The 144,179-nt window shown below is 36.4% G+C and overlaps 1 protein-coding gene across 3 annotated transcripts; it reads right to left on the reverse strand.

The window, feature by feature from the left end:
* Positions 1-17,929: 17,929 nt before the first annotated feature.
* On the reverse strand, positions 17,930-117,273 carry FAM83B (family with sequence similarity 83 member B). Of its 3 annotated transcripts, XM_077998712.1 has the most exons (6): positions 116,627-116,733; positions 110,316-110,521; positions 92,095-92,598; positions 36,433-36,597; positions 35,335-35,459; positions 17,930-23,311 (listed from the first exon to the last, which is right to left on the reverse strand). In XM_077998712.1, exons 3-6 carry the CDS (start codon positions 92,536-92,538, stop codon positions 21,010-21,012), a joined length of 3,036 nt encoding a protein of 1,011 aa, XP_077854838.1. In that variant the 5' UTR covers positions 92,539-92,598; positions 110,316-110,521; positions 116,627-116,733; the 3' UTR covers positions 17,930-21,009.
* Between the last annotated feature and the right edge of the window lie 26,906 nt (positions 117,274-144,179).

Raw genomic sequence — 144,179 nt, forward strand, 5'->3', positions numbered from 1 at the left:
AAGACATGTAACTTCTAAATAAAAAGGATATGTTAATTTGGCATAGTGAAATACATTTTTAACTATTAGGTTGGTGCAAAAGTCACTGCAGTTTTTGCTATTGAAAGTAATGGCAAAACTGCAATGACTTTTGCACCAACCTAATACATAACTACATAACTGATGACCTACCAAAAAAATGGCTAGTAGAACTAAACTTGCTCAGTGGAAGAACACAAGGTCTCTAGGTAAAGGCAGTGCTGGTGTTCAGACTCACCTGGAGTTTTGCATTTTCTAACCAGAAACATTCAGACAAATAATACACTTATCATCACAGGTAGTAAGAAATTTGTTTATTTTGTATTAATGCCAGTATGGGTATTTTATCTGACTATATGGAAAGAATTTATTTTTCTTATTATCAATAGCTGTGAATTCAGACACATAATTTTAAACAAAACATAATTTAATATGACTTCCTCTGTACACTGTGCAGGACTGGGTTTTTGTTCTTTTATATTTCAAGCTGAATTTTAACTGCCTCAGGAAGGAAGTTAGATATAAGTTTGCCTTGAATTTATAAAATAGTTTTCTTCCCAGGAACTCAAAATTACTTGCATTTATTCTTTGAAAATGTTTGTCAGGCTGCCAGTCTTACTGTGTTCTTTTATGCACTAAGATGTGCCTGGCAGAATGTCTGTTAACCTCTCCTGCCTTCTAATCAAGAGAACTGGGCAGACTCAGGTGGAACTATATGAGTTATAGGTCTGATTTACTTATTGACACAATAAAACTTAGACATCCATGTGTTTGTGAAACTTCATCAAAGTGGTCACCTCAGAAGGATAAACATTTAAAAGAGTTGTTATTGTCTCAAATGTTTAGTGCCCTTTTTGATAAGGGATGGCATTGCCTTCAGAGCCAGTGGATGGACCCCCTTAGCACCACACATCACTCTTTCATCTTTCATCCCATTCCTCCTTCCTCAAACACAGCTCCCACCTATTTTATTATTGTTTCTCTTTTTGTTGCCTTCTATCAAATTATCCCCATGAGGAAGATTTTGTCACCACTGTAAATATGCAAAGAATGATAAACCAGCTCCTGCCTTCACAGATCTGTTTAACAAAAATGATGTTCATAAACATAATGTTATGTTTTGTTATGTTATGTTATTTTTTTAAATTTGCTGAGGTTCCTTTTTTCATTTCTAATAAATATACAATTTCTTCCCCTATCATTGTTCACACTTTTGTAATCTTTTCCTTAAAGGGCAGGTTTTTACTGAAAGTTTTCTGTAAGCCAGAAACATTCTGAGTCCTTTGTTTGCATAATTTTAACATTCAACACAGCTCTGTGGAATGGGAACTATTATTCCCATGGAACAATTTTTAAAATGAGATATTGAGAGATCTCAAGCCTATAGTCATAACTTGTAAAATGTTCATAGGCAAGCTTGATGTTGCCCATTTTCAAGTGATCTCTGACCAAGGCAGGGAATATATGGGAAGGTGACACAGACATACCACTAGCAACACAGAGAGTGAGAAAAATATACTACAAAAATACTAACAAGCAAAAAGTTTGCAGTAGAGTAGACATGACTCCTCATCCTCCAGTTTTCTATTCATCAAAGAAGCAGTATTGTGCTGGGCATGATCGCATGCCAAGAAAGAAACCCACCGTTGGACTCAGCTGACTCAAATTTTGTGGTGCCTGAAGAATTTTAATTCAGGGGCCTGCCCTTTAAGGAAAAGATTACAAAAATGTGAGCAATGATAGGGGAAGAAATTGTATATTTATTAAAAATGAAAAAAGGAACCTGAGCAAATTAAAAAAAAAATAAATAGTATCCCAAGTTTCACAAAATAAATAAAAGAACACATTAGTATTACTAATTAATAACCTGTGTATCTAACATTTATTTCCTACAATTTTTGGTGTATACTCTCTGACTGTCTCTTCCCATGGCAACAATTTTGTGACATAATTTTCTAAAAAGAAAATAAAAAGGTAACAGTCAATCTTTCTTCTGACATGCTTGATAGAAAGTTGGGTGTACTTTTAAAAGTTATTGACACAAAAGTGTTTGTGTATGTCACATTTCTTTACTAATAGTGCCACATCTGCTCAGACAGTGCTCCTTGAGAGGGGACAAGTCATCACAGAACTGAAAAGACAGCAATTGGACCACCTTAACTGTGTCTTCCTTGAACCATACCAGCCCTCACCAGACCATTGGTGTGCAGAGCATGAGGTAACTATGAAGCTTTGTCATAGTAACTTCTGGATAGGAAGCAATGGGGAAGACTCTGAGTCACTTCCCTCTTCTTTAGGTCAAAGACGCGGTTCCAGATGAATGATGACATTTACTGGGCCCAGATCTAACTACTGAAGGCAAAAATGGCAGCCTATTGGCCTACCCTCAGCCCCAGGGCCACCACTGGTGAACAGAATGTGGGACCTAAGCTAGGCATCATGCCATGCTCCCAGCACTTCTCCACATACACTATGAAGAATTCTCCTACTCATTTTTTATTAGCTTCTTGATAAAGCCATCTCTAACTGCAATATTTTTCAGTAGTTAGGAGAAGTTAGGAGGTGGCAAGTAACACCCATGGACTATGCAACAATGGAAGGTTTTAGCCAGAGAAATATCTGGTTGAAAGAAAATGCAAAACTCCAGGTGAGTCTGAACACCAGCACTGCCTTTACCTAGAGACCTTGTGTTCTTCCACTGAGCAAGTTTAGTTCTACTAGCTATTTTTTTGGTAGGTCTATGGAACTTTGAGAGACAAGAAGACATTAAGGAGAAAAATTTTCTCCTTCCTAATGCTCTAAGAAAGAATGAGTTTTGGATCCTGATAGACAAGGTCTGACTCTATTACTATTTTTATAAAATTGGAGTAATACATGTGGTGTAACGTTGAGTAGAGATTAAATGAAATATTTTATGTGCAAATAACAGTGTAGTGCTTGGCTCATATATGTTTTATGATAAATCTTTATCATTTTTCCTGAACCAAATAGGACCAATATTTTCCACCAGTGGAATAAGTTTGACTGCTGTACACTTGGCAGGTGGGACATCTTGTTGAGCACTGGAAATTCAAATATGCACCATTGCACAGCCAACCTCAATCTCTGCTCTCTATGTTTGATATTGCACTTTTGAGCATAGTATGCCAGATCCCCAATGGATTGAATCTGTGCTGTAAATCTCTGCTCACTTGACTAATTCTGAATGTATTCATCACTAGGATACTTTGTGTTGGCCGCTTAGTGACTTAAACATCCTTTGATGTGAGTGACCTTTGCTGCCTTGTTCAATCAACTAAATTAGATTGCGTTCAGTGTTGTTGCTGACCTGTCTGAAGCCTAGAATTATCCAGGTCCTGTGGCACCAAGGGCCTGGCTACAAAGCTAAGTCATTTGATTTCACCTGGAGCATTAGTGCTTCTCTTTGCTGCTGTCTCATGCTGCCAGGTACTCAGCCAGGAGGAGAGTCTAACGCAGTCTCTTAAGCCATCCCTAAAGGTGGACGTGAAGCTGCTCTCAATAACAACATAGTTGAAAAATACAAATTGGCTTCTAGGATGACAAGTTTGAAAATCCACACTTACCTGAATAGAAATTGTAAGGGCCAAAATAATGCTCACAATTGTGCCTGCATTCTCTCTCTTACTCTTCAAAAGAACTCTGTAAGGGAGCTATATTGTTATCACCATTTCATAGATCAGCATTTAACAAACTATGGCTCGTGGATCTGGCCTGCTACCTGTTTTTGTGTGATCCATAAACTGAGAATGGTTTTCACATTTTTTAGTGGTTGAAACAAAATCAAAGGAAGAATAGTATTTTGTGACATGTGAAAATTACATGAAATTCAAATTGTAGCGTCCACAAAGTTTTTTTCGAACACAGCCACATCCGTTTGTTTACATATTATCTATAGCTGATTTGGGTCTAGAAGACAGAGTCCAGTAATTGTAACAGAGACCCTATGGCCCACAAAGCCTAAAATATTCACTATCTGACCTTTTATGGAAAGCTTTGCTGACTCCATTTACTAGACAACGAAGCTCAGAGAATTCTGTAGCTTACCTAAGGCTACCTTAAAAATCAGTGGGGAGACACATGAAAACCCATGTCTGATTGCTCCCAGAGATCATACTCTTAACAACTACACACTGTCGCTGTAGTGCTTGATTGTTATGAAATCAGTGAATTTCACACATGAAAAGTAAATCACATTGTAGTGACTCTTTGGTTGTATTTTCTATCTAGAACATTGCAGAAAGGTTTGGCAGAAGGTGACTGCTACCACTTCTGTAAAGTGGCGTGCTGCTGAATTTAGGAGAGTGTTTTGTTTTGCTGACATCTGCAGAGCACGGTGAAGTTCCGGTCCTAGTTCAAGTGCAACGGTTGCCAGCCACAAATTATAAACACTTCTGCTTCTAACCTAACTTCAGAAGCACAGCACATATGCTAGGGTTTTGGAATTGGATAAAAGGTATGGGGACCATGCCCAAGAAATAATTACAAATGATTATTCAAAATTATACATTCGGTTAATTGCCAGTGAAGAGAAAAAATAATCCCTTCCTGGTTTCAGAAGCCAGAAATAGTGGCAAGATTTGGTCTATTAAACCAATGAAAAAAAAATTATTATGTCAGAATTATTCTCTCACAGCAACATTTTAATATCCAATATTCATTTTAATATCCGCTTTTAAATGCATTTATAATATTTTAGTTTGCACCTTGACAAATTGTACATTGTAGATATTAGGGTTTAAAACAATCATACAGCCTGGTTTTTTAACTATAAAAATGGCATAGTGCTAATATTCAAGAGTACTATTTTGTATTCTGTTAGGGCACCTAAGCAGGACCATGAAGGATTGAGGGATATCTTTTAAAAAATATTTGCAGAGATGTGTAGACAGGGGCACAGTGGCTAACTAATAATTAGTTTGGGGATTATATGTTGACTTATGAATTAACAAATTTGTCATTTGTATCCCATGCCATCCATGTTGTCAATGGTTTTAGGATCTTTGGAGTGAAACACTTGATCTACATTTGTTTCATGGTCTGTTCTGGAACATGTTGTCCTCCAATGATTGTTATGTTGGATCTTAGGATGTCTATTTTTATGACTTTGCAGCAAAGATACACAGCACAGCTTGGAAGAGCACTGCTTTGGTTAAACTAGTATTTACCTTAAGTGGAAAAGGGAGATAGTTATTAGAAAATTATACAGAGTAAATGTCTTGCCTAAAAATTAAAATGGATATTTCTAAACTTTCTTTTTTACTTTTGGGTATCTTTGACTCATTTTTTGGACAAAGTTTGCTTCAAAACTAAGTCATTTTCAAACAGTAAGTAAAACATGAATTTTCATCAGGTTATGTTTTCTCCCTCCTCTGAGTCCTCTTAGTATTTTGTGTACATGGCTCTTACTGTACTTTTGATCTTTCATTACAGCTATTTATTTACCTCAGTCATTCTACATAGCCCTATATATTATTAAGTCATTGAAGGCAGGTACCAAATCTTTAAATGATATTTTTTATTCTGGTTCTATGATAAAAGGGAAAGCATTAATTAAAATTGAGTAAAACATTTAATTGTGGAAATGTGTATTATAAGGAAAGCTGTGTGCTTTTGTTTGACAGACACAGGGAAATTAGGTGCCACATAGTTTTCTGTGTTCAACTAAAGTAAACCTGACCACTTACAATGTTTGATTTGCTTTGATCATTTGCAATGATGAAAGAGAGATATATTTGTAGCAGAGAGGGCAATTTGTATTTTGAAGAAAAGGAAAATAAGGAGAAAGGAAACTTGAGGGAGAAGTAAGAGGGCTAGACATGAAAAGAACTTGCAGTTCCTAAGGCAAGAAAAGTATAAAGATATAATATTAGGAGCATTGGAGAACATGCCCAGTCTGAACAGTTTTCAGCATTATCCTTCTTTCAGATACAATCACAGTATCCAAACATTTTCCTCTTTTTTCACTGTCTCTAACATTTATTATTTAGTATATGCAGGACATTCTGCTAGGAACCATATCTATACCTTATAGGCTATGTGTCTCAAATTAATTTTAAAGAGGTAAATAGATAAATATGACTATTTTAATTTATGAGAATAAATCTGGTCTGAACAGACTTTGTGGTTAAGACATTAATGGGCATATAATGTGTTTTGAACCACAGTCAATTAATCCAATGAAAGATGAATCTGCTTTAAAATATGGTTTTTTCCTTATGTGGACTTTGAAAGCTAATTTTTTTAGTTCAGATTCTAATTCTGCCACTTACTAGCTCCTTGTCCTGTGAGACCATTAAAGGAGTTTCAGCTTCAGTTTTCTCATTGGGTGAATGGAGATGTTAGTAAAACTGAGTCAATACAATTTCTATGATGATCAATTAAGATAATGTAATTAAAACACTTAGCATGTTATAAGCATTCAGTACATACTAGTTAATACTGTTATACTGAGTCTTGATTTATTGTGCAGCTGTCCCTATTATGACTCTCCTGTCCTATGGGGCAGATATTTTTGAATGGATAATTAATGCTGGTAAAGTGTAAATTTGTTAATTGGTCTCAATAAGCTAACATTTGTCCACTTAGAATGCTTTATGAAAAGGGAGCTGTCTCAAGCCCAGGAGACCCTGATATTCTCTCATTCATAACAATGCACAGAATTTCCAATCCAGATTATCTTTCCATTTTTATTTTAAATTTTGATCCTGCTCTAAATAGTCAGATATATTCAAATATATCTTAAAATTCATTCATTATTTAAATTAATCTGAACAGAATACCTAAACCATTAGTGTGTTTTAAAAATATAATTCTAGTGCATTATCTTAGAATAGTGTCAACACAACTACCCAGTAGCTCTTTACTGTGATTATATAACATCAGTTCAAGAAGTAAAAGGTTGGACTGGTGCAATGGCTCAGGCCTGTAATCCCAGCACTTTGGGAGGCCAACATGGTAGGGTAGCTTAAGCCCAGGAGTTCAAGACCAGGTTGGGCAATATAGGTGGGATCTCCTCATCTCCGCAAAAACTTAAAATTTAAAAATTTGCTGGGCATGGTGGTGTGCGTCTCTATTCCAGCTACTCGGGAGGGAGGATTGCTTGAGCCCAGGAAGTTGAGGATACAATGAGCTGTGATTACACCACTGCACTCCAGCTTAGGTGACAAAGTGAGAACCTTGGATTCTGCTGTTATTTATGAAAATGAGGCTCTTACGTGGACCACCTTATTGTTTCCTACTCAAATGTTTAAAAATTATCTTTAATGGGTTTCTCAAAAATTTCAGAATTCACACTTGAAGTACAGGGTATTTGATAATGTGTTTCTTTCTGCAGAACAGCCAGATAAAACTGATTGCAACCACAGAGCCCTGGAGGAACAGCAAATATGCCGTCTTGTCACTAAATATGGTAAAAGCTTTAGAGAAAAGAAAAATATTCCATTCTCAAATGGCAAATTAAATGTTATTTTAATAAACTGCAATGATATAGAGCACACAATTCCCAATCTAATTTCACATTATTTATTTAAAATATGCATTAGCACAAAGACAAATAAGATTTGTTTCAATGAGAAACTAATACAGATATAATTCCTCTCCACTTCTGACACGTATATCATTTTACAGCTAAGCAAGCAACATCTTTAAATTTGGATAAGGCAAATAAATCAACTTTGTACAAGTTGAAGAGGGAACATTTTATGTGGGAAACTATTTCTAAGCTTGAAGATGGAGAAATTATGGTTTCTCTCTAATATAATCTTGTTTAACCAAATATAGGTCCTAGGAAGTGTGTGTGTGTGTGTGTGTGTGTGTGTGTGTGTGTAGAACTAGCAAACAGGAGAATATAATATCTTTCCCTATACAATTAAATAAACTAGGGCTCATCAAATAGGTGTATAATAATGTCATGAGAGACCGATTTTATAAGAGATGGTAAAGAAGGAAAATCATTCCTAAAAGAACAAGTTTTAATATTTTATCTTTGTGGAATTTATTAAACATCATGATGTCAATATTAAATTCTGGTAATGCAGCCTCTGAATTTAAGACTTAAGAGGTTTTTTTTAGCATTACTAGAAAATTAGCATTCAATGACTCAAATTATGATGCCCAGGCTAGCAGAGAGAGCATCATCCAGGGACTTAGAAATGCAAATTCTCAGGCTCCACCCAGACCTACTAACTCGGAAACTCTGGGGGTGGACATCAAGAAATCTGTGTTTTAATGAGCTCTTCAAGCAATTTAGATGCATGCTAAAGTTTAAGGACTCCTGGTCTCAATCAATTCCTCAAAAACAAGGGAAATTTGATGTATGTAACCAAGATGTTCAGGAGCAAACACATGAAATCATGCTTAGGTAACTTACTTAAGTTTGCCACTATTGCATTTTCCAGATGCTTTCGAGTCCTATTTATTTTACTCCTTTGACTAAATTAAAATGCAATTTATACAATGCCCTATTTGTTCCACTTTTGCTATAAATTCAAGTTCAATTTTATTTTGATCTTTAAAACTGGTCTTGACTGCATTCAAGGTAACTCCAGATCAATAATTTGAAGCTCAGTGCTATGACTCTTTTTGCCAATCTCACTTATCATAATGGCTAGTTCTACCTTGTCTAGTTATCAAACCAAGTTCCTATTTCTGAAGCATTTATGCTTCATTCTTATATTTCAGTTTCTTGTCACCGAAGATACAATGTCCACCCAAGCATGTGCCTCTGACTACTCTTTCCTACTCTGCAAGGGTGGAATAATTATTAAGCTAACTAGTCAGAGACTAAGTCATTGAATAGGCCATTCTTCACCAGCATGCAAGAATACTAGTGGTGTGTATGAGAGCAAACATGGTTGGGTAGAGGGACAGATGGTAGCAGAGAGGGATAGGAGTGTAGCAGGAAGCACCCAACAGCATGCCAGGTCTAAGTTTAATGCTACTTCTCAGCCAAGCCTTGAAGGTGGTGGGGCATCAGGTGCTTTCTTATCAGAGAATCCCAGAAGGAAGAAGAAACAGTGGATTGAAAGGTCCTTGTGGCCAGCCATCACTATCTATATCAATTGCTCTGAGATAAACCAGCAGTTTATATGCTCCATTTGCCAATATTTGGGGGACTCATCTTACCCTTTGTTTGTATTTCCAAATGTTGAGTTCTGTTTTGGGCCATCTCTTGTGGTACAAAACATCTATATTATACTTCCAGTATTTTAAGTTCTGCCTTCCTCTCATCATCCTGGAGAAACTTCACTTACTCCATGCCCCATTAAAAGTCATTCTGGTTCTAACTCTAACTCTTAGATCTTTCTTTACAGTTCTGCTGTAGTTACTCTGTCAAAGCCTGGTTCTATTGTGAAATAGAATAATCACTTTATTCAGCAAATGATATCAGGCTAGAAGAGATCTTTGAAAATGTTGCACTTTTGAGTTTGAGTTTTCATCATGATAGACCATCTGGATAAAGAGAATTTCAATAGATGACACACTTAGAATAAGAGAGCCATCAAAAACTTCTTTGGTGGTTACTTTTAGCCTAAGGCAGTTTTATGGCTGTTGGCATCTTGAGAATTTATTTATACATGTTCATAAATGCAGAAGCAGTATTTAAGATACATAGCCAGTATCTTGGATTTTTATCAGGAGTTTCCAAGTAAAGATTTTAGAAGTCCTTAACTATTTAAAAGACACAATAAATAATAAAATAAACAGATTTTTAGCAGAGAAGACCCATTTATTTTGCAGACATTAATAAAGGAAAAAAAGGACCGAAAAAACCTGCCATTTGCTCGTCTCTTCTCTTTCTCCTGTCTTTACTTCCTTTTTTGTTTCTCTGTCTCTCTGCACTATCTTACCTAGTGTATTAATCGCTTCAGTTATAGATTCCAATGCAGATTACTTCCCCATCTATCTCATTCTTCTCCATTGAGCTCCAGGTACATACCATTAATGCATACCTATAACCTGGGTACCCATTAATGGGTACCCAGGTGTCTCATGGTCAACTGAAACATAATCCAACTGCAAATGACTCACCATCACTGTGCCCTGTACCCTTCACACAAACACACATTGAACATGCTCTTCCTTCTACATGCCTTATCTAAGCTAAGAAGACCATGCAGTTTCCCAAGATAAAAATATTGGAATTATCTAAAATTCACCCCCTTTTAAATAAAAATAATACATTTGTTATTAATTTTTATTTCAATCCCATAGTATTTCTCAATTTTTCTCCTATTCTTCCCCCAATGCCACTGTATTAGTTTGTCACTCATTACAAATTTCTTGGATTACTGAAATAGCTGCTTAGTTGGTCTCCAAGCCTCCAGGTTTCCTTCCAGTCCATCTTTTGTATCACTTCTTGAGATTTATTTTTAACAAAAATAAAAATAAAAATAAAGGTCATTCTGTACCTAAGAGCCTCCAAAAATTCCTCGCTATTTCCAAGGTAAAGTCTACTTCAGCTAGGCACATAAGACCCCTTACAATTTTGCTCTAAAATCTGTTTTCTATCATTTACTGTTTCTCCTTTGCACCTCCATAAATGCTAAGTTCAAATCACACAAACTTAATTGTTTTAGAAAAATACCTTTTATGCTCTTTATTGGGGAGTCGGGGGGTGGTGGGATGGAGTCTTGCTTTGTTGTCCAGCTGGAGGGCAATGGTGCTATCTCAGCTCACTGCAACCTCCACCTCACCTCAGCCTCCTAAGTAGCTGGGGTTACAGGCGCCCACCACCACACCCAGCTAATTTTTGTATTTTCAGTAGAGACGGGGTTTCACCATCTTGGCCAGGGTGGTCTTGAACTCCTGACCTTGTGATCCACCCCTCCTTGGCCTCCCAAAGTGCTGGGATTACAGACATAAGCCACCACGCATGGCCCTTTTATGCTTTTGTTTCTTTTTACAGTATATATTTTTTTCTTTACATAGAGTATCTCTTTTTTTATCTTACTGTCATGCAGTATCTCCACTATGGCTTCTCAAATGGCATGTTAGTTGTGTGTTTGTGACTCCTTGCTCATTGAACTGTGCTCCTGGAAAAAGGGATGATGAGTATACCGTAGTTATCTAGCAAATAATGGACATTTAATTTCAGTGAATGATTAAACAAATCAATATAAGGCAACATGCTTAGTAAGTACACCTGTAAATAACAATTGTAGTGATGTTTGAATAAAGTTGATAAATGATTGAGTAGTAAATTGTACATATTTGAGGAAGGACTACAAATCTGGAAAGATACCAGTTTTCTTCTCATTTACTTGCAATGTAAAGGAAAAGTTATTTTCATGTTTAAAGTACACCATGTTTGCCATTTTACATCTCTGTCGAAAACTAACCCAAAAATTTTGTCAGAAATTTTCCTCATCTAATATCAAGTCAATCCTCAGTGTATAATATTAAGGACATGTCTTTTAAGTGAAGTTTAATGTTGACTATGAGCCAAACAAAGAAAAACATTTTTGGATCTTTGCTGATATTAAGAAATAACTTGTACTGGTATTATACAGTTACATTAGATAAGAATCCTTAAATTTTAGAGATACATTGGAAACACAGATATGACTTGTGAGATGTGCTTCAAAATAATGCAAAATGGTGATGTAATTAAGAATGTAAACAAAAAATGCTTATCCACAGTTTAATGGGTGTATTAGTCTGTTCTCACGCTGCTGACAAAGACATACCTGAGGCTGGGTAATTTATAAAGAAAAAGAGGTTTAATGGACTCACAGTTCCACGTCGCTGGGAGGCCTCACAGTCATGGTTGAAGGCAAAAAGCACGTCTTACATGGTGGCAGACAAGAGAGAAGTGAGAACCAAGTGAGAGGGCTTTCCCTCGTAAAACCATCAGATCTCATGAGACTTATTCTCTACCATGAGAACAGTTATGGGGAAAACCACCCCCAGGATTCAATTATCTCCCACCAGGTCCCTCACATAACATTGGGAATCATGAGAGCTACAATTCAAGATGATATTTAGGTGACAGCCAAACCATATCAATGGGTATATAGGACAGGTGATGGATAATGAACATTCATTCAAATATATGTTCACCTTTGTGTATGTTTGAAATTCTCTACAATAAAGTTTAAAAAAGAAATACATTTTCCATCATGACCAGTGCCTACACAAATATGAACAATTAAAATGACATCAAATGCTTGTTGCTATTTGTGACATACTCTAATATTTTCTTTTCTATTCTATTTTTAATTTAAATTAAGCCTACTAAGGATGAATGACTAAATTTATTTCAGTCTTTGCTAAAAAGTAATGGCAAACACTGTTCTATGTCATAAAATAATCCTTCATGAATTAATCTCCCTCTTATCCAATGCCCACTTTAAAAATCTTCCATAACTCATATTAAATATTAACCTTCTCATAAAGCTCCTAATCTTTTAAGCATCTCCCTAATGTTACTCTAATTTCATCACATGGTTCTCATCATAAAGTCTGCGGCAGAAGAGTTTTCTGGGGTTGGTCTAAACAGTTGAAGACTGAGACACATTATGGACAAAGTTATGCTTGATTTCATGTATTGTCCTTCCTTCAAAAATTTTTTTTCTGACTCTATATATTTAAAGATAAAACAATAAGCAATATTGTCAACAATATTGTCCCAGATGATTAAACTGTATCCTTTATTTAAACTTGACCCTAGCATAAAAAGAGTCTTCCTGAACGTTCACACTTACCTGTGTTCTGTTCTGTGTAAAATCATCTGCAATTCTCTTTGTTTTGCTGGACTTTCTAGTGCTACATTCGGATTGTTTTTTAGCTTTGCAATTACAGAGAAACTTCCAGTTTCCTATATTCTCTAGGCATCCCAAGTCACTCCTTAGATTTTATTTGTACAGTCCATTTTTTTCTGATTAAAAAAGTTAAATGCCATTCTGCTTTTATTAATAAATACACTTGCTTTTACCCATGTCATTTGTTTTCTATGGTACAAGCTAGGCCTCCTGGGATGTGCCATTAACAAATAATAAACATTTTTTATATTGGACCAGTTAGTGATACTGTTGCATCTTATGCAGTCCCACTGAACTGCCTTTATTTTTTGCCCCTCCAACTTAGTTGGACTCTCAAATCTATTTTAACTGATCAAATAAGTATACTTCCTCAAACCTGTTTTCAAGTTTCAAACTTATTTTAACTGATAAAATAAATGTTTTACCTCAGACTTATTCTCAAGCCTCAAATCAATTTTAACTGGTCAAATAAATATATTGAAAATGAAAAACTGAGTACCACTAAGTTATTGATATTAGCAAGCCATATAGGCATCTAAATATTGACAAATCAGTTTTTGAATTATTTAATAGATATTATCTACATTACTACATTTAAGAATAATAAAGCTTGATAAAAATGAATACATTTAACCTATACATTGTGTTATAATCTCTAACCCTTCAATAATTGTTCTTATGTATTTACATTATTTCTATAGATGTGTTTTAAGGTACTTGAGGCCTGTACCCCATAATTTTGAAGACAGTGTTTGATGTGTGCTAGCTAGTTTGACAGTATGCATATTGAATTAAAATACCAACTCATCGGCCGGGCACGGTGGCTCACACCTGTAATCCCAGCACTTTGGGAGGCTGAGGCGGGCGGATTACCTGAGGTCAGGAGTTCAAGACCAGTGGGCTAACATGGAGAAACCCCGTTTCTACTAAAAATACAAAAAAATAGCCGGGCATGGTGGCGCATGCCTGTAATCCCAGCTATTCAGGAGACTGAGGCAGAATTGCTTGAACCCGGGAGGTGGAGGTTGTAGTGAGCCGAGATAGTGCCATTGCACCCTAGCTTGGGCAACAAGAGTGAAACTCCGTCTCAAAAAAAAAAAAAAAAAAAAAACCCAACTCATCCTAGCTCTGTAATGTATTACCATGGTCTAGGGAGAAATAAGAACAAGATAACGTCTAGGTGTAAATGGAAAATAATTGGGTAAGCACTTGAAAAAAAATGACCTATAAGTAATTTTTGATTATATACATCAAGTAATATTATGGGGGAAAAAAAGCCTTGCATGAATTTGATGAGTCAATATGGAGTATAACATGGCAAAGTTTGTAACTAATCTAAAATCTATCATGTAGTACGTATAATAATCAATCCTGGTTGCCATCTTTAAACACAGATTTTGCCATTAACCAAACTCAGATGTGTTGCTATTGTGGTAGAAAGTTCATAGAATCTCATTCTAGTAATTGCCTGACATTAGATAAAGATAACTTAAAAATAACTTCCCAGGTTTATTAGGTATTAAAATATTTTACAGTCTCTGAAAATCATTGTCTGTAGGATTCCAACAATAAGAAATGGGTTCTGTCATTCTGACTGATGGAGTCATTGTTACTCTACGCATGTCACAGGGTGGCTGCATCAGAACACGTCCAATCTTGGGGGCACTAGGAGCAGCACCTGCTACTTGCATGCTCTACCTCTAAATCACTCTGTTCCAGCTAGTCTCTGACCTCTGATTATATGGGCCTTAAAGCTCATACATAAACATTTAATCTAGATGACATTTTTAATTATATTTTACTCTCAAATACTTAGTTTTAATTCCAGCATCTGGAAATCTACCCTTTTGCTAAACACTGAGTCCAGTGAAGAGAACTACTAAGAATTTAAATATTATTACTGTTTTTACCTAAGTAGAAAAACAATGCAAGAGGGATGATGATCTATGGTAATATTTGCCTTGTGCCCCTTTCAAAGGGGCACAACTTGTAAGATAGACGTCTTTAATATTTACATATTTTCATAAAGTAAAATACAATGTTTTATTTCATATGAAGGAAACCAAGTACAAATAAGTTTAGTGTCAAAAAGTGAGTTACCAGAAGGTAGAAGTAACATTAGGCCTTTCACCTGCTCTGTGCTCTTTTTTCCATTTCTATGTAATTTTATTTCAAAACAATGTCTTTTGCCTTAACTTATAATGCAAAATCTCTCTCAAATTCTTCATCTGAAAATAAAATGAGATCAGCACTTATTAAGTCCCTTCCCTATGTCAAGCACTGTGAAAGCACATGGTGTAGCCAGTATTGTTTAATTTTGTGTCACATGAAACACATTTTGTAAATGCTTTGCGAAGCAAAATATTTTTTCATACTTGAATTAGCAAAATACATAACAATTTCCTTCTGTCTTTAAAAAACAACATTATATTCTGCTTGAAGAAGAAAAACAAGAAATCAAACTTCAAGTATTTTAGACTTTCCACTTATAGAAATACATTTAGTTCTTAGCTTTATGGTAGATCCCAATTAACTAGAATACTTAATAACTATCTGACTTAGCCTTAGCAGTTAACTAACATTAAATTTTGGTAATGTGTAAAGCAACCAACACGCAAACCAAAAATACACAAACAATAAGAAAAAATAAGTTTCTTTCTGAAATGTAGGCTATGGAGTCTAACTGAATCTGCCAATCGAATTGAGACACATACAGATTATTAAAATGCTAAAAAGAAATTTAGAGGCAAAATACGCTAAAATTAAAATATACACTGAATGTTGTTTTCTAAAACAAATCCCTGATAAAAGGTTTTGTTGTTGGACTTTTTAAAAATTTACCTCTTTTTTCAGATGGAGTCTTGCTCTCTCACCTAGGCTGGAGTGCTGTGGCGCGATCTTGGATCACTGCAACCTGGGCCTTCCAGGTTCAAGCAATTCCTCAGCCTCCCGAGTAGATGGGACTACAAGCATGCACCACCATGCCCGACTCTAAATTTACCTAATGAAAGTAAAATAGTGATCATTCTGTCAAAGTCCAATTTTGTATATTGTGTCTGCAGTTGTTATAACCTTTCAACAATAGCACAAGGGCTGCTGTTGAAAGCAAGAGGTCGAGTGTTCTGAGGTCCTCAGTGAAGGTGCTCGCTGCTGTCACTACTGACACCAGGCTGTCCTCACTATACAGATTTTAGAGGAGCCATTCTTCAATTACAGTTCCCATACAACCTCCCTATGGTAGCTGAAAATCTAAAGGACTAACACAAAATCACCACTCCCTTCCCTCATGTACCAATTGCCTTTGAACTTGATTTGTTGAGCTCTACTCTTTTTTCCTTCAAGATGAATTCATCAGGGGTTTTCTTTCCTGCACAAAAATATATGCTAGGAAGACCAATACTTCTGGGTCTTTAAAGATGCCCAGATTCTAGGGTTAATGTGGCTGAAGTTTAAACTAGCACCTTGCTGCATTAACCTATCTACATCTTCTAATACAAATGCCTATTCAGGTAGTTATAAAATGCCTATTTTAATGTATGGATATTAATGGACTATTATATTTTCCTAACTGCAGCTAAGGAAATGACTGGATTCACACATCAAGTATTTATCAGGTATCTTTTATTGCACCCTTTTTTAGGCACTAGGAGTACATTAAGTAACAAGTTAGGACAAATACCCCTCAAGTAACACAGGCTTTTGCTGTAAGTTGGGGTATTCTTAAAACATGTATGAAAACTTGCTGGCAGCCTCTGATTATCCTGATTATCCAGACAACCTTTTTTTTTTTTTTAATTTTTATTTTTTCCACCAAAAGCCTACTATAACCTACATACTTGGAACAAAGTAGGTCCCCAGTATAACTGTTAAATAAATCAGCCAGATTGTTGAAACATTCATATTATAGGAGAAATGTCCAAACTTAACATACTAACCCTTTGTTAACTCAGAAATATTCCTCTGTATATCTCTTGCTTGTGTTTCTCACTGCTTGAAGCTCAGGTAATTCCCCTTACGTCAAGTGTTTCCCTGGACAGGATACACATATATCCCCTTCAGTGCCCTTCCATCTTTCCCAGGTCCAATTACTCAAGATGGTCTTTGACTCCTTAAACCAACTGAACCTATTGATAACTTCCCTTTCAGATGGCCACAAAAGTGAAGTCTTATCCATTTCCCTTACTATGCTAACTGAACTAGGCTTTTCTTAAACTTTGGCACTTATGATTAATTTATTCTACCATTTGTTCTACCATTCGTTATGATTAACTAGTTAAAAAGCACATTTGCCTTTAAAAGGACACAATTTTTAATTTGCAATACACACTATTTCAACTACTTCATAATCTGTGATAAAAAGGATATTTTTTTCTAATAAATTCTGAGTCTTAATTCACTAATTCTCAGACTGTAACAATGTCACTAATACAAATGCACATTTAGAATATTTTACGCAAACCAAATGCTATGAAGTTATACAGAAGTCAGCCATCATTTTTTTTTCTTTTTTAAAGATTCTCTATCTTTTAAAGTAAAAATTAGGCCAGGAACAGTGGCTCATGCCTGTAATGCCAGTACTTTGGGAGCTCAAGTGGGGGCGGATTACTTGAGGTGAGGAGGTGGAGAGCAGCCTGGCCAACATGGTGGAACTTCATCTCTACTAAAAGTACAAAAATTAGGTGGCAGGTGCCTTTAATTCCAGCTACTCAGGAGGCTAAGGTAGGAGAATTGCCTAAACCCAGGAGGCGGAGGTGGCAGTGAGCCGAGATGGTGCCACTGCACTCCAACCTAGGTGACAGGGCAAGACTTAATCTCGAAAAAAAAAAAAAGTAAAAATTATTTAAAGTAACCACTATATTACAGTAATAACAGAACTAAAGAGAACGTGGATATATAATATTTCGCTTAAAGGAAGAGAATTGCCACTGAATTTCAAATATGAATAAATTACTATATGAAATATAATTGCTAATCAAAATAATGTTTTAAAGATGATTTCAAAGTTCATGAAGAAATATTTAAAAATATGTCCACATCTAAATTCCTGATTAGAATAACTAGGTGAAAGACTGAGCTTGAATGCAGAAATGCAGAGTATGAAGATTAAAAAAACAACAGCTTACAATATATTGATGTTTGTACAAAATAATTTATTATTCATTTATTGATCTAAAAACAGAAGTTCATTTGGAAGAATATTTCTTTATAACATCGTGCATATATAAAATGTTGAGCTACTCAGGAACCTGAGGCTGGAGGATTGCTTGGGCCCAGGAGTTGGAGTCCAGGCTGGGCATACAAGCGAGAACCCATCTCTTAAAAAAGAAGTTAACAAGTTGACTCTTTGGTTTATCATTTTATCCTTTTTGTTTTAAATATTCTAGAACCCAGAATCTATCTGAATATCATGATAAAGTTATTTAAAAAAAAACAGCATTGTACATGTCACATATATAGTCAGTGTAAAACAATTCTAGTTTGCATCCCTTAGCCACAGGCACATTAAGAATCAACAGATATTCACAGAACACAGAAATATCTGTGGAACGATACTTGAATATGTGGATCTTGAGTAAAGCTGAATTCAGCCAGAATTAAACTTTTTGCATTGTTTATCTAGATGACACTAGACATCATCTTGATTAAACAAGATATTTGCTTCCACAAGTGTAGACTGATAACATATCCCCATATCTGAACACGCCCTATCAGAATTATGGCTAATCCCAAACTTGTAATAGAGGGATATCTGCGTATTTGGGATACAGGGTCACTTACAGTATTCTCTAGCCATCTGCCAAGAACTACTTTGAAATTATACCCATTTTCTTGTGTTTCTGATTAAAAACTAATGTACAGTATTACATATAGAGTAAAAACTGCATTACCAAACTTTAATATCAATGTACATCAAAGTGATATTATCTGTCCCCCAATATTAATATGGGGAGAAAAAGACAGAAAGTATATTGCCTAAAACTATTTCATCCACAAACTGTGGTGGTGTCTGTTTAAAACTTAAACAGTAGCTGTAAATTTTTTGAAGTATTATATTCTTGCTCAGTCTTGTCCCTGGAGAGTTTCCTGGCCACAGAGACTTTGGAAAGTTGCTATGTACATATTCTCAAATATAGATATTTTTGAAGAAAAAAGATGCAAGAAAAACAATTTTTAAAAAACGCAGAGAAAAGGAAATCTGCTGTGCAAAAGCGTAAGTTACCTGTCAGGGGATGATGAAATAAAGCATTCTGTACTCCTCAATTCCACTTAAGAGGAAGAGCTCAGGAACTATTTAAAAGGATGTTTCCATAAGCTATCTATATTTCCTGAAATTAAGGAAATTTCTGTACAAAAAGGCAATAGGCTTTTGGTTGTAATTAAACATGATTAAACTTCTACTCTTTATATAATTTCAATTTTAAAGTTACATTGCACTAAATTTCAGGGCTTTCCATTTCAGAACTGCCTAATGGCTCATTATCCTAATTCCCCATCCAATACTAACAAAGAATGGGTAATAACAAAGTCAGTCTAGTTTGGTTAACTGTGGGTTCAGGCCTTTGTTAGGTTTTCTTTTCCTGTCATATTTTCTCCTGCTATGTTTTCTTTTTCATGGTTTCTAAACACTATGGAAAATTATTTTAATGGCATAGAAATTTTATACCATTATTTTAATTATTTTAATGAGATACATATAAAAATTTGTCTGAATCTTCCATTTTTAAAACAACAGTATACTGCTCCACACAGCAACTTATAATGTATTAAGTAATATATTTAAAGTGATGTAAAAACACTTCACACTTCTCACAGGATGCATTGCTTCTTGAATCTGTTCTTTGTGAATGAAGCAAAGTCAAGTTAAAGTCTCTGGAACAGATATGGAGCTTATACTTCATTACTGTAAGAAAGACAAAGGGTATCTTATAATCTGAATATCATCCTCAAATCATGGACGAACTAGCCCAGTACAACTTTTCATTTTCCCAATGATATTCTTACAAAAACACTATGCAGTCATATAATATTTGGCACAACTTAAAGAAGAGCAAGACCTGTAATCCCAGCACTTTGGGAGGCTGAGGTGGGCAGATCATGAGGTCAGGAGTTCAAGACTAGCCTGGCCAACATAGTGAAATCCTGTCTCTACTGAAAATACAAAAATTAGCCAGGTGTGGTGGTGTGCACCTGTAATCCCACCTACTCAGGAGGCTGAGGCAGGAGAATTGTTTGAACTGGGGAGGCAGAGGTTGCAGTGAGCCAAGATCATGCCACTGCACTGTAGCCTGGGAGACAGAGCAAGACTCCATCTCAAAAGAGAAAAAAAAAGGAGCAAGAATTTTTGCAAGAAGGACCCCTTCGCATTGTCATGCCAATCTGACAAAAATTTAGGCAGAAATTTACATTTCTAAAAGCTTTTACACAAAAGAAAAAGGAGGGGGAATCCATTCAGATTTTCTAAATTCCTACTGGTTTGTTCTAAATGTGAAGTAAGGAATGACTATAAAAAATCAGCAGCCTATGGGTAAGAGGGGGACAGCTCCCTGGGTCCAGTGTAGAGAGAAGCACATCCCAGACCGTTTTCAAAGGCTTAGGAAAATAAATTCCTACGAATGTCATTATACTACATGAGGCTGATACTTTGCAAACACTTCAGGCAAAAAAAAAAAAAAAAAGTTTAAAAGGTACTGCTGTTGCCCAAACAGCTGTACAATGCAACAGAGAAAAATTAATATTAATAAAATATAACAAGTTATCCTGTAGAATTTAAAGTTAATCTTAGAAAAAGGCTTTGTCCCATTTGCTTATATTTTTGAAGATATGAAAATATTATAAAGACATAAAGGGTTACTGAGGGTAGTATGACCTTTTTAAAAGGAAATGGTTAAAATCCATACACCATACACCATACATCATCCACGAAAGTTTCTAAGTAAGACTTAAAATCTTCAGTCTAAAGAAAATGATTTAAATACACCTGTTATTTTTACCATTACCACTTACAAATCATGTGTTTACAGAGAAATTCTATCTACAGCAGACCCTAACTTTATCACACAGGAAAATAACTTTATACAAGGACACTGGTAAACATAGATATCATACCCATAATTCTGTCCTTAGGAAAATCTATTGGCATGTTACAAAGACTGTCCACAATTTTCTTTGGACAAATATTTATAGCCTCATTCATTTTGCATTTCAATAGCTATTTATTTTTGTGTATAAAGTTTCCAAACTTTTGCATAAATCCTCGAAACTTGTTCTCATTGGGTTGATACGAGCGATAAACACCAGTGTTGTAATTAAGCATTGGACTAGACCTGCCATAACTGTTGCTCACAGTCACAGATTTTATTTCTGGGCGATTTATACTGGTATTTGGCATGTTGCTTGTTGGCTGAATAGAGCTCTCAATCTTACAAAACGGCTCAAAACGACTGTAAACACGCCTATCAGTTGAATGAGATCGTAGAAGCTCATTGGACGTTGGCCTTGGAGAAGAAGTTGGTCTTCTTTCAGGAGTAACAACTGCATTAATCTCCCTTGAGTCTCGGTATTGGATCTGTTCAGTGTTAAATCTTGGGGCAGAGGCATCTCCTGCTCTTTCCAACAACTTGCTTTCAACTGGACCTGGAGAAGGTGTTCTTTTATTTTCATCTGATGGAGCATTTATCTCTTGAGATGGACTAACTGTTACATCTTCCTTACTCTTGTGGATGCTGCATTGAGAATTCGATGAGGAAGAATGTTTTCTTCTAGGAGATGAATCAACTTTTGTGTCTGATTTCTTTGGTTTTTGATTTTCTTCACCCTCAGAAACTAATGTGTCAGAGCTACTACACAATCTATAAAAGGCAGGTGCTTTATTTTTGGATAGATTTTCTTTCTTATCTGGGGTAAGGCTAAGTAATGACCTTAACTTCTGAGACCCCTTCTTCAAAAAACTTGGGGAACCCTTAACTTCCTTCTTTGAAGTGAGTTCTTTGTTGGATTCCTCTTTATTCACATCAAGTAAAGCAGCAATGGAAATTGACTTGGTAGTAGTGCTACTTGGAGGGTTTTCCTTGGTGACTTCCTCCTCATCCTCCTCCAAGTTATGAGTCACGTTGTGCATGCTTTTAGAACTTTTCAGCAAATCTTCTTTGGGCTTTTCTGGTTGTCTAACTCGATTCCTGGTAAGTGTACTATATACATAATGCTTACTATTTCCAGGATCTAAGTTGGCTCTTGAGTTGTCAAATAATGGGAAACTTCGCCTTTTAAGTAGATTCTCAGTCTGTTGATTCTTTAGATTTTCTGTCTGCTTATTTACACACAAGGTTGTATATATATAGTTATTTGATTCAGTATGGCCATTTGTAGTTTGGTTTAAGGCTACTGAGTGGTTTTCAGGAACCTGCAAGGTGTGCATTTTTGGTGCCTCTGACTGCAATGGGAGCTTGGGGACTGATTCTGGCAAGGGTTTGTCTGTCAAATGCTGTACATTTGTAGGGGTGTCTGGGACCTCTTTAGGTGTCTCACTTCCCTGAGAACCAATGATAGTTGAATTTGAGGAGCAAGTTGTACAACTGTTAACTTCCTTTTGCTCAGGTAAAGTGGGTTTAAATACTAAAGAGGAACGAAGCCGAGAATGAGTATAAAGGGCATTAGCCTTCAAATTCTCAGGATTATCATAGCCCTCAAATCGGTCACCTAAAGCTGATCCATTTGAGTCTGGTATAGCTTCTGAATGATCATTTAAGTAGGATTCAATTCTCCAGTTACGTAGGAATGACTTTGTGGTATGTTCAAGAGTTGGCATTCGTTGTTGCAAAAAGCGGATATGGTTATCTGTTCCATTAAAAGACCTCCGAACATTTGAATTCCTGTCTGCAAGATTTGTTGTTTTTCTCTGTGCAAGCCGATTGGCAAAACTCTGGGCGGGTGCATTGTGGTGGCTTGCATAGCCTTCCCGTGATGAGGACGCCACACTGAGACTATCAGATGGCTTTTTCCAATTACCAGGTGGATTATTGGTTCTATTCAGAGCTCTATTAAGCAGGAGGTATGGCACTGTTTCCGGCTGTTCCCCAGCATAACTATGTCTTTTCCAATTTTCATTTATCTGACTGGGTTGGAAGTGACGTATTGTGTTTGGACCATTAAAGTTTGGAACAAAATGAGGTTTGTATCCGTGACTTCTTATGTTATATTTGTCATGTTCATTTAAAGTATATATCCCTCTGTTTTTGAAGTAACTAGAATCTAGTTTATGAATCTTGTCTTGTCTACCAAAAAGGTTTCTTTGGCTGGAAACAGATGCTAATGAAGAAACCGAATGTTGGTAAGTGCCATTTTCCCAGAGGGCTTTGCCATGCTTCACCCTTGCTGATTCTTCCTGAGCAAATGAACTGGGGACACAGGATCTGGCATAGAGAGTTCTAAATTCTTCATCAAAGGACTCAACAAGTTGTCCTGTAATTATCTGAACCATGCTGAGGTGAGCTTTCTCAAATGACCACATATAGCTGGGGAAAAAAATGGAAAAATTTTAATCATTTAAGTTAAAAGATTGATAATAACATATAGTTCTACTAGAAAAAGTAAAACTTAATGACTGAAATATGTTTTTGTACTTTTCTTTGGCTACCATTATTTAGAATATTTACCATCATTACATGCACTACATGTCTTCCCATCCTCATATTCACATTTTAAATATCAATGCAACTCAAATTATGGCTTTGAATTCACTACTTCCCAGAAGTCCAAAGAAAAACTTGCTGTGCATTTTCAAAAGCAATCTGTACATTCAATGCAATTCCTATCAAAATACCATCATCATTTTTCACATAAGAAGAAACAATCCTAAAATTCATATGGAACCAAAAAACAGCCTGCATAGCCAAAGCAAAACCAAGCAAAAAGAAGAAATCTAGAGGCATTAAATTACCTGACTTCAAACTATACCACGAGGCTATGGTTACCAAAACAGCATGGTACTGGTGTAAGAATAGGCACATACACCAATGGAATAGAATAGAGAACCCAGAAATAAAGTCAAATACCTACAGCCAACTGATCTTCAACAAAGCAAACAAAAACATAAAGTATGGAAAGGACACCCTATTCAACAAATGGTACTGGAATAATTGGCAAGTCACATGTAGAAGAATGAAACTGGATCCTCATTTCTCACCTTAAGCAAAAATCGACTCAAGATGGATCAAAACCTTAAATCTAAGACCTGAAACCATAACAATTCTAGAAGATAACATCATAAAAACTCTTCTACACATTGGTTTATGCGAAGAGTTCATGACCAAGAACCCCAAAACAAATGCAACAAAAACAGAGAAAAATAGATGTAACCTCATTAAACAAAAAAGCTTCTACACAGCAAAATAATCATCAGAGTAAAGAGAAAATCCACAGAGTGGGAGAAACTATTTGTGAACTATGCATCCAACAAAGGACTAATATTCAGAATCCACAAGGAACTCAAATTAGCTAGAAAAAAACCAAATAATCCCACCAAAAGTGGGACAAAGACATGAACAGACAATTTTCAATAGAAAATACAAATGACCAACCAAAATACAAAAGAAAATGCTCAACATCACTAACTATCTGGGAAATGCAAATTAAACCCACAATGAGGTGCCACTTTACACCTGCAAGAATGGCCATAATTAAAAAATCAAAAACTAATAGACACTGGCATGCATGCGGTGAAAAGAGAACATTTTTACACTCCTGGTGGAAATGTAAACTAGTAAAACCACTATGGAAAACAGTACAAAGATTCCTTGAAGAACTAAAAGTAGAACTACCATTCAACCCAGAAATCCCACTATTGGGTATCTACCCAGAGAAAAAGAAGTTGTTTTATCAAAAACACTTGCACATGCATGTTTATAGCAGCACAATTTGCAGCAGCAAAAATATGGAACCAGCCCAAATGCTCATCAACCAACAAGTGAATAAAGAAAATGTGGTATATATATACCATGGAATACTACTCAACCATAAAAAGGAACAAAATAATGGCATTTGCAGCAACCTGGATGGAATTGGAGACCATTATTCTAAGTGAAGTAACTCAGGAATGGAAAACCAAATATTGTATGTTCTCACTTATCAGTGAGAGTTAAGATATGAAGATGCAAAGTCATAAGAATGATATAATGACTAGAAGGAGAGGGTAGGAGAGGGGTGAGGGGTAACAGATTATACATTGGGTACAGTGTACACTGCTTGGGTGACGGGTGCACCAAAATCTCAGAAATCACCACTAAAGAACTTATTCATGTAACCAAAAGCCAACTGTTCCCCAAACACTAATGAAATAAATAAATAAAATAGAACATTAAAAAAAAATAAAGAAAAACTTGCTGTGTATTTTGCAAGTATACAAAACTTTGTGGCATAAAAACTGATATTATATTTCATATATACCATCTTGGCAGAATGCAGTAAAGCCAGTGTTGGAGAAAAAGTCGAGAGGCCTGGCTTCTGCTGAATTGTAGACACATGAGCTTGGGCTTCACTTTCCTCGTATCCAACGTAAGGATACGGACAGCATAATAGCTACAATGCCTTATAGCTCTAACATGATATAATGTAAGATACAGCTGTGCTAATGCATTTATTTTAAGAGTCTATAAGTTTTCAGACTGCTATCTCTGTGTGGTTTACTTAATAAGTGTAATTTAGGATGCCAAGAGCTGTAAACAGGATTTGTGGCCAGCTGCCTCAATCATTAAAGAGCAGACTTCACTGTACTCGCTGTACACAGTATTAGTAAATGTAGGCCTCAGAAACCATGCCAGTCAAAATGGCAATCAAGATCTTTTAATATAAAATACAATTTTTAGGAAATTAATGTTTATATGACTTTATAGTACTTTATGGAAGCTCCAATTCCTTTCCTAGAGTTTAGAGGTAACAGCTATCTTTAAACTTCATATCAAATTTTAAACCTCATTTTTGAAAATCTAATGATTTAATACACAGTCTCTGAGCTGAAAAATAAATTATGCTATGCATCAAGTAATGTATATGACACAATGGGGATTAATACAAAAGAAAAAAGAGACACTCTCCACATTGAAGCATCTTATTTCTATAAAGGAGACAAAAAATGCAGAAAAAATAATTAAAAGAATGTGCAAACATTTAAAATATATAAAATATTACATATCACACACAGGAGCATGTAATTTAAGAAACTTCTTATTTGGATATGCTTAATTTTATCTAGCATGCCTACAGGAAGCATGATATAGGAGGAATATTGATTATGCCACTGGGCTGACTTAAAAGAAACGGTACAAAAGTAAGTAACTAAAGAAATTTTCAATCTGACCAAAGGTATGAATACAAAATATTAGAAACAGCAAGTAATGGAATGAACAGTCAACTATCAAGTATGAGGAAATCCATGAAGAAAGTGAAGTTTTGCAATATTTTGATAAATACTAGATTCCCAGTTCAGACACAAAAGATGTGGGAAGACAATTTGTGTGGAGGGAGTAATATGGAAAAGGGAAGAATGCAGTAAGGGTCATGTTCTAGCTGAACACAGAAAACATACTATATATAGCTGGAGCAAAGAAGCCTTATAAGAGACTGATGAACTAGTGGGGAAAATCTTGAAAACAAAACAGAAAGTTTGATTACATAGAATTTGTTTCCAAATTTGGATAAATTATAATAGAAAGAACTGTCTGAGGAACTATTTTTTTCCAGCAGCTATTTGTAGTACTATTGCAGTATAGACTTAAAAGAGCCCAACGAAAGTAGAAATTGGAATAATGAGTGAAAATGTTGAGCCAGTAGTAAGAAGAAAGAACCAAAAGATGTCATGTCAAAAGAATATCCATACGTTATTAAATAAAAACAACTTCCAAGTGTTGAGGTTAGGAAACTGAGAAGATACTGGTATTGATGAATGTGTGGCAATTGGAAAAGTTTCCCTGGTATAGTAAATCAGAAAATAATATTGTAAAAACATTTCAGGCAACAGGAAGAAAACCTACAGACATGCTTTGGGGCTTGGAAATGAATCTCTATGTTCCTCTGTTATCATAGGTGATTTCTATGCCATTAACTACCAAGTCTGTATTGTCAGTGCTGACCTCTTCCTCATCTCTGGAATCAGTGTTCAATCTCTACTCAAAATTTTAGTGGGCCTTGCAAACCTAACATGTATGACTCGTAAGTTGTCATCTAGCACTCCTCCTTCCCCGACCTATTTCTTCCCTAGTATTACTTATTTAAGTCAGTGACTCAACCATCTTTCAGGTGATCAAGACAGGAAACAAGCAGCCATCTTTGAATACCCTCTTTTTCAGAACCAAAAGGTCCTGTTGACTCTGCTTGCAAAACCTCTCATAAATCAATCCTATCCCACTATCACCCTAGTCTTAGCATTATCAGCTAATTTGACTCTTAGCGTCCTCATTTGCTCATTTTTCAATCAACAGAACAGCAGAAGTGATCTTTGCATAAAACAAATTGGGTCATGTCACACTTCCACACAGCACTTTCTATTTTATTTAAAAGAGAATTTAGACTCCTTACCTGGCCTAAGATAATTCCTCCCCTGCTTGCTTTCCAATTCTACTACGGATAGCTCTTCCCTTGATTAATGTGGTCCTACCATATTGGCCTTTCTGCTTATCCCCCAGATATCTACTCCAGGATCTTTTATCTATTGTTCCCTCTTCAATACATCTCTTCTCTCTGACAGTCCTGGGCTGACATGCTCTTAGAATACATCTATGATCACTCTATTCAAAGTATCCATCTGATTATGCTTTATCATATTCTCCTGATTTCATTTATGCAATACCCCATTACCACTATCTGACATTTCATTGCATGTTCTCCCTTTGTTAATCATCTATCTCCAATGCCCCACTAAAATAAAATTTAGCTCAACAATCTTGTATACCTTATTTAGGACTGCATTCCTAGGTGCTAAGAATGGTGCTTGGCATATTGTAAACACTTAAAAACATTAGTTGTAAATAAACAAATGACAATATAAATGAATTATTAGTTTCAAAATCAAATAAGACTAAAAGGCAAAGATGTTTATGTTGGTGGAAAACTTAAAAGGTTTACATTAAATCCGGATTATCATGCACGTTTATTTCTTTTTCTTCCCTACACACTACTAAAAAGATAGCAAAGGGAAAAGGGAAGTAGCAAGTGAAAGTATTTAATACAAGTTTAGAATAGAGAAATCTGATGGAGAAGTGGTGGCTGACTTAGAGGAAGTTTGCATGAGGTGAGCACCAATGAGAATAAGCCAGGTGGGCCCAGCAGAATCTATGAATTCAACATTGGATCAAAAGGTAATAAAAATGGTGGGTTAGAAAGGTCATGAAAATAGAGAAACAGGAAGATTGACTGAAAGTCCCATACAGAGTAGTTGGGCCTCCAGGTTCCCTACTCTTTCCTTTCCCATGAAGCACTCCTTGTTATGCCTTTCAGAAATCCTAAGGTTTACTTCAGCAGAAACCAATCCAGAGAAAGTCTGAACTCAGAAACTTTAAACAACTCACGACTGGGATAAAGGTGAGCTAAGAATGAGGCTTTTCAGACCCTCAGTTCTCTTCCCCATTCTGCTTCTAGAGTATCTTCAGTTAGGATCATATTCTGACTTCGTTCCAAATTCCATCTCCTTTGACAATCTCTTGGAGAAAGAGATTATTCTCTGGAAACATTGAAAAACCCCAGATAAGTGATGTTTATATTGATAGTTAGGGATCCTCCTGTAAAGTTGCCAGGACCCCAGTCTATCATTCAGCTGTAAACTCAAATGTTGATAAGCATTTCACCGCTCAGTTTCTAATCAGCTTTACAGTCCCTCGTTCTTAAATATAAACACATAGCAAAGATTAACAGATGAATAAAGCAAGTTTCAAAGACAGCTTATGAAGCTTAAGAGCTTAGATGCAATCAGAGATCAAAACAAACTGGAAAATGGCACCTAGAAGAAACAGACACAAACCACAAATAAAAATACTTCCCAAAACACAAACACAAGGTCAGTAAAGTGGCAGATTAGAAAGTTACAGGCTCTACTTACCCCAGAGAGACACTAAGTTAACAGCAATATGTGAAACAGAACACCTCTGTGAAACGCTAGAGACTAATTGCAAAGACAGAGCACCCAGAACATTGTATTCCAGCCAAACAGGTTGGAAAACCTGTGATGTTTGGCATGCTTATTCCTATTCCTCCCCGATATGGTATAGCATGAAGCAAACAGAGGGAAACTTTTCTCCCAGCCCCCAGATTGGGGGTCCTCCCTCAGGATGGAAACAGAAGAGTAGACTATGGATCATAATTCTGGCTTGTCTTCAGTGCAGCCCAAGAGACTGGCTTCTATTTTGCCTGAGTGCTGGTAGGATTGGAACCAGAGTTTAGAAATCATTGAAAATAGAGGTAAGCAGCATGTTAAACCTGCAGTTCCATGGGCAGACACCAAGGGAACAAGAGGTCAGAAAAGATCTGAAAGATCCTAGAATCTGCGTCTGGGCTGAAAAAGTTCTTCCCCCGAACAAAGACAGTTCATAAAGACTGGGAGAGGTGACTGATTATTTTTAAAATGCCTGAATACTAGTAAAACATTACAAGGCATATGAAGAAGCAGGGAAACTCAGCCTAATCATAAGAAATAAAATAACACTCCAGAAACTGACTCCAAAGGATCACAGATCTATGAGCTGCCTGATAAAATATTTAAAATAACTATTATAAAAATGCTCAATGAGCTAAAAACAAACAAAAACTAATAAAAACATCAACAACACACACACACAGACAAGTAAACAAAATCAGGAAAATGATATACCAATGGAATATCAACAAAGATAAACTATAAAATAGAACTAAAAGGAAACTCTGGAACTGAAAAATAAAATAACTGAATATTTCATTAGAAGGATTCAACAGCAGACTGGATCAGGCAGAAGAAATAATGAATAAACTTGAAGACAGGTCATGGATATAATTGAGTCAGAGGAGCAAAATGAAAAAAAAGGAATGAAGAAAAGCAAAGATATATTAAAAAATTTATAGAACTACCAAGCTTATCAATGTATGCATTATGAGAAGCTCAGAAAGAAGAGAGGCAAAGAAGCGGATAACTTATTTGAAGAAATAGTGGACAGAAACTTCCCAAGTCTGAGGAAAAAAAACAATTGACCTACAAATTTTAACGAACTCAAACTGGGATAAATTCAAAAAGAATTTATACCAAGACACATTATAATCAGACCTGTTTAAAGTCAAAGACAAAGAGAAAGTCTTGAAAGCATCAAAAGAAAGGTGATTTGTCACTTACAAGGGAGCTGCCATTAGACTATCAGCGACTTTCTCAGCAGAAAGTTTGCAGGCTACAATGAAGCAGGAAAATATAATCAAAGAGCTATAAGAAAAACACTGAAAACACCAAAAATCCAGCAAAACTGTCCTTCAAAAGGAAGGAGAAATTAAGACTGTCCCAGATAAAATCTGAGAGTTCACTATTAGATCTACTGTACACAAAATGCTAAAGTGAATCTTTTAAGTTGAAATAAAAGGATGGTAGAGAGCAACACAAAGCCTTATAAAAATATAATGTTCTCCAGTAAAAGTAAATATGTAAACAAACGAAGTGACTTCTACTGTTGCAGATGTGGTTCTTAGAATTTAAATGTGAAAAATATGAAAAGTAACTTTAAATCTGTGTTCATTGCTATACAATATATAAATATGTAATTTGTTGCAACAGTTATGTAAAGTGAGGAGTAGAGCTACAAAGGAGTGGAGTTTTCATATGTGATTGAAGTTATCAGTTTAAAATAAAATGCTATAACTTTAAAATGTTTTATGTAAGGCCATGCATGGTGGCTCATGCCTGTAATTCCAGCACTTCGGGAGGTTGAGGTGGGCGGATCACCTGAGATCAAGAGTTCAAGACCAGCTAGCTAACATGGTGAAACCCAGTTTCTACTAATAATACAAAAAATTAGCCAAGTGCGGTGGTGCACACGTGTAAACCCAGCTACTCAGAAGGCTGAGGCAAGAGAATAGCTTGAACCTGGGAGGCAGAGGTTCCAGTGAGCCGAGATCGCACCAGTGAACTCCAGCTTAGGCAACAAAAGTGAAACTCCATCTCCAAAAAAAAAAAAAAAAGTTTTATGTAATTCCAGTGATAACTGAAAAGAAAATAGTTTTAGAACATACGCAAAAGGAAATGAGATGATAATCAATGCGTATATGTGCAAAAACAACAACAACAAAACACAAAAAACTTCAGTAAAAGAGGGAAAGAACAAAGAAGCTAAAAGACATACGGAAAAAAAATGACAATAGTAAGTCCTTCTCCATTAGTAATTAGTTAAAAGGTAAATGAATTAAATTACCTCATTGAAAGACTTTAATTGACTGAATGGATTAAAAAGAACAGTATCCAAATATATGCAATCTTTAAGAGACTCACTTTTGATCTAAGGACACACATAAGCTAAAAGTAAGAGGATAAAAAAAGATATGCCATGCAATTGGTAACCAAAAGAGAGAGCAGGAGTTGCTATAAAAATATCAGGAAAAACAGGCTTTAAATTAAAATAAAAAAACTTACAAGAGATAAAGAAGAATATTATATGACGAAAAAGGGGTCAATTCACCAAGAAGATATAACAATTATAAGTATTTGTGCAGAAAACCTCAGAGCTCCTAAATATACAAAGCAAACTTTAACAGAATTGGAGGGGACAGACAGCAACACAGTATTAGTAGGAGACTTCAATTCTCCACTTTCAATAATGAATGCAATGAGACAGAAGATGAAAAGGAACACAGACAACTTGAACAAGAGTACAGACCAACAGCACCTGACAGACACATAGAGAACACCTGACAAAAGCAGAAAATATACGTTCTTCTCAAGTACACATGGTACATTCTCCAAGATAGACCACAGGTTGGGCAAAACAAACCTCAACAAATTAAAGATTTAAATCACACAAAGTATCTTATCCTGATTGCAACAGAAAACAACTAGAAATCAATGGTACAAGGAAAATTGGAAAATTCACAGATATGTGGAAAGTAAACAACACAACTTTGAATAGCCAATGAGTCAAAGAAGAAGTCACAAAGGAAATTAGAAAATATCTTAAGACAAATGAATATAAAAACACAAGATATCAAAATTTATGAGATATAGCAAAAGCACTCTTAAGAGGGAAGTTTATAGCTGTAAATACATATATTAAAAAAGTGAAAAGATCTCCTCTGACTTAACCATTACCTAGTCTATGCATGTGATAAAATATGAAAAATATGACCTATACCATATGTACACATATTTCTATCAATAAAACATTTTTTTAAAAGCTAAAAGATCTCACGCTACAACCTAACTTTATACCTCAAGAAACTCGAAAAAGAAAAACAAACGAATAGGGAAAAAAGGGAAATCCTGACAGGTTCAAGAAAGAAAAAATGGCTGCATGAAAAAAATGTGACTAATAAAAATTGTTGAAACTTCTCAGCAGCAACTTTGATTACGGGGCAATACCTTACCAATTCGGAGGAAAAATGGTTCAACTTAGAGTTCCATCCCAAGTTAAGCCATAAATGACCTAGAATTATAAATTTTTTAAACTTAAAAGTCCTTGAGCAATTTTGGGAGAAAAATGGAGACTTAGAAACAAAATGATGAAATATGGGATTTAAGAAATCATGGATCAAATCACTTAGAAATATGAAAAATATCAGGCCCCCAGGTGTGCTTCCAATTTAAGGACCTGCTAGTTCAGATGGGATGTCATAGATGGTTGGTTGTAACTGAGCATTTGGGAAAGTCATTCATGTGTTGCAAAATCTGTGTGGTCAACTGGAGAAAAAAGTAGCAATAGATAAATAGAAAACAAAGACAATGAATAAAAACAAAATGGCCATTATTAACTTGGTTTTGAAAAAAGAAACATATATCACTCTATGGCTCATCAGTGATCCATTTTGACAAAGTTTCAATAATGTAGACCTGGACTTCTCATTTAACCAAAAATTGTGATAACACTATAATGCAGACAAGAAGGAATAGTAGGTAGGAAGTACAATTCTCCAAAAATAAAAAGTCAAGATAATATATGAAATTGGTAAATCAAACAAGAATAGCATAATCATGTTATTTAAGGGATGAAATAAATATCGGAAGAACCAACTAAAAGAATTGAGCAACTGCATCGAGTTGGCTACAGATGGAAAACAAAAATCACTGTTTTGTACTGCATATATTTTAGTAATATTTGTTTTTTTTTTAAAAAGTGTACAAATATTTTGATGGATAAAAAAACTAACTACTCCCAGCTCCACTAAACACACACTGTCAGACATTAGTCATGAAGTTGACTTAAAAATTCCGAGTTCCTGGCTGGCAGCTTAAATAAGTCCATCGAGTGTAAATAGTAACAGTATGTTGGTTGCAGCACGGACCTCAACTGTGATGATTTTTATGTATGGTTAAAAATGGAACCTGAGAGGCGCCAACATCAGCCAACTTGTCTTTTGAAAGTAACTTTTTTATCGAGCTCTTGAGATTAAAAATGAAAAAGCCTATAAAATTATCTCTCAGTCTGATTTATAGACAATGGTTTATCAAACATTCATCAATGTTAGTATCATGTTATGGAAAAACTCCTCATGCTTTCCTGATAAAGTCATCACCATGTTAGTGAGCTGCCACACAATGTGTAATTGTGGAAAACACAGATTCTGGGCCTCTCCAGGAACGGGAGCAGTTTAGAATCCAATGATATCCCACGGCAAAGAATACTGAATTAAAGAAGAAGGCATTTTCAACTCGCCTATGAGGATTAGCAATACTAGAATATGAGGGACAAAGGCAGTTTTTAAACCAAAAGGAAATTCACTTGTAAACAAGCTAGTTCGTAACTAGTTCATAACTAGTCTACCACATCCTGTTCGAATACTGTTAGCAATAGGAAAGGTCCACGATAATGTCAAAAAAATAAAAAGGGCAATGATTGACCACTATGAATTATTTAAAGAAATGTATTTAAAATGAACTTGAGATAACACAGAGGGTGTTAGTTAAGAGTTGTGATGAATTTTTATAATCCATGGTCCTAGGAATCCCATAGTTACTATCATAAATAGTAACTTAAATTCTGCCTCTGGCTTCTGATATAGACAGAGAGATACAGATATATAATTTTTTTTGTCATTGCTGTTGTTTGATTTTCCCCTAAATTAATCAAAAGTAGCTCAGCTACACTCATTGCAACACTAGGAACTACTAATATCTAGTGGCAGCAAAACAAAGTTGAGGTAAATTTACTGTCAAAGACAATCTTAAAACTTAAATAATAACCATAGAAACTATTAATTGTGATGAGCTTAAATAACAATCATTCTACAACTCAAGTGAACTCTCAATTTTAATTAAAAGTTCAATTAAAACCTCTCTAAAACCAAGTGGGTCTGGACAAATATATTCACATATAATGAGTCTTTAAAAGGACTCACTAATTTCAAGCACTAGTTGTATTTTCTCTCTTAATATGTTTTCATTTGGAACTCCAAACAACATTTTTTTTAAAAAAGGTCCTGAGCTTAAAGAGAGGGTTAGCAGAAAGTAACAAATCAAGTCCTAAAATAATAGTTAACATTAGGGGTTTGGGATGCATGAACTCATTTAATCCTCACAACAATGTCATGAGGCCAGTTCTATGATTCCCCTCATTTTATAGCAGAGGAAACTAAAGTGCAACCATACAAAGTAACTCATCTCAATGTGATACTTCCTTCTCATGCGCTTTCTGCTGCTAAGACAGGAGACAAAGGTTTCGCCTTACACAGTCGTGTTCACATCCATAGCTCTTCTGGATTCTTCCCTCAGTCTTTAATAATGAATCTACCCTGCCTCAGTGACCTGGCAGTTCATGGGTATTTGCTGGTGCTTTTATCTGCCTGTTTGTGTAGCCTCACTCTGTATCTGATTCAGGACTGAAGCCAGGGGATTTATTTACAAAAGAATATTAGGGCAGGCTTACACTCTGGAGCCAGCCTCACCTAGACTGGGCTGCCAGTTCTGCTTTGACCAGATTCTTAAGAATACAAAATAAGAAAAATCCATTTACCAGATTATTTAAAGTGGTAACTAACTTATGCTTTCACAAACAATTGTAACTAAATTCATACTATGTAATGTTTCCATAAGGAGCAAACCCACTTGTAGTACCATAGAGGTGTAGGGAACCTTAGATATTGGTCAATGTCTTCATTTTCTGGATGAAGAATCTGAAGCTCAAGGAAGTTATATGATTTGCCTAAGATCTTAATGCTCCTTTGTGGCAGATTCATAACTCAAACCTAGGTCTCTAATCTCCCATGCAAGTGTTCTCTCTCTCTTTTTTTTTTTTTTACTTTTAATAAAGAGCTTAACTGATTATGTTAAAATTTGAAACTAATAAATCATCTAAATGATTGATAACACTGAAGTTAAACACAATGATCTTACCTGTAAGAACCGTACATCACTTTCTGGCAGTCAACTAACAAAAATTTCTGTTCCATTTTTCCATGGAATTTTGCCCCCGTTTTTGAAAGATAATCTTGGCCTTTTACTGTTCGCACTCGAATATTCTAGAATTATATATAAATAAAAAGCAGACATTATGGGTAGGAAAAGAATATTTTGAAAACTAAAACCCATGATATAATCTTAATATAAAAAAATTACTTCAGGTAATTTTTTAAAAACTCCCAAATATTAAATCCTTAAGGAAAATAATCATTTAAAATATACGTTTCAACACAGCTTAAATAGGAGACTTCACTTTACATTTACACAGAATGGCATCAAAAATCACTCAGGCTCTGAGTATAAAAAACCTTTTTGGGTTATAATGCCTTGATCATAAATTAACTAAAATAAAAATTAACCTTTCTTTTAAAAAGTTAAAAGTAATAGAAAATACTACGCAAAATGATTCTGATAAGCAATACATGCTGAACCATAGACGCTTGTGAGTCACTGGTTTCAAAGCCGTGCATGCAAAACTGATGTATTAAATATTAATCAGTAAAAGCACAATATAAAACCCTCATGAAGGCCGGGCACGGCACTCATGCCTGTAATCCCAGCACTTTGAGAGGCCGAGGTGGGTGGATCACGAGGGTCAGGAGTTCAAGACCAGCCTGGCCAAGATGGTGAAACCCCATCTCTACTAAAAATACAAAAAAAAATTAGCCGGGCATGGTGGTGGGCACCTGTAATTCCAGCTACTCGAGAGGCTGAGGCAGGAGAATTGCTTGACCCAGGAGGTGGAGGTAGCAGTGAGCTAAGATTGCACCACTGCACTCCAGTCTGGGAGGCAGAGCAAGACTCCTTCTCAAAAACAAATAAACAAACAAACACACACTCTCATGAAGATGTGCTTTCAGTCACATTCTAAAAAGTACAGGGACCTTTCTGTGATCAGTCATTCCTTAACCTTAAATATGTATACTTTTTTTTCTTTTTAACTTTTATATTCATCTACCTTAATATGCCTTACATTTGACTGAGTTGAAAATGACACACAAATTACTTGAGAAAAAAACACAGAATTCTTACCCTGAGACGCTGAACTGAACAACCTTGTTTCTCAGTCATATTTAGAAAATGATTAAAATTGGACTCATCAAGCAGAATGTAAACAGATACTCCTCGAGTTGATGCCTCAACTATTTCTTTGAAAATGTCCACATCTGTAAATATATCCATCACTAAAGCAATGACCTGTTAAAGAAAAGAATATGAAACAATGTTAGATCCTTGATAGAGAAAGATTAAGAAACTGCTTATTTTCAGTAAAGGTCAGATAAAATTTTAAAAAATTAAATGCATAAAGGTACAGATGTATAATATATATGTATATACAAATATTCATTTCATTTTCTAAAATGGAAGATGAAACCATATTAAAATAAGCAAATAACTATATGCAGATTTGTAACACTAAGTCATTTTCATATTAGCTTTAATTTAAAGGAAATCTGCATTTCAGTAAGATTTTGAAAAATGGGGGAATCCAAATCATGGATTTCAAGACTGCCCATAAGGTAGACAAACAGGACAAGGTGGAGACCAGTGTTACTATTTTTCTAAGAGACATTTCCAGGGGAAAGTAGGATTTTTTGAATAGTTGTTAAGAATAAAGGTCTTAGGGGAAGTGAGACAGAGAAAAAACTATTCTAGAAATAGAAATATACCTAGGAAAGGATGAAAGATGGAGAAAGAGTATAAGATGATTTGAAGACCAAAAAATTAAATATACAGTTGTTCCTCAGTTTACTGGGGGAATGGTTCTAGGACCTCTGCATATACCAAAATCTGCACATACTCAAGTAGACAATCAACCCTGAAGAACCCATGTATATGGAAAGCAGGACCTCCATATATGCAAGTTTCATGCCCCTTAAATACTGGGTTATTTTATCCATGTTTAGTTGAAAAAAATCTGCAATAAGTGGATTGAAGCAGTTCACACCCATGCTGTTTAAGGGCCAAATGAACTTGCCTAAAATTGTTTAACAGATAATATAAGCAAAAGAAAAAAAGTGAATTAAAAAGGTGATATAATTGAGAAGGAAAATGCCCTAAAGAACAGGTCCCTAAGATGTAGAGTCTGTGTTGATTGTTGGAATGAAAGTAAAATAATGCTAGAAGAAGGGGAAAAATCATTTAAGTGGTTGTCCACCTTCCATGTGCCAGGCATATTTATTGAGCACCTACTATGGGCCATGCAAGAAGAACAAAATCCTGCCCTTATGAACCTTACATTTTACTGGGGGAAGACATAAAAAGTAATAAAGATAATACATAAGTCAATTATGTAACAAGCTATAGGTTTTTTGGGGGAAAAAAAAATAGAGCAGAATAGGGGATCATGGGTTCCTGGAAATTCAGGAGGAGTTTGAGGGTTTCAGGGAAGGTCTCTTTGAGAGAGTGTCCTTTGAATAGAATTTAAAGGAAATGACATTTTCCACATTGATATCTTCAGGAAGACTGTTGTAGGCAGAGGAAACCAGCAACTCTGCTCTGGCAATCCAAAAAACAGAAAGGAGATAGCAGGAATGAAATGAGAATGGGAGAGTTATCACAATGTCTTAAAGGCATTAAAAGCCTTTTTTTTTTTTTTTTTTTTTTTTTCCCTGAATAAGACTGCAAGCTATTAAAGGACTTTGAGTTGAAGTAATAAAATGATCTGGTTATGTTTTGAAAGGATTGTTCTGGCCACTGTGTTAAGAACAGGCTTTAATAAAAGGTAGCAAGGATGGAAAACAGGGAGGCCAGTTAGAACTATTGGGGCAATGGAAGTGGGAGGTGATAGTGTGTAGGACCAGGACGGTAGAGTCAGGGATGAAAAGAGATGGTCAGATACTGGATATCTTTGAGTCTAAAGGTCTTGTGGATGGATTGATTATAAGGTATGAGAGAAAAGGGAGAAAAAGTGAGGAAGACCAAGGATCGAACCCTGGGACACTCCAAGTTAAGAAGTCTAATACCAGAAAAATTCCCAGCAAAGCAGATTGAGGAAACAAAGGGCAGGTGGAATCCTGAACACCAATAAAGACAGTGCATTTGTAAGAAGGAAGGTGAACTTGAGAGGTTCCAATCCTACAGCTAGGCCAAGAATAGTTTTAGTGGAGATGGAACAGCAAGAGCCTCAGTGGAAGGCATTTAAGAGAGAATTGGGGCAGACACTAGACATAGAAGATACAGAAAACCACTTTTGTCTAATTTGGCTATAGTAGGAAGCAAAGAAATTGAGCAGTAGGTGGAGGTAGAGCTGAATCAAAAGAAGTTGTACTTTTTATTTTTTAATTGACATAAAATTGCATATAATCATCATGTACAACATGATGTTAAGATAGAGATTCAATCTAGGTGTCTATCAACAGATGCACAAAGAAAATGTGGTGTGTGTGTGTGTGTGTGTGGGTATAAATGAATACTATTCGGCCATAAAAAGAATGCAATTATCCTATTTGTTACAATGAACGAAACTGGAGGGCATTATTTTAAGTGAAATAAGGCAGACACAGAAAGACAAATACTGCGTGATCTCACTCATATGTAGAATCTAAAAATATTCTAAGGTGAGAGAAATAACAGTATGTCTTTATGCTAATGAAATGCTACAGTAAAGAGTAAAATTAATAGTGCAAGAGAAGGTGGGAGGTGAGGTGGAGAAGGGGAGAATTTCTGGAACAATATCTTTTAGTAGACAATAAGGTATACAGTCTAGTGCAAAAGTAAATAAAATAAAATAAAGTGAAATGAAATAAAATAAAATAAAATAAAATAAAACTATAGCACAAAGAGTAAAGACCAGTAACTGATCATCTGTTATATGAAGACAGAGGGCCAAGTATAAAGGTGCAGATGCTCGTGGGGGAGACAGTGTGGCAGTGGTGCTGTAGATGTTCTCTTCTGAGTTCTTTGATTTTCTCAGTGTAGTGGGAAGCAAGGTCTTCAACTTTGAAGATTCTAGAAGACATTTTAAAGATCTGAGGAAAAGGTTACTATGTAGTCATCTAGGAGAGTACAAAATAAAATACACTAAGAAAATATAATATGGTTGCTGGTTAGCTTTAGGGCTCACCAGGTCATAAATTTAATATGGGACCAGTCAATGTGGTTGTAAGTTATTCTTCAACCCTGTTTGGTGGCAAGGCTATAGAAATGGAGTAGGCAGAGTTTGATTTAGCCATGGCTGTGGTTCTGCCATGAGTGTATAACAAATTAAAGGAGGGCAAGGATACTGAAGGTGTATATAATATGGAGTGGCTGAAATGATTGATCATGGGCTTTAAGTTTGATATAGAAAGGAGAAAAGATGTCATGAATGTGAGAGGCAGTGAAATGAGGGTAGGATGAATGAATTTTAGATCCTGCTGGCATTAAATAACATTAGATATTAAAGGATTATTGTTAAAGATTGAATATATATCTTATCTTTAAAATATACATGTTAATATAGTTATAGATGAAAGCATCATGCCTTATATTTACTTCCCGTTATAATGGATGAAAAACATGGCCATGAATGATAATTGTTGAAGCTAGTTGATTGTACACAAGGGCTCCATATACTATTCTTCCTACTTTCAAAACTATTACTAGTATACTCCATATACTATCCTTCCTACTTTCAAAACTTTTTATAACATAAAGTTTAAAATATTGAAAAGACAAGAATATATTTTACTAGCAGTTACTAGAGATGATAAGCCAAAAATAGAAGTAGAGGTGGTAGTCAGATAAATAGTGTTGAAAAGAGTGACACAGACCAGAAAACAAAAATTGTAAAGAAATGAGGGGGAATGGAATGACCTAAAAATAGGCGCATGGCAATATACAGCATAATGTAATGGATACACTGTGAATACGTTAGAAGATGAGCAAAGTTATGGATAATATATGAAATAATTTTTATTTACTCTAATTAGAGTGTTTAAACAAAATTCTGGACCATGCTCAAATTCTATCAGTGATGACATTCTTCAAACTACCTGTGAAACATACTCCAATCAGATTTTCTCTAGAAAGAACAATTTCAATCATTCCAGTAGCTTTTCACAATCTTTTTCTTGTTTGTAAATGGTATGAGGAACCAGATGAAGGGAGAAACTAGTGATAACAATCTCATCCATGTTTGAGAATATTTTTCATAATGTCAAATATACAAAAAGTCTTAAAATTGTACCCCAAATTATTAATTTAATGCATTAGCTATGCATTAAGGAGAGGTGTAATGATATATAGGCATTAAGATTTTTTTAAAGTCCATATTATACATTTATTTTACAAAATAACTTTCAAAAACATATGTCTGGTGCAGTCTGGTACTAATTTTTTTAACCAGAATTTTTTGAATACAGAAACGGTATTGTACAACATGGTATTCTTTAATTAGCATATCTAAAAATTTATTTTTAATTTGCCAGATAGTCTCATGTAACACATTACTTTAGACTTTGGAAGCAAACAAAAACACATTACTAGGATACATAAAGGGTTTTGTTTGCAAAAAGTAATTGAAGTCACTCAGCCAATGGATGTTTCTGTCACACTAAAGGCAGAACAAATGACAGTCTTTCTTGCATGACAAATAATACGCTGGATCAGGATCCAGGAGACTAGATTACCCATCTCTGACAAGCTTATCTGATGTCAACGAAGCCAGGTTGCTTTTCAGGGCTTCTGTTTCTTCATACTCTCACTTGATGTGTGGAAAAATTACATGAAATCTACAGTAACTTTTAGCTAAGCTGCAAAAGGCAAAATAAAACGTAACTTTTTAAAAAAAATGATGGGTTACATTCTTGGGAAAGAATAATAATTAGAAATGAGGTATGCCAAATCTGATCTGAAATTATTACATGCTTGGTTAGTTATCAAAATTACACTGTGTTGCACACATGGCCACATGGCTACATGTAATTGAAGAAAAGTTATATGCCTGATTAGTATTAGGCTTTTCAAAAGGTACATCAATCGATTATATTAATACAGAAACCGGTTCTATTAATTGGTATTCATTAAAATACCATGACATTATATAGTTCTTAAATTATTTACTTGCTTCTTCATTAATTCTTGCCATGAATTCACAATTCTTGCATTATAATTTGAAAAGGTAAATAAATAAATGCATTCATCAGAAACATGAGACTTAGAAAACTTTTAGAATGCTATCCCAGGACATTTTTAAGATCTGAGTAAAACTTCACATCTTTTCGTATTAAAGGTTTCTGAGAATCTGACCCAAGGACATTCATCTTCACTCATCTTTCTTACAGTACTAAATTTTCCCGAAGTGACACAGACCCCAGAGGATACCGACGGTATATATTACATATATAGTCAATGAATATTTTGATAAGTTCATATGCATTACAAAATTTAAGGCCATTCAGGAAAGTACATAATCAAGTGTTAAGTAATACACGGGAATGGTAATTCAGAGAAAGAAAAAACAACAATCTATATGTACATGGTTGTAAAGGTGGGTATAGAGTAGAATGAAATAAACAGGCCTTCATGGATAAGCAGTAAATAATAAGTAAAATTATTTTTAGCCATCCAAGGTGAAAGGCTAGTACTGCAAAGATACAGAGGCAAAGGTAAAAAAGATGAGGGTTCTAACAAATGTTTATTGAATTAACATAAAGTTAAATACAAAGATCATTATGCTCACAAATAAGGAATATAGTTAGACAGGATTTATACAGATTATGAAAGATTTTGAAAATCTGATTCATTATTACATCTGGTCTGCAGACCAATATAAGTGCTAGAAAAGAGAATATCTAGTCAAAACTGTGTTGGGAAAATGTATCTGATAGTAATATGCATACTGAAAATATCTACGTTCTACTGAGTCATACAATTGAATAAGATTGTGAAGCCTTCTGTATGATTTTTATTGTAATTTAATAAATGCACCAAATAACCAAAAAGTGTGGTAGAAACCAGTGATAAGAAAAGTGAAAATAAATGTCAGATTTCATAGAAAATATTCATCACAGTGTTGACATTGAAAACTTGCATTTCCTTACAAATATGCTTCACTATTTTCAATATTTTATGTTGAACCCTACATTGCTTTTCCCTTTGAAGTCTATTATAATACAGAGCTATTAGCAATATGCTTTGGTATGACCTAGATACTTAATGAAATATAGGTGTACCTTGGGTTAATGTTCTTTAGTCACACAACTGTCATTATCACCCTCACAATTGAATATTATTCAGACTTCTTTTGTAATTGCCTAAATAGAGACAGGAGGATTTTTTTTTCAACAGAAGAAAAACTCAGAGGGAGATCAAATTTAAAAAAAAAAAAAAACAGATTAATGGAGCTCTAGAATAACATTAAAACAAAATTCAACACAACTGAAAAACTTTTAAGAATTCAATAACAGAAATAAAGGGAAATGATCACTTAAGGGACATATATTTCCAAGTCTGTAAACCCTGTCAAAAGCAATCTGCTAAATGATTTCAGAAAAAAAAAAATGAGGCTGATATAAAGAAGTAGCTTTGGCCCAAATCCTTCTATAGCCTAAGTAAGAGTATCCATTTTGCATGAAATTTATATATAATATACTGTGTGCACTATAGCATTGCTTACTAACTCATGGCTTTATATTATGGATGTATTAATAATTTCTCAGATATTTAAGAATCTATCCTAACTGCTATATCTATATATCTACTGGTTTGGTCTGCCATAAATTAAGTGATTCTGGGAAAGTCACTGAAATGACTTTGAGTCTCACACACCTCTAAATATAACAAACAAATAAACCAGAGAATATCTTGCATGTACTAGGTTCCAAAATTTTATGTTTTCAATAATCATTCATTCACTCCATATTATGATGGATAAAATAATATAAATAGACATAGATTTCAAGCACTGCCATAAAAGAGTATTACAGAGTTTCATTTATATATATTAAAACATGAGAACTGAGTCACACTAGACATATTGCTAACATATTATTCAAAACTGATTTATATATTACTAGGGGGATACAAACAAGACTTGATAACTATAATCCTAATTATCTAGACTTTGTAAATAATGAGATCTCAGTAGTTTTTAGTAATTGGATTAAAAGGTACATTGTACATAGCTTGCTTGGTGAAAGCAGGGAACAAATCTAGAGTATTGTAATAAAAGTCAATTGGAAATGTAAAGGGCATGTTTGGGTTCCGTTATGGCAACAGTAATCTATAAAATGAAAGTGTATGGCAACTCAGAAGGGAATTTGTATACATTATTTTCCACATGATTTGCATCATATCATAGAACTGAAAATACTTAATACTACAAAAATAAATCACTTTTTTACCTTTGTCCAATTTAAGGAAATCTTTATATCAGCTCTGTACAAGTACGCAACTTTGATTTTTAAAGTAACTTTTGCTCTAATAGGGAAATCTACAAGGAATTAGGAGGAAAAAGAATGAGGAGTAGGCCTAAAAGAAACTGCAAAGACGAGTCATAGTTTTATTTTTACTGATTTCAACAATTCAATCATCTTTCACGTTCTAACTTCCTCGGTACTTCCTGAAAAGTTACTTTGTTTGAAACTTGGTCTGGTAAGTGTCCCAAGCATGGGCCCTCAAAGCCAAGATGTCGGAGGGTAATTAGTGGTGGAAAAATGAGCTCAAGACCCCTCAGCCTCTCCTATATTAGAATAATCTAGCTCTGTGATCACATAAACAATGCACCTTACAAAGCATAAAAGGAAGCTCTGCAGAGAGTTACACCATTTGAGGGGATGCTGGAAGACAGAGAGGAGGCAATGTCAATGGCAATATTTAGTTCAACCAGAAAACAATTAAAATGCCCCTAACTTTGTGCACAATCTAACTCTCAGTATGTCAGAAGGATGTTGATATGGTTTGACTGTCTCTCCATCCAAATCTCAGCTTGAATTGTAGTTCCCATAATCTCCATGTGTTGTGGGAGGGTCCTGGTGGGAGGTAATTGAATCATGGGGGTGGTTACCTCCAAGCTGTTCTTGTGATAGTGAATGAGTTCTTCCAAGATCTGAAGCTTTTATAAGAGGCTTATCCCCGCTTCACTCTGCACTTCTCCTAGCTGCTGCCACGTGAAGAGGACCTGTTTGCTTTCCCTTCTGCCATGACTGTAAGTTTCCTGAGGCATCTCCAGCTCTGAAGAACTGTGAGTCAATTAAACCTCTTTCCTTTATAAATTACCCAGTCTGGGGTATTTCTTCATAGCAGTGTGAGAATGGACTAACACAGATGTTCTTTAAAAAAAAAGATGTATGCTGTATTACTACAGAGTTAGAAATCCCAGTGTTTTCTGACTTGCTGCTATTGAAGAATCAGGGCCAGTTTTAGTCAAATTCTGACGATATTTGTAAAAATGTAAGGAGAAATATATTTGAAATTAATAATAGACTTGACTAAGAAACTATGAAGCATTCATAATTTCTCTCTCTCTCTTTTTTTTTTTTTTAGATGGAGTTTCGTTCTTGTCACCCAGGCTGGAGTGCAATGGCACGATCTCGGCTCACCACAACCTCCGCCTCCCGGGTTCAAGCGATTCTACTACCTCAGCCTCCCAAGGAGCTGGACTACAGGCATGCACCACCACACCCGGCTAATTTTTGTAATTTTTTTTAGTAGAGATGGGGTTTCACCATCTTGGCCAGTCTGGTCTCGAACTCCTGACCTCATGATCCACCTGCCTCAGCCTCCCAAAGTTCTGGGATTACAGGCGTGAGCCACCGTGCCCGGCCAGCATTCATAAGTTTTCAAAGTGTATGTTATAGTATTCTAACACTTCATTACCATAGAATCACTTCATTAGGAATGAGTATTAAAATATAATATTTATATATGACTTTTTTCCTTCATTCTCAATTTTATTATTAAAATTGTCAAACCTACAGAAAAGTTGAAGGAATAATACGAGTATCTATAACTCATCACCAATATTTTTAAATGTTAAAATTTTGCCATATTTAATTTTACAGGTATTTATTAAGTGACATGGGCTCAAAATTCAGAGTAAAAACAGATACATTTGATATGGCTATATTTATTATTATTATTATTATTATACTTTAAGTTCTAGGGTACATGTGCATAACGTGCAGGTTTGTTACATATGTATACTTGTGCCATGTTGCTGTGCTATACCCATCAACTCGTCAGCACCCATCAACTCGTCATTTACATCAGGTATAACTCCCAATGCAATCCCTCCCCCCTCCCCTCCCCCGTCCCCATGATATATTTTTTAATGACAGTTAGAGAGAGGGTTTCGGGTGGATTCATAAGGCAACTTGCTAAAACAGAAGCATTTTTTATGAGACTTTTTAAGCCATGCATTTAAAGTAATAAATATTTTTCTACTTAATTTCTTAATAGCTTACTATTAATTTTTCAATTTTGCACTATAACCAAATGTGTAATTGGTCATTTTCACTGGTGCTATTTAAAAGAAAACTTATTATGGAGAAAATGAGTATTATAATAACTGTTATTTTAGATTATTAATTTGAACCAAGAAAAGCTACTCAAAATTCTGACCAAGAAGGTAAAAATTCTGAACAAAAAGGCAAAAATTAGATCATATATTTTTAAATTTTTCTCTAGCTTTTTTTATTTTCACCAATCATGAATATAGGCATGCATTAAAATGAGGAATGATTAAATTATTAATTTAATTATGTAAATAAGACATTGGGAAGGGAATATTTAAAAGTGAAAATTTAAAAAAAAATTATTTTAGAGTTAAGTGAAAACTTTAGTTGTAAATAAAACCTCTGGGTTAGACTAAAACATATCTGATCTTTCTAAACATGTGTTTTGTAATTATTGAGTTAATTAGATCTTTCCATAATTAACCGTACAGCTTGAGAGTACTTACTCTGTTATACCTAGTTTCTAAGGTAGTTATAACTGATATATTTCAGGTATTCAATAAACTTTGGTTGGGATGCAGTGTCTGCATGGCACCTGTTCTCAAAGAGTACACAGTATTGAGAGACTCATTAATAGAACTATAAATCATTATGACATTTGCCATAAAATGTACATAACACAGTAGAATAAACTACTGTAAGGGAATAATTGTTGATGACTAAGAATTATGTGTCATCAGTACCTACAGCCTACAGTGAGTGAGGCATCCCTGTGGATCTTGTTTAATAAGGGAAACGAGACTGTCTTCTAAGAATTAAATGTCAACAAATGAAAGCATTCAAAGTCCCTTAGCAGACAGCAAGGTCTGCAAGATGTAATAATAGCCAGATGAAAGATAGCAACATAACATATAAAAGTCGACATTTCAGTAGAAAAATGTAGAACTTGGTTGGTAAGTCATGCAAATAGAGTCACAGAGACAAATACTGCCCACATTCATCTGTGTACTATACAGAAGAGAGGAGGGGTATCAAAAGGCATGAACTTGATCTTTCTATAATATTGGCTAGGTATATTTGGTTTAATAATGGCATCAGAGCCAGATGCATTTTAAACATCCTATTAGTTCCTCTTGTTCTGATTTTATAGCCTTCAAATATATTGGCACTTAGTATGTATATTGCCACAAAGAGAGACTGAGCCAGTTGGAAAATGCAAATCTGCTAGGATATTGAGCACTTACAATTGGCACTGTAAAATGAAATTATTTTGTCAGACATCCACATTCCAAGCTTAGTCAATATGACTTTGTGAATCAGGGTTTTAATTCTTAAGTGTAAGGTTCAGATTCTGGATTTTGGCAAAGTAACTACAGAAAAAAAAAAAAAAAATTCCCCCAAGACCTCTTGGTAGGTAGCTTTTTCTCAGTAATGTAATTATCCATGGTCCTGAGATAGCTATTATCTTATTTTCTACTTTAGTGATACAAACGGGTTTCTGTCATGAAAAAAGGAGTGAATGGCACTGCAGGCAGAAAGAGAAAGAGGGAGGAAGGAGTAAAAATTCCTCTGTGTAAGGAAAATTGTAAAATAGTGCATGAAGAGGAGTTTGGGGAATAGGAACAGAAGCTTTAGGAAGGTTGAGCAGCAAAGCAGCACTACAGCAGAAACAGCTAGAGGCCCAGTTTGTTGGGAAATGGAATTCTATTAAGAAAGAGATGGCCATAAAGCTAGGAAGATTGTAATGGTAAATTTGGCCGATTGCAGAGGGAAGTCCTTGAATGCTAGGCTAACTATGGATTCTATAAGGCACAACAGTGAACCATTCATAACTTTATAGTCAAAGAATTACATGATTAAAACAATACCTGAGAAGATTAATGTGTTTGTATACATAGGATGAGTTAGAAATGTGAGTTTCTGCCAGTAGGTAGAGGAGTTAGGGGGTTTCAGTCTTAGTCTAGCACGAGATGCCAACGTGGATGGTGAAAGCAGGAATTAAAGGGTTGGAGGTAAAGTTGTAAAGGATGATGTGACAAGATTCATTGGCTAATTGCTTCTAATGGACAACAGAGAAAGGATAGACAGAAATCTCTAGGGTGTAAGGGTGTAGAGACCTAAATTACATGGAGAATTATTGCAGCATTATAAGAAAACTTAAAATTCAAAAGTAGTTTTTCATTTTTGTGTATAAAGAAAGCCATCAGACTAAGTCAAAACAATATGATAAAAAGTTGTGTTACTTTTTAATCTACCTACCATTCATCCATCTATCCATCCACACATCCACCCATCTAACTATCTATGGTTTTTTTTTTTTAAAACTATAGAAACTCGGGAATTTTTATGCATAAAAACAGGTGCGTGAACATCAAAAGAATAAAATGGGAAAGAGGTGATTTGCTTGATGATAGAAGATATCAGTGGCAGCACAATGACATGGCGTAAGCACAAGAGAAAAAGTTTGCCTTAGAATTAAGTTATACAAATATGCTAAAACTATAGGGAAGAAGAGAATGGGTCAAAATGAAAAGGCATATTTCGGTGGTGAACGGACATAAAGGAGAAATGGGAACCAGATTAGGCGACTGTCACTTGATGCCATTAACATACCACTCATGATTGGAGGTAAAGTTTTCCTTTGGGTGCAGTCAGTGAGGGTTCAGATTGTGGGCTTGCCAGGAAGTGAAAAAGATCAGAATAGCCGCTCTGAGAAATACAATAAGACTTTATAAGAAATTTTTAAAGGGTTGGCAAAGCTCAGTAAGAGCCCAACTGAGATTCAAAAATGTAAACTTGAAGTGGACATTTTTTACAATTTTTTTAGACATTTTCCAGCAAAGCTCAACAAGCCTGGAGTGAAAGCAAAGGCAGCAGGAAGTGGGTTTGACTCAGGATTAGGGGTTCCTCAGGTTAATAGACAGATGGGTTCTAACACAAATGACCAAACAGCATCCAAAGAGACTGACGGATGGATAAGAAGAATTTGAAGAGACCAGAAATCAGCATAAGAAAAAAATTCAAACTCAGTGGGTTTGATGAAAAGTGACCTCTAGGGTGAGACAGAATTTAAGTGCTAGGTTCAATATATAAATAAATAGGTTATTTTTTATTATGTCATGAAACTTGGCATTTCTAATATGTAACATAAACTTAAGGTTTTGTCCTTTCTAGCAGCAATGTTATGCAGCACATAATTCATGAATAAATTCTAGTTTTTCACAGTACTCTGCTGATGTTAATAGGAACACACCCATTGGTATCTTATGTTTAAAAGACACCTAGAAAACAGAAAATACCCCACCACTATTTACCGAAAAAGGAGAGAGAAACTTATAGATTAAAAGATTACTAAGAGGCATATCAACAAAATGCAACGTGTGGACCAGAGCTTGTTTGGATTTCAACAAAACAACTGTTAAAAGACATTTAGGTAACAATCAGGAAAAGATCAACACTGACTGGATATGTGATAATATTAATGATTATTTTTATTCTTTAGGTTTGATAATTACACATGGGGTATGTTTTCAAAAGCTGTTTTTTAATATAAAAAAAGACAATCACATTGAAACAATTCAGATGAAATTAAAAATATATGATGCATGAAATTTGCTTTAAGATGATTCAGCAAGAGTGGGAGATACGAAGAAAACAAAATTGACTACAAGTTGATAATTACTGAAACTGATTCTTCATATACATATGTTTGAAAACTTCCATAACAAGATGTTAAGTATTCAATGACCTATCTTAGCTTTCACTCCATCTATCTTATTCCTCTTCTCATATTTTTTTTTCTATTTTTATCTCTCCTTAACTCGTATATAACATTCTTGCTAAATTTTCCCTTTTTATTTTTGTTCTCATTCTCCCTAAGTCACCTTTCAGTACTTCCTTTTCTTCCACAAGTGTCTGTCTCTGTGTCTCTATTTGAATCTGGGATCTGCCATTTTCTACTGGGGTAAACTGAGAGAAGAAAATTATCTCTCATCTATATTTTTATATATATATATATCTCATATATATTCTTCACCTATATTTATATATTATCTCTCATCTATATTTATATATAGATCTCATATATATTTCCTCATCTATAAAGTCAAGTAAATACTTCCTGCCCCATGGGATTATTGGGAAAATTGAGATTATGAATACCAAGTTGTTACAGCAGTAGCATATGGTAAGGAAGCACTAAGTAGTGGCTACTATGAATAAAAATGTTGGTGACAATATAACTTGAAGAATAGAAATTGATAGTTCCACACGTAAAGAGAAGATTGGTGAGGTGTTTCACATTTCTCAAGCCATTATTTTTAATTTATGTTGACCTTAACCAAATATTCTTCCAACAATTAACACAAAAAATATGGCAAAACAAAACTTTCTACTCCCATTTTAAGAGGTTGCATTCTTTACTTGGGTGATAATTGTTTCACTTTGATGTCAAGTATAAACAATTAACTAACCTAGCATAAAAAATCAAATATACTGCATAGCAAAAATACAGTCCTATTCATTCTTTAGTAATTTCCATTTTAATAAAAAACTTACATATAAAGCAGTTACATTCAAGTCATAAATTGGTAAAGTAGCAATTTTGTATTTAATATAATATATTCCTACATCTGTACCCAATAGTCAATTTCTATCTACCTAATCTCCTGTTTATTTCACTCCACTATTCCTCATTCTTCTCTTGGATATTTTCACACCAATAGCTTTCGTAAATTATGCATTATGCTTCACTTTCAAGCCTGAAACTTGAAAGACAGCATACCTTTGGTGGTAGAAACACTGGTTCTCAAAGCTAAAGATGTGAGAAATCAATTTTCAGGGGGCCATCAAGCTAAACTGAACAACTTTAGCCATGTTACTTAGAATACTAACTGAATATTCCTCTCACAAATATTTAACAACTAATGATAAATGAAAACAGATAATCTATAAACAGATAAATAATATATAAATATACAGTTCAAATTATAAAACTTAGAAGATTTTTTCAATTGGGCTGTAAGATGTAGAGTTCGTATTTTATTAACAATTTCTATTTTCAAGTTTTCAGGTAATGATTAAGATCTCACTGTCAGAATCTTTTTTTTTTTTGGCTGGGAAAATTATGAAGTATAATTCACTTCCTTTCCTAAAGCAGGTTCATAAAAAAGAAATTGTCAGTGTTCTGATTTGGAAGGTTGCTTCTGTTTATTACGTATTTTACATCTAAAAACTGACATTTTATTGAAATTGAGATTGCCTATATCAAAAGCTAAAATAACCACATTTACTCCAACCATTTTCATGACCTTAAACCAAATTGTTTTATTTGTGAAATTCAAAAACTTTCATAGCCTTATGTATCACACTTGATTGATATTCTAAATAAATATGTTATTTGAGAAAATAAAATATGCTTTATATAAATATATCCTCAAGCAGACAGTTAAGTTACAAACAGAGGGATCATGAAATATAATGATTAAAGAACAAGAAAATGAGACAAAGAGGGCAAAACATAGAAAAACAAGTATAAAAATTATCTTGGAGCAATACATTAAATGTGGCTATTGTACCAAAAATGTAAAATGGCATTTAAAAACTTACTTCAACTTTACATATTTCCAAAGGCTGAATAATTTCATCTTTCATACATAAGGACACAAATAACATTAAAAAGATAAATCTATTGTGATAAGCAACATTCAAATTAGAATTTCAATTTGGACAAATGAAATATTTTGAGAAAATTTAAATATGCCTATAATTTGGATTTCTTGAGACTTCATTTTCAGAAACAGATTAAATGGCAAGAGAAAATTATAACAGATGACCAATAAAAATCCCAATAGTCACAGCAAAGGAAAAATTATCCAAATTACTAAAATGTGAAGCAGTTCAGCAAAAAAATCTAACCCTTAAGCTGTTATTACTGACTTTACCAAATACAACAAAGCCATATACTAAGAAGGGGCCCAAAGTATTGTGTCATCTGAGAGGAGGGAAGAAAAGTGTTTCGTAAAATATTCTTCTGAATTTATAATTCATGACAATATGTAACATATTCAATAAAATATTTAATTTTAAAGTAAACTACAATTTGTGAGCATCTAAAACAGGCTCCTAACCTCACTTCCTGAGATAACCTTATCACTAATGGTCCAATTAAAAGATCTTCTCACTGCTTTTTTAGACTTAATGTCAGACTGCCTTTTTTTTTTTTTTTCCTTTAACTCAAACTTCCTAAGTAAAGTTAGGGGCATTTCTTTCAATTCTAACATCTGGATCAAAAAACAAAGAAACAAACAAATAGTTGGTAACATTCTATATAAAAAATGTATAAAATATTTTTCTATTACACACACACATACACACACACAAACACACACACACACACACAGGCTGTGTGTCGTTCTCTATTCCTCTCATGCTCACTCTCTCTGTACCCCCAGAAGAAAAATGATAGAAAACAGACTAAGAAAAGAAAAATAACCATAATTTTACAACCAGGAAAAGTGATTCTTTTCCTTTCATCTTGATATAGGTATATTTTTACAAAGCTGAGATCATCTTATGCATGTGATAATTGTATGTTGCATGTTTATCATTATAGTATATTTTCTTATTACAAACTCTTGTTACATCCCATGTTTGGGGAAAAAAGTTCTTCAAAGCAGTATGAAGAATGTAGTCTGCACACAGAAAGACCAATCATAAATCTGTTGCAGAAGTCCAGAAACGAGAATCTAACTTAATTGGCAAAGGAGATTCTATCATTCAGGGTTCTGGCGGGAATACAAATTTCCCTAAGAGATTTAATGCTGACATTTACGAAAATGAGACATTTATGAAAAGACTATTTACTGAAGTGTGAGCATGGCTAAGGAAACCAGCAAGGAAGACGGAACTCTGGCACTAGAGGAGTGAGGGAGCAAGAGAAAAAACAAGCAAGCAAATAAAGTGAACTCTGCCCCGCTCCAGTGTTCTACTCTCCTGCTGCCACCACCTATTGGGCAACCTTGTCACCGCCAGAAAGGCAGGCAACAAGGAAGCCCAGGCAATGCAGTCCATGGCATCAGCCTCGGAAATTCCCTTTTTGAAAGGGTAGAGAAGATGGAAAAATAGATCTGGTAGGGCGGGGACAGAGAACAGCATGCTCAGGGATGTAGAACAATGGACTCGGATTTCAGAGATATTTAGAAACTAGATGGCAAATATAAAATCTGACAATTAATTGGATGGTCAGGTACATGAGGAGAATGTATTTCCAGGTTTCTTGTTGGCTAAGTGATCGGTGTTGTCAATGACAGACATCTGGAGATTGATTGTTGGAAAGAATGCATCTGGCTTTGGGTCGCTGAGTTCCAGCCATCTATGAAACAGCCAGGTGGAAACTCATAGTGTGCTGGTTTTCATGGCCTGGGACTCAGGAGACAGCTCCTGGCCTCCAATTTCCAATCTATCTTTCAGATAAACTAGTTAAAAATAATTTATGGAATCATATATAAATTCTTTACAATGATATTCAGTGTCTACCAAAAGTTAACTTTTCTTCTTAGTTTCACACCTTACTGCATCTTCCATGTGTGCTGCTCTGATGGCCATGTACTTTCCCAGTATCATGCTCAAGTGGTCCCTTTCTTCAGAAATCCCTGTCTTTTTTCTCTAAGAAAATTCAACTCATCTTTAAAGGCACAGGTCTCTGCAAGCCTCTTTATAAAGCCTTTGCCAATGCTCTGAGCCTAAATTAACTGCACCCTAATGTATGCTTCTCTACAGTTTAGGTATACTTTCAGTGGAGTGTTTATTTTATTCAGCCTTGTTGCTTACTTATTACTTTCTTGGGGGCGATAAGTTACTTGAGGGTAGGTGTGGACCTAAGTCATTATTGTATCCGATCCAATTAACTAATATAACTCAATAAAACTAATTATTCACTGTTATTTCTACAAAGCATCAGTACTTTCAAATACTAAACATGCAAATAAATATATTTAATGAACATTTCATTTTTTTTCTTTTGAATTCCTGAAACTTGTAATAATTTTCCAAATGAAGCAATGCCTCGGAAATCTCTCACAGTATTAGGTTGGTGCAGAAGTAACTGCAGTTTCACCATTGAAAGTAATGTCAAGAACCGCAATTACTTTTGCACCAAACTAATAGTTTCATTTGAAATCTACAGCATTCCAAGAGGGAGTTGGATTGGAATATACAGACTGTTATTACTTTGCTTGCTGGTCTTCTGGTTCTAGGTAATATTTTATGCATGAACACCTGTATGAAACAGCTAGAAGACTCCTAAAGGTCACCCGCCATATATTCAAATAAAGTATAACCTGAAATATATTCTAAATGCTACAAGTAATAAATGTAAAAAATATGAATCTTAGTAAGTTTGGAATAATAACACTTGCATTGTGGAAGGTATTGTAACAATCAAATTTCTCAAAACAGCCCTATAAGTTGTGTTAGACAAGTAGTATTATTTCCATTAATACAGACACATGCCAAAGACATCAGCAATAAAAGACTAAATATCATAAAAACGAATTTTATTTAAGATCACAGAGTAGTGATGAAGTTATGACTAGAACTAGTTTTCTTCTACATCAGTACTCTACTATTATACTATATGACTCCAGCCGCCTACCAGAATCAAGGGAAAATGGGTATACCTGAGGGGTTCCAGAACATAGAATCCAAATTGATCACAGATGTATGGTTAATGCTCCATTAACAAGAAGGGTCAAGGAACAGTATGATTCAAAGTTCCATTCCTGAAGTACACCTGTACCCCATGTTCTGGAATCCTGCCTCAAACTACAGGCAATTTCCATGTTACCATCATTTGGATGAAGCTAGTATTGAATTGTACATTGTCTCCAAGATGAGTTATAGCTGAAGCAAGTGTAGGACAGAATCTTAAGTCAGAGCTTCAATTATAAAAGCACCTAGACCCATTATTGATGATTTTTAATATAAGCATAAATGATATGAGATATAAAAACTATTGCTAGAAATTTTATAAAACAGTATAGCTACAGGTAGTTATTTGAAAAATCCAGCCCATTTTTAATTTGAAATTGTATAATTTCTAATGAAGAGAAATTGTAAAATATAATTAATAATTTTTTAATTTAGAAATTAAAAATTAATCAGAATAAACCAGAAATCAGAAAGTGTTCATCTATGCTAAATGCATACAATATTTATAAGACAGATTTCAGAGTGTTTAAAGGAGTTCTTTTCCTTGGTAGTAGAATGATACTTTAGGAATAACTCTCAAAAATGAAAGAACCCTACCTATTCAAAGTTAGAATCTCAACAGTGAAAATACAATCGCTCATGGAAGAAACTTCTTAGTTTCTAATAAAGAAATAGAGGAAAGTAAAAAAGAAAAGGGAATAAGGAGTTTGAGAGTAAACAAAATCACTAAACACAACTTCTATCAGTAATATAGCTATCCTCTACACAGCACCCACCCTGTCAGCAATTGCTAGATTTTTTTTTTTTCCATGAAATCCCAAGAAGGCAGAAATCTCCATTTGGTCAACAAATTAGACAGCAACAGATGCTTTGTTATTTTGAAAGTGTCAAGCCCACTTTTTTTTCATCTTCTAAATTATGGCCAAGAAGAACCTTAAATAAGCAATGGTAATTTTTTATTCCTTAAGTGGACTTTGATTCATTACAGAGGTCTACATCGTATCTGTCTCATGTCATTTCTTTGATAAAAGTCATATGGTAACTTATTCAAACTAAATGTGTTTTCATAATACTTATGACCTTAGGTCTCTTCCCAAGCCAATATAAAAAATGTATTAGCTTTAGAAATCAAGATTCCTTCACATCTTAATATATTCTCCAAAATTTGGCAACATTACAGTGTTTAACCGGAACCTTGCATGGAACAGAAAAAATTCATACATTGAACAAATACATAAATTAGGTCAACTCTGACCTCTGAGGTGCCTTCAAACTCTGAAATTCTATGACACTGTTTTTTAAAAAAAAATCTTCAAAAAACATTCTCTATGAAAATATCATCAAAACCTCTCTTCTACTTGCTCAGTCTCACCCTGTCAGAAGGCTCCTTATGTTGAAAGCTAATGAGATGTTAAATATAGAAATTGAAAGTAAAGATCAAGTGAGAGCAAAGAGAATAAAGAACTGAAGAGATGCAGTGCTAGGTTTCTGAGAATGGTTACTAATGTTACTGAAAAACTTACTCATACTGAATTATTTTTAATTTTTTTTAAATTTTAGCCACATTTAATAAAGCTTTGTGGTTGTTTGGTTATTTTCCACAGTTCCAAACCATTGAGATACGTAAATAAAATAATCTGTGAAAAATTGCATATTCTTAAATACCATTTGATTGAATAAAACAATGATAGGAATAATCTTTAATTAAAAACATAATAAGACTAATGTAGATAATAGCTTTTCTATCCTAAAGAAACAACAAAAGAAGCTGGAATACGTTTCCAGTATCTGTTTTATTTTACAGTTAACTAGTATTCAAGAAAAGGCACAGGCTGATAATGGATGCATAGCACGTGTTAAAAGTAGGCTTTCTCCATATAACTGTAATGAGGCATAAATTTGAAGGTACTGTTCACTCTTAACACATGACAATAATAGAACAAATGGAAATGGGCATTCATAAAACAGAATAGATTTCAATATAATCAGGAAAGAATGTCTAGCCAAAAGGGTTCACAAACATATATTAAACAAAAGAGACTATATAAAACCTGCTGTATCTGTGAATGTATTATTTCAGTATATTGTTATTTAGTCATATGACTTGGACTTAAATTAATTCTTAGCAACATCCTCTATTGAATCACCATTTTTAAAAACAATCTATTAACTGAGAGAATGGTCGATAACTTGTCTTGCTTTAACTATATACTGTACTTTATTAGATTGAGTTTTCAGTCTAAAAATAATTGTTTTCTTGGCCAGACATGGTGGTTCATTCTTGTAATCTCAGAACTTTGGGAGGCCGAGGCAGGCGAATCACCTGAGGTCGGGAGTGAGAGACCAGCCTGGCCAACATGGTGAAACCCCGTCTCTACTAAAAATACAAAAATTAGCTGGGCATGGTGGCATGCTCCTGTGATCCCAGCTACTCGGGAGGATGAGGCAGGAGAATCACTTGAACTCGGGAGGCAGGGGTTGCAGTGAGCCAAGATCGTGCCATTGTACTCCAGCCTGGGCAATAGAATGAGACTCTGTCTCAAAAATAAATAAATAAACAAACATAAAAATAATAATAATTGTTTTCTTGATTTAAATTTAGATAAGAAAATCTGATAAAATATGTACCAAAATACCAACTCAATTCATTTCATGTATGTTAACTATATAGGGTAATCGTCAGATTCTGGCACTTTTATCCACTCTTAATAGTATAAATGACCTAGTTTATATTTAAATTGAACTAGACACTGTAATTTGAGGGCCTTTGAAAATGCCATTTAAATAGAATCTACAGTCTCCATAGAGAGAGAACCAGCTGATCAGTTGAAACAAAGAGTCTTCATTTAGAATATCACTGGTTATTTTAATAAGGTTTTTTTTGTTTGTTTGTTTGTTTTTTTCCCCAATAGTAGGTGCAGTAGAATGACTGCAAAAGAATAGTGTCAGGGAGAACACATATAAACTATTCTGTATAGAATCTTAACCATGAAAAGAAAGAGGAAAAATCATAACATAAATAGGATAAATAGTGGGATTCTGTTCTTCCAATAGAAGAGAAAAACATGTTTACAGAGGGGCAAATGGGGAAAAATAGAAATGGATAATTCATAATATAAATGAAGCAATTTATATTCCTTATATTATATTGCTTAATACAAAGGAAATTGCTCCCTTTATATTATGATTGTGATCATAAAAGATTATGATCCTATGGCCAAACCTTGATATTTGTTTCAGTTTTATTCAATTTTCTTAATATTATTTATTTTGTTAACATATAAGTTTTAGCTTTTACTAAGTTACATAACCTTTCTAAACTTTTTATTTTCTCAACTGTGTAATTAAGAAAATAGTAAAGACTATTTCACACACACAAAGTTTGAGACAGGAGGAATACATTTTTGAGATCTACTGCACAGCATGTTGACGATAGTTCATAATAATGTATTGTATTCCAAAATGGCCAAGAATAAAAATGTTGAGTTCTGACCACAAAAAACAGGAAAGAATCTGAGGTGAAGGATATGTTAATTAACTTGATTTATTTACTGCACAATGTATACATATATTAAAACTTCACATTGTACCTGATAAATATATACAAGTATTATTTGTCAATTTTTAAGTTTCAGGTTCAAAATTTAGTCCTTTCAGCACAATCGCACATGTACTGGGAGCTTCGTATTAGGGAGAGAACTGGCTTCCTGAGGATTCCTGCCACCTGGTCAGTAGTAAAGCTAAGACTTTACCACTATGCTATGCTATTCCCAGAACAGCAGGGGCCAACAGTGGTTCCAAACGGCATCACCATCTTATATTTTCTTTGCAGCAAATAAATTCTCTCTGCTGACCCTAGGTTCTTTTCTCCACCTCTTGCTTTTTGAGTAGACAGAGAAGACTATTCCCAGTAGGTGCCCTGCAGCTACTCCTCCTATCCACCTCCTCCAGGTCCTGCCTTAATCACCATTCCTACTACCTCTGCCAATCATTTTACACCTTGCTGAAATGTCCTTCCTTTCTTTACAGATCATTGATCTCCTGTCCTCTCCCTCCTCTTTCTTTCTCTGCTCTCTTATTTCCCTCTAATTGTCTTTTGTCTTTCTTCTTCTTTCCCTGCTCCTCAGAATATATTTTTTCTTTGCTTCTCTTTACTGCTTGCCTTCTCCACAAAGCTGGTAGTATTTGCCACCTACTCCTACCATGCCAACTTTGGCTTGCATTCAGTTCACGAAGCCATGGCCAAATCCTGGCTCTTACCATGTTCTGGCTTCACAGCTCTAGTGCTAATGTCATCCACTAACCTTAGTGTCTGAGTCTCTTAGTCTAATGTCTTACCTGTCAGTCAGAACATCTTTGGTCCACCCATGGAATGAACAGTAATGACTGGTATGGGCAGAGGTGAGGCCATATCCATATGTTTATTTTTTATTAAAAAATGGGCTCTCATTCGCTGACAGGCACTGTGAGAGATATTAAAACAGAGCTGTGGAGTGGGGCAAGGAATGGGAGGTGTGTTTTCCTTAAATTGCCTTAGAAAGTAGGGGGAGGCAATGATCTAGATTAGAAGAATATTTAATCCTTGGACAACAGTACCTCTACATAGAAATGGTAGTACCTGTAGATTCACTCCACAGGTACCTTAGAACTTGTGGAAGATCATGCTACTGGCTGCTTTTGAAGAAATTTTGTTTTCTCAGATGGACTTGATCACTGCCTACATATCAGCATATGTACTGATCATCATTCTCTAGCACCATTAAAAACCTGTGAAGATCAACTACTTTGTAAAATATTTCAGGAGAGAAAGAGTCTTTCATTTATAATTTTTTAAAAACATTGACTCATTACTTAACAACTTAGCAATGAACAATATGTAAACAGACTTTAAACTGTGATTAGTCTGAGGAGCCTTAAAATAAGCAGTAAATTATCCTGGCCAAATGAGAGGGCACAGCAACAATCTAGGATGCAGAGGACAGTTTTCAGCCTAACAAAGGAGGTTTCTCCCAGCCATACTGGATAAGGGTTGATGTGAAATCTTAGTGAGGAGGAGCTGGGAAGTGACATGAGAATCTACTCTGTACATGTGTGGTGCATAAGCATATGGGGCAATGATTCCAATATTTGCCTGAAAAATGAAATGTGAGACTATATAGAAAATGTAAGAGAAAAAAGTACTTAAAAAATCTATTATGCTAGAATAAAATAGTATGTTACTGGCATACAAGAAACAGAGCAGTAGGAAGGTATATAGAAAAAAATAAAGAATGAGTTAAAAAACACATTTGAGTTGATTTTTATGAAGATGATTTTATAGCAGTTAAGACAGGATGAAAAATTCTATTAATGTAGTTAGGAAATAATAAAGATTAATACCCCAAAAGAATAATTATTAAAACCAATATAAGTGGCAAGAAACATATAAAAAGATGCACAAGACCTCAATAACACATGATTGCAAATTAAACTATGATGTTTTGCCTGTCATCTTTGTTAAAAATGGAAGCTGTTGACAACACTCAAAGTTAGCAGGTGGTGTGAGAAATATTCACATGAAGTCTCAATGGTAGTAGAAATGGAGACAATTTTCCTAAATGACAATCTGGCAATGTTCTTTACAGTGAATATGTGACCAAGCCATACCCTTTTTTTTTTTTTTTTTTTTTTTGAGACAGAGTCTTGCTCTGTCGCCCAGGCTGGAGTGCAGTGGCCAGATCTCAGCTCACTGTAAGCTTCGCCTCCTGGGTTTATGCCATTCTCCTGCCTCAGCCTCCCGAGTAACTGGGACTACAGGCGTCCGCCACCTCACCTGGCTAGTTTTTTGTATTTTTTAGTAGAGACGGGGTTTCACCGTGTTAGCCAGGATGGTCTCGATCTCCTGACTTCGTGATCCACCCGTCTCGGCCTCCCAAAGTGCTGGGATTACAGGCTTGAGCCACCGCGCCTGGCCCCAAGCCATACTCTTTTGCCATGTCAGTCCAACTCTTTGGACTTATCCTAAAGGAAAAGCATGATTCAAATATACAGAGATGTATATACTTACACGTTCAGCACTACAATCTCTACACTTAGGTTAAGAAACTTAAATGTCCAATAAATAATAAGGCATTCCAATTACAGTACACTTCTATAATGGAAAATAATGATTAAAAAAAGTCAAGTTCAAAGAATGCTGAATACAAACCCACTTACTGAAATATAGAGAAATAAATCCATAGAAACAAATCTATAACTATATGCAAATCGTATGAGGATATTTTTATTATCTTATATATATCTTCTTTTAATACATGAGTATTACCTTAAACATGACTTGTTCTATTTTTTCTGGTTACCAAAATGTACTTGTTTTAAATATTTGTGAAAATAAAGTGAATAAATCTCATCTTACACCTTGTGGGTTCAGTTATTCTGAACAAATCATTTTGTTTTACTCCTAAAAGCTAAAGAACCCTTCAAGATTCTTGTACACAGAGACAGATCAAGTCCAGTAATCAGCACTCTTTGAAAAATTCTGTCTTAATAAGACTTATTTCTGCCTGACTGAGTTACAGGTTATGTGGGGATCACTAATAGAGTACTGGAAATAAAATGAGAACAATCTGACATTTACACAAAAGAAGGGGAGCTATTGCCTGGAACTCTATGGTCCTTTTAATCTTAGGACAAACATAAAAATATGGAAAAAGGTAGAAAAATGTCAAAAACAAGGTAACTACAATGATCAATGAGGGCATGTGTAGCCTCCAGAAAAGCAAGCTAATTAGAACTTCCACAAAGACGATGATCATAACAGAGTTGAAGACTGAAATCATGACACTGCACAATTCCTAATAACATAACCCCAGTAAAGAAATTTCATATAGCAGATATTGGACCTATGGAATTTCTACCTGTAGAAGTTGGTAGAGTCAAGACAATGGAAATATGATCCAGAATGAGAGCTGGGCACTGTAGCCCATGGCTGTAATCCCAGCTACTCGGGAGGCTGAGGAGGAAGGATTGCTTGAGGCCAGGAGCTTGAGAAATAATCCAGAATGAGTAAAAATAAATTCATAGTTTATAAATTTGCAAACACCTCTGAAATGGAACTTGAGGGCACTTGGGGACAAAGCTTTACTTTCTAGAGTCAGATCATGGAGCACAATTGCTCTGCTATCTTTAAACATACAGCTTGGTGTCAATGTGAGAAAGAAAACATTGAGATATAGGAAATAATGGTTGACCCAATACACCAATCCCTTCACTATGAGTTAAACGAAATAGAAAATAACTGTGTTGAAAGTGTTTCAGGCAAATGGCAGCAAATTTGCATATTATGAATACAAATAAAGTCATGATTCCTAAGTAAGAGGGACCATGGATGGGAAGACAGCTGACCTGTAAAGGCTTGAAAAAGGAGGAAAAAGAGGGCTTACAGGAAGGAAATATAGTCTTCAAATTAGCTATTTGTCATAAAAATGACACACCTGTCACTAAATAACATCAACCTGTCAGAGTTAAAGTGCTTAATTACCTCAAATTGCTTCTCTATAAATCTGGTTTAAAAAATGATCTGAATGTAAAATACTAAATTTTCCTCAAGGTCATTGCAAGAAAGACCTTAGTGCCTTGACAGCATAACTTCAACCAGCAAATATTGTTTATTTTATTTATGTTGTTTCTTTTATAATGTTATGTTTCAACATTAAAGAACCAAATAAAGGAAACAATGCAATTTTTAATAAGAACCTCTATAAGTTATTGACTTTTTATATCATAGCAATGCTGCATCTCCACATTTTAAAAGCTTGAGTGAATATGTGATTTGTTACATATTATTTCATGACAGAAAATACTTTAACATAATGGTTTGCAGGGATAAAACTATTTACCTTGTAACAGGCTTTTATCACATTTGCTCAAGAGGATAATACGATACAGTGTTGTTGTTTTTTTTAAATTATGAGAAACTTTGTAAACCCGACACAATTTTAGTTACTGATATTCTATATTGATCCAGGAGTTTACCAAATTCCCCTGTCCCACTGGTGTTTAGTCTAAGAACACATGGTAGATGTATTAAGAGGAGTACAACAATTGTCAAGGATAACAGCCTGAAAAGCAGGATCAATATAAATTGTATTCTGAATTATTTGTCATCTGTAACCTTCAGGCTTTCTTGTTTTAGTCTGTTCAAGAGTCCTGGCTTGGCTAGATAAACAAACAGATTCCCAGTTCATTCCACACATCAATAATAGCTTTTGTTGTCAGTAACACATTTTTATGGTGTCAAAGAGCAGTCATATTCCAATGGGAAATTTTAAATTTTGACCTATGATTACTCTTTAATGTCTGAATACACAATTAGAGTTGTTTGAATGTTGAGCCCATGTGTGCCTGCTGTTATTTATTGGATATACATGTGGATACAGAGCTTGTAGTTCTGTGCCCACATTTCCCAGCCTTTCTTACTAAGTAGAAGGGGGTGGTCTATCACACTCATCAGTTTTGGCATCTCTCACCTTCTTGTTAAAGGAACTTATTTGAGGCATACCATCATTTAGCTGCAAGCTATAGAGTCAATTCAGCCTTCCTAGGTCAAGCACTGGATTTCCTATGTATATATGTTTTATATATATATATATATATATATATATATATATATATATATATATATATATGTTGTCACTGACACATACTTATTTCTACATCTGGTCTCTCTTTTTTACCCCTGTCAACAACACTTACTTGATTACGAGCAAAGACAGAATCTATGGCACCAAATAACTTCAAAATAAATGCTTCATTTTGAATATTTAAAAATGAGTTATTTTATTTTTTATATTTTTGAACTATGAAACAGAAATCAGATCAGCTATTAACTTCTTCCTCCAACAGTACTCTCATTTTTTCTGCTTCAATATTCTTCAAGAATAGTACACTCCTGTCAGGCAAAAGCTCACATTATACCTGGTGCTTCCTACTGGGGCCAAAGAAAATGAGCAGTTTGAAAAGGCCCCCCAGAGATCCTGATATGCCGACGTGGGGTGGGATAGGGCCTCCCTCTTTTCTCATCACTCCAACCCACTGAAAGGCAATGATCTAAAAATAGATTGGTTCTTTGTTCTTGATTTCATGTTGTGCCTTGTATTTATATGAAAATACTAAATATTGGAAAGCCCCACCATTAAGGTTATGTGTGCTACAGAAATGATTGTATATCAATAACTTCATGTACATGATTATATTTTGCATAACAAATGTTAATTTTGACAAAAACTTAGCTTTGAAATGTGATACTGTGTTTTGTAATCATCACAATATATATCATAGGATAAATTATTAACTTGTTTCATATATCAGGTTTTCTTTTTGTTTTAATGTGAGTTGTTTCATTTTATTATAATTGAAATACATGCTCTGGATCATTTCATTCCTGGAGCTCAACTTACCTTCAGTCAGAAAAAAAATTGAAAATGAAAATTTGAACAGCATTCACTTTGGTATTTCCACTAGCTATTGAAAGAAACACTGACTGCTATGGTAACATCCATGTTTGTGTTTCCCTCGAATTCTTATGTTGAAATCCTAACCTCTAAGGAGATAATATATTAGGAGGTGGAGCCTGTGGGAGGCCTCATGAATGGAATCAGTGCCCTTATAAAGCTGGTACCAGAGAGCTCCCCGTCCCTTCTCTCATGTGGAGACACAGCAACATGCTAGTCATCTAAAAACAGGAAGTGGACCCTCACCAGACACTTAAACCGCCAGTGTTTTGATCTTGGACCTCCAAGACTCCAGAATTGTGAGAAATAAATATCTGCTGTTTAAAAGCTACTCTGTTTATGGCATTATATTACAGCAGTCCTGAACAGATGAAGACACTGACAGAAACAAGTTGAAGAGAACACTGAAGTCATTAGGTATAACAAAAGATAAAATGTGTGTTGTGAATCCATGTGGAGAGTTGCTGCATTTACTACAATGAAAGAATCCTAAATCTCAATGCAAAATTACACATGCTTGTGATTTCTGACATCCTTAGAAATGTTTAGAAAAATCTCGAACCCATTCTCCCATTCAGCCAAGTGTTATATGTAACACTCTTCAAAAATAATAGAGCCTTTTCAATTTCTACTTTATATGACTAACTCTAGATTTCATGACAAATTTAAACTTACTTTTTCTATTTCTCATTTTTATTTAAGAAATATGCTGGGCATTTACTATGAGCTAGAAAATGTTAAATGGGGAAGATAAGTTTCCTATCTCAAGGACTTCAAAGTTTAGTTGGAGCAACAGGCATAAACAAAGATTTGAGTTACTGCCTGATCCAGTGCTACAGAAAATATGCATGACAGCATGGAAGGCAATAATGAACTAACTTGGAAAGTTCAGGAAATGCTTAATAGAAAAGACACTTTAAACCTTACAGAAGAAGTCAAAAGGAACACTGCAAGAGACCACCATCAAGTTAAAAGGTTCCTGAAACAGTCAAAGCAAAAGATCATGCAAGCCTAAAGTATAGCATGTGGCACTGAGAATAGAGAAAACAGAACCAATTTGGTATATACTGGTGATAGAATCAACAGGTCTTGACAAAAATTTGGATGGGGTTAGGGAAAGGTAACAGGAAAGAGCAAAGAGTTAAAAATTAACTTCAATGTTACTATGTTGAATGAGTGGTTAGACGGTAATACCATTATCCTAGTCAGAAGCTATAAATGGTAATAACCAGTTTGGAAGTGGAGTAGAGATAAGGAGTTCAGTTGCGGAAGTAGTACCTAGTCTGGGGTCTATGGAACACTCAGGTAGGGATGTCCAGAAGACGATGTTCATGAACTAGCAATGATGGGCAGCACTTCATTTATTGTGGCCTTTGTCCCATTTCTCAACAAGTAACAAGTGACCTACAGAGATCAGCTATCTTCATTTCTGAGTCAGTAAACAACGTAGAGTGGGCCCAAACCTGCTTTACACTTGAACAGAGCTAGTGATAAGTCTCCCAGGAAATCCTGTTATTCCTGCACTGCTGTGGGGCTAGCAGGGAATTTCTTTCTGAGCTAGAGACAGGTTGGACGGAGAAGAGTTTCAGAAAATAGCAATGGGCAGGTTCAAGTATGTCAGGCACCCGTTGTTTCTCTCAAGCATTAATTCTAAGAGGAAATACAGAGAAAGCTATATTGGATTCTTAGGAAGCCTATTTAAGCCAGCAATTTCCCACCAAAAGGGGAGGAAGAATATATCATTAGCCACCCTAAGAAAGACCTACTGAATAGAGGGGAAAAAAAAAATGTATTAGTTACATACAACCAAAAAGTATACATGGCATCATATTCTTTCAATTTTCTGAAAATTCTAGTTTAAGCATATATAATTATTCAGGTATGTTTCTTATTCATTCGGGTCTTTTCTCTGTCCCCACGTAATTGTTTTACTTGATTATGTTGTAATTATAACACCAAATGTCCTTAAATATTAAGGTTGCTGATTAGAAAGTATATAGTTCAGGCAATATTTCTATTTTATACTTATATAATCCCTATATGCTTGCCAGAAGCATTACTGATGGTGAACTGGCATGTGAGTTGTTTCATTCTTTTTCTTCTAGATATCTTCGTGTTGTTTAAATTTCTTTTTTACTGAATCATTATCTTACCAGTTCAGAAAGAAAGACAGAGAGTGACTAAGAAATTCCAGAATATAACTCTACCCAATAAGAGATTAAACATTTGGACCAGACTTTGACAACTAATTTAACAGTCAGGTTTCTACGTTGTTTTGCTTTTTTCCAGACATCTGCAGTTTTCAGATGGAAACTGTTATTAGGATTTCTGTCAAAAGTTCTGAAAATAATTTTAGATCCTTACTTCCCTGTATTCTACTTATAGAGAATAAAATGATATATAAGCAAATGTCAGAAATTTTAACCTCATTTAAGGCTTTCCTGTTTGTAACATTTAAACTACTGAGAATACATAATAATGCAATCAAGACTTTCATTATCAGCAAGGAGATTATAAATATTGTTTTAGATTAATCATCGTACCCATGACTGTTTCCCATATGTTATTTCCCCACTGTCCAGGTGTTTTTTTTTTTTTTTTTTTTAAGATCACAACACGGTTTTACCAGTGTGGCAGCAGTATTAGCTGGTAAAGCTGTCCCCAGGTTTGCTGTGGGAGTAGCCTAAAGGGTCTCAGAGAGAGGACAAGGGAAGAAATTTGGCAGTGACAATAATATTAACAGTAATGAGGAAAAGGAGGACTCCAGGAAAGGCAATACAGAAACAAATTCTAGCTAAATACTAACAGGATGGTGTCAAATGTATTTTCATAGTATTGTGCATTCTTACTGTTCCAGTATGACCTCTAAGAATCTAGACTTAACTATAATATCCAATTATGTTTAATTTTCAACAAATATAATTGATTTTTGTTAACTTCCTTCCAAAGATTGTGGCTAAAGTTTTCCTGACAGTTTTAGAAATGTGACTTAAGTATAAAATTATTTTTGTTGTTTTCATTCTGTCAACTTTAAATGGAAAATACTACTAAATATAGAAGATACTTTCCTGACTTCTCAGAAATACTGTCCAGAACATAATTTAAATTTAGTGTTATTTAAAGATACTCTGAGACATTGACAATTTTAAAGGCTATTGAGAGTGGCAATGGCCATATTCTTTTGCTTTATGGTGCTGTGTTTATGGTATTCTTTTGTACGCTTCTTAACAGTATTTCTCTTGCTTGTTTTCCTTTTAGATGTCAAGCTAACACTTCCTTCTCTTATCAGTGTGGACTGGCCTCTTGTGTTCCAGTTTCATACTTTGATCTGGGTGTGGAAAGAAGATCAGAGAACTTATTCGAATTATGTATAAAACAGGGGTAAATGAACTCTGAGGTAGGACGAGGAGGCCTCTTCTACCAACAAGCTTTTATTTAGCATGTCTGTTTTGGCAGCTCAGTGAATAATTGGTTTATTTCTTGTTTTTTTGCATCATTCTAGATGGATGCTACAATGTAGCCAAATCCAGAAAGGTAGAATGTTAAGATTATGTTTTTGGTATGATCAACTGATGAAGTATTTTATCAATAGTTGTTTTTTTACTTTGTCGTAAACCTATGCCATGTTGCCGGGCACAGTGGCTCAAGCCTGTAATCCCAGTACTTTGGGAGGCCGAGGAGAGGGGATCACAAGGTCAGGAGTTTGAGACCAGCTAGCCAACATGGTGACACTCCGTCTCTACTAAAAATACAAAAATTAGCTGGACATGGCGACGCACGCCTGTACTCCCAGCTACTCAGGAGGCTGAGGCAGGAGAATCGCTTGAGCCTGGAAGGTGGAGGTTGCAGTGAGCCAAGATCACCCCACTGCACTCCAGCCTGGGTAACAGAGCAAGACTCCATCTCAAAACAAAACAAAACAAAACAAAACAAACCTATGCCATGTTACTGGTTACTGGTTTCAGAACCCATTTTTCCCTAATTCAGTTGAAGCCCCTCTCAACAAAAACAATCATTATATATAACATACATACTACATACAATATAAAAACTATAAATGTCAACTTCACATATTTAGTTTCAGAATCTATGATGCTTGATATGTAAATGTGTGTTAAAATTGTGATGTAATAACTGTGTTTGAATAGATATTGCTTGTACAAGTAATACTGCTTAAAAGATACTGCTTAAAAAGTTTAAAAAGTAGTAAAAGTCAGAAGCAGAAATTGGCACAACTACCTGAGGATATGGAAAAGAACTATATGTCTTATGAAAATAAATGTACAAGTCCCAAGGAAGTATAATAGAATTTTATGCAAGGCTAAAATAATAAAGACTGAGGAGACCTTGAAATGCTATTGAATCTGTTCCAAGACCTTTCCAAGACCATGGCTTTTCTAGGTAAACCAAATTTGTTCTCTTCATACTCAATAGTAATCACTTCTTCAATATCTCTTTGTAATGTTTTTCTCACTGATACAGGTTTTGGATGTTGTTGTTTGGATACAGGTTTGGATGTTGTCCTTTCTGAGTTACAGAATCTATACAATACAGTACTTTTAACACCCCTGGTAATGCATGAGTTAAGACCTAGTCTTTGCAGTCAGAGACTTAGGTGTCAGTCTTGAGAGTCAGTTGCTGACCTTGGTCAAATTACTTAACCTCTTGAAATCTCAGTCTCTATGTGAACAATGGGAAAATAATACCTTACCCACAATGTTTTCAAAGTTCAAGTGAAAGACTCTTTGAGGCATGTGTAGCTTCATACGTAAGACACTGTAAAAGCTAAGTGGTAGAGCTGAGATTCAAAGCCAGGCACTCTAGATCCCGAGTTCATGCTCTCAATCACTGCCCTAAGCTGCCTCACAGTGTCTTTTCAAAAACCACAATATCAGATTTGTCCCTGCTTCTAAGTTTTCTGACCAAAGAAGCCATTTTGTAATTGAATCCTAAATTCTGAGGGCCTGCTACCCTTTCCAATATGTCATCAACTAAACAAAAAAACTTAAGTAGCAGGTTTTGTATTCTATTCGAGTAAAAATCAAAATGTGTTAAACACCAGATGGTAGAGGCCAAACCCCGTGGAGTTCTATTTCTTAGATTCCCTAAGATGACATATATTCTTAATTAAATCTCTTCAACTATGTTCTCTCAAGTATAAGATACCTGCATAAACTAGATTGTATTTGTGCATTTTGTATGGCATGAGTATGCATTTTCTTAGCAGACATCACACAAATAAGTTACAGAATGCATATTTCCCCAATTTACCTATGAGACTATCATCCTAAACAAAATCAAGGGATTCATCAGAATCCAAACAGACCAATGTACCATCTTACCAAATTCTGTAAGAAAAAAAAAAAAAAAAGTTCCCAGGACATCAGTTTGTAAATTCTTGCCAGATTCATTGCTTCCTGAATTCAGATACAGAACACTTGCAAGAACCACTTAAATCAACGGACACTACAATCCCTGAAGGTCACTGGTACCCATATACAGCATTTATGTGATGAAAGCACAAAAGACACACTTAAATATAAGCTTTGGATGAACTCTTCTCCCTCATCCTTAAGTTAAGCCTCTACAGAAAAATATAAAGAACCAAGTGGAAAGGAACACAGTTTACTTCACGGAATAATGAAGAGTGTTGATCTTTGACCATAATAAAACATACTGACTCGGGTTAAAATAAGGTGAGAAGAAACCAGTGATCTTTTATCACCTATAACACTTCAAGTGATTAGAATGTCAAATCATTTCCAAAATGGACAGAAGTAGAATGGCTAGAGTAATAAATATTGAGACCTCACACATATATACATGTGCACTATAAATTACTCATTGGAGGTTCCTTTCATATTTCTCTGCATATAAATAGTATCAAAGGAAACTCCTTGGCACTAAACTTAAGAAGGTTCTTCTAAAAAAAGAATCACTTCCCCTGTATGTCTATATATATATATATATATATATATATATATATATATATATATATCTATGTTTATCTATCTATACACACATAGATATATATTCATGTGTCTGAATTTGGATTTAGACACTGGCTCTATATATAACTTAATGTAGTAGAATCATAATTCTTTAATTGGTTCATGTATATTGGACATATAGCATAAACAGAAATATGAAGCTTAAGATGAGGAAGTCATTTAAGAACCACCTGGTGATGATAAACATTTATATCTAGAAATATCCCAAAATATGGAGTATTAAGATACTACACACATAACCAGAACTCTGGCTCATATTTTGAGCTTTTATGTATTTACATGTTTCATTAAACAGTATAGACTTGGAAAAACTTGCCCTAATACACAAAATTATAAAATGTATTAACAAATAACCACAATATGAATGGACTGTGACAAGGAACAGGTTGATGGTATAAATAAAAAATTCTCAGGAGAAATATTATCTTACTAATAGAGACCAGATCTTCTTGAAAATATACTGTATTAGTTATCTATTACTGCATAACAAATTGTTCCCAAAATTTAGTGTCTTACAACAACAAACACTTATAATCTCACAGTTTATGTGGGTGAGGAACCTGAGAGGAGCTTGACTGGATGGTGCCAATTCAGAGTCACTTGTGAATCAAAGCTGCAGTCATCTAAAGTTGACTGGGAAAGGGTATCTGTTTCCAAGATGGTTCATTCACACAGTTGTTGGTGGGAGGACTCAGCTCCTCATCGCAACAGCCTCCATATAAGCTGCTGAGTCACCTCATGACACAGAAGCTGGATTTCCATAGAGGGGGTAATCCAGAAGAAAGCAAGGGGGAATCATGATACCTTTATAACCCATGATTCACGCCATCACTTCTCCTATGTTCTACTCATTAGAAGGGGGTCACTAAGCCCCATCCACACTTAAGAGGGAGACAATTGGCTCCACCTTTTGGAGGGAGGTTTGTTGAAGTGTTGTAAATGTATTTTAAAATTATCACATGTAACATTTAAATTTGGTGTTCAAATATAAATGTAAATATATAATTTATATATTATATATATATAAAATATTAATAGGAGGAGACGGAGAAGAGTATTTTTGGAAGAAAAAAGGGAAAGGAAAGATTCAGAGGCAGCCATAATAAGAATGAGACCATGTCCTTTGCAAGAACAGGGATGGAGAAGGAGGCCGTTATTCTCAGCAAACTAACACAGGAACAGAAAACTAAATACCGCATGTTCTCACTTATAAGTGGGAGCTAAATGATGAGAATACATGGAAACATATACAGGAACAACATACACTGGGGTCTATTGGAGAGTGGAGGGTGGGAGGAGGGAGAGGATCAGGAAAAATAACTGAGTACTAGGCTTAATACCTGGGTGATGAAATGATCTGCACAGCAAACCCCCATGACATGATTTTATGTATATAACAAACCAGCACATGTACCCCTGAACTTAAAATAAAAGTTTTTTAAAAATAAAAAGATTCAGAGGCAGAAAAAAGTAGCATGTTAAATCTAGAAAGGCAGGCTAGGCTGTTGGATGAAGTGAGGGCTTCTGTGGCACTTGCAGAATGCAAAGATACAGAGATTTATATTCAGAAAAGAATCACATGATCAGTGATCATTCAGGCAAATGGCTATAGGAATACTGGAGAAAGCAGAAATGTTCTTTAGCAAGATAATTTAAGGGTACTGTTGTAATTAATTATAAAATATAGAGGGCAGAACATGGATGGTAGCAATGGAGAGCATTAGGAGGAGGAAGACATGGCAATTTCCAAGACCCAGTGCCTGTGGCCAGGCATGCTGGCTCATGCCTATAATCCCAGTACTTTGGGAGGCTGAGGTAGGAGGATCACTTGAGTTCAGGAGTTCCAGACTAGCCTGGACAACATAATGAGAACCAAACATTTCTATATTAAAAAAAAAAAAGAAAAAAAGAAACAAAACCCAGTGCCTAATGACAAAAGTGAAGCTATACAATGAGAGAAGAATGAATCATTATGTGATTCCAAGATACTGTAGTCTTGGCATCTAAGAATGTGATGATGCCTTTAACAGAGAGAGAGGATGAGAAAAAATTTAGTGCGTTTTCCAAATTTCTAACTACTATTTTGGACATGCTGCATTTGATAGGCCAGTGGGCCACAGGTAAAGACGCTGGACCATCAGCTAGATTACATAGGCTAATGTTCAGAGACAGGTCACATCAGGTTGTAAATAGCAATAGTGCCAAAGTATGAAGGTAGAAAGCAGCAGTAAGTAATAAAATGTAGAGAACAGACCCAAGGTTAAAAGTCTTTAAAACATTCACTTTCAACAGATGGAAAGAGCAAAGCAAATCAAGAAACAACAGTTGAAGAGACAGGAAAAGAACAAAGAGAGAAGGCAAACTACTTACAGAGGAGTGGAAGAGACTAAAGGATATTACAAAGTAGCAGGCATGTCTTGGTCATGTGGACCACAGTAGCCTATGAGACACAGTTTAGGAGAGGAAGGAAAGCAAAATTCAGACTGCAGGGCTAGGAGGAAAGAGAAGTAAGGAAGTAGAGCCCTTTATGGAAACTACTTCTTTCAAATGTATAATGGTTAAAAGGTAGGGAAAAGGAATAATAACCTGAGACACTAGCAGCAGGCAGGCAAGCAACTCACTCCAGAGGACTGTCATGATGGAACACAGAGGAGAAGCAACCATAAATACAAATTAAAGGTATAAAAGTTAAACAGAATCTCAGGAGGCTCAAGATCACAACTTTATTTTTTTCTCTGAAGAAAACAAATTAGAAGAAATGGTAGCTGAGATTAGGCTTTTGAGACTGGGGAAATTTAAAATTCATTCTGAATGTCCCCTATTAAACATCAGGGATTTGTTGAGGGAAGGAGAACAAAAAGGTTCAGTCGAGTTTACAATGTGAATGCATGTGATAAATGTATAAATTTTTAAACTGATCTTATCACTATTTCTTCTCACTGATTACATAAATTGAATGCAGTGATACACAGGTTACAGCAATCTATAGAATTCTTCTATTGTGATTGTGGAAAGTGCTGGGGGAAGATGCGGGGAGGGCAGGGAATGGACTTTTTCTGCTTTTGAAGTTGAGATATTTCACATATGTAACTGATGAGTGCATTCTTTGGGTCACATTTCCTGTACTACTATGTGAAAATAATTGTTTGAACTCTTAATTTCTTTGATCTCACCCTTAAAAATAAAACAATATGGACATACAAGTTAACATGAAACTAAGCTTTGGGAAATCTATAACTTTGAGCTCCAGGAATTTTAGTATTGTGAAACTATGTAAATAAATCCTAAAAAACTCGTTGATTGAATGAGAATTGGTCCAGTTTTACAAAAATAGAAAAAGGCAGCTGACAAGGCAGTCTTTTATTTGGGGAATTAGTTGCAGTTTTTCAACTTGGGTTGTTAAGAATTGAAATAAATTGTGAAAATGTAATTTAGCAAAAGGTTGGTGTACTCGGTTTTCAATAAAGCATTTCTTATTTCAATGTGTCAAATAATTTTGAAAATCAGATTAAATGAACATATACTCAAAAAACTTTTGACATTACATTTTCCAAACCTATGCCTTCTACGATACAATTATTTTCTAGAATAGCTGTAAAGAATATGATGTGATAAAATTCTTGTATTTGGTTTTATTTATGGCTGTTCTTTTGATGTTTTGAATAGATCATGACTATATATATATACACACACACACATATATACACACATATATATATATTTAAAAGAAGTTGAACATAAATGGTTAAAATATAAAACTTAAAACTATCAAGAGCTTTACTACTAAATTATGTATGTCCGTAGGATATTTATAATCCCATTTAAAAACTACACACCCATAATTAATTTTTTAAGGTTTTAAAGCCATGAGTAGTTAAACTCTGCTGTGTTTCCAATAGAGTTAACCATTTGTAAGTGTGTATCAACAACTTGGAGATCATTCTCTAAGTTTATGAAGAAAATGAAAAGTCTACACATATATTCTCATATGTATACATATACAGTCAGCCCTCTGTATCCATGATTCTGTTTCCAGAAAATATTTAACTAAAAAAAAATTTAAAAATACAAATTTTTGATATACAATATAGCAATATTTAAACAGCACTTGCTTTGTACTCGGTATTATAACCAATCTAGAGATGATTTAAAGTATTCAGGAAGATGTATGTAGGTAATATGCAAATACCATATCATTTTATATAAGGGCCTTGAATATTCATGGATTTTGGTATCCCAGGTTGGTAGGGGAAAGGGTGTGGGGGTCTTGGAGCCAATACTCTGCAGTAGCATTATTTTAAACGTAGGGATTTATCATATGTAGCTTAAATAGACAACACTTCATTGGGATAATGGTTAAAATCATGTTTCATTATGTGCACTGCATAAATAAATGTTAGGAAAGTAAGACATGGGAAGAAAAAATAAAAGGCAGGATGTTTTTCATCCATTAAAATGTTGGAAATGCTTAAAATAAGAAAATAAAAACAGACAAAAGAAACAGGCTTACAGGTAATGCAGATATTGGTGTTATCAAAAACAGACTCTGACATAATTGTTATTGAAGTATTCAAGACAATAGATGCCAAGAAAGAAAATTTCAACAGAGAACTGAATATACAGACTAATGAGAATTATAGGACTGACAAATGTCAATACCAAAATTAAAACTCAACAGACAGGTTTAATAGTTAATTAGACTCAACTGCAGAGATGATTAGTGATTGAAAGATATCTATGTAGAAAATACATAAAATGAAGTACAGAGAGAGAAAATTATAAAAAACACAAAAACGAATAAGGGATGGAACATGGTTAAACAAACAAACAAACAAAACAATGTATGCCAGACCTGTAATTAGAATTCCTAGAAGAAGAGAAATAGAAGGTAGAAGCAGTATTTGAAGAGATCATAGCTGACATCCTTCCAAAACAGCAGGAAAACCTTAAGGTACATATTCAAGAAGCTCTATTATGTCAAGGAGAAATAAAAAATTTAAAAAAGTGTTCCCCTAGTTACATCATGTTAAAGCTATTAAAAATGAATGACAAAAGGAAATCCTTAAAAGTAGAGAAAAAATATATACCTTGAAGCAACAATAAAAGTCAGAAGACTTTACAACTGAAACTATGAAAGTCTAAAGATAAAATAACTCAAAGTCACTGAAGTGCTAAATAACAATAATAACAACTTTTATTCTATACCAGGTATAAATTATCTGGAAAAAAAAGAAGGAGAAATAAACAAATTTTTTAAAAATTCCAAGAGGATTCATTGCCAACAGACTGGTACCAAAAGCAATCCTAAAGGGAATTCTTCAGGAAGAAGGAAGATTATCCCAGATGACAGAATCTTAACAAGTATGGAATGAACAGCAACAGCTAGAGTGAATATGTATACCTAACTGAATGAATATCCACAATTTAAAACAATAATAAAAATATCTTGGAAATAAAACATACATTCATGACAACAATGACCAAGATGCAAGAGGCATTAGTAGAATTAAAGTTTTCAAAGGTCCTTGTACTGTCTAGATTGTACTAAGAATACTAAATTCTAATACAGTTTAAAATGTCAAGAATGTAAATTTATTATTATATAAATAACACACAACAAACAAGCTCATAAATGAGGAAACTGAATAATAAAACCTATGTGAATGATCCTACAGAAACAAAACAAAACAAAAGGAATAAAGAACAGATGAGGTGAGTAAAAGAAATCAGTAATTACATGTTATACACTAATTATACCAATTAAAGGACAAAAGGTGGTTAGAGTTAATTTTTTAAAATATAACTATACACGGTTTATAAGGAACATACCATAATTACACAGAGAAAAGTTGAACATATAGGGATGAAAATATATACCATACAATGGATAGTGTGTATGTGTGTGTGTGTACATAGACACGTAAAATATATATATACACATTTTATATATACACACATATAAAATACTAATTTTATAAATTTAAATAGTTATGGAATTTCAAATTGAGTAAATTATAAAGAAGTTTTTTAGGAGATAAAGAGAACTGTTTCAAAACAAAATAAATTTCTATGTACCTAAGAAGACTCTCAAAATACTCCTTTTAAAAATAAAATAATTACAATTAGTAATAACCAGGTACATAATTGATAAAACAAGCAATAAGACAAACAAACAAAAAAACCAAAGTGAAAATAGGGAGGACTATACAGGAACTAAAACTTAACCTAAGGAACAGAAGACTTCACCTAACAGCTATCGAATACATAATACAGTCGTCCCTCGGAAAACACAGGGGATTGGTTCCAGGACTTCTGTTCCAAACTCTGTGCATTCTCAAGTCCTGCAGTCAATCCTGCAGAACCAGCATCAGGAAAAGTCAGCCCTCAACAGATGCGAGTTTCGCACCCCGAGAATACTGTCAAGAATACCCTATTTTTAATCTGCATTTGGTTATTGATGCAGAACCCTTGGAAAAGGAGACCTACTGTATTTGTTGAATAAAATCTACATATAAATGGACACATGAGGTTGAAAGTCATGCTGTTCAAGGGTTAACTGTGTTTTTCAAATTCTCAAACATTTACCAAAATGCAACACAGGCTGAATCATAAAACATACTTTAAATATTGTCAAAGTACATAAGTCATATAGAGTAAATTATCTGATCACAGTATAATTCAAATAAAACTCAACGACAAAAAGATAAAAATGCAAAACGATTTGGAAATTTAACAAACACTTCTGAATAATCCAGCAACCAAAGGATCAATTAAAATTGAAACTAAAATATAGTTTAAGTAATGATAAGGCAAATATAAATATTGAATCTCATAAGATAAATCTAAAGCTATATTTAAAGAAAAAATTATTTTCCAATTCATATATTACAAACTAAAACACTGAAAATTAATAGTCCAAGTATTTAAGAATCCTGGAAAAATAAAACAACTTAAAATAGAAAAAAGAAAAAGGGAATAATGAGATCAGAAATCAGTAACATAAAAAAATCAACACACTAAATTTGAAAAAGAAAATCAAGAAACTAGTCATGAAAAAGAACACACCTCCAATATGAAGGATGAAAAGATAACATCATCACAAATCCAACAGTCATTAATACAATGAGGAGATATTATAAATAATTTTATGCCAATCCATAAGAAAAACTTAGGTGTTCCTGTAAAAAATATAACTTAAAAACAGTAAAAACAAAACAAATACAAGAAAAAAATAGAAAATCTGAATGGCCTTAGACCTACTGAAGAAATTAAACCCAGAATTAAAATTAGACTCATAAAAAAGACTTTAAGCACAAATAACTTCATTGGCAAATCTTTCCTAATATTCAAGGTTGAAATCTTACACAAACTCTTCCAGAGAACTGGGAAAACAAAAAACACAAAAACATCATTATGAGGGCGGCATAACCTTGATACTAAAAACTGGTGACTACAATTATAAGAAATGAAAACTACAAGCCAGTATTTCTTCTGAACATAAACACAAAATGCATAAATAAAATACCAGCAAATATAATCTAGCTTTATACAAATAAAATATCACAACTAATTCAAATGAATTCCAGGATTGCACTGGTGATATATTTCTAGAAAATCAATTAACGTAGTTTAAGATATTACCAGAATAAAGGAGAAAAATCATATGACATGATAAAATGACAAAAACTTTTTAGGAATAGAACTTCCTAAATATGATAGTTTCTTTTTTTAAAAAAATTTTACAGCAAGTATTGTTTACATTTAACATTATGTTAAAAATTGCAATGGAACACCTACCCAATGTACTAAGGCATTCAAAAGATTTTAAAGTTATATGGGTTGGAAAAGAGAAAAATAAAACTACCATTATTTACAGATAATATATCTAGAAAATCCAAAATAATATATAAACTATTAGAATTAATAAATGTATTAATCCAGTCACTGGACTCAATGTCAATATACAAAAAATCCATTTCCATATTAGTAAAAAAGAAAAAAATTAAAACAAACAAATTAAAATATTTCCAACAGGATGAAACATAACAAATAATGAAGAATAAATCAAACAAATGGTATGTGAGATCTATGCACAGAAAACAACAAAATTGTACAGAACGAAATTAAGCATAACTTAATAGAGGAATAGACCTTGCTCCTGGATTAGAAGACCCAATATTGTAAAGTTCAAGTCTACTCAAACTGTTCTATAAATGCAATGAAATCCCAATAAAAATCCCAACATTATTTTTTTTTGGAAAGTTGACGAGATGATTCTAAAATTCCTACAGAAAAGCGGAAGATTTAGAGTAGCCAAGGCAATACTGAAAAAAGAACAGTACTAGAGGACTCACTACCAAAGGAAGAGGTTTACAAGTAATAACCAAGACACTGTGGTCTTGGCACAGCAATGATAAATAAACCAATGGAATTAGAATAGAGTCCAGAAATATACCCATATACAAGTGGTCACTTGAGTTATGACACAGCAGTAACTGCATATTCATATGGAAATCAAAATGGACCCTGAGCTCACATCATATGAAAGACAAAAATAAAACGTCTAGAGGTCAATTAAGGTGAACATCTTCTTGATCTTGGGGAAGGCAAATATTTCTTTTTTTTTTTTTTTTCTTTTTTTTCTTGAGACAGAGTCTCACTCTGTTACACAGGCTGAAGTGCAATGGCGCAGTCTCGGCTCACTATAACGTCCGCCCTCCAGGTTCAAGCAATTCTCATGATTCAGCCTCCCAAGTAGCTGGGATCACAGGCATGCGCCACACATCCAGGTAATTTTCTTTCTGTCTTTTTTTTTTTTTTTTTTAGACAGAGTCTTGCTCTGTCACCAGGCTGGAGTGCAGTGGCGCGATCACGGCTCATTGCAACCTCTGCCTCCCGGATTTAAGCAATTCTCCTGCCTCAGCCTCCCGAGTAGCTGGGACAGAAGGCACACACCACCACGCCCGGCTAATTTTTGTATTTTTAGTAGAGACGGGGTTTCACCATGTTGGCCAGAATGGTCTCGAGCTCTGGACCTTGTGATCCACCTGCCTTGGCCTCCCACAGTGCTGGGATTAAAGGCATGAGCCACCATGCCCGGACTTTATTGCCTTTTTAGTAGAGACAGGGTTTCCCTATATTGGCCAGGCTGGTCTTGAACTCCTGGCCTCAAGTGATCTGCCCGCCTCAGCCTCCCAAAGTCCTGGGATTACAGGCATGCGCCACTGCACTCGGCTGCAAATATTTCTTTGATAGAACACAAAAATAGCTAACCTTAAAATAAAATATTTAAAAATTGGGCTACATTGAAATTAAGAACTATAAATTAAGAACGCCTGTTAATAAAAAAAAAAAAAATACCATTATCAGAGTGAACAACTAAGCTATAGAAAATATTTGCAACATGTGTCTGACAAATAATTCATATACAGCATAAAAAAATTATTACAAATAAATTTAAAAAGAAAAATAACCTAGTTTTTAAAAATCGGCCAGGTGTGGTGGCTCAGGCCTGTAATCCCGGCACTTTGGGAGGCCAAGGCGGGTGGATCACCTGAGGTCAGGAGTTGGAGACCAGCCTGACCAACATGGAGAAACCCCGTCTCCACTAAAAATACAAAAAATTAGCTGGGCGTTGTGGTGCATACCTGTAATCCCAGCTACTAGGGAGGTTGAGGCAGCAGAATCACTTGAACTTGGGAGGCGGAGGTTGCAGTGAGCCAAGATTGCCCCATCGCACTCCAGCCTGGGCAACAAGAGCGAAACTCCGTCTCAAAAAAAAAAAAAAAAAAATTTTTTTAATCACTAAAAAATCATGGGTCCTATGACAAAATGGAGAATATATCTCATATTAAAGAACAAGTATAATGTGACAATAATGGCCGGGCACGGTGGTTCACGCCTGTAATCCCAGCACTTTGGGAGGCCAAGGCGGGCAGATCACGAGGTCAGGAGATCGAGACCATCCCGGCTAAAACGGTGAAACAAGTCTCTACTAAAAATATGAAAAACAAAAAAATTAGCTGGGCGTGGTGGTGAGTGCCTCTAGTCCCAGCTGAGACAGGAGAATGGCGTGAACCTGGGAGGCAGAGCTTGCAGTGAGCTGAGATCGTGCCACTGCACTCCAGCCTGGGTGACAGAGCGAGACTCCATCTCAAAAAATAAATAAATAATAAAAAAATAAAGTGACAATAATACAGAGGATGACTAACTGAAGTCTGTAAGGGAATCAAACAAAGCTTTCCCAAACAAGTATAATTTAACGTGGATTTTAAAAGATGAATTGGAGGCAAAAAGTTGGGAAAGAATGCTCCAAATATGTGAATAATCATGAACAAAAGCTGGAAGGAATACTTCTACAGTGGAAGACCCAGAGCAGGCCCAGTAGCGCTGGAGTGGAAGTGACTGAGGGAGGCATAAGATAAAGCACAAAGCCTCATCATATACTCCATGCTTATGAGTTGGAGTCCATGTGGCAGATAACCAGGAATCAAACGCAATAATACTAGAACTAGATACTATCCAGTAATACTAATACTAGAAAGCATGGTTGTGAATGTTCAGTTGGTTTGCATGGAGCCTGCCTGGAGTGGTGTATATCAGAGGTAATACACCATAATGGTTAAAAGCCCAAGCAGGCTCTGTCTGAGCCCACGACCCAGGCTCAAATACCAGACCTGTAATTTTCTACTTCTGAAGCCTAGAAAAAAATTATTTAACTTTTTTATTCCTTACCTCTAAAAAAAAAGGGGGGGCAATAAAGGTATCTATGTTAGAGAACTGTTGTGAAGATAAATGTGTTAATACATTAGTACATATAAAGTGCTTCAAACACTCCCTGGCACATAGCATTAAACATTAGCTAACATTAGCTATTACTGGTGTCATTAATAAATGTATTTCTCCTTCCCACTAGAGAAGCAATATGATACAATAATCTTAGAATAGAAGCCCAAATGCCTGAGTGCTGTCAGTCCTTATGGTCACCAAATGGGTGACTTTGGACTTTCTCAATTTCTCATTGCCCAATTGTAAAAAGACTACATGATCACAAACCTCAGATTTTTTTTTTTTTTCCAGTAACTGCTCCAGAATTCAGCAGGTTGAAATATGACTACTATGACTCAGGTCTTTTTTATGATTATAGATTTTTTTCAGCAGCATATATTGGATTGATATTTAGCCAAATGACAATGTTTTCCCTTTCATGTTTATTTATTGCCTGTGTTTGAGTTCAAGGAAGAAAAAAATCAAAATGTGATTATTAATATGAAATTAATATAGTCCAAAGGAAAGTTCTCATTTTCAAAAGAAAATGTACATTTACCAATTTTTCTTACTGATGATTACACAAAAACAGTTATGAGGCTTTCTTCATTTCTGAAGGAATATTATCATGAGACTCTCACCATATCAGCACTGGTATGCCAATGGGTAGAGGGATGAGTAAGAAATGGGTGGAGGTGGCAGTAATGAAGGAATATATTATCACTAATATTATTTACAGTTGTCAGCACATGCTCTCAAAAGCAGACTGTCATCTAGTCAATCTTACTGTTTTTAAATTCCGTGGGAGACACAGCAGCTCCCACTGCCCCCTATTTTATTATGCCATTGCATTTCAGCATAAGAAATCAATTATTTTATTGTAAGAAAAATCCTAAGTGAAAAAAGACAGGAGGCAATTTTAAAAATATTACAAAATATATGATCTCAAATATAACACATATGAATCTTCTATTTCAGGGATTTATATAAGATATCAAAATACATACACATACACTTATGTATACATGTATTTCTCTATTTATTTAATCAGTAAGAAAATTTCTAACATTAGTAGCAGTGATTATCTCTACTGGGAGATTACGATTGCCTTTTCTTAACCCTTTCTAGAATTTTTCCATATTGCCTATAAGGAATATATGCACCCCAATAATAAAAAATAAACCTTCAACTGGGCACAGTGACTCACACCTTTAATCCCAGCACTTTGGGAGGCCGAGGCGGACGGATCATGAGGTCAGGAGTTTGAGACCAGCCTGACCAACATGGTGAAACCCCATCTCTACTAAAAATACAAAAATTAGCAAGGTATGGTGGCACGCGCCTGTAATCCCAGCTTCTCAGGAGGTTGAGGCAGGAAAATTGCTTGAACCTGGGAGGCAGAGGTTGCAGTGAGCTGAGATCATGCCACTGCACTCCAGGCTGGGCAACAAAGTGAGACTCCTTCTCAGAAAAAAAAAAAAAAGACACGTTCTATATATACATTTGTTGCACTAGTGAAACACATTTGCTAATAAATATTTTGGAGGTATTTTATCTGTATCATATTTTTGCTACTTTAAAATTTCAATAATTGTCTGTATAATCCTGATACTTAAAGAGTAAATAGGTGGGAAAAAATCCAGACCCTATATAATACATAGCTCATTCGGGTAATGCCCATAAACACACATGATTTTACCTATATATTTCCAATGAATCTTTTACCATATCCCTCAAATATCAGACTTTAAATCACTTGAAGTGGGTTATTCCCCCCATCCATATGAATTAGCAGAGTGCCTTGCACATAGCTGGGACTCAATAAGCATATGTAGACTTAAACCGTATGTAGATAGTTAAAACTTTTTTGTACAGAAATACATTTTATTACCTTAAAATCAGATAATTAAGACATCTTAAAAATAGCTTTAAAACAAAACAAAACAAAAAGGCACTTTCCTTAAGATACAGAATTAAGTAGTTATATTTACATTCTATTCTAGTAGGAAATTGAAGATATATTTTCCCCTTGAAAAGACATTTTGTTTGCTATTGAACATCAGCTTCAGCTTGTTGCTGACCATTATCCCAATGCCTGTTACAACCTGTCTTATATTCTTCTCTATGTGTTAACTAACCAAAACGCAATATTAATATGTCCAAAATCAGATTTAACAACATTACTGTCACTAAAAAACATCTCATGACTTTCCACTATTCACTTTCACAAGGTTTGATCAAAGGACTTTCACAATTTGGCCTTAATCAACCTCTCTCAACAACTCTGCCTTCCTTTTTTTCCACCCTACTCTACTTCTCTTACACTCCCCCATTGTCTGAAAATGCCCAGCTCTCCACCATTCGTCTCCTACTTATCAAAACTATCCATCCAAATAGCCTGTTTAAAAAAAGGGACCTCCTACGTGACCCCTTCCCAGTTTCTCCTTCTGTGTCTTCCACTCACTTGACCCAGCAAAAGGAATTGCGAAATAATTGCCTGTAAAAGTTTGTTTGAAAAGACTATGTGTTGGGAGGTTCTGCTTCCCAGCAGGGTAGATAATCTCCTGTTTTATTAGGTCCTGGGACAGCATCTAATCAGTCATGTTCTTATCTCATACTCTCTATTTACCTACTCCTTTGCATCTGAATCTTATCCAAGTTACTTACAACTAGGTCATCCGGGTCAGGACTATTCTCCAAGTCAGTCACTATTTGGGTTCCAATGTGAAACCTCATCTAGAGATACTTAGCCATGTGTGTCGCCAGATGTCAGTGGCTGGGGTTATGGATCAACCATCCAAAGGCTATGGTGAAGTGGTAACTTAAAAGTCTCCTTAACTCACTCTCTATGCCTGCTTCCTGCTCACAACTTTGGGACCTCTGACATCAACCTCAAATGACAATGCCATCACTCCAACTGCTCAGGCAAAAAATGTTGAAGTCCTCTTGCATTGTTCAACCTATTTCACATCCCATGTTTCACTACCTTCAAAATATACCTAAAAACTAGCCATTGCTGCCACCATCTGACCATCTAAGATACCATCATCCCACACCTGAATTATTTTAGTAATATCTGATACGCTCATTCTTAGTCCCCTACAGTCAATTTTCAATATTACAGCCAGAAGTATCCTGTTAAAATATAGCCGGTTTAAAACTGATGTCTCTCTTTTGCTCACAATTGTCCTGTAGATTCCTAACTTACAGGAATCATTCCTTAAAATGGCCAGTGGGATCCCCAAGATCTACCCTCCATGTTTCCTCTCTGACTCATCTTCTACTCCTCTCCTCTTTGCTGTCAGGTCCAATAACTGGCTTCTGCTCTTCTTCTAAAAAACAAGAAAGCTTCCCCTATGTCTCCTGTGTTCTGTCCACAAATATATGCATGGCTTATTCCTTCTTTACTCAAATCTTGGCTCAAATGTCACTTTGTTAAGGCCTGCTCCAAGCACCCTATTTAAAATTGCAAGCTACCTTCCACCACCACTAGTAGCTCCCTTTACTCAAAAATATTTGTGTTTTGCTTCTTCCTGCTAGCACTCCTTATTTATTAGTTGATTATTCCCATTTGTAGGTAAACTTCATTCAAGGGCAGGCAGAGTTTCTTTGGTACTTTATTCACCTATGTATTCTCAGAACTTAGAATAGTATCTGATACATCACTGGCACTAAAAAATAATCGCTAAATGAATAAATGGCCTGCAATACCTTTAACCTATAAGGCTGGCCAAAGACTTGCTGATTTCCCTCATAACTGAACCCAGCAGAGGCCAAAGGACAACTTCACTAACTGATTTTCCTTTTCTTCCTGCTTCAAATTTACCTTATATTTGAACTCAGAAACGCATTTCCTTTCAGTGTCTCCTGGCCTGGTCTGCACTCTAGGTACTATCACCTTATCTGCTTATCATAAACTTTTGTCAGCTCCAAGTGAGTTACTTCTGACTTCTAATAACAACCACGCGATACTTTTTACCTGACACATTTAGAAATCAACGCTTCCACATCTACACCCACTGATCTCAATCTTAGACCCTCTCAACCAGGTCTTCAAAGACCTCTGATTAGGAACATGTAATCATTACCACTTTCAGGTTATGATCATTTTGGTTTCATTCTGCGTCATTACCACTGACCAACCTACCACATGAACCCAGCATTTTTCATCAGAAAACTGTGGATGATAAAAGGACACATTTCACAAGGTTGCTATGAAGGTCAACTTAAGATAATGCATGCAGAGTGCTTAGCGCAGAGCCTAACATGTCAGTGCTCAATACATGTTACCTGATACTGTTACTAAATTACATAATATAAATTCATTACTCAAAATCAGATGTGAGTTCCAGTCCTTAGGATAAAAGCCACCCAATTTTTTCAAGATAATTTGAAGAGTGACTAGTTAAAGATATCAATAATTGATACAAAAAGGTATGCCACATGATGGATCTGTAGCAACTATAAGAGAGCAGGCAGAATCCTTAAAATGCAAAATGTCAGTGTGTCAAAATGTCAGCTCTCATCACCTCAAAAAGGCTCCCATGTCAAACCTTCATGACTTTTTTACATCTCATTGAGAGGACAGACAAGTAAAGTAATATCCCCTTATTTTCATGAAACTTAACTTTTGATATGATGCCTCAATGTGTACCTAAGGTCCTAAGCTTATCACCTCTATAACAAATGCCTAAAGAATGCCTTAAGTCGGGTCAAGTTATCTCTTCTTCCATGTTCCTTTCATTCCCTATTTGAATACCACCTGCCCTTTCTCCTTTGCAGAGTTATTTTTGTGGCTTAGCCCTGAAGGCACTTGAGTGTGTAAAACTGCTAATTTCTACCCCTCTGGAATTTAGGTGTTTAGGCATTAGGAACGCTCAGTATTTTATGATAAGGTTTTATGATGACAATTAACTTTGCCATTCCAACAAACTACTAAAGGTGTATCATCAGAAAATATTACATATTTCAATAAGTAACTGTTTGGTTTTTATTTTAAACCAGAGACAGAAGAAAAGAATGAGTAAATACAAACAATCACAAAAAATAAATATTCTACTTCAGAGATCCCCAAATATATAGAACTACATTCTGTACTGTAGTCAGTAACACTACCTCAAAGCTCAGAGGACTAAACACGCCATGTGCAGTCCTTACAAAAATTGTTTCTCACAGCTTATTTTACATTAAAAAAGAGAGAATTTAAAAGTATTAAAAAGTAATAGCTGAGTAAAGAAAATAGTCTCAAAAACATTTCTCGTAATCAGATAAATTATATGTGCTCCGGCAGGGTGCGGTGGCTCATGCCTGTAATTCGAGCAATTTGGGAGGCTGAGGCGGGTGGATCACCTGAGGTCAGGAGACCAGCCTGGCCAACGTGGCGAAACCCTGTCTCTACTGAAAATACAAAAATGAGTCGGACATGGTGATGGGTGCCTATAATCCCAGATACTCGGGAGGCTGAGGCAGGAGAATCGCTTGAACCTGGGGGGACAGAGGTTGCAGTGAGCCAAGATCGCGATATTTTACTCCAGCCTGGGCAAAAGAGCAAAACTCTTGTCTCAAAAAAAAAAAAAAAACAACAACAAAAAATTATATATATATATATATATATATATGCACTCCTAAATAACTCGCATTTTAAATTCTTTCTTTCCAACTATTAATAGAGGTATAGGTTAGTATTAGCAACACAAAGACTCTGATAAACTTACTGACACCCATAAGTAACTGTATTTTTTCTTTTTAAAGCCAAAGTCTTTTCTCAGTTGTCAATTTTTAAATGAAAGTCTCTTAAAAATACAAGTCACTGATGATCCTTAGACTTTACCTGATAATACACAACAGAGTAAAACATCTGAAATTCCTAAGTTACTGATGGCTTTGGTGTGCAACCAAGTTGGAACTCTCATATAACAATTTCATTTTCATCTTTTCATACTTTTTTAATTTTTTGCTTCAACCACCATAAAATAGACATGGAATGTGTTGTCTCTGTATAGCACCAGGAGCTTGTTAAAGGCACAGTACTGCCATACAGACACAGCAATAGTTGGCAGGATGAAGTCAGTGCAATTTTAACCAGATCTCTTTTTCTTTCTCTCTCCCTCCCTCCTTTCCTGTCTCTTTCCCACCTTCTTTTCTCTCCCTTTCTTCCACCTTCCCTCTTCCCTCTCTTTCCCTCCATCTCTTCTTCCCTCTCTCTCCCTCCTTCTCCCCTCATGCCCTCTCTCTCACACATACACACTCAAACATAAATATATATTAACATGTCATACATTTTATTCACAGAAGAAATGTTCAACTTAATGTCCCAGGATAGTAACGTCACTAAATTTAACTAAGCAAAATATATTTCCAAGAAGAAATCAATTTTGACTCAAATTCAAAGAATCACAAAATTCACAGTGAGAGTTGGGACAGGGATAGGGTAGAGAGGAAATTCTTAATAAAAATTAGGAACATCAGGACAGATCATTCTAGTCTAATGAAGGCACAGATAAACATATAAATGTCACTTAACTGGGCAGGACATGGTTGCAAAGGGATGCAGATGGAAGTAACATATCACCAGAGAATAAAAATCATTTCTTTCACAAACTAATTCAGCAAGAAGTATAACATATCAAAATAATCTTAAGTTGGTAAACAATATTAGAGATTTGGTTAGGAACACCCGATTTTAAAAATATGAAAACATTTTTTTTTTTTTTTTTTTTTTTTTTTTTTTTGAGACGGAGTCTCGCTCTGCCGCCCAGGCTGGAGTGCAGTGGCCGGATCTCAGCTCACTGCAAGCTCCGCCTCCCGGGTTTACGCCATTCTCCTGCCTCAGCCTCCCCAGTAGCTGGGACTACATGAAAACATTTTTGCTTCACATCTTTCCCTAAATAAATGAAGATACTTGAGGAGGTACAACGACTTGTTTAATGCCACACTAGTTAGAGTCCTGGTGACAAAGTCTCTAGTCTAGTTCTACTTTTATAATATCAGCTTATTCCCAGAAGATTTCCCATCATCTGTTCATCTTCCTCTTTGCATCTGCGGGGTCAACTGATGGTTAATATTTCTCTGTATTACTAATAACTCCTAAGGCCATAATAGACACACCCAGGAGCAGTGACTCAGTGAGGAACCAAGCCCTGAACTCAGGTAATGTGGTACAGAGCACATTAGGAATTACTCTGCCCTAATTCTCACTAGACTTTTGCTTATGTGTCTTGATTCCATATTTCGCAAGAGTAAGATTCACATCTCACAAAAAAAGCTAGCCTAGAATTAGGAAACAGAGATGCAAATAACATTGTGGCTAAACATTCAGATATTCAAGACTCTCAGAAGTTATAACTTTGTAAATACATACCACTGAGTGGCTAGGAAAAAAAAATACTTTAATGAAAGATGACTTTTTTAAGTAATTAGAGGTGATGTTTTCATAAGAGGAGTTCACAGTAATTAGGAATATGTGCATATATCATCTTGGGAACACTTCTTGACAGACAAATAATTACCTGGGAAAAGTCTGAGTAGACACTATCAGACTTCATGAAGTTGACCCAAATGTAATTATGTCAATCACAAAGTAAAAAACAGTGTTTTAAAAAAAGAACCAGTAAATTAAAATATGTCCCTTTAGGGCACAAGTAAGATATTATCGACAATTGAATTTTCCCAAAGGAAAGTTATCAAACAAACTAAGCAAACAGACAAAAGAAAGAAAGAAAACAAAACAAACAAAAATCTCTAATCAATTTCTAAGTGACAATTAGCAAAAATAAAATTAAAAAGTAAAAAAGTATAGATTTTTGAAATATTATAAAGATCACATTCTGCTTATAAAAGAAAAATGATCAAGAGATCATTTAACTATATAACTTAAGCTAGAAATGAGAGCATATAAATTACTGAAATTCAAAAACAAAAACAAAATGTTTCACCTCTTTCCAGTAAAGACAGTTGAGACTGAGAATCATTTTTAATTCCTTTCACAAGAGACTGGAAGCTAAACTTGGTGCTTATAATCAGACTTCAAATGTTTGGGCCTTTAAGCAGATAACTTATATTCTTTTCATTAGTTGAAGATTTTTCCACAAAATGGCATTATTTTCAGAAGTACCTTATCTCAATTGCAAACACAAAAGTGAAAATGGATTTAAGTTTTTATCTGAGATCTTTTCCTGGGTTCTGTTTTGCTGGTGTCTAGTCCTACTGGTTTGGCTTATCTCTGTAGAGTTTTACAACGTTTATTACCAAAAAACTCTCCCTGAGATATTTGGAAGCAAAAAAAAAGAAACTTTAACCATTAAAATATACATTATCCAAACACTTTATGGAAAAAAAGGTCATCCCTTTACAATGCCATGACAATTCATTGAGTTACCAATAAAGACAAATTATCCTCTGAAAAAAATTCAAAAACAGAAAGCTTATCCTGATGACTATTAGGCTTCCATTGATTCTGAAAGATAATAAGAGCAAGACATCTGTTGAGTAAATGATAGTCATGAAAACCACATTTAATCTTTAAAAAGCAATGTGTTCTGGTAAGCTTTTATTTCAAAATATTTGTTCTTTTAAAAATTCTCAGGACAATGTCCAGTTATAAGCTAAATAATCTTAATTTCTTTAAAATGGGGTCAATAACTTTTTTCCCCAGAGTACTTAATCCTTCAAAAATCTTTAAGTAGATATGGTGACATATGAAGAATCTTCCACAATAATTGAGAAATACATATTCCATGCAAAGATAGCCAGTTAGACTTCAATATTTATTGCATCTGGGTAGAAACTAGCACATTCCCTAACACCTTAAAAAATAACAGCTGGGTGTGGTGGCTCATGCCTGTAATCCCAGCACTTCGGGAGCCTCAGGCGGGAGGATTACTTGAGTTCAGGAGTTTGAGACCAGCCTGGATAACACAGGGAAACCTTGTCTCTGTGTTAAAAACAAAAAATCAAAACAACAAACAAACAAACACACACACACACACACCATGTTCATCAAATCGAAGTCATCTGTTATAATTTATATTTGATTGGCAGTATACTCAGTTTACAAGATCAAATAATTCTCTTACTTTGAATTCAGCTTAGATATAGCTATACAAGTAAAAAAAAGACACAATTCTCTTTCTTATTTTTATGCCACATTGATTTTATGAAAGAGAAGCACACATTACATTACTGTTTTACAGTATGGACTTCAATTTCTTCAGCTCGCTAATTCAAGTGGGAGTTCTCAATGGACGGTGACCGGGTAGAAGATATTACTTTTAGAGGCTTATTGAATACATAGCTGCCACATTAGAAAGAAAAATACATCAGAAGATCATGACTGATGTTCAGTTCCCAGTGAGTGCTAGCCCAAAAACTTATGGTATCTCTTGAATTAACATTTTGTGTCATAATAATGCAATGTCCCAAAGGAAACCAGCTATCATGCAGGATGATAAATGCATTACTACTAAATTACCACAATAAGAATCTTCATCTTCACTGATGTATTTTCAAAAATGGATTTCAATTTTCTGTTAACACTTTGCTTCAAAAGCATATCATGTCCCCAAATAAAATTAGCAAACATTAATACTTGACATTTATGATTTTGCCATTAGAAAGACTCATATATATCCTCAAATTTTGTACTGTTGCCTTACAAAATACAGCTGTATAATTTGTTCAGATAGTACTGTTAAAAAAAAAATTCTTGGTTCAATTCAGAAAATTGAATGACAGTTCAATTTATTCAATAAAAGTTTGGTCACTTACAGTGAGACTGATTCTATAGCTAATTTTTAACAACTGGAATGGATTAGTACTTTATTTAATATAATACTGCTAAAGGAGTTAATACAGCTAAAAAGACAGGTTATTCGAACTAAAAAGGTTTAGGGAAAAAATTACCTCATTTTTGCAAAGCTTGCATTTGACATTAGCTTCAGAACACTGTTTCTCCCTACGTGATTGTTAGCCTTTTAGTTGCCTGTCTTGCAAACTGCCATGTCACTGAGGAATTCAAGGGTCTTATATTGATGTACTTCATAAAAGCATGCTTTTGCAAGCATTTCTGTGCTTACTGGCATAGAAGAAAGCAATGTCACGCATGTGTGCTCCTAAGGTCCTTTTTAGATCTAAATTTCTGTATCAAATAGTCATAACTAAAAAATGTACACTTTATAATTAAAAACTATAACTTTTTGCCTATCCTTTTTTTTTTTTTTTTTTTTTGTGAGACAGGGTATCACTCTGACAGCCCAGGTTAGAGTGCAGTGGTGCAGTCTCGGTTCACTGCAACCTCCACCTCCCAGGTTCAAGTGATTCTTGTGTCTCAGCCTCCTGAGTAACTGGGACTACAAGCACCCATTACCACATCTGGTTTATTTTTGTTTGTTTGTTTTTGTAGAGATGGGGTTTCACTATGTTGGCCAGGTTGGCCTCAAACTCCTGACCTCAAGTGATTCACCCGTCTCAGCCACCCGAAGTGCTCGGATTATAGGCGTGAGCCACCATGCCCGGCCTTGCCCATACATTTTAAAACTCTAGATTGAGCTTGGCAAATTTTTTTATAGTCTCCAAAGTGCCTACCATGGTGCTGAGTAGATAGAAAACTCTTAATAACTTTTGTTGCTTGATTAAAGAGTTCTACAGTTTTACCCAAGCTCTAAAATAAGATCTGTGAGATGTATAAGACAATATAAATATTTGATAAAGAACACCAAAGCCTTAAAATGCTAAATATCTCAGAATCTTACTTTAGAATTTTACATTATTATGTTGATTTTATACTGTTCCCACACAACTCAGGAAAATAGATAAGTAAATGTATGGTTTATTTAACTGCATAAACCACATCCAGAGCAAGAATTGGCATTCAGTCCTGTTAAGAACACAGAAAATTCCACCATATCCACCAACTACTTCCTTTCAGAGAAGAAGAAAAATTTAAGTGTTTTAAAATTGTGAGTGTCAAGTCATCTTATTCCCAGTCAACATACCTCAGTCTTCTGGGAGAAGAGATCTCAGTACATTAGAAAGAAAGGAAATCTCTTTCTTTAGCAAAGACCTAATGCCACTTTCTTGGAAATGAAGAGAAGAGAGCTCTTCAATCCATTAGAAAGAAAAGGAAATCTCTTTCTTTATCAAAGACCTAATGCCACTTTCTTGGAAATATGCAAGATATAGGAAATACAACCTTCCTGTGTATCATGGGTACATTTCCTAAAAATAAAAGACATGGCGTATACATATAGAGATTCTTTTGTTAACATACATATTTGTGTGATTACTCTCTGTACTTTTCTATGTTTCAAATTTTTCATTTCAAAATAGAAATGTTATTACCTTTCTTGCTTCTTTTATCATCTTCCGAATAGTTTCCTTTATTGTAAGTAGATGTGCTCTTGGTGGATGAAAAAGGAGATCTATATGGGTGCCCCCTAAGAGTCCAGGCATCACATATGGCCAGCCTAAGTCAAGATTTGGAGCTTCCACATCAGACTCAACAGGCCAGTAGGTCCCTGAAGATGAGGTATCATCACAGGAATTATCAGTACCATGCACTGTGCTTTGTGCAACTTTCTGGACATTTTTCAAAATATAATTAATTTCTTCCTCAGCAAGAAAGTCTGAAACTCGTTCCTGGACAAGAAATTCTTGGTACGCTTCTAACCCATGTTCAATCAGAATATCAATGGCTACTCGATACCATTCCTTGTAGTGAGGCTCAATGTAGTTATCAGATTTACACTCATCATTCAATGAGGAAAGCATTGATGAGGTCTCCATGCTTGCAAGTGTTTGGCTATGGCACTTTCAAATGTCCATTCATGCAGTGGTGAGAAGTATCTGGTATTGGAAAAGAAGAAAATCAAGATCAAGTTAAAATTCTGCAATAGAATGTTTTATGATACATATCAACTATTATTTTTTCATTTACACATTTACATTACCAGAAGTTCAAAATGACAAATATTTCATATCCAAAATGACATTAACAGCACCACAATTCACACATCTATCACAAATAAGCTAAACAATTTCCCTTACAGATTGCTATTGGATTTTCCCTTTCCAAAGCATCTCAATTTAAATTAAAAGAGAATTAGAAAACAATCAATGCCTACCCAGTCATTAATGTCTCCAGTGAGTACCTGTCATGCATACAGTAATATGCTAGATGTAATGTTAAAAGCACAAAACACTGGTCTTTCAGGAATTTATTAATTAGTTGAGGAGGCAAATTGTACACACAAAACGTTAGTTACCACTTTGAAGAAAGCCATACATTGCTAAGGGCCAAAATGAGTAACACCTATATTCAGTGCTTTAAGAATAAAAGCAAGGAGAGATCAATATGGAGAAAATGGGTTATGAACAGCCATGAGCAAGAGATGGGCTTCAGCTGGACCCAGAGCAATGAGTAAGAATGTGATCAGGTGGCAAGAAGAAATATTTCCATCCCATACAAGTAAAAAAACATAAGCAAAAGCACAGAAGAGATATGAGAGTTTGGTACATTCACTAATCATGAAGGAAGAAAAAAATTTAAAGGAAAAAAAACCTGGCATGCTGGAAAACAGGTTCCTTTTACTAGGAGTAAGAGATAAAATTGAATAGACAAGATAAAGCCAAGAACGGAAGGACACAAATTTTTGTGATTCAACAAAACTTCTGTTTTAAACAATTCTGGCAGTAGCAGGGGACTGGAGAAGAGACAGGTAGTTAGGAAAGTGTTTCAGTGTTCAAAACCCCAGTGAGGAAGTGGACAGAGTATTCCAGAGATGGTCTGAAGGAAGGAGCCTTGCGATTCAGTGACTTGACAGAGTATACAGGATGAAATTTAAGGCATGAAAGATAATTCAGTAATTTCTCTTAGGAGTCAAAATCTGCCTATCCAGGCTCACATTCCATCTCTCATAATGCCCCCAGAATGCTCTTCATTCAGTCATTCAGTCACTACTCCACACTGTGTGAGATACTGGAATGGGCTATCTCAATCAGATGATGGACTTTCCAGTCTTTTGAAGTCATAATCTCCATTGTGTGGATTCAAGGTACAGCTTTATGATGTGCTACAAGCATTAAAAAGCTGACTTGATGAGATATATATTTGTCAGTAACCCTGTCTTAATTTTAAATTTTATATTTTCCACTTGACTCAGTCTTTTCAGTCTCAGGCCTACCAAAATTCAAATCTTATTTGGGAGGGTAGCCCAGAGAACCATTACCATCGAATAACTCCTTAGCTCAAAATATGGAACAGGAGTCACAAGCTAATCATACAGAGCAGTCCTGAAGAATGGACAACAGAGCAATAAATTTTGCTGGGGAACAAGGATCAGAAAAGCTCCAGCAACTAACATAGAACTGAGAAGCATGGAAGACAAAGGGTGCCATTTTAGTGGAGACCATCCTGTTCCCATCGCTGAGCTCAGAAGTTTTACAAAGAAAGTCTAACAGTACAGAAAGCCCAAAGATTAAATATGATACAGGAATAAAAATAGAACATGTTCTCTTCTGTCTTTTGGAAAGCCCTCAGTTTGAGTCATAATTTGATCCAAGCCCAGACAACTAGAACTATACCTGGATCCTAGGCTCCACAATGCAGCATCCGAATTTTGGGGATGGCAGCATCTGAATTCTGGGGATGGCAGTCTTCCTGCCCTAAATAGTATTATGGTGAAGTTTTGCAAAAATACTCTCTTCTCCAAGAGAAAAAGGAAGAACACCTATCTTGTCTGCTAGTATAAAAGCTATCGCATGGGGAAATAAAATTTCTTTTGTTACCTAATTAAAATTAATCTATTGACATGTATGGGGATACATCCTGAGACTTTCATAAATTTCTCAATCATTCTAGGATATGTCATCTTTTTCCCAATCACATTTCAATCAAGTTCAGTGGTTCTCAAAATGGAAGATTTGTCCCTCATGTGACAACCTCTGGAGACATTTTTAAATAGAATCACTTGTGAGGAGGAGGGCTACTAGCATCTAATGATTAGAGAACCAGGATGCTGCTAAACATACTACAATGCATGAGACAGCCATCCATATTAAGAAATAATCCCGCCCAAAATGTCAACAGTGCCAAGGCTGACAAATCTTCATAAAGTTGCTCACCTCATATTCATGATATCATACCACTAATTAATAACTTTCAACATTCACTGAAGTTCTCTTTTGCACATAATGCTCATCTTTATTAAAAAAAAAATAAGATTTACATTCACTTGAAAGACTCAATCCTTATGCTAACAGTTTCCTAAGGTTTAGTGAGGTACAGTTTTCACTTGAAAATTCCTGCAATGAAGGAACAAGTATCTGGTGATTACATAATAAATCACATCTGTAATTTATAATTGTTAAGTCATAGGTAACTACTAGTTGTTCATAAACAAAGTTTCCTGACAACTTATTCATTTAATTTTTAAAATGTAACTTCTGAATTCCTATATATGTGATGTTAAACACCTGTTACCTATTTGGAAGTTAAAATGCATAAAGTACTTTTAAAATACTACTTATTTCTGAGCTATACCTACGCAAATAAATATTTTGCAACTGTAAAAAATTCTTTCTGGAACTGTGTAAACTCTGAAATCACAGACCTCGAAAGGACCATGAAAACCAAATAAAACCATGAAGACAGATAAATTAATCTGAAGAAAAAAATGGAAATAAGAAGTGAAACTTATTTATAATTAATTACAATTGTAGGACTAATCAATGGCCAGATACCACACAGAAAACTATATTACATAAAAAATACAACAGAATGAACAATGAGGTTATAATATTATGTACAAGACTTAAGATTACTACTAAATATACTTGATATTGTTCTGGTAAGAGAGGCTATGTTCTAGCCAATGTCCAGAGATATTTATCACAAGAGCTATTTGCATGGAATACTTGTGAAGGAACCATCTATAAACAAATTTTATCAGAGAACTACAAGGTAATGGCACTTGCATAGTGAGTATTGCAATAAAATATCACCTGTATTTAGTTATAGACTTAATAAAGCACTCTCAACAGTTCAATCCCTGAAAATTTGGAGGGCTTTATTTGAGGACAGAATTAATTAGGTGTGCCTTTAAATACAAACATAAAAAATAAGGCATTATTTTATTAATAACGATTAAAAGCTCCTAGGAAGTACATTCTTTTATCATATACAGTAGAGTTAATGAGCAAAGAAAAAAAAAAAAAGCTATCACTATGCCATGTAAGCTGAGCAGACCATTAAGCTTATCTAACAGTTAAATGACTCATTCCAGAAAAAAAGTGGCCTTACAAATCCATGCGTCAAAATAAATTAAAAATTGCATTTGATATTGAGCTTTAGGGTCATTTGTAGCAAGTAGAAATTCCATTGAAATTCTATAAATACAAAGGATATACAATAAGTCATAAAAATTGATTTCAATTCATGGGCTCCTCTGGAAAAACAGTTTGGCAGTTTCATTTATAAAATGATACATGCAACTCACATACAATGCAACAACTGCACTTTGGTGATTTATCCAAGAAAAATTGAAACTTATCCTGTACAAAAATATTTATAGCAGCTCTATTCATAATAGCCTAACAATGGAAACAACCCAAACGTCTTTCAACAGGTGAATATTAAACTATGGTACACCCATACTGTGGAATACTACTTGGTAGTAAAATAAGTGGCCTACTGATACATGCAACAACCTGGATGAATCTCCAGAGAACTATGCTGAATGAAAAAACACCAGTCTCCAAAGTATACATGCTGAATAATTTCATTTGTTTAGATGCTGCACTCTTAAAATGACAGTGGGAGAGGTAGATGTGGCTATAAAAAGGCAATCAGAGGAATTTTTATAGTTATAGAAATATTCTGTATCTTGACAGTATCAATATCAGCATACTTGTTAGATACAGTATTATAGTTTTGCAAGACAGCAACACTGGGGGAAACTGGGTAAAGGATAGAAGGAATCTCTCTGGATTATTGCCCTCAACTGTATGTGAAACCACAATTATCTCAAAATAAAAAGTTTAATGAAAAAAATCTTACTGATGAGCAATGTCATGAGCATTAGATAGAAAAAAAAAAAAAACCTATAGCACACAAGATAATTGTTCATCTGTAGGGTCAAATTGCCAGGTTAAAATTCTGCTTCATCAATTACTATGAAGCTCTTGAACAAGTTACACATGTCCACAAGCCTCAGTTGGGGCAGATGTAGAGAGAAGAATAACAACAGTTTTTATCTCCTTGGGTTATTTTAAGGAATAAATAAGGTAATGCACTTCAACCTTTTTATGATGATGATGATATTTTACATGTTCACAATCTGCTACAGTATAATTACTACAAATATGTGATAAATTTGATAAGAGATTTTAAGATTTGAAAAGAGATTTTTTTTTCATACCATTGGCAATATCGTACAATTTGTAACTATTTAATCATCTGCAGTATAAAACAACCAAACCCAGTCTCAGTTTGTTCCTAGTTTCTGATCTGAGAGAATTCATTGAAAAGGCTTCTGATCTAATAGGTCAGTGGGAAAATGTTCCAAAGAGAAATTACAACTTTCTTAAATCAAAAGTCTGAGGCTATAATTACCTAATGTGCAAGCCAATAATCCAAAGTCAGAATTTTGACTGAAACAAATATAAAAAATATCACAGGTGCTAACATCGCTGCAGTCCATTTTCCAGTCTCTCTCTTAAACTGTTTTTCTCCAACTATTGAATGCTTTATGAGTTGCACTACATCCTCCAACAGGATATGTTGAAGTCCTAACCTGCAGTACCAGTGAATGTGACCTTACATGGAAATAGGGTCTTTGCAGATGTAATCAAGTTAAGATGAGGTCATATTAGACCCAAGCTGGTCCTAATCCAATATGACTATATGACTTGTGTCTATAAGGAGAGAGGGGACACAGAGACAGACACAAAGGGAGAACTGCATGTGACTACAGAGGCAGAGACTGGAATGCCGAGAATTGCCTACAAGAGCAGAGAAGAGAATGAGATAAGAGAAATGCATGGAACAGATTCTCCCCTAGAGTACTTCAAAGAGAGCATGGCCCTGCTGACATCCCGATTCCAAACATCTAGACTTCAGAAGCATAACAGAATCAATTCAGCTGTTTTAAGCCCATATTTTTGGTATTTTGTTACAGCTGCATTAGGCAGCTGATACAAATGCATACAAAAATGCTTTTATTTTGAAATCTTCATAATTTTAAAATAAGCTTAAATTAACAAGTAAATTTACCATTTAGAAATGATTGGTTTTTGTAGTTTATATGATATTGTTAAACTAGTTACCTGATGTAACTTCAATATTAAGCAATTTTATTAAGAAATACTTTGCAAACTCTCATATATTGAGGGAAAAAATTCTTGAATTCGTCATTTCTTTTGGTAATTGACTTTATGATATATATCAAAATGAATATCTACATAATGTAAGAAAATGTTTCATAAAGGATTGTTTCAGAACATCTCTGAATCATTATTCATGATTATCATTATCCATGGTCCACAACAGTTGAAAATCATATATCTTTTCTTTCTTCAGCTAAGATTGTGTTTTTCTTCTCATTTGATTACCAGAAATTTAAGATGACAATTAAAACATGAAAGAAGTTTCTATTAAATTAAAAATTGACTATAATATTCAAGCTGTCAAGTGCAATTTGATATCTCATGTTGACATCCAAACTCATTAAAAGATTCTAAGCTGGCTTCATAATAACACTTATAACAACATGGCCCAATAGTGTGGATTACAGTCATCCTCACAGTATGATACTCAGCAGGTCACAGAACATATAAACACATGACGCACTCAGTCACAGGGTGTTGGATGCAAACATCTCCACAGGTGCATTACCAGTAGAATCACCCATCTTATCAAACTCATAAAAACAACAAACATACTTCCAATTCATTTTCTAAACCTCAAACCGGAATCCCATTTGCTCAATACCTAATAATTCTTTAATTTCCTCAATTTACTTTGACTGGAGGGAGGGGACAGCAATATCACTTTCATACCAATATGATTCCAGGGTTTGTTTCTATTGGCTGCTATTTGCCTTCTTAGATCTAAACTATAGGAATTTTAGATATCAGGAGAAAAAAACACCCAATATATGTTAATGACATTAAAACACAATTATTCAATGTAATTTGGAAGCATTTATTGAATACTTCCTGTAAACAAATTCATTTAAAAAAAAAAACCATTTAGAGAGAGCTTATACTGAATGCTCAAATTCCAAAGGATTATACATGGCTTAAAAATGTAAATAAAATTAAATTATTATTTTTACCAACATCTAAACTATAAGGCTATCCTGATAAAGTTGTGTCTTGTGCCATACCAAAGTGCTGTATTCTTGTTCTGGCCCTGATCAGTAATCATTTGGATGAGTAAATACAGACATATTCTCTAAAATTTCTGCAAAAATCAACAAAAAACATATATGCTAGATACCAAAAGAGACATTCAAAATAGTGACAAAGTGGCAAAATAATAAATCAACATGAACATTATTAAGTTCAACTGCAACAAATTTGGAGGTTTTAATTTATATCAAAAATTAACTAATTCATACAAGTTTAGGCAGGGTTTGGAGCCCATTATGTCATGAAAAATAGTTGAAAAATTGGAACATTTAGTCCAAAGAGAACACTAGGAGACGCACTAAGGGTAGTCTTCAATTTTATGAAGTGGAGAAGTAGAATTATTAAGGACCAAATGACAAAAATCACAGGTTGGCTCAGCGGCATAGTTGGTAAGATGGCACAGGTTTTGACCTCTACTCTGAAACTGAGGTTGTAAACCTCAGTCGTGTTATTTAAGGGCTTTAAGCCTCATGTTACTCACCAGGAAAAAGGGTAAAATAACAGTACTGACCCCGAAGGGTTTCTATGTGGGCTAAATGAGATGAAGGCCCTCAAGTGTACATCTGCCATAAAAACTGCTAAAAACTGTTAGGTAATAACCTAAGATGGAGTTTTATTTAATTAGTAAAGGTGCATAAAAATAGAATTGGTACCTCTATTTTGTTTTTTATTGTTGTGTTGTTTTTAACTGAAACCCCTCTTTATGCACATAATTAAGCAGAGGACACATTTTTGGAGAGAGTCCTATAGGATAACCAGTTGGATTTCTGAGACATTCTTCACATCAGAATTCCAAAATAGTATTTGTTTTGCCTGCTCAAAAGATCTGTGAGGTTCATAAGCTTGCTCAGCAGTGACGTGTGTTGTGGTTTCCTACACCAGAGTGACAAGAACTTGCCTCCTACTCTTCTTCCCAGTTTCTCCAGAATCAGCCTTCGAACTTCAGCTTTATTTATTTTTTGCACTAATCAAAAGTATTTAATTAATGAAAACAAGATGGCAGGTGGGGTTTTTTGTTTTTTCACGGGTTTTTTCTTTTCTTTTCTTTTCTTTTTTTGAGATGGAGTCTCACTCTGTCACCCAGCCTGGAGTGCAATGGCGCAATCTCAGCTCACTGCAACCTCCACCTCCCAGGTTCAAGCGATTCTCCTACCTCAGCCTCCCGAGCAGCTGGGACTACAGGCATGCGCAGCCACGCCCGGCTAATTTTTTTTTTTTTTTTTTTTTTGTATTTCAGGAGAGATGGGGTTTCACCATGTTGCCCAGGCCAATCTTAAACTTTTGAGCTCAGGAAATCTGCCTGCCTCAGCCTCCCAAAGTCCTAGGATTAGAGGCGTGAGGTTCCATGCCTGGCCAATGACAGGTTTTTTAAAAAGAAGAAGAAACACTTGCTGATCCGCTAGCCTCTCATTTTACGGAAGAAGCAAATGTCCACCACGGGCCACATACTGAAAGTCACATCCTGGGTAAGAACTCAGGTCTGTTAACTGCCACCTAGTGTCCTTCCCACAGTCCTAGCTTCCTCAGCAAGGGTTACTTCCCTCACTGTTTTTAGGGTGTGCCTTGGATCACTCCAACTATACCCTGATGCTGCTCAAAGGCTGGACTACACCTTCTCCTTTTGTTCTCCTCCTCCTGTGACCCACTGTGCTCAGCCCAGACTGGTCATATAATCTGAATAGACCTATAGCCTGTCAAAACCTGTGGCCTTCAGTGGCAGGCCAGGTTCCCATTAGCCACCAGAAGAGTCAGTTTCTACTAACCCTCTATTATAACTCTGATGTGTGTATAAGTTAAACATTAAAGAACTGGAGAAACTGGAGTACAAGGGCTGGAATATGAAAACAAATCCATTATGACCCCACCTGGCTTTTCTTAGACCCTAATGTCTGATTGAATAATAAAGGCATTCTCATACTACCTTGTACCAGGGCCCACTTAAGAAACTTTCCAAGACTCTAGAGAAAACTTTCCAGACTACAGACTCTAGTTAAAGAGTAGATATAGATTGAATGAAACACTCCGGCTTGTAGGTACACTCCCACAAGTAGGCATGGAGCTTAAAATGTACCTAAGCACGAGAAAAAAACTTGTAACTTGGAGTTGGTCTGGTGAGTTACTCAGGCCTTTTCCCTGTAACCGGTTGCAGAAATAAACTCCCTTCTTTCCCAGTCTGTCTGCATCTCGTTACTGGACAGTGAGAACAAGCAGCCAGACCTTTCTGTCTGGAAACACTCCAACTAGATTTGGGGTCATTTTACCTGGGATTCATTGTTTCTTCCATCATTTTTTAAAATGAAATGACATTTAGGGCCAGAAAGAACCCAAGAGACCACATCATGGACCGTTCCTCTCATTTTATGAGACCACTTCTTTCTTGTTTGTTTGTTTTGGAGGTAGGGTCTCCCTCTGTCAGCAGTGGCACCACCTTGGCTCACTGCAACCTCCACCTCCCAGGCTCAAGTGATCCTCCCACCTCAACTTCCTGAGTAGCTGGGACCACAGGCATGCCCCACCACTCCTGGCTCATTTTTTTGTATTGTTGGTAGAGCCAGGGTTTTGCCATGTTGGCCAGGCTGGTCTCAAACTCCTATGCTCAAGTAATCCACTCATCTCAGCCTCCCAAAGTGCTGGGATTACAGGTGTGAGCAACTGTGCCCGGCCTAGGCCACTTCTATACTGGGACATTTTGATGCAGTATAAAGAATGAAATATTAAACTCTCATCTTAAGAAAGATTTGCTCAAATTCTTGCTCAAATTAATAATGAAATACTGCCTTAATAACTGAAGGTAACAGAGTGAGAGTTGATTAAAGTATAAACTAGAGACTACTAAAAAATAAATTTGAAAAAAACACAATACCCATGGCCTGGTATGGTGCCTCACACCTGTAATCCCAGCACTTTGGGAGGCCGAGGCAAGCAGATCATCTGAGGTCATGAGTTCGAGACCATAACATGAACAACCACAATACCCTCAAGTCCTGGATAGGGTCAGGGATAAGCAGAGCAATGAGTCAAGGCTCACGGAAGTCTGTGGTTAACATGCCACGAACATGTACAGAACAGAGTTTTATATTTTGATGAAACATTTTCCTTATGCAGCTTTATAGTTTTAGATTTTAAATGTTAGGTCTTTGAATCATCCAAAATTAATTTTTGTATATGGTGTGTGATACGATTATGTACATATATTTATACACACACACACACAATACAGTTGTTACAGGGCTATTTACTGAAAAGACATTCTATTTCCCATTGAGTTGATTCATGCCTTGGTTGAATGTGACATAACTATATAAGGAGGGTCTATTGCTGGGTTCTTTCTTCTGTTCCATAGATCTCTTTGTTGATACATACGTCAGTATCACACAGTCTTGGTTACTACAGCTTAACAGTTAGTCTTAGAGTTACTCAATGTAAGTTCTCCACTTTGTACTTCTCTTACAAGATTCTTTAGGATATTCTAGTCCCTTTGCATTTCCATATATGTTTTAGAAACAGCTTGACAATTTTTTTAATGGTATACAATAAAGGATACAACTCAGGGAGAACCAAAGGTATAGGGCAAGATATAAGAGTATAGAGGGAGTGGAGAGCTTTCATGCCTTCTCTAAGCACATCCCCCTCTCAGCAAGTCAATGTGTTTACCAACCCAGAATCTCTGGCTTCATTTTTTTTTCTAAGTTAACTAAGCAACATTATCAACATCACTATTCAAATGCAAAAACAAAACAAGAATGTTAAAAGCTGCCTCCAGTGGTTTTAATAGCATGCAGAAAAGCTTGTTACAATGTTATGTAGCTAACAAGCAGGCTACAAAACTATGTAAGAGCACAATTATAATTGGAGAAAATATACCCCAAAACAAAAGGAAAACACACACACACACACACACGCACATATAATGAGGGTGGTTTTCTTCGAGTAGTGGTTCTACAGGTGGTTTTCTGAAGCTTCTTTTCACTTTTCTTTATTTAACATTTGTTAAATCATTATATATACAATACAATGTTAAATCATTAATAATACAATGAATATGTATTATTTTGCAATGGGGAAAGATTTTTTTAAAAGAAGTACCTCAACAGTTATTTCTGAGTTTACAATAACCACTTCTTTTCTCATTCACAGATTGTTGGCTGCAATGGGTGATTCAAAACCCTGCATATCTAAGTTTAATAATTCTTACAGAGCAACACATGAACAAGTACAGAATATCCAACCTAAAGTCATATGGGTACTGACCCATAAAGGAAAAAAAATAAAATAACTAGATGTACCTAATTAGGGCTTAGTAAGTAGCTCACCGACACAGAATGTCATGCCTAACTCTCGGGGGCTAGTACAACAGTCAGTGAAAGGAGCTCCCACAGTAATTCCCAATACATGTTATCCCTTCTCATGCATTATTTAAATGCATCATACTCTACCCTCTCCACTAGATTGTGAGCTCTATGACAGCAGAGATTATGTCTGTTTAGCACAACTCTAAATGCTCAGTAAGTACATAATTGTTAAATAAGCTCATGATATACTGCCTTAATAACTGAAGGCAACAGAGTGAGAGTTGACTAAAGTATAAACGAGACTGTTAAAAAATAAATTTTAAAAAAAATCATAATACTTATGGCCGGGCGCAGTGGCTCATGCCGGTAATCCCAGCACTTTGCGAGGCCGAGGCGGGCGGATCACGAGGTGAGTTGGACGCCAGCCTGGCCAACACGGCGAAACCCAGTCTCTATTAAAAATACAAAAATTAGTCGGGTATGGTGGCGGGTGCCTGTAATCCCAGCTATTCAGGAGACTGCAGAAGGGAGAATGGCTTGAACCTGGGAGGCGGAGGTTGCAGTGAGCTGAGATCACGCTATTGCACTCCAGCCTGGCTGACAGAATGAGACTGCGTCTCGGTCGGGGGGAGGGTAGGTGGGGCGTGGGGGGCGGTGGGGCGTGGGGGGCGGTGGGGCGTGGGGGGCGGTGGGGGAAAGGAATTTTAATACCCATACAGAAATTGTTAATATTTGAACATACATTTGCTTATGTTAAATCGAGGTTAGGTTTTTGGTAATATAAAATATTACCCATTTATAAAGGGCTTCAGAAAGAATAACCAGAAATGCAGTGAGTACTGTAAAGGTGATTAGGTAAATGGATAGATCTATATCAAAAACATAAATATTAATTTCAAATGAGAACTTTGTCAGAAGAACAAAGGTGGTATCAAGTGTCTTTGGGGATTCTCCATAAAATTTGCATTTTTCATTGTTTTATTATGTTAAAGTCATTCAGCAAACAGTTTCTGGGCATTTTCATTAATCATAACAAGATAAATTACCGACTTGTGTTTTCTACACAAGTAGTGATACAAATTAGCTATAAAGCATGACTCATTTTTTCCGGTGTTTCTGGTATCAGTTATTATATAAACTTATTTCAATAGCAAGGAAAGATGAATTGGGTGTTTAAATAAATTATGGTTATGTATGTTTCGTATATCAATAAGGTGAAATTGAAGTAACTATATATTTCAGAGCAGTCCCTGGGAAGCTGAAGTCTATATTTTACAACTTGATATAACACAATAGTGTAAGGCTTAAGTTCATCCAATAAGTCATCCAAATATGAATCTAGATTCTTTTTTCAAGAAGAATGCATCCCTCACTCTACTGTAAAGGTAGGCAAAACTTACAACAGGATGAGGACCTCCTTTTCTTGAAAATGTCGGATAGGTGGGGGAAATGACTTTTCTTTTCTTCTTTTTTTTTTTTTTTTTTTGAGATGGAGTCTCGCTCTGCCGCCCAGGCTGGAGTGCAGTGGCACGATCTCGGCTCACTGCAAGCTCCGCCTCCCAGGTTCACGCCATTCTCCTGCCTCTGCCTCCCAAGCAGCTGGGAATACAGGCGCCCGCCACCATGCCCAGCTAAGTTTTTTGTATTTTTAGTAGAGACGGGGTTTCACCATGTTAGCCAGGATGGTCTCGATCTCCTGACCTCGTGATCCGCCCGCTTCGGCCTCCCAAAGTGCTGGTATTACAGGCGTGAACCACTGCGCCCGGCCGGAAATGACTTTTCAATAGTGACTACTGTTAGTGCCAATGGTATCTGAAAATCATTGCTGAGCTATGCAGAAGACTAAGAATTTTCCTCAAGTGTCATCAAAGCTATTGATTTCCTGTTATCAGGGTTTCGACTTGGGAGTTGCCATCTCTCTTAGCTCTTCTCTCATTACTTTCCCAGAATAATCCCGTCCAGCCTTATATCCATGAATGACTTGCAAACCTCCAGACTTCACTGCTCCCTTCTCCTCTAGACTCACATATCCAGTTGGTTTGTGGACATCTTCCCCGGATACACAACAGGTTTTCTTTCTTTACACCTCACATCCTGAGTTAATTTCCAATTTAGGATCTTTGCACCAGCTGTTCCATCTGCCTGGATTGCTCCTTTTTTTTTCATTTCTATCTTACCCATATGCCACCTTCTCTGAGAGGTCTTCCAGACTACCCATTGTAGAGAGAATCCACCCTCTCTGCCATACTTAATCGTTTTACCCTGCTTTAACTTATAACACTTATTATGTGAAATAAAATATTTATTTATTTATGTGCTATTTCCTGTACCCCCTTCAGTAAAATAACAGCTGCTTAAAGGCCACTGAGTCGGTATATTCTAATTTACCAGTGGCCCCATCATGTTAGTTATTTCATATTTTGGGTATCATCACTGTCTTGGATAAGACCTATTCTCTTACATTACAAGTAAATTCAGTTCTGCCCTCACGGTATAATTATAAAGGGGAAATAACTAGAGATCTATTGACCTACCCCTTACTTATTCACCTTGATGTTCCTCCTCCTCCTCCTCCTCCTCACTTCACAACTCTCATACACAAGCCCCTGAACACCACAGGAAGTAGGGTTCAGTCTCCTTCAACCTCAGTTTCAGAAATGTAGTATAATTTATAACAAAGACATATTGAGACAAAAACACCACAGGCAACAAGAGCCCCATGGAGTGAAATGCTGAATGTGTCATGTACCCTCCTGCTCCACCTCTAAGTCTAAAAGGCAATAAAGTCACTCTTGGTGCATGCTGACATTTGCAGAGTAAATGCTGTAGGAAAACTCATAAATGTATGTTCCAATATGAACTCTTAAAATGGCTTCCCAAATACATTTAACAAGGGTAGTGTGCCTCAACTAGAAAATAGGGAGGAAGTCTATAAATAAAATGTCTTAAGAAAATATATTTTGCTTAGTTATGTTAGGAACAGCTTTTCATAAAAAGTAAAATTGTTACATACATTTAGTAGCAGGGAAGCAGTCTCAGACTGTTATAAAGTAGAGGCTTTAAAACAGAAATAATTTTGTGCCAATTGTGTAAGTGGACACAAATTTATTTAGTTTGAATGCCAAATAATATTAAATATTAATAATATATCTAGCCTGGAAAGATTTTAGTTTTCACGTGGTTAAAGAGCCATATAAATAATCAGAATATCTAAAATAATCCCAATGCCTACCAATTCTTTATTAGTCATTTCCCTTAGGATTCACTTTTAATGAAGCCTGGCTAGACAGCTGTATCACAACTGAAAAAAGTGCTTTTCTCTTTATGTTACCCTAGAAACTGCCAACAAACCTGATTAGAAAACCAGCCCACTCTAGTTCAACTTTTTATTCTTTTTGAAATAACCTTTTTCGTTGGCTTCTTACTTGTTTATAGAGACTTTGCACAGCCGGAAGTTAATAAATAAGAAATAAATATAGCTTTTAAATGTGTAAAATGCTGCTGGATTTATACAGACAGATTTCTAGGACTTGTGGCTTACCTACAAATAGTAACCTGGTTTCTCAGCTCTCTCTCTCTACAATTGTGCTCAATTCTTCTGACAGCAGCGCTAACTTGGAAGACTGCAGTTCTGAGACAAAGCTGATGTTTATAGAACTCTGCTAGTCACAGTTGCTTAAACCACACCTGAATCAGAAAATGCACCTGGCAGTTATTTCACTTTCGTCTGTCCTCAAGGCCTATGTCAGCATAACAGTGAGGGAGAAGGAGACGACTTGGCCGCATAGTATTGCAGCTATCACTGGTTTACTTATCGCTTTGCACAGTCTACCTGTGGGTGTGGATATGTGAGTCCATGAGTAAATCTTGCTTTTTCCACTCCTTTGCAGCTCAAAGTTCTAATTGATTTCAAAGACAGGGTTCCTCGCTTAGTCTCTCAATGAAGCTTTCCCCAAAGAGCTCTGGCCATTATTTAGAAATTGCTACAACACTATATATCTTAAGTGAAAAGACCTTGGCACCCTTTCCATGGAATCATCATTGATTATGTTATCTAAACCTTTCTTCTCCTTTCTTCTCTTTGTTTCAGTTTTATCCATCCTCTATACAAATCAAAAATATTTCTCATATGTATACAAAATAAACTGAATTATTTGGGAGACAATGGAATTTCTGCATTGTTACATTAAAATCAAAGATGATTCGTTTCTTTAACTCAAGTAATTAATGATTTTATTGAATCATTTTCTCTGTGTGTGATACATCCACACACACACTTAGGATTTTAAGCTCCTGCCCCACTTTTTGGTGAATCGTATTTTGGATCCACTTCAAATTTCTGTGGAATCACATTTTGGATCTAGTGACCTTGGAGAGATTTAACACTCTTCCTCTAAATGACTTATTCCAATTCTTCCACATACAAGATTTAACAGGCTAAATGGGAGTGAAGTCACTCCGTAAACAAAATATAGAATTTCAGAAAGTTTGAAGACCTTATGTTAATAACAGAGCTATGAGTATGGCTTTGAGTATGAACCAAAAGTGACAGATTTCTCAGATAATATATTGAGATATCAGTGGACATGAATTGGCCTAGTATCATACAAATAAGTGCTTCTGCAATAAAGCACTTTCTATATTTCTTTCAATGTATATGGACTGATGTTTTTGTCTGACATTAACAGACATAGAAATTGTAGCCATATGCTGTAATTTTCAATTATACGTATAAGTGATCTCCTAGTTAGTTCTTTCGACATTTGAAAATCCTGAACTTTTCTGCATGAGAGATTGACACTCAAAACAACTTTAATAATTCCAGAGTTTAATCTATCATTACTAAGTATTTCATTTTACTGTACATGGGGCTGCCAGCATGTCAATATGCAGTTTTAATAATATCATTGTATTTCTTTTTACCATGTATTTGCACACTTATTTGAATATTTTATTGCAATTTGAACTTATAATACATTTTGAAAACTGGAAAAATGAAAATTCTGAAGTTAGTAGCAGGATGTTTGTAATTTGAATTAAAGCAAAGATGAACTTCACTGTACATGCCAAAAGAAGTGACTCTTTGGTCCTGATCAGATGACCATTGCACATATGTTCCAATGTGAAGAAAAGGAACAACTTTTTAAAAGTATAAAATATTAGAAACATATTGTTGAATATTGTGCTTACAATGTTTAAAGAGTAATTGTCAATTTTATTTATATTTTAGCTACTAGAAAATAAAATTTGCCTTGCATTAGAAAATAAAATTTGACTTTCATACCTAGGCATACGTTGAAGATAATACAGGTTGGGTTCCAGACACCACAATAAAGTGAGTATTGCAATAAAACGAGTTACACAAATTTTTTTTGGTTTCCCAGTGCATATATAAGTTATCTTTACATTATACTGTGGCCTATTAAGTGTGCAATAGCATTATGTCTAAAACACCAATGAACAACCTTAGTCAAAAGATACCTATCGCAAAAAAAAAGGCTATCACCTGAACCTTCAGCAAGTTGTAATCTTTTTGCCAGTGGAGGGGCTTGGCTTGATGTTGATGACTGCTGAATGATCAGGGTGGTGGTTGCTGAAGGGTGGGGTGGTTATAGCAATTTCTTAAAATAAGACAATAACGAAGTTTGTCAGAAAGATTGACTCTTCCTTGCACAAACGATTTCTCTGTAGCATGCAATGTTGTTTAACAGCATTTTACATATGGTAAAACTTCTTTCAAAACTAGAGTCAATCTTCGCAAGCCCTGCCGCTGCTTTACCAACTAAGTTTTTATAATATTCTAAATCCTCTGTTGTCATTTTAACAATGTTCACAGCACCTTCACCAAGAGAGTAGATTCCATCTCAAGAATCCACTTTCTTTGTTCATCTATGAGAAACAATGCCACATCCATTAAAGTGCTATCATGACACTGAAGAAACTAAGCCACACCATCAGCCTCCTCTTCTAATTCTATTAATAGTTCCCTTGCTATTTCCATCCTATCTGCAATTACGTCCTCCACAAGTCTTGAACCTTTCCAAGACATCTACAAGAGTCAGAAGCAACTTCTTTCAAGCTGCTGTTAATGTTGATATTTTGACCTCCTCCCATGGATCATAAATGTTCTTAACGGCATGTAGAATGGGGAATTCTTTCCAGATTTTCTATTTATTTTGCTCAGATTCATTAGAGGAATCACTTATCTATGGCAGCTACAGCCTTATGAAATGTCTTTTTAAATAAAACTTAAAAGTCAAAGTCACTTCTTGATCCATGTGCTACAGAACAAATGTTGTGTTAGAAGGCATGAAAACAACATTAATCTCCATCAGATCTCTTAGGTGACCAGGTGCACTGTCTATAAGCAGTAATATTTTGAAAGGAATCTTTTTTTTCTGAGTAGGTCTCAACAGTAGGCTTAAAAAGTCAGTAGACCTTGCTGTAAACAGATGTGCTCTCATCTGAGCTTTGTTGTTCCATTTATAGAGCACAGGCAGACTAGATTTAGAATAATTTTTAAAGACCTTAGGCATTCTGGGATGGTAAATGAGCACTGGCTTCAACTTAAAAGTCACCAGCTGCATTAACCACTAAAAAGACAGTCAGTCTATCCTTTGAAATCAGGCATTCTCTAGCTCTGAAAAACCAGATGACATCTTCTTCCACTAGAAGGCTGTTTCGCCTACATTAAAAATGTGTTGTTTAGTGTCACCTTGTTCATCAATTATCTTAGCTAGATTTTCTGGATAACTTGCTTCAGCTTCTCCATCAGCACTTGCTGCTTCACTTTGCACATTTACATTTTGGAGACAGCTTCTTTCCTTAAACCTCAGGAACCAACCTCTGCTAGTTTCATACCTTTCTCCTGCAGCTTCCTCATCTCTCTCAGCCTTCACAGAATTGAAGAGAGTTAAGGTCTTGCTCTGGATTAGACTTCGACCGAGAATGTTGTGGCTGGATTGATCTATCCAGGGGTGTCTAATCTTTTGGCTTCCCTGGGCCATACTGAAAGATGCATTGTCTTGGGCTACCCATAAAATACACTAACAACAATAGCCAACGAGCTAAAAAGAAAACAAAACAAAAAATTGCAATAAAAATCGCATAATCTTTTAAGAAAGTTTACATTCAAAACCATCCTAGACTGCATACGGCCTGCAGGCCACAGATTGAACAGCCTTGAACTCTAGACCAATATGACTTTCTCCCTATCAGCAATAATGCTATTTTACTCACTCATCATCTGTGTGTTTACTGCAGTAGCACTTTTAATTTCCTTCAACAACTTCTCCTTTGCTTTCACAATTTGGATAATTGTCTAGTACAAGAGGTCTAGCTTTTAGCCTATCTCAGCTTTCAACATGACTTCCTCACTGGGCTTAATCATTTCTAGCTTTTGATTTAAAAAGAGGGCATGCAACTCTTCCATTCTCTCGAACATTTAAAGGCCCTGGTAGAGTTATTAAGTGGCCTAATTTCAATATTGTGCCCAAGCAGAGGGAAAGACATAGGGGAACGGCTGGTTGGTGAAGCAGTCAGAACACACACAACGTTTATAGACTAAGTTCACTGTCATATGTGCACATGATTTGCAGCACCCCCAGAAAATTACAAGAGTAGCATCAGAGATCAATGATCACCAAAAAAGATATTATAAAAATGAAGGAGTTTGAAATACTGTGAGAATTACCAAAATGTGACACAGAGACACAAAGTGAGCATGTGCTGTTGGAAAAATGGTACTGACAGACTTGCTTGAGGCAGTGTTGCCAGAAACCATCAATTAGTAAAAACACAATTGCTGCAAAGTCCAATAAAGCAAAGCGCAATAAAACGAGATATGCTTCTAATTTTAATTGTACAGATTTTTAGAATACCAAAGTAGAGAACTGTGCTGATAAAGATGACTGACAGAAATAAAGAACTGTAAATAGGCCAGGCACGGTGGTTCACGCCTGTAATCCCAGCACTTTGGGAGGCTGAGGCAGGTGGATCACAAGGTCAGGAGTTTGAGACCAGCCAGGCCAACATAGTGAAACCCCATCTCTACTAAAAACACAAAAATTAGCTAAGCATGGTAGCACACGACTGTAGTCCCAGCTACTTGGGAGGTTGAGGCAGGAGAATCGCTTGAACCCGGGAGGCGGAGGTTGTGGTGGGCCAAGATTGCACCACTGCACTCCAGCCTGGGCAACAGAGCAAGACTCCATCTCAAAAAAACAAAACAAAATGTAAATAAATCGGTAGTTCAACAGATGGCGAAATGGACAAATAAACAGAAGTATGAAATGGGAGATAAGAAAGAAGAAAGATGAACAGGTAAAAAAGTAAATCAGAAGGAATGAGAAGGGATAGATAAAAAGAGAAGGGAGGTGAAGAGAAAAACATAACGGGAAGGAAGAGAAGCGAAGCATAAAAGAAAAAAGAAGGAAGAGAAGGGACAAAAGGAGGGTAGAAAGGATGAGATGTGACAAAAAAGATGAAAAGGCCAATAAAGAAAATGGAAAGGAAGAGTTGAAACTAAAAAAAGAATTATGGGAGAACACTGTAAACAGTTACTTACTCTAAAAACATCTTAGCTATATTGCACTTATCTTTAACAAATAACTCAGAAGTTATATTTGAAAAACTACAGCACTTTTTTTTTTATTTTTTTTTTGAGACGGAGTCTCACTCTGTCAGTCAGGCTGAAGTGCAGTGGTGTGACCTCGGCTCACTGCAAGCTCTGCCTCCCAGGTTCAAGCAATACTCTGCCTCAGCCTCCCAAGTAGCTGGGACTGCAGGCGCCCGCCACCACACCTGGCTAATTTTTGTATTTTTAGTAGAGATGCGGTTTCACCATCTTGGCCAGGCTGGTCTTGAACCCCCGACCTTGTGATCCACCCGCCTCGGCCTCCCAAAGTGCTCGGATTACAGGTGTGAGCCACCACATCTGGCTGTTAAAATATAGTACTTTTAAAACATCTGTTGAGACCAGGCGTGGTGGTTCACGCCTGTTATCCCAGCACTTTGGGAGGCCGAGGAAGAGAGATCACGAGGTCAGGAGATCGAGACCATCCTGGCTAACACAGTGAAACCTCGTCTCTACTAAAAATAAAAAAAAAAAAAATTAGCCAGGTGTGGTGGCGGCCCCTTGTAGTCCCAGCTACTTGGGTGGCTGAGGCAGGAGAATGGCATGAACCTGGGAGGCGGAGCTTGCAGTGAGTGGAGATTGTGCCACTGCACCCCAACCTGGGTGACAGAACGAGACACTGTCTCAGGAATAATAATAATAAAAAAAATCTGCTGAATGAGTCTTATGAGACTAGGTTATTTGGAGGAACATGCTGTTAAGAATTAAAGCCATAATTGCTAGTATGTATATATAAATGACAGCCCAAACATCTCATGTCGATTGATTCTATTACCACCATTGAGATGGAAGATGTCACTCTTTAGTACTTTGAAAACTGCCTTTTATTTCCCAAGTAGTAATGTTTATGTAATCAAAGAAGGAACGTGATGTTAAATAAAGAACGAAAACCCTTTGAAATGAAAATTTGGCCAAAGTAGTGGAAATAATAAGCTTCACAGTGATATTGTGAAGAAACCTTAGTTAACATTATTTTATGATATTTTCAATAAGAAGTGATCACAGAGAATTTCAGAGCACTGTGGGTGGGACACAGGAGTGGCCACATAGTCTAAACGTTTCACAATACCAGTGAAAAACCTGCAAGCCTAAAGAATGTTAATACTTTGTCAAAAAACATGACAATCCCAGGGCTGCTAATGTTCAATTTCACAAATGAATTAATGAACACGAACAACGTCTGCTGTGATGTTCAGAGAATAGGAAGGAACTACAAAAATCAGTGGACTTGATCCATTTATTTATTTGTATACTTGTAATCATCATTAGGTCCCTAAACTGCAAGATTCCTAAGATCCAGGAATATATTTTCACTTTCCTATCCCTGGAGAGGAATATATTGCTTGGCAGATAATGGTCAATAATATGTTTAATCAAAGAGATAGTGTAAAAGAGCACAAAGTTAGAGCCATTAGATAATTATCATCACTGCATAACTTCTCTATAAACTCTTTAACATAGGCCCCTGCCAGTGACCTGGAGATTACACCTGACCCTATGTCAGTATGCAAGAGAGGCTGACTATGACTACTTTAAGTTCCCCACGGACCAGTAATCTACAAATTATTTAAGACACAGCTCAAAAGATAAATGTCCTGTGCCCTTAGGGGACATCTTACCCCACTCCTAAGGACAATGTAAAAGTAAAACAAAAGACAAACTGGGTAGTAATTAGATGTCCCGAGAGGAAAAGTTTCCCACCATTCATGATCATGTGATTCCAGGACTTCCCAACACAGACAGCAAGCCCAGTGAATATCCCTCATATTTGGATCATCTCTCCACCCAGGCTCACCTTCCTTACAGCATTACAGCCCCCGAAAACATCCTTTGCCCCTCCATTCCCCACCCCTACCTTCTGTACATGTTAGCCCCCTGCCTCCTTAGTGCACCCTCCTCCCCAGCATACAGCCCACTTGCCCCCCACTCCACCTCACCTCCACGTATATCCTTTCCACTGGAGCCTACCATTCCCCCAGCTCTTGTCTTCCCACAGCACTCCACCTCCCAATCCCCTTGGGAAGCCTGCTCTACCCTTAGGGACCAGGATAATTCTAGACAGTGCCCATACCCATTGGCACACCTCAGTGGGAAAGAAGCTCCCACTGAAGGCTCTGACACATTTTCTCAGAGAAATGTTGTTGGCTTTAATTCTTGATGGAGTTTAAGTGCTATTTGTACAAATTTTTTTCTGCGGCATCCTTAAAGCTGGGCTGTGAATAACCGTCATTTAGAACTCTTGTTTCCACAGGGGAGTGGAGGTATTCTGATGTTCAAATGATAAATTCAACAACAAAATTCTAAAATACATTCCATTTCCAGGTCAGAAATTAAAGGAACAAAAGCCATTTCAAAAAGAACAAAACATTGTGTTTAAAAAGCTGAATTGTGAAACATCCATGGGACATTCACATTTTGCAACTTATAAAGGGACAGATGTGCAACTTACCTAACTAGCTAAACAAGGATAACTTGAAATTTTACCAATAATTAATTAAACTAAGCTAAGTGGCCTCTTTTCAAAAGGTCTCATCCAACTAGATTTATGTATTGGAAGAGTCCTGCTTTGATGGGATCACAGTTTTTTACCCCAAGATTCTGGACACTTAAAAGTATAATAACATTACATTTTGGCAACTCAGTATTGTATAATGTAATTAAATGGGAAACAAGTAGGTGAGTTGCTGCAAGGTGAGTCATGGTCAAGAAAATACTCAGTGAATGAACCTCCACCTTAAACTATAAAGAACGGTGGACGCTAGAGGGAATAAAATAGAAAGATTAATAAAATTAATTAATTCATCCCAAAAAAGTTTAGCCAGTTAGCGTCATAAACTCAAGGGCATAAACGTAAAAGACATCACTGAGTCAGCGCCAGAGGTGTGGTTTGTCTGCATCTACACAATCTCTTTCAGCAACTGTTCAATTGGTAATGCTTCCCACAATAAATTCTCAGCATCTGCGGTCTAGAGCCTGCCAGCTTTAAAGGCAGGATCCACCCAGCCCCTTAGGCAGGCTCTAGAGGGTGTAGCCAGCACCCTAAATAGGTGTATACCCCCCCACGTGTGCCTGAGCCCCAAAGGCAAGGGGGTGGAATTTGCAATTGGAAGGTGTGGGGAGTTCTACTTTTCTGGGAACTATAGGAAGACAGAAAGAAACAAACGCAACAAAGACCGGCACTCCCAACCTTCCATCGTTCTATTTCATATTATTCTCATTCGTCAATCATTTTGAAGCCTCCCTCCGCCACCACCCCCCCCCCCCAAAAAAAAACCCAGCTTTCTCTTCTAAGTCCCTTTCATCACTGTCTCCTTTCCTGATGCTAGTCAGCAATGATTCAGCCTCTGTCATGGATTTCCTCCGGGCTCTTGCACTTGTTAGGATGAGAAAGGGAAAGAAGGGAGGTGCCTGCCAGTAACCTGGCAAGATGTTTGTAAATGGGAATTTGGACATAAGGTGTTGGGCATTAAATTCTCGCCTCAACTGCTTGCCACCCGCACACCTTCTTCTTAAGTGTTCTGGCCGCCTGAGCTCTCATTTCCACGTCTAGGTCAGAGAGACCCTATAACCTCACCACTCCAAGCATAGACAACGTGCTAACTTGTGTTCCCATAACCTCCCAGCCTCCTCCTCTAAAGCACTGTTGTCTCTTGACATACCTATGACCCCTGCAATGAACACAGGCACATTCCCTGCCTCTTCACTCACCTTATGCAGGCAAGACCCCCCACATATCACACAGAATAGGCCAAAAGTCTCCAAGTCCCGTTCCAGGAGCAACCTGCTCTAGGCATACTCTCCTCCTCTAGATCACTCACCACGATTTAGAGCAGTGGTTCTCAAACTTTGGTAGGTACAGACTTTCTCCTGGAGAGCTGCTAGGGCACACAGACCTAGACTCAGGCCGACCCAAGTTTGAAAAACACAGGTCGCTACCAGTCTGCACTCAGAAACGGGATCCTGTACAATTAAGAGGTTGTGTGAAAAAAACTGTCTTTTCAAGTTCTGCTCCTCACTACGGATCTAAAGAACACCCACGCCCCTCAGCGACCTAAGGTCTCCCACCTTTTCCCGGAACCCTCCACCCCCACGTCCTCCGCTTCCACCCTGGATTTCCTCCCACGAGACTCTTCCCAGCGGTCTCTCCTCCCGCTTCCTCTCCCGGGGTCCTCGGCGCACTCCTACACTGGGAAAGAGGAAACAAATCCAGCGTCCACGAGCGGCGGCGCCCGTCCTTTGGGGACCCAAACCGACTCCGCCCGAGACAACTTTTCAAAGTTCTCAACTCACTCGCACCCACACGACAATGAAAGAAACGTAGAAAAGACTAAAGCAACTGAGCTCTGCACCCTGGGGAACTTCCAATCCCGCGCGCGCTCCCAAGGGGGAGGCCCTTATCCCTCCCGTCAGCCGCGCCGGCCAAGGGCGGGTGAAGCCCTGGGCCCCCCCCCGCCCAGCACCCCAAGCACCTCAACCCTGCGCCCGCTGGGGTCCCGCCCGCCGTGGTCCGGGGCAGGGGAGCCCGAGCCCCACTTACGGCCAGGAGCGCCCTAAGCCGCGCGCAACCGCGCCCGCCACACCGCGCCCGCTGCCGAAGGTTTGCCTCCCAGGAAGCAGCGAGCGCCCGGGCGAGGGCGGGGAGGGGAGGGGAGTTACCTGCCCAGCGTCAAGTCGGCGGCGGGAGGCTGATTCCGGCTCGAACCGCGCCTCCCCGAGACCGAGGTGCAGCGCTAGAGGGGGCGGGAGTGGAGACGGGTTACAACAAGTCTCTAGTCGTGGCACGCCAAACCCCAAACAGCCAGAAAGCGCTCGGAACCTGTCTGAACTCAACCACCCAACCCTCTCCCGGCGGAGTATGAAAAAGCCTTTCTTTCCTGCCCGCCCTCGGGGCTACGGGGCAATTACAAGTCCCGACACCCTGCTCCTGGGCTGGGGCAAGGAGCGATCCCGGAGGACAGCGACGCTCACCTGGGAAGAAGGCGGATCTAGGCCGAGCGGGGCCGTAGTCCCGGCCTCGCTTCTCCCTGGGCTCATGAATGCCTGGAGGACAGGCCTGGGGACGGCGGGGTGAGAGCAAGGGTTGTAGCACCCTGGAGAGTGTGGGGCGGATTCATCCATAGTAGGTAATTCCACTGGGCATCCCGCAGTGCAGACTCCTTCTCAACGCCTAAGAGAGTTTTTAGGCTTGGAGACGACGTGAGGAGTGGAAAAGTACAAGAAAAAGTGCTTGTGCATTTACCTTTTTTATGTAAAAGAATTTTTTTTTTTTTTTTTTGAGACGGAGTCTTGCTCTGTCGCCCAGGCTAGAGTGCAGTGGCGCGATCTCGGCTCACTGCAAGCTCCGCCTCCTGGGTTCACGTCATTCTCCTGCCTCAGCCTCCGAAGTAGCTGGGACTACAGGTGCCCGCCACCACGCCCGGCTAATTTTTTTTGTATTTTTTAGTGGAGACGGGGGTTTCACCATGTTAGCCAGGATGGTCTTGATCTACTGACCTCGTGATCGACCCCCCTCAGCCTCCCAAAGTGCTGGGATTACAGGCGTGAGCCCCCGCGCCCCGTCACAATTTCAAATATCATCAAAGATTTTGGTACTGACTCTCAACTGTCCTAGTTACAGATTTGGGATGAAAGGATATTGTTTAAAATAGGGAGATGTGCGTCAAAAGCAGGTCACTCTAGGTGGGATACTGCGGAGCAATGTTACGGAAGTAGAGACAGTATAATTTAGTTTTAACATGAAATACAGTAAATAATAAAATTTATTTTTTCATTTCCTTGCCTACACCTCAGTAAATCTGTCATGAGTATTTACAATAACTTGTGTAATCACGTAGACTTCAAGATATAGTCATTTGCAGCAAATGTTTAAAATGCAGCCTAGTATTGTAAGAATGGAATTTAGGGTAATAATAGGCATATTTTAAGCTTCTGGCATAATATATAAATTATCATAAAATTGAATTGACCCTTAAAAATGACTTTCATGGCTATTTTGCCCGTAATTAAACAGTTTAGGAAAATGCTAAACCATTAAGGTTTGGATTAATCCCTAACTGATGTGCTGATTTAAACTGAAGAATGAAATTCGCATTAGTCTGGATACTGAAACATCAGAGCAAAGGGCAAAGTCAGGAAAGTAAAAGCAAATTCCAGGATATTACAAAGCTAATCTTCCAAATCTTGGTGTCTGATTTGTAGTTTCTTTTCTTCAAAAGCATGTAGAGAATTGTCTTGTTTTATGTATTTATTTTTTTCCTTCTGTTCCTAATTTTCACATCTCACTTGTTAGTATTTTTTTCAGTTCTCTTCCTCATTTTTGGCATGCAATCCATTGACTAAATTAATATTCTGTATGTGGTACTTAATATACTGGCATGTTTCTACAACCTTTGAGAATAATTCTGGATATTTCTTAAAGGTGCAATACTTATGAATATTTTGAGACTACACTTATCCTATTTTTAAAAATATCAAGAATATTTACAGTAAAATGAGGCCCACAGGAAGTCTAATTTTATTAAGATATGCTTTCATGCTAAGTCAAGTGAAATCACAAAGAAAGAAGGATATCTACTAGAGTGTTCATTATTAAAAGCAAATAAAAGATCAGAAAATAGAAGTGGAGAGAGAGAATCCATTAAAGGTATTATGCTATGTAAGACCTTTCCATCCTTAATGGGATGGAAAGATACATAGGAGCCTAGAAGGTAGGTGAGGAATGTGGACAGAATTTCATAGAACTATTAGAATTTGAATTGGGTCCTGACTGATGAGCAAACTTCTCAGGAGAATGAAATTGGCATGTGATTAGATGCTGAAAGAGCAGAGTAAAGGCTAGAGGATGAAAGTTAAAGCAAGTTCCAGAACTCACAAATCAACTACCTGATTTGGCCATGGGCACCACATGGTTTTGGTGGAAGATACGTTTAGAAATAAAGTTTGGAGGCCGGGCGCAGTGGCTCAAGCCTGTAATCCCAGCACTTTGGGAGGCCGAGACGGGCGGATCACGAGGTCAGAAGATCGAGACCATCCTGGCTAACACTGTGAAACCCCGTCTCTACTAAAAAATACAAAAAAACTAGCCAGGCGAGGTGGTGGGCACCTGTTAGTCTCAGCTACTCGGGAGGCTGAGGCAGGAGAATGGCGTAAACCCAGGAGGCGGAGCTTGCAGTGAGCTGAGATCGTGCCACTGCACTCCAGCCCGGGCGGCAGAGCGAGACTCGGTCTCAAAAAAATAAATAAATAAAATAAAGTTTGGAGTAATTTTCTCACAGAATGAGGTCAAAATTATTTACAATCTAAGATTGTTGTGAGAATTATAAATTAGATATAGTATGTGAAAAACATTCCAGCTCTTGATCTGCGGTAAGCACGTAAGTGGCCATTACTATTAATTATACTGGGAATCAGATTGGGAAGAACTCTGATTGCAATTTGAAAAATATGGACTTGTGTCTCTTGCTGGTGATGTGTTGACTAATCTAACAGTTGGTGCCTTTGGTATAAATTCTAGGGAGTCAGGAAGAGTAGTTATGCCTAACTGTAGTGTGAATAGTATGACAAGGGGAGAAATAGTGAAAATGAAAAGGAGGAAACCAATTTGACAGCCAATGAGATTGAAAATCATATGATTTGCGTCAGATAGATTGGATGTAGAATTTAAAGTGAAAGAAATAAATAGGTTTTCTTTTCTTTCTTTCTTTTTTTGAGACAGGATCTTGCTCTGCCCCCTAGGCTGGAGTGTAGTGTCTCAACTCACTGCAACATCCAACTTTTCAGTTCAAGCAGCTCTCCCACCTCAGCCTCCCTAGTAGCTGGGATTACAGGTGCACACCACCAAACCCAGCTAATTTTTGTATTTTTTTGTAGAGACAGGGTTTCACCGTGTTGCCCAAGTTATAACTGTGTTTTCAAGCTGCCAAAAGTCATCAGTAGAGGGGAAGAAAGAAAGAAAATGGCCACGTATGTGAAAAGTAGGAAGAGGCAGGAGCAGAATCATATGAAAGGTTATTTTCAGGTTGTTGGGAATCTTTCTGTAGCTATAGGTACTCAGGTAATTGTGTTGGAAAGGAAATAGCAGAGAATAGAAAATAATGAGTAATGAACAAGGTCCAGATGATATGGGAAGGGAGATACAAAACCTCAGTCACTCCATATGAAAAGTATGCCTAATAAATTCTCTATTATTTTTTAAATGGATAGGTTATATTTAAGACAGAAACTAAAATTAGACTTTTACAGTTAATTCTTTAAAAGTAGCTAACAGGATGGATGGGAAGATTACACTAACAGTGGCTCACACCTGTAATCCCAGCACTTTGAGAGGCCTTGGCAGGCAGATCACGAGGTCAAGGTGATCAAGACCATCCTGGCCAACATGTGAAACCCCGTCTCTACTAAAAATACAAAAATTAGCTGAGTATGGTGGTACACACCTGTAATCCCAGCTACTTGGGAGGCTGAGGCAGGAGAATTGCTTGAACCCGGGAGGCGGAGATTGTAGTGAGCCCAGATTGTGCCACTGCACTCCAGCCTAGAGACAGAGCGAGATTCCGTCTCAAAAAAAAAGGCTCTTAAAACAATATCTGTTCAAAAAACTACAATCTTCATTGCATCTTTCTACAATATTTAATCTAAATATTTATTAAATAATTATAAAAATATTTCCATTCTACCATATTTAAAGTCCAGACAAATCAGTGGAAATATGAAGTTACACTTAACAGGTATGCAAGCAGGTTCAAAAGCAATCAGGTATTTTTTCCTGTCTTGAAAGTACTTATAATTTTTTTTTTTTTTTTGAGACGGGGTCTCACTCTGTTGCCCAGGCTGGAGTGCAGTGGCACGGTCTTGGCTCACTGCAACCTCTGTCTCCCAGGTTCAAGCGATTCTTCTGCCTCAGCCTCCCAAGTAGCTGGGACTACAGGCATGCACCACCACACCTGGCTCATTTTTGTATTTTTAGTAGAGACGAGGTTTCACCATATTGGCCTGGGTGGTGTCAAACTCCTGACCTCGTGATCCACCTGCCTCGGCCTCCCAAAGTGCTGGGATTACAGGTATGAGCCACCGTGCCCGGCTAGTACTTATAATTTAACTGATAAGATATATGTAAAGTAGAATAATCCAGAAAAAATATATATACACATAACTATAGATAACAATGAAAGAGACAGGAATTATAGAAGAGAGAAAGCAACTAACTTTATTGGGAAAGAAGGAAATCATACTCTGAATGACATGTTTTTTTTCAGTTGTTGATTTGTTTTCAACAAATATGTTTCTTAAAAATCCTTAGAAGTATGAGAAGTATGAGAAGCTATTTCAATTAGTTACCAGGTCTCAGTCATTATTTGCACACAAAAAGAGCACTAAGATTCGAGTTCCTTCAAGAGCTTTAGGATGTATGTATTTTAGTTCAGTTCGAGACAATGGTTTTCAGGCAGATAAAGCCTTTAATACAGAAAGAATATCATATCTAATGATAAGAAAATGGATGTGTCTCTCGAAAACATTTTCATAGCTGAGCGCAGTGGCTCATGCCTGTAATCCCAACACTTTGGGAGGCCAAGGTGGATCAAGAGGTCAGGAGCTCCAAACCAGCCTGACCAACATGGTGAAACCCCGTCTCTACTAAAAATTAGCCAGGAGTGGTAGAACGTGCCTGTAACCCTAGCTGCTGAGGAGACTGAGGCAGGAGAATTGCTTGAACCCGGGAAGCAAAGGTTACAGTGAGCTGAGATCACGCCATTGCACTCCAGCCTGGGAGCCTAGGCAATAGAGTGAGACTTCGTCTCCACAAAAAAATAAACAACAACAACAACAACAACAAATATTTTCCCCAAGTACTTTGGGGAAGTTACCAAGCAAAATTCCTGTCAGTGTTGGCTAAAACTGTGGCCAGATGAATCATCACATTAGTTTAATTGTCTTATGACATTTCATGTAAGACTACTGTGAAAATTATTGAAATGAACATCATAATCATTTTATATATCTCTCACATTTAAATTGTTCATAAAGTATTATGTAAGTGCCATAAATACGTTTATTGAGAGCTTTCTAAAGAAAAGGCATTATGCCAAGCACTGGTTAGGGCAGAGGATAGAAAGACTAATAAAGCATAGCAGATAATATAACTAGGAATCTTGTGTTAATTTGATTCCTTGACTGGTGTTTGTGTGTTCATTGGTGTGTAGACAACTAATTAAAGACCAGTTGAAGTTCAAAAAGATGGTGCAAACATTTGTGAAAAGAGGTGTGGAAACAAATGTAATAAAATTCAATAGATTTGTAGATTAAAAATTTTTTTTTTTCCTGTTTTGGTCATCACGAAGTTCCTTTAGAAGGATGAAAAACACATTATCATACAGTGTGCTTCATCCATTCTTCAAAATTATGGTGTAGTACTGGGTAATTATTTCTTTTAATTTGCAAACATTTGTAAAAGGTTAGATAATTGTAACAAATTATTTTAGAGAATGAGGTAAAGAGATATGAAATGACTTAATTAAAATAGCAGAAAATCATGGTCCTTAATTTTTAAATTGCTAAACTCATTAGGTCCTATTCTCTCATGAGTGCATTTCCTCTTCTCTTTCTCTTAGGCAGATCAAACACATGAAAATATTAGGTTGCTTACATTTTTCATAATACATGTAAATAACATTAAAAACCATGCTGGTATTTACTGGTAAATTGCATAATCATGCCATTAGGTGTAAAAACAGAACATAGAGTGAGCTAATAGAATCTATTTCATACAAAGTACTGATTATTTTAATTATTCAATTTTTAAAATATTCATTCATCTTTTGTTATTAGTATTTGTTAGGACATGAGAATTGTCAATATTTAACATCTTTGAAAATACTAAATCTAACTTCTGAAGTCATCTGTTACTCATTGTTATGGATGAATATGAATAGCCATCTTCTAAGGTGTTTTATCATAGCAATATAGAAAGGTCGTTATCATCAACATTGTTAGCATAATCATAGACATTCATTGTTACTATATGTTGTAGGAATTATAAAAAATCACATCAGTAGTGATCATTTTTGGTGTCCTTAGAGTCACAGTCTGGACTGGATTTCACAAACTTCAGCTGAGGTCTGGGATATAACTTGTATTTTTTATAATTAAGACAGAAAAAGAGAAAACAACAACAAAAATGGAGCATCAGTAAACTGCCAACTCCAACTGCCTTTTTGGAAGGCCTAATTTGAGGATGTCTGAAATTCTGTATCACTGTCTCCCAGACATATCATGTTTATTTCTACATCACACCTTTGCCCACCTCTGCTCAGTGGACCTCCAGCCTACAATGCCTCCCTCGTTCCTCTGTCTCGCTTCAGGTTAGTCATTGTTCAAAATCTATTTCTACATTGTTTTATTCCAGCTTTGACTGGTGTAGGCCCCTTAAAATGCCTAAGACTTAATCCCTTTACTATTTTTTCTGCCAACTATATGTGATTTTATAACATCCTTTTTATTTATTTATTTATTTATTTATTTATTTATTTATTTTTTCTGGCTGTTATTGAAGTCTTCTGGTATAATGTGACATTTCCAGTGTTTTGTCTTCCAGTCAGACCAGTGGTTCTCAGTGGACCAATTCATAAGGAACTTTTGGAAAATGTTACAGTGATTGAGGGCTGTGTATTGAGGTTATATGGTGGGCCTGGAAATGACAATGTCCTGTGATGTATCCATCACAATGGAAAATTATCTGATGTCTTGGGCAAATAATAGCAGCCCTGCCAGACAAAATGAAGATGAAAAATTCATTTATAATTGCCTAAGTTCAGAGCTTCTCTCCGTTTTACATACAAATACAAGAAATGTTTGGCACGGTTTTAATGTATACTGAATTACAGGAATCCAATTACAATATATTTTGCTTAACGTAGACATTTGCTAAGAATTAGTCATCATTTTTTAGATCATGGCACTACAGAACTGCTTCAGAGATATAATAAAACTCATCGTTCTTCCTTAGCATCTGTAGGTCAGTCATCTCACCTCTCACAGCTTCTTCTGTCTTCTGGTATATTTGTGTATGAATGTTTATATACTACGACAAATAGCATTTTTTTATAAATTCCTTTTATTTACATTATAATCAGGACATAACATTATTTTTAAAAGTTATATGTGTAGGCTAAATTACATTATTAATAAATTTCATTGTTTTAGTGTAACAAGATGATGTTACAAAATATTTCTTTAAAACCAAGAAGGGGCATTGAGCCTGGGAGTTGAGAACTACAGAACCGTATTGTATGCCTTCATGGGAGAAAACCACTGGAAAGGGGACAAGGTGAAGTGGAAAACTAGAATTTATTATTTCCTTTGTGCCAGGAAAGAATTTATTTCCTTTGTGTCATTGATTCTAAACTATAGTGAATACTCTGCATAGCTCCCCCAGCAATCACTACACGTTAAATGACATGCAATCACTAAGTTTTAAAAAAGGAACTAGTTCAAGGTATAAAACATGTCGCTTTCTCAAATATACGCTCTGACTTGTCTACTTCTCTATTTCACCCGGTATGCCTCCCACCTCTCCTTAACCTATAGCCCCGACCTCATTTTCTGAGCTCCAGCCTCTTTACTCTCCTTTCAGTTACTGTAGTTCACCAGGCTGTCTTCTTCCTTGGGGCATTTGCACATGCTGTTCCTTATGCCTAGGAAGCTCATCTTTACACCACTTCCTCTCTCTTTTTCTTGAGGAATGCTCTCTCTGGAACTATTCCTGTGCTTTTTTAAATGCATGCTTCTTTTCTCACTTCTCACTACTTCATGGAAATCCCTCCATGTCAAAAGACAGAGCTCTAATTGTTTATTTGAATGGGTGCATAATACCCCTTGGTGAGGATATATTATATATGTAGCACTAATTGATTAGAATTTTATATCCAGATTATTTTTTCTACTATTCACAATATTGCCATCAACACCCTTGTATATTAAAAATGAAAAAAAAAAAAAAACTACTATGAACTCCTCCTTCACAGTTTAACTTAACTCTCTTTTTCACAGGAAAGCCTCCTGGTTTCTTAGACTCTCAATTCTAGGTTTACAAGCTTCTATGTACTTTTTCTTCCTAATGTGTTAGGCCATTCTTTATGTTGCTATAAAAAAAAACTGAGGGCTAGGCGTGGTGGCTCACGCCTGTAATCCCAGTGCTTTGGGAGGCCAAGGCAGGCGGATCACTAGGTCAGGAGATGGAGACCATACTGGCTAACACGGTGAAACCCCGTCTCTACTAAAAACACCCAAAAAATTAGCCGGGCTTGGTAGCGAGCGCCTGTAGTCCCAGCTACCGGGGAGGCTGAGGCTGGAGAAAGGCGTGAACCCGGGAGGCGGAGCTTGCTTGCAGTGAGCCGAGATCGCGCCACTGCATATCCACAGGGAGACTCCATCTCAAAAACAAAACAAAACAAAACAAACAAAACAAAACACAAAAACTGAGGTTGGGTAATTTATAATGAAAACAGGTTTAATTTGCTTATGGTTCTGTAGGTTGTACAAGAAGCGTGGTGCTGGCATCTACTTGGCTTCTGGGGAGGCCCCAGGAAGCTTGCAATTAGGCAGAAGACAAAGGAGTAAGCCAGTGCCTCACATGGTGAGAGCCACAGAAAAAGGAGGAGGAGGTGTCACGCATATTTTAAAAAACCAGATGTCAGGATAACTCACTATCATGAAGACAGCACCAAACCATGAGGCTGTCATAATTATAATGTTAGGTTTATTTATACAAAAGATCAACTCTTCTGGTTCTTAGAGAACACGCAACTGTTTCTGGAGGAAACTGAGCTTCAAAGGATTCAACATCTACATTACTCAACATCAAACTTCCAATATCAAAAAATTATCTCCTAATCACTGCTGTAATTATTAGAATAAAATTATTCATAATTTATAGTGAAAATATTCATATTTAAATCACAAATATAGATACACATTTTTGTTTTCTGTTTTTTGTTTTTCTGAGACTGAGTTTTCACTCTTGTTGCCCAGGCTGGAGTGCAATGGCACAATCTCAGCTCACTGCAACCTCTGCCTCCAGGGTTCAAGCAATTCTCCTGCCTCAGCCTCCAGAGTAGCTGGGATTACAGGCTCCCACCACCACACCCAGCTAATTAATGTATTTTTAGTAGAGATGGGATTTTACCATGTTAGCCAGGCTAGTCTCGAACTCCTGACCTCAGGTGATCCACCTGCCTAGGCCTCCCAAAGTTCTGGGATTACAGGTGCGAGCCACTATGCCCAGCCTAGATACATTTTTGAACAATGCTCTTTTCTATCTTTCCTACTCCCTGTATTCAAACTAAAAATATATTTCTCTAGTAGGTATTAAAAGGAATCCCCACTAAAACACTAAACTTTATTTAAGTAGATGTTTGCCAGGACCCCAGTTCTACTTACAAATGTAGGCAGAATAAAATTCATGGCCACTATGATTGTTATTTGAAAAAAAGAGAATTATGGAAGAGTATTTAACCAAAAAAAATTACAAAAACATATAAGATACTATTGCTGTAGACAGATTGCATTGGTGTTTGTTATTGCATAAAGAACAAATAATTTTCAGTTTAAAAATCTAGGCCAGGAGCAGCGGCTCACACCTGCAATCCCAACACGTTGGGAGGCCGAAGCAGGCGGATCACCAGGTCAGGAGTTCGAGACCAGCCTGGCTAACACAGTGAAACCCCGTCTCTACTAAAAATACACAAAAAAATTAGCCAGGTGTGGTGGCGGGCGCCTGTAGTCCCAGCTACTCAGGAGGCTGAGGCAGGAGAATGGCGTGAACCTGGGAGGCGGAGCTTGCAGTGAGCCAAGATCTCGTCACTGCACTCCAGCCTGGGTGACAGAGTAAGACTGCCTCTCAAGGAAAAAAAAAAAAAAAAAAAAAAAAAAAAAAAAAAATCTATTACGAGAAATGGCTGGGCCATTAGAGCATTTGGAATGAGAAATGGTAAGAAGAAAATTAAAATCCAGATGGAATAGAACTAGAACTCCAATACCATTACTAAATTTGAGCCCAAGTTTTACAGCCAGCTGATTTTAATTTAAATTCTGATTTTTTTGAGATTTGTTATGACCCCTTAGCATAGCAACTTAAATTTCTATGTCTCTATATCCATATCCCTAAATCTAGCATAATTATAATAATACTGACTAACCTCAAAAAGATGTTGGGTAGCTTATAAAACCTGCAATTATCATACAAAAGTCCAATATTACTATGGTTATCGTTACTGCAGACATTCCACACCTATTTCAAACATCAAAACCAAGACCAGCTCTAAGATGAGTTAGACAGAAACATAGTCTTTTATCTCTAGCTGGCAAAAATTCCATTATAATGGTTTATCTTGAATGACCATGTTCTAAAGAGACCAGCTGATATTTCAAAATAACTCCCCCCAAATTAAGTTTTCACTTAGCACAACCTGTGGACAAGGTGAAGGCATTTATCTTCAATTAAGCCAATCAGATTTTCCCTTGGAATTTGGAGACAACTTCAGCATGTGTCTGAATCTATAAAGTCAAACTGTGCAGTAACTGTACATAGTCATGTAGATAGAAAAAGGAAGCAAACTGATCTGGAAAGAGGACAAGGACACAAAGGCACAGGGCAAAGTAAAGACAAAAAATGAAACTGAGTCCTAACTGCTTTTCATTTCATAGGTCCAGGTTCTGCATGAGGCTTGGATGTGATCCTATCCTTAGCCCTGGGAGATGAGATATGCACACATCCTCATAACACGTTTTCCATTCCTACATTTGTAAACACAAATGGGTGTCTGTTACTTGTGTTCTAAAGAATTCTAGCTAATAACCTATTTTAGTATCAGGTGAAGTGCTGAGAATAATAGAACTTCTGAAAATATGGAACTGGTTAAATCAGGCAAGGTTCAGGTCCAGAAAGGTTTTCCCAACCCAGGGGAGAATTTGGTAGTCTAGTATACATACAGTGATGTTTTTGATTAAGCTATTATCTGTTGATTCTTAAAACTTAGGCTGAGTGCCTACCAATGATGAAACTTTTGTAGAAACAGTAGCAAATATCTGCAGATGTGAGAATGTGTTGTTTGCACCCTGATATATTTAATTTGGCTCCTTCCTCATCCCATTGTTACCCACCTATGGTGACTGTTACCCATCTGTGGTCTGTGGCTGAGTTTAATTGGCAGAAAATGTGAGGATGGTTGAGTACTCTCAACAGCTCATCGTCACAAGCAGGGAGTTTTCATGGTAGAGTAGGGGTTGGGGAGTGTCTTTACAGACAATGTCTTACGGAAATGTTTTGTTTGTTTATTTGTTTGTTTTTAGCAAAACAAGTCCCCCAAAATGAAATCAAAAGACAGCAAATACAAGAGCTTTAAGATGGTGTGAAATTCGAATGAACAGTGACCCATGGTAATAAATAGTAAGGGAAGTGTTAGCCACTCGGGTTACCCTCAGATCCAAATGTAAACACTACTAGGAAGTGGTGTTTTCATACCTATGTGTGTGTGCAAACACACACACCCACTCACAGGAACCTTCCTCATGCTCCCCTTGGGAGTGACCTTGAACAGCACTACCTAAGGAAAAAATTAAGATTTATTTATTTCATTTTAAAAAGCAGGCCAGGCGTGGTGGGTCACGCCTGTAACGCCAGCACTTTGGGAGGCTGAGGTGGACGGATCACAAGGTCAGGAGATCGAGACCATCCTGGCTAACACAGTGAAACCCCATCTCTACTAAAAATACAAAAAATTAGCCGGGTGTGGTGGTGGGTACCTGTAGTCCCTGCTGCTTGGGAGGCTGAGGCAAGAGAATAGTGTGAACCTGGGAGGCGGAGCTTGGTAGTGAGCCAAGATCATGCCACTGCACTCCAGCCTGGGCCACAGAGCAAGACTCCGTCTCCAAAAAAAAAAAGAAAAAAGCATTTTTTTTTTCACCACCATTGCTTATCAGGTGTGTTGGCCATGGTTCAATTTAAAATTTTAGGGCACAGTTTACAATGTGGTAAGAATCTATACCTGGACAGATTGAGAATAAACTGGAGAAAGGAATGAGCTTCGCTTAGAGAAAATTAACCCAGACTAAAACGGCCCTCAGTTGTTTTTTTTCTAGCCAACATCCCTTTCTTTAAAAAGTCATATTTCCCTATTCCTTTTGTATGTAATGGAGCTGGAAACCACAATATCTCCTTACTCGTCCCACAGCCACAGTGATCAGTGCATGACCTAACCATCCACGTTTTACTGGGAAGAAATAAAGGACTAGGATGCTTGAATCATCCAGACAGGGCCAATCTGAGATTGTCTCTGGAATCCAAATCCCAACATTAATAACAATTGGATTTTTTTCTTTTTTAAACCTATAAAATAGTTTGGCCATACTTAAATGTCGAAAAAAATCATATAACAAGAATCCATATAACCACCAACTAGTGTAAGAAATAAAATATTACCGACATAGCTAAGGTTCCTATGCACCCCACTGCAGCTCACTCACCTATGGTCCTGCAGAAGTAATCAGTCTGCTCAATTTAATGTTTATTATTCCCATGTCAGTCACAAAAATTTTTTTTAACATATGTAGACATTCATAAAGAATATATAGTATTGGCTGGGTGTGGTGGCTCACACCTGTAATCCTAGCACTTTGGGAGGCTAAGGCAGGCGGATCATGAAGTCAAAAGTTCGAGACCAGCCTGGCCACTATAGTGAAACCCTGTCTCTACTAAAAATGCAAAAATTAGCCAGTTGTGGTGATGTGCACCTGTAGTCCCAGCTACTTGGGAGGCTGAGACAGAAGAATCGCTTGAACCCAGGAGGTGGCGGTTGCAGTGAGCCGAGATCACACCACTGCACTCCAACCTGGGTGACAGAGCAAGACTCCGTCACACACACACATACACAAAAAAAAAAAAAAAAAAAGAGAATATATAGTATTATTTTGTGGAGTTTAAAATGATATCAATGTTTTACTATTAACTGTAGTCACCCTACTGTGCAATAGAACACCATAGTTTATTCCTCCTATCTAATTACAACTTTGTACACATTGGCCAACCTCTCTTCATCCTCCCCTCCCCCTCCTTCTCCCCCTTCTCTCTCCAATGACTGGTTACCACTGTTCTACTCTCTGCTTCTATGATATCAGTTGTTATTTTCTAGATTCCATGTATAACTAAGATCATGCAATGTTTGCACTGAAACATCAAATTGTATGCCATACATGTGTACAATTACAAAAATTAGTCAATTTTACAAATGGATAATTTTTAAAAACTGTATCAATATATCATACTGTAATTCCAGAAGTTAGAGGCTGTCTTTCCAAGATTGTTAAACTGGAGTGAGTAGCCTGGAATGTTGGCTTCCATCTTTCCTAACTGCATGTAGGAAAAATGTGTAAAGGAAAAGAAAATGAAGCCAGCTTATGAAAAAAAAATAATAATAATAAGCCATGGGGTGAGGGGAACGTGGGGGCAGAAATAAGGGAGAGAGAGAACAAAAAATTTACTACATTGATTGAGTCTTGAATAGAGCCAAGTCTAAAACTATCAACCCAGTTCCCATTTTAAATTTAATCTGGCAAGGTGCAGTGGCTCACACCTGTAATCCCAGCTACTGGGGAGGCTGAGGCATGAGAATCGCTTGAAACTGGGAGGTGGAGGTTACAGTGAGCAAGATGTCACCACTACACTCATATATATATATATATATGAACTGAATCTTAAACTGAATCTGATATGAGTTGAGTTTTGTCCCTGTAAACCAAAGAGTTCAATGTATAAATTGGTATATTGAAAAGTAAAACTGCAGGTACAAATCTTGAAATGAGAAACTGTCTGAGTCCAGATTTCTTTGCAGGCAGCAGTGATCTCTGTATCTCTGCATTGGAGATTGGAAATGCTTGTTATGTTTCTGATATGCCTTCTTCACGTGGAACTTTGGAGAACCTAAAAGAAATAGATGAGAACGTTGGCAAATACTGTTCACTTTCAGCAGCTTCCAGCAAGATCCTGCAAGAAGTGGTCATGCTTAGGTTCTTAAGCCAGTTATCTGCAATTAGAAACACAGCAATATTTAGCTTTGTTAATAAAACACAGCACAGGAATCTGCGATGGCTGAGAGTCAGAAAAGCAGTGCTTTATGAATTTTGAAAGAAAATAACTCATTTGCTTCTAAGCAAAAGTTAGAGCAGACAAAATCAGGGAGGTAAGAAAATAAGATTGCTGGCCAGGCACGGTGGCTCACACCTATAATCCCAGCACTTTGGGAGGCCAAGGTGGGTGGATCACCAGGTCAGGAGATTGAGATCATCCTGGCTAACATGGTGAAACCCCATCTCTACTAAAAATACAAAAAATTAGCTGGGCGTGGCGGCACATACCTGTAGTCCCAGCTACTTTGGAGACAGTCAGGAGAATCGCTTGAACCCAGGAGGTGGAGGTTGCAGTGAGCTGAGATCACTCCAGCCTGGATGACAGAGTAAGACTCCATCTCAAAAAAAAAAAAAAAAAAAAAAAGAAAAGTAAAGAAAAGAGAAGAAAAGAAAAGAAAAAAGAAAAAAAGAAAGAAAGAAAGAAAGAAAGAAAGAAAGAAAGAAAGAAAGAAAGAAAGAAAGAAAGAAGATTGCTGTCCAGAAGTAGCTTAAGTCATAGATTTTATCTTCCAACCACATCTTAATATTTGTTCCCAGAATGACAGAGGTAATACTCTCTCTCTTCAGGTAGTAGATAGTGAAAAGCACTCTCTACTGGGATGCACCGGGACAGGGTACAGACAGGTTTGCCTTCACCACCTTCAGCTAAGGGCACAGTGGAAGCCAGTGAGCAGTGGCCTCAGGAGACTAGCAGAGCACTAACGGCAATTACTGAGACAAACACCTGTAGGGTTAAGATTCAGTGCTCTAGATCCAAGGTTTCTAATGCTGATTATTATCGTTTGGAGGTTTCAGAAATAAATTAACAAGCAAAAGAGTGGGTTACGTCAGAAAATGTAATTGTCAGAGAACCCTTGAGCCTGAAAAAGATCTATTTTTGCTCAACCATTAATTCAACACTCAGTTTATTATAATCATATCCACAGAAAATGGGTGGACTAAGAGATTATAGTTCTACAGATGAAATCTTACCATATGCTGCTTTAGATTATGACCACAGAAGAAAATGAACGCCGGCAATCCTCCTGGCAGTCATAGCAAAAGGAGGCAGATATGTAACCTGGAAATTACTCCATGGCCAACGGTAGGGATCCTTACTACCCTTTCCTATAGAATATGATTTACACTAAGATTCAGTGATGACTATTTGTTATTTTTCCTTCTCTACTTCACAAATAAGACAGCTATTGCAGTTATCTTGTTTTATTATTATTATTTTCTGCCTACCTTCATGGTGGATTTTAAGTGGTAGGGTGGTTAAATGCATCATAGAGGATTGCATCTGGATCTTATCAGTAGATGTGTCATCTGGAGATAATACTGATTTATTTCCCTTAGGAACTGAGTGTGTATTTGGTGGTATATGGAATTATTATAGCTTATTAGGTGGAGACATATAATAATTTCTCATAATGTGAATGCTGAGCAGCTAGGGTTGGAATATAGCAGTGGCTTCGAAAGTATCTTATAAGCACTCTACCTTTGTGGAGCCATCCCTTCCCCATTCATGTGATTCCAGTGCGGCTGTCAATCATACAGTATATCTTTACCCCTATCTATTTGTCCCAGCCTTAGAGGTAAACACGTGACACATCTCTAGACACAGATAAATCTCCATTTATCTTAAGCAGAGCAATTGGACCTATGTGGGCCTATGACCAAAAGAAGATCAGGTTCCTCCAGTTATGAGGTTGTTGAGTAGTTTGTTGTTATACGTAAATTAGTTGGATCATGGATAGGATACCTTTGGGAATATAGGAAGGAAGACTTACATATGTGTTGAGAAATTAAGAGTATGTGGTAGATCTTTGTTTGCCATACTAATAATAATCCTCCTTCTTCTGCCCAAGCATCATGAGGATGAGGTGGCCACCATTCTTAACTTGTATCAATTTATCCTCAATCCTAACAAGGTCAGAAGATGATTACTAAGCCAAATTGGATGGACTACACTTTCTCCCCTATGTAGAAATGGAATTGAGAGTCAGCTGGTTAGTCCTGCATGTGTCTGTCCTTCAACATGTAAATTCGGGGGCTACGGCAATGCCATTCCACCTTACAGATGAAAAGCAGAAATTTCTGCTTTCAGCCATTATGCAGAGACCAAAAAAAAAAAAAAGATGCAGGTATGTAGAAATAAAAAGAGAGATGCTTAAATAGAGTTTTAATGGTTCTCCTGGTTCTAATCCCATTGTCTTCTGAGTCCTAATACCATTCCAGCCCTTATGTCACTCCACTGTCACTGTAAATTCAATTAAGCTTCATCGTATGCTTGCATTACTCCTAATTGGGTTCTGTTTACTTGCAACTAGATGTTTCAAAACAAAGCAGCTATGTAGTCAAAATAATAATTATGATGGCAATAATAACAACAATAATGTTAGTTTATATTAAGCATTTTTCACAGCTATACATGAATTATGTAATGTTCACTATAACCTCGTGAGATAGGTGCTATTTTTATCCCCAACTCAATATATTAACATATATTGTTACATGTTTAGGTGAAAAAAAATCATTCAAGCAAGTTATTACTATGAATTAAAGAATCAATAGATACTGAGTTCCTTTAAGTAAACTGTGATATTATAATAAACTTCCAACCAAGAAGATGAGAGAGAAATATTCTCAGGAAGGCTGCAAGTTCTCTTCTTGAAATTGGTTATTCACTAGCATGTCATGATCATTACAGGGAGGTAAATACCAGCCATCCAGTGACATTATTAGATGCTCTGACAGATAATACTATTTGATAAAAAAAAATCACCCAAAACAAAAACAAAACAGCATCCCACTGACACTGAGCCTTTTTTAAGTTCTCAGAGAAAATCTGAATATTAGATAATATCCTCTGTCTTCAGCTTCCAGTTACCACTTTTGTTTTCCCTTGATATTTTTCTTAGCCAAAGCTCTGACTTTAAACAAATACTTACATGACTCAGATAATTTGATGTAACATGAAAGAATAACTTTGCCCCTAGCTGATCAGAGCTCATGCACTGCCTGAATAAAATGTCTGGAAAAAAAATTAACCACAGAGAATTTAATGTATGATAAGACCTACCATAATATCATTCAATATAAAGACAGAGTTAGAATTTAATATATAATCCTGTCTTCTACCACACTTTGTACACTCTTAGGTAGTACTCAGTAGATATTTTTGAGAAAATCAGTGTAAGGTGGATCCAATTTTGAACTGCATCCAGGGATGACTTGTATATGATCAAGAAGGCTTTCATTTCAGCAATTCATGACCAACATAATTTTTTTGTTTTTATTGTTTCACAGATTGTGGAAAGGCATTTTCACTGAATTGCCATTTGTTTGCATGTTTGTTGCCTATATTAGAGTCGTTTTCTTAATATCAGAGGCTGTGCCATCCTTATAAATCTTTCTTTCTTCAGTGCCTAGTATTTTGTTAGCATTTAATTAAAACAGGGAAAGTGAACTAATATTATATCAACATAGAAATGTCTTAAGTTTCCAGCATATTCACATACCTAAGACAGTTCATTTTTTAAGGAATTACTGAGAAGTTTGACATCTATGACTTCTACATCACTCTATAATTACTTGCATATTGATATGGTTTGGGTCTGTGCTCCCACCCAAATCTCATGTTCAATTGTAATTCCATTGTCGGAGATGGGCCTGGTGCGGGGGATTGGATCATGGGGGCCATTCCTAATGGTTTAGAAACCACCCATCTAGTGCTGCTCTTGTGATAGAGTTCTCATGAGATCTAGTTGTTTAAAAGCATGTAGCACCTTCTCTGCTCTCTCTCCTCCCCCTGCTTCTGCCATGTGAAGTGCCAGCTTCTCCTTTGCCTTCTGCCATGATTGAAGCTGAGCACATGTTGCCATGCTTCCTGTATAGCCTACAGAACTCTTAACCAATTAAACCTCTTTCCTTTTTTTTCTGAGACGAAATTTTGCTCTTGTTGCCCAGGCTAGAGTGCAATGGCGTGATCTTGGCTCACTGCAACCTCCGCCTCCCGGGTTGAAGTGATTCTTCTGCCTCAGCATCCCGAGTAGCTGGGATTACAGGCATGTGCCACCATGCCCAACAAATTTTGTATTTTTAGTAGAGATGGGGTTTCACCATGTTGGTCAGGCTGGTCTTGAACTCCCGACCTCAGGTGATTCGCCCACCACGGCCTCCCAAAGTGCTGGATTACAGGCGTAAGCCACCGCGCTTGGCCCTAAACCTCTTTTTAAATAAATTCCCAGTCTCAGGTATTTCTTTATAGCAGTGCAAGAATGGACCAATACAAATATTCTAGGCACCTGGTTTGCTCTCTTAATTCTTGGTGACTGCAATATCCACATAGATCATTTTTCCAATACTGTGGCCACTAGGTTTTTTACCTCTTCTCCAATAATTTTAGCCTCCAACCTGCCTCAGGTAACCACTCTATGGTGGTACCCTGGACTTTGCCATTACCAATAGCAATGCCCTCTCTGTAATATTAATTTTTAATACCACACACTCTGACCACCACTTTTACTCTTCTCAGGTTGTTCCCAGTAGATATCTGACATCTAAAAACCTCAACCCCACTGGACCTCCAATTCATTCACTCTAATGCCTTTTTACTCCTTTTTGCCTCTCTCATTCCTAACTTCTCTCCTACCTGGCTTAGATACCATGGCTCATCATTATAGTCATTTCCTTATATATATTAGCAACTCCCTCCTTTTTCTTTGCCTCCATTGTATTCTCATGGCCAAGTTTCCAAGCCTGGGTAAATATAACCCTCCACCTCTTCTGCACCTGTACCCAAGGGGAGAATATAGCTGGCAAAAAAACCCATCACAGTGCTGACTGGTCCCAGCTTACATTTACGATTACTAACTTTCAACCCCCCTACTAATTTTATCTTGTTCAATTCACTCTTCACACTGTTTTCTCTATTTCCCATCTTCTTTTCTATCCCCAAGCCTCTAACATTTCCTCCATCCTCCCACTCTCAACTGATGACTTTGTCTATTATTTTACTGAAAAATTGAAGAAATTAGGAGAAAATGTCCCAACATTCCAACAACAAAATATAAATTCCGAAACAAAAATGTGTGCTCTAACCTTTGGTTGAACTATTTTTACTCATGCAAAAGGCCAGCCTCTTCATGTGTGCACTGGATTCTGTCCCTTGTCACCTACTCAAAGATAGGACATGGATTTTTCTCCCTCCTGTTTTTTGCTTTCTACTGGTCTTTTCTACTAAATCTGTCCTGCAAACATAAAAACATGTTATAGTATTTCCCATCTAAAATAAAGTGATAAAAAGCTAACTCCTTATTTCTCTGCTCCTCTTTACAACAAAGGCTCTAAAAAGAGTTGTCTGTCCCAAGAATCTCTAATGTCTATCTCCTCATTCTTTCTTGAATCCACTCCAGTAAGGTCCTTTTCAACACTATTCTATTTAAACAGCACTTGACAAGGCTATCCTTGTCATTCACATTGCCAAATTCAATCCTGAATTTTTTATTTTAATTTACCTGGACCTAAAAGCAGGATTTATCACAAATGATCACTCCATTCTTCTTGAAACAAGTCTTTTGCTGCTAAGAGACCTCACTGGCTGCTGCTTCTCAGTTTTCTTTGCTGATTCCTTATTTTCTGAATTTGCAAACTTCAGAGTGCCCATCAACTCAGTCTTTTGATGTCTTCTTTATCTATACATGTTTCCTAGCTAATATCTGATAAGTCCATAATTATATATCTCCAGCCCTCAAAATGCAGAATCATTTATCAAATGCCCCCACCATATTTCAGTATGGAAATATAACAGCATCTAAAATTAGCATACTCGAAATAGTCTTGATTAGGTCTGACCTTCAAAAATTAAAAAAAGCAGACAAAAAACATGCCTTCACCACCTGCAATTTTTCCCAACTTAGTAAACAGTAACTTCATTCTAGCTAAAAATAGGGATGTATGCTTCATTTCTATCTCAATAATTAGTATGCATTCAATCCACCAGCCAGGTCTGTTGTATTGTTCTTTAAAGTATACTCTAAATCTCACCATCTATTATTATTCCACTACCTCTTAATCTTGGTTGCTTCTCACTTGAACTGTTGTATAAGCCTCCTAACTGTCAATCTGCTTTCACCTTTGCTCCTATATTCATTAAGCTTTTGCTCCACCATATTTAAAAAGAATACACAGTAGTGGCATGAAGAACATGGAAATTTCCAGGAAATTCTATAATCAGCAGGGACCTAGGCTCCTTCTGTATCACTGGTTCATCATACTAAGAGAATTGTTTCACAGTCTAAGATGTCTGCTCTAGCCCAGGCACCCATTCTGTCAAGCAAGAGAGGAGAATGCAAAAACAAGGCTGCTCCCAACCTTTAAGGAGTCTTCCTGAATGTCTACATTTGACTAACAAGTAGCCACTACTATAGACAATATCTATAATTCTTACATTTTTTTTTCAAAGAAATATCTAATTCTACATATTTCTTGTTTCTAGCATTAGCTCAAGATGATTTAAGAACCGACTTCATTTTCATTCATTGCTACTTTCCCCTCGTCAAACAGTAACATTATAAATGTATCAGATCCACAATCACATTATCGGGCACACATTCTAACCACTTATTTAAGTAATCTACCATTAAAGGACAATTGCGTTATATTCATTTGTCCCTGAGAGAAACAATGCTTCAGTGAATAACCTTGAATGTTAGAAATTCCATTTATGTGTGAGTCCTGAACACAAAACACAAAACAGTAAATAATAAGTATTAGAGAGGATGTGTAGAAACTGGAAACATTGGGCATTGCTAGTGGAAATGTAAGATGTACAGCTGCTGTGGAAAACAGGACGGCAGTTCCTCAAAAAATTAAACATACAACCAACGATATTGTGATCCAACAATTCAATTTTTAAGTATATACACAAAGGAATTAAAAGCAAGGACTCAAACAGATATTTATATGTTGATGTTCATAGCAGCATTATTCACAATAGCCAAATTGAAACAATTGAAATGTCTATTACAGATGAATGGATAAACAAAAGATGGTGTTTGCAAACAGTACATAAGATGGTGTTTGCAAACAGTAGAATATCATCATCTAGTACTTTTATCATTTCATTTTATAATTTTTAATATTGGATCCATCGGTCAATTGCAGAAACCAGGTAAATTTTAAATAAAAAAAATTTATATAAAGACATTTATCGGGGATCTGGCAAGATGGCCGAATAGGAACAGCGCCTGTCTGTAGCTCCCAGTGAGACCACCACAGAAGGTGGGTGATTTCTGCATTTCCAACTGAGTGGTACCTGGAACCCCAGCAAGACAGAACCGTTCACTCCCATGGAAAGGGGGTTGAAGCCAGGGAGCCAAGTGGTCTCGCTCAGTGTGTCCCACTCAGTGTGTCCCACTCCCATGGAGCCCAGCAAGCTAAGCACCACTAGATTGAAATTCTCACTGCCAGCACAGCAGTCTGAAGTCAACCTGAGATGACCCATCTTGGTGGTGGGGAGGGGCGTCTGCCATTACTGAGGCTTGAGTAGGCAGTTTCCCCTGACAGTGCTAAGGAGGCCGGGAAGTTCAGACTGGGTGGAACTCACCACAGTGCAGCAAAGTGGCTGTGGCCAGACTGCCTCTCTAGATTCCTCCTTGCTAGGCAGGGCATGTCTGAAAGAAAGGCAGCAGCCCCAGGCAGGGGCTTCAAGATAAAACTCCTATCTCCCTAGGACAGACCACCTGGAGGAAGGGGAGGCTGTGGGCTCAGCTTCAGCGGAATTAAACCTTCCGGCCTGCCAGCTCTGAAGAGAGCAGCAGATTCTGACAAGGAGGATTCTCCCAGCTCAGCGCTGGAGCTCTGCTAAGGGACAGACTGCCTCTTCAGGGTGGGTCCTTGAACCCCGTGGCTCCTAACGGGAGAGACCTCTCAGCAGGGGTTGACACACCCCTCATACAGGAGAGCTCCAGCTGGCCTCAGGCCACTGCCCTTCTGGGACAAAGCTTCCAGAGGAAGGACCAGGCAGCAGTCTTTCCTGTTTTGCAGCCTCCACTGGTGATACCCAGGCAAACAGGGTCTGGAGTGGACCTACAGCAAACTCCAGCAGACCTGCAGCAGAGGGACCTGACTGTTAGAAGAAAAAATAACAAACAAAGGAATAGCATCAACATCAACAAAAAGGACCCCCACACAAAAACCCCCATCCAAAGGTCATCAGCCTCAAAGATCGAACGTAGATAAAACCATGAAGATGAGGAAAAACCAGTGCAAACTTGCTGAAAATCCCAAAAACCAGAACACCTATTCTCCTCCAAATGATCGCAACTCCTCTCCAGCAAGGGCTCAAAACTGGACGGAGAATGAGTTTGATGAATTGACGGAAGTAGGCTTCAGAAGAGGGGTAATAACATACTCCTCCAAGCTAAAGGAGCATATTCTAAACCAATGCAAGAAAGCTAAGAACCTTCATAAAAGGTTACAGGAACTGCTAACTAGAAAAACCAGTTTAGAGAAGAATATGAATGACCTGATGGAGCTGAAAAACACAGCACGAGAACTTCATGAAATATACACAAGTATCAATAGCCAAATTGGTCAAGTGGAAGAAAGTGTATCAGAGATTGAAGATCAACTTACTGAAATAAGGTGTGAAGACAAGACTAGAGAAAAAAGAATAAAAAGGAGCAAATAAAGCTTCCAAGAAATATGAGACTATGTGAAAGGACCAAATCTATCATTGATTGGTATACCTGAAAATGACAGGGAGAATTTGATCAAGTTGGAAAACACACTTCAGGATATTATCCAGGAAAACTTCCCCAACCTAGCAAGACAGGCCAACATTCAAATTCAGGAAATACAGACTAATATACTCCTTGAGAAGAGCAACCCTAAGATACATAATCATCAGATTCTCCAAGGTTGAAATGAAGGAAAAAATGTTAAGGGCAGCCAGAGAGAAAGGTCATATTACCTACAAAGAGAAGCCCATCAGACTAACAGTGGCTCTCTCTGCAGAAACCCTCCAAGCCAGAAGAGAGTGGGGGCCAATATTCAACATTCTTAAAGAAAAGAATTTGCAACCCAGAATTTCGTATCCGGTCAGACTAAGCTTCATAAGTGAAGGAGAAATAAAATCCTTTCCAGACAAGCAAATGCTGAGTGATTTTGTCACCACCAGTCATGCCTTACAAAAGCTCCTAAAGGAAGCACTAAATATAGAAAAAAACAAAACAACAACAACAAAAAAATGGCACCAGCCACTGCAAAAACACACCAAAGTGTAAAGACTAATGATACTATGAAGAAACTGCATCAACTAATGTGCAAAATAACCAGCTAGAATTATGATGACAGGATCAAATTCACACATAACAATATTAACCTTAAATGAGCTAAATGTCCAAATTTAAAGACACTGGCAAATTGGAAAAAGAGTCAAGACCTATTGGTGTGCTACATTCAAGAAACCCATCTCATGTGCAAAGATACACATAGGCTCAAAACAAAGGGATGGAGGAATATTTATCAAGCAAATTAAAAGCAAAAAAAAAAAAAATGCAGGGGTTGCAATTTTAGTCTCTGATAAAAAAGATTTTAAACCAACAAAGATTAAAAAAAAAAAAAAAAACAGAAGAGCATTACATAATGGTAAAGGGATCAATGCAACAAGAAGAGCTAATTATCCTAAATATATATGCACCCAATAGAGGAGCACCCAGATTCATAAAAAAAAGTTCTTAGAGACCTACAAAGAGACTTAGGCTCCCAAACAATAGAAATGGGCGACTTTGACAACCCACTGTCAAAATTAGACAGATCAACGAGACAGAAAATTAACAAGGATATACAAGACTTGAACTCAGCTCTGGGCTAAGTGGACCTAATAGACATCTACAGAGCTGTCCACCCCAAATCAACAGAATATACATTCTTCTCACTGCCACATGGCACTTATTCTAAAATCAACCACACAATTGGAAGTAAAACACTCCTCAGCAAATGCAAAAGAATGGCAATCATAATAGTCTCTCAGAACACAGTGCAATCAAATTAGGATTCAGGATTAAGAAATTCACTCAAAACTGCACAACTACATGGAAATTGAACAACCTGCTCCTGAATGACTACTGAGTAAATAATGAAATTAAGGCAGAAATAAATAAGTTATTTGAAACCAATGAGAAAAACAAGACAACATACCAGAATCTCTGGGACATAGCTAAAGCAGTGCTAAGAGGGAAATTTATAGCACTGAATGCCCATATCAGAAAGAGGGAAAGATCTAAAATCAACACTCTAATATCACAATTAAAATAACTAGAGAAGCAAGAGCAAACACATTCAAAAGCTAGCAGAAGAAAAGAAATAGCTAAGATCAGAACAGAACTGAAAGAGATAGAGACACACAAAACCCTTCAAAAACTCAGTGAATCCAGGAGCTGATTATTTTGAAAAGATTAACAAAATACATAGACCACTAGTCAAACTAATAAGGAAGAAAAGAGAGAAGAATCAAATAGACAAAATAAAAAACGATAAAGGGGATAGCACCACTGATCCCACGGAAATACAAACTACCATCAGAGAATACTATAAACACCTCTACGCAAATAAACTAGAAAATCTAGAAGAAATAGATGAATTCCTGGACACATACACCTTCCCAAGAATAACCAGGAAGAAGTCGAATCCCTGAAAAGACCAATAACAAGTTTTGAAATTGAGGCAGCAATTAATAGCCTACCAACCAAAAAGTCCAGGACCAGACGGATTCACAGCCGAATTCTGCCAGAGGTACAAAGAGGAGCTGGCACCATTCTTTCTGAAACTATTCCAAAAAATAGAAAAAGAGGGACTCCTGCCTAGCTCATGTTATGAGGCTAACATCATCCTGATACCAAAACCTGGCAGAGACACAACAACAAGAAAAAATTCAGGCCATATCCCTGATGAACATTGATACAAAAATCCTCAGTAAAATACTGGCAAACCGAATCCAGCAGCACATCGAAAAAGCTTATCCACCATGATCAAGTTGGCTTGGTTCAACATACACAAATCAATAAATGTAATCCATAACATAAATTGACCAATGACAAAAACCATATGATTATCTCAATAGATGCAGAAAAGGCCTTTGATAAAATTCAACACCCTTTCATGCTAAAAACTCTCAGTAAACTAGATATTAATGGAATGTATCTCAAAATAGTAAGAGCTATTTATGATGAACCCATAGCCAATATCATACTGAATGGGCAAAAGCTGGAAGCATTCCCTTTGAAAACCAGCAAAGACAAGGATACCTTCTCTCATCACTCCTATTCAACACAGTATTCAAAGTTCTGGCTAGGGCAATCAAGCAAGAGAAAGAAATAAAGGTATTCAAACAGGAAGAGGGGAAGTCAAATTGTCCCTCTTTGCAGATGGCATGATTGTATATTTAGGAAATCCCATCATCTCAGCCCCAAAAAATCATTAAGCTCATAAACAACTTCAGCAAAGTCTCAGGATACAAAATCAATGTGCAAAAATCACAAGCATTCCTATACACCAACAATAGACAAGCAGAGAGCCAAATCATGACTGAACTCCCATTCACAATTGTTACAAAGAGAATAAAATACCTAGGAATTCAACTTACAAGGGATATGAAGGACCTCTTCAAAAACTACAAACCACTGCTCAAAGAAATAAGGGAGGACACAAACAAATGGAAAAAAATTCCATGCCCATGGATAGGAAGAATCAGTATAGTGAAAATGGCCATCCTGCCTAAAGTAATTTATAGATTCAATGCTATTCCCATCAAGGTACCATTGACTTTCTTCACAGAACTAGGAAAAACTACTTTAAATTTCATATGAAACCAAAAAAGAGCCTGTATAAGCCAAGGCAATCCTAAGCAAAAAGAACGAAACTGGAGGCATCACACAAGCTGACTTCAAACTATGCTACAAGGCTGCACTAACCAAAATGGCATGGTGCAAGTACCAAAACAGATATATAGACCAATGGAACAGAATAGAGGCCTCAGAAATAACACCACACATCTACAACTATCTGATCTTTGACAAACCTGACAAAAACAAGCAATGGGGAAAAGATTCCCTATTTAATAAATGGTGTTGGGAAAACTGGCTAGCCATATGCAGAAAACTGAAACTGGACCCCTTCCTTACACCTTATACAAAAATTAACTCAAGATGGATTAAAAACTTACACATAAAACCTAAAACCATGAAAGCATTAGAAGAAAACCTGGGCGATACCATTCAGGACATAGGCATGAGCAAAGACTTCATGACTAAAACACCAAAAGCAATTGCAACAAAAGCCAAAATTAACAAATGGGATCTAACTAAATTAAAGAGCTTCTGCACAGCAAAAGAAACTATCATTAGAGTGAACAGGCAACCTACAGAATGAGAGAAAAATTTTGCAATCTCTCTATCTGACAAAGGGCTAATATCCACAATCTACTAGGAACTTAAACAAATTTACAAGGAAAAAAACAAACAAACCCATCAAAAAGTGGGCAAAGGATATGAACAGACACTTCTCAAAAGAAGACATTTATACGGCCAACAAACATATGAAAAAGCTCATCATCACTGGTCATTAGAAAAATGCAAATCAAAACTTCAATGAGATACCATTTCACGTCAGTTAGAATGGCGATCATTAAAAAGTCAGGAAACAACAGATGCTGCAAGGATGTGGAGAAATAGGAACAGTTATACACTGTTGGTGGGAGTGTAAACCAGTACAACCATTGTGGAAGACAGTGTGGTTATTCCTCAAGGATCTAGAACCAGAAATACCATTTAACCCAGCAATCCCATTACTGGGTATATACCCAGAGGATTACAAATCATTCTACTATAAAGACATATGCACACATGTTTATTGCAGCACTATTTACA

This window comes from Macaca mulatta, chromosome 4, assembly GCF_049350105.2.
Source record: "Macaca mulatta isolate MMU2019108-1 chromosome 4, T2T-MMU8v2.0, whole genome shotgun sequence".
Lineage (NCBI taxonomy): Eukaryota > Metazoa > Chordata > Mammalia > Primates > Cercopithecidae > Macaca > Macaca mulatta.

Excerpts from the sequence above, each read along its gene's own strand:
- FAM83B (XM_028846786.2), bottom strand. The coding sequence starts at position 92,538 with ATGGAGACCTCATCAATGCTTTCCTCATTGAATGATGAGTGTAAATCT. Across the intron at positions 36,598-92,094 it reads TGATAAAAGAAGCAAGAAAG|GTCATTGCTTTAGTGATGGA; the intron begins GTAATAACATTT and ends TTTCTTTAACAG. Across the intron at positions 23,312-35,334 it reads GTGATGTACGGTTCTTACAG|CTATATGTGGTCATTTGAGA; the intron begins GTAAGATCATTG and ends TTTTTTCCCCAG.